At 43.0% G+C, this 144179-nt stretch overlaps 1 protein-coding gene across 11 annotated transcripts; it reads left to right on the forward strand.

Annotated features, from left to right (window-relative positions):
* Positions 1-9605: 9605 nt before the first annotated feature.
* On the forward strand, positions 9606-116474 carry ARMC3 (armadillo repeat containing 3). Of its 11 annotated transcripts, none has more exons than XM_042945095.1 (20): positions 9619-9668; positions 13054-13100; positions 13170-13218; positions 28436-28553; positions 39993-40118; positions 46106-46174; positions 46652-46827; positions 51196-51390; positions 54035-54218; positions 65092-65244; positions 65345-65450; positions 82442-82691; positions 86399-86535; positions 87567-87735; positions 91737-91837; positions 92523-92624; positions 93303-93419; positions 101500-101700; positions 104089-104251; positions 110455-111552. In XM_042945095.1, exons 3-20 carry the CDS (start codon positions 13171-13173, stop codon positions 110662-110664), a joined length of 2625 nt encoding a protein of 874 aa, XP_042801029.1. In that variant the 5' UTR covers positions 9619-9668; positions 13054-13100; position 13170; the 3' UTR covers positions 110665-111552. The 11 variants fall into 11 exon arrangements, with proteins under 11 accessions (XP_042801030.1, XP_042801029.1, XP_042801032.1 ...); XM_042945102.1 differs by lacking the exons at positions 9619-9668; positions 110455-111552 and adding exons at positions 9710-9897; positions 115834-116474; XM_042945094.1 differs by lacking the exon at positions 9619-9668 and adding an exon at positions 9713-9897.
* The last annotated feature ends 27705 nt before the right edge of the window (positions 116475-144179 follow it).

Here is a 144179-nt window from a genome sequence, read left to right on the forward strand (position 1 = left end):
TATAAATTGTTTGTTTAATATTTAGTAATTAAGACATTCACTGTAGACATATCTATCCATTATAATTTTTGAAAATATTAACAAGCGATGGGGATCTTTCCCCATCTACTTATTTCAAAATATACTATAGGTGATTATTACCATCTTCTTTTGCTTATTTTTTTTTCTGTTGTTCAAGTACTTAGATCAAACTTTATTATTTTTTTTTAAAGTTTACTTATTTATTTTGAGAGCGAGAGAGCAGGGGAGGGGCAGAGAGAGAGAGGGAGAGACTCCCAAGCAGCCTCTGCACTGGCAGCTCAGAGCCCGACGTGGAGCTCGAACTCACGAACTGTGAGAATCTGAGTGGAAATCAAGAGTTGGATACTTAACCCGCGGGGCCACCCACGCACCTCTAACTCTAGTTAAATTTAAGTAAGAATTTTCATTTGTTTTTTAAGCTGGTTTTACTTGTCATTTCTTAATGTTTATTTATTTTTGATACAGAGAGAGACAGAGCATGAACAGGGGAGGGTCAGAGAGAGAGGGAGACACAGAATCCGAAACAGGCTCCGGGCTCCAAGCTGTCAGCACAGAGCCCCACGCGGGGCTCGAACCCACAGACCGCGAGATCATGACCTGGGCCGAAGTCTGACGCGCAACCGACTGAGCCACCCAGGCGCCCCTACTTGTCATTTCTTAAAATAAGTGATAGAAAATAAAATAATTTGGAAACGAAAGACTGATAACTCTGTCCCAAATTAGACACCACTCTCCAATAATGTGTAGAAACTAAACTACCTGTCCCTAGAATGATGCTGCCTTGGAACCAGATCCGTGTAGGGTGGCCCCGCCCTTCAAATAAGGAGGACGAAGAGGACCCTCCGGAGTCGGGATGATAGTCACCACCTGCCATTCAAAAAGCTTGAGCTCAGCTCTTTTTCTAGCAGTAATCATTTATCACTCATGATCCAACCAAAATCTTTGGCCCATTTCGGTTAAGAAAGTCAAGGCCAGATCTGACCCAGGATCCTGGCCTCAATAATACCATGTGCTATTGGATTACCTTTCCACTCACCATAACAGGCAAAAAAGAGGAGATCAGAGAACCATTCTTTGTACCTCCAACAGTCCCATTTTATTCAACACAGTTTATTTTGGTGTTTCTGATCTGAGTTGTATTTTACATCAACCCGCTTATTTTCAGTTCAAGGGATCCTTCAACTGAGATCGTTAAACAGACACAATTGTTTAGCTTCTTCCCCTTCTTCTTCTTCATCTTCGTCTTCGTCTTCTTCTTCTAAATAAGCTGAATGTCAGAAGCCAAACCAGGGAATCTTCATGTCAAGGGGTTGCTTAGATCACAGTTCCTACTGTGAACATAGGTTCCACGTATGAGGTAGAGGGCTGGCTAGTGGTGAAAGAGGTCATTCTAAGGCATCCTTCACAGAATGAGATGTCATCTCAAAGGGATATATTGTCTCAGACACCTTTAATCCATCTTTTTCTTTAAGTGGGATGCATCCTATTTTCTTTTAAACCTCACAACCTCTAGCAAACAAGCTGGTATCTCCATAGTGCAAATTACAGAAACTGAGTTCAGAGTCAAAGGATTATCAAGTCGAAACTAAGAGCTAAGGGACTATGGACCCCGACCACTAAGTGAGGCTGATTTTAAAGGCCTGGAGTCAAGTACACAATGGGTATTGTTTCCTTGGAAACTCCAGCTCTCAGGCTTTTAAATGATCTTTTTAATGGTGTGGCTGCCTTTCCCGTGAGGGGATCGCACCTTCCCAGTGGGTGCTCAGGAGTATTACCCTTTTGAATAGCCAACAGGGCCCCCCACTGATTCATGACCATTTGCAGAACAGGATCAGTCTCTGGGGTCCTTAATTTTTTTTCCTCTCCTGGTACAACAAGACGAATGCACTGAAACTGTGCCCAGGTTTTACTTCAACCATAGCATGAGATAAAGAGGATTTACAGGCAAAGAACTCCCTTGAACAGCAGCCAAAAAAGCAGATAACTTTTAAATAACACGATGTGGTGGAAGAAACTGCCTTGTGACAATCTACTTTTGAGAAAAACAGCAACTATTTACAGTAAAGTGTTGGCAAACTGTGTGTGTTTAGGCTCTAGGAAAGGCGGAAGGTCACCACACTGCTTATGGGTTTTCTTTCATCGAGAACACTGACTTGAAGGTTACAGACAGAAGTTACATTTTTATTATTTATCTTCAACCAAGTTCAATTGATTTACAACAATCAGCCATATGACTCATTCACTTTGAATGGAAATGAATTCAAAGACGACATTAGAAGAAACGTACAATGAGAAATTATCTAAATTATACAAATGTACCCCCTCACTTGAAACAGATTCAGACTTATAATAGATAATTGCTTTCTTGTACTGACGGGTTCTTTTCCTTTTCAGTATAAGGTGATTCATCTTCAGGTTTCCCTAAATAGTGAACTCTCTTAATGTTCTTAAAGTCTAATTAGTTTTCAAAAATCCTTTTCAAACACATGTTTTGTGGAATATATCCACTGAATCAAATGAGGTTTGTTATGCTAAGACTCTCAAGTTGTTAACATGGGAGAGCTGACAATGTCATGTGCTTTAATTAGCATCCAACACCACAGTCCTTACGGGTAGTGCGTGAGGGTAATAACACCTAAGGACACTGATTTTTTTTTTTAAGTTTGTCCATTTTTGAGAGAGAGAGCGAGAGAGAGCAGGAGAGGGTCCGAGAGAGAGGGAGAGAGAGAATCCCAAGCAGGCTCCGCCCTGCCAGCACAGAGCCCAACAAGGGGCTCGAACCCACAAACTGTGAGCTCGAGACCTGAGCCGAAACCAAGAGCAGGTTGTTCAACCGACTGAGCCACTCAAGTGCCCCAGGACACTGATTTTTGAACACACATAATATGAAGGGACAAAACGTCTCCTAGCCACGGAAATAACCACATAGACCGTAACAGCATCCAGGGAAGAAAGATGGTGAGTCTGAGGCGAGTAATAATCCAGATGCGAAAGAAGTGTTGTCTACGCTACGGTAGGAGAATCCATTAGATGTCTCATCTCCTCTGGCCCTAGTTCACGTTCACCCGCAATATTCTGATAGCTAGTTTGCTGCTCAAGTGCCTTAAGAGCATGAAAGGAAGACCACCGGTTTAGAGGAAGTGACCGTGGTTTTCGTTACAAACTGTCTAATAGACACAGTTGGTGATCTCTGCAGGTGTGGACAGTGGCAAATTCCTGGACCAGGACTGTTGAAAACAAAATCCTATACATTCAACCCAGAACTTCTATCGGCCAGCAAGTCTTTAGATGAGCAGTTCTCAAACGTTTCGACATCATGGCATATGAGGAAATGATAATATTTGTAAGTCCCCCTGAGGTGAACTTGAGGGCATTTGAGGAGTCACTATGGGGCTTTGTGCAAAAATGATTGCATTCCCGGGGCACCTGGGTGGCACAGTCGGTTAAGCGTCCGACTTCAGCCAGGTCACGATCCCGCGGTCCGTGAGTTCGAGCCCCGCGTCAGGCTCTGGGCTGATGGCTCGGAGCCTGGAGCCTGTTTCCGATTCTGTGTCTCCCTCTCTCTCTGACCCCTCCCCCGTTCATGCTCTGTCTCTCTCTGTCCCAAAAATAAATAAAAAACGTTGAAAAAAAAAAAATGATTGCATTCCCTTTATGTTACATATTGATGATAAGGCAAGAAAATAAAACTTAGCTGAAAATATTGAATATCGAGTTTGTAAAAAACTTACAGATAAAATGGCTTCACTCTTTTACATGAAAAGTGGAGTTGGGTCCTGAGAATATTTTACACACACACACACACACACACACACACACCTGATTTGCAGCTCAAAACCGTTCCATGTAATTCCTGATCTGAACCTTTCACGTTCTTCATAGTTGCCTTGGTCAGAAATTATGTTTACAGAAGCAGAGGTACCAAATAACAGATTATCACTTTTTCTTCCATGAATGGAAACTGTTTTCTTGCCCTTTATCTTTTATTTTTTTAATGTTTATTTATTTATTTTGAGAGAGAGAGAGAGAGAGAGAGAGAGAAAGAGAAAGCATGAGTTGGGGAGGGGCAGAGAGAGAGAGAGGGAGAGAGAGAATCCCAACCAGGCTCCTTCCTCCCTGTCAATGTGAAGACCGATGCAGGGTTCCATCTCATGAGCCATGAGATCATGACCTGAGCAGAAACCAAGAGTCGGCTACTTGACTGGCTGACTGAGACACCCAGGTGCCCCTGATCTTTGGTCTTTTAAAATCTTACTTTGGGGGTGCATGGATGGCTCAGTTGGTTGGGCATCTGGTTCTTGATTTTGGCTCAGGTTATGATCTCGTGGTCATGTGGATTCGAGCTCCACGTTGGGCTCTGTGCTGATGGTGCAGAGCCTGCTTGGGATTCTCTCTCTCTCTCTCTCTCTCTCTCTCTGTCTCTCTCTCCCTCTGTCCCTCCCCTGCTTGCACTGTCTCTGTCTCTCTCAAAATAAATAAACCTTCTCAGGTCTTAGAAAGCTATTATTGGAAAAAAAAACACACCTAAAAATCTTCCTTCGTAGGTTTATCATTTTTAAAGAATGGAAGTCCCTTCTCTTTGACAAATGCAACATTGAAATGTTTTGTGATAATGAGTGGATTTTGAAGCCTTTAAAATGTTCTCATACTAAACATTTCAAAGTTTTCATGAAGTTTTTCTTCCAGCATAAAGATCTTGCCCCACTGGTCTTACTAATAATTTCGAGTTCGAATTCTAACAGTTACTAAACATCAGTCATGGTATTTTTCTTTGAACGCATCAATATTGACACTACACGTTCATTTATTTCATGGGGTCCTCCCAATCTTGGGTCAAGTTCTTTAAGAAGCTCAACAATATTAGTTAACACGTTTTGAAGCCACCATACCAACCCTCATATGTGCAAAGTAAGAATCATTTACACCCACACTTACAATTTCAATGGCTCTTTCAGCTCAGAGACTCCAGAAATTTTTCCTTGGTCATCCTCTTGGGTATGAACTGGTAGTAGTATATGTTTCTGATCTCAATTTTTTGCATAAAGCTCTAAACAAGTGTGACTGTAGTGGCTTGAATTCACCGTTTTGAAAATATCATTTAATGTGGAATAGAGAACCATGGAAAATCTTTATGCCAACATTTCTCTGCATTTGTAATTGAAACACGAAGCCTTTCCTTGATGGGATTTGGGGGGACCAACATTAGCTTAACAATGAAATCGTCAATACACACATCTAAGCGTTGTACCTGATATATATTATTTGTTTCGGTACATTCACTCAGCACTATAAGTAGCTTATCTCAAGCGCTTTGTTTTGGTACCTCTTTGCGGAATAAACAATGTTTTGCTGTAGCGTTTCTCGTTAGGTAGCCCAACTGGATCTATTAACTGGGCACACTTTGTAATGCCTGTAGATTCAGCAATCATTTTTGATATCTAGATTAGCGTTAGCTCCATGGCAACTCACACGTCACAAATGCATCTATTTGTGGCACTACTCAAAAGTGACGTGCTTTCTATGCCTTTACTTTGCTTGCCCCAAACATAGACCATTTTAACACAGGCTATTAAATTGAATAATCCTATACTTCGGTCTGTGAGCTGGCTTTAGCTATGAAATTGAGTCTAATCGCACACAAGTGTAACTGACGTCATAAAAAAATGTCTTCTTTTTAAAAATTTAAGCTTGCGGATGCTTTAAGAAGTTCAAATCTTTTTCTCTTTGAAGAGATACGCTTTGTGGAAGGGAGCTGGTCTGATGTGCTAGGCATTGTTGCTTCATTTGATAATTTTTCCATGACCAAAAAAAAAAAAGGCTGAGGATTAAAAGAATTAATGAAGAGCATTAATGTGAATTTGAGATAAATCCTCATTATTCTGCGTGAAAGTGATTTAAGCTTCCTGATTCCTTGGCTTTCTTGGATGGCCACATCTGCAGTGTTTTGCCCCAGATTTACCGAGATATAATTGACACACAGCATTGTATTAAGTATAAGGTGTACCACGTGATGTTTTGATAGATATACATATTGCAAAATGAATATCACCACAAGGTTAGTGAACATATCCTTCACTTCACGTAATTACTATTTTATTGTGGTGGTGGTGGTGGTGGTGAGATTGAAACTTTGTCCTCGTAGCAACTTTCAAGTGTACAATACAGTTATTGTTCACTACAGTCACCATGCTTTATCTTAGATCTCGGCAGCTTATGCATTTTCTAACTGAATGTCTGGACCCTTTGACCAACATCTCTCCATTTTTCCCGACCCCTCAACCCTGGCAACCACCATTCCACTCTGTTTCTGTGAGTTCAACGTTTTTAGATTTCAAATATAAGTGGGATCATACAGTATTTGCCTTTCTCTGTCTTATTTCACTTGGCATAATGCCCTCGAGGTCCATCCATGTTGTCGCAAATGGCAGGATTTCCTTCTTCTTTATAGCTGAATAGTATTCCATTGTATACACTTACTTTCTTTATCCTTTCATCTGTCCGTGGACATTTAGTTTGTTTCCACGTCTTGGTTATTGTGAATAGTGCTTTGCAACACTGTTTTGAAAGTCATCTCTGCCAGTTCAGTCCAGAACCTGTCACTCCAGCCCTTGCAACAATCCTATAAATCTCTAAATCCCTGCCAACTAGACTAGATTTTGCTGTCCGCAGTAGAACTTCAAATGATACAATGACTAGTACCAGAAGTGGTTGCTGACCTCAGAAATTCAAAGACATAAATCTGGAACTGGTTGTTTAATCTGAGTGGATCTGAAAACAGTGACGAGATCTGTTTACCTTGAGAGGATGTCTTATGGGACTCACATGTGGTCTCTTAGAGAGAAGTAACTTTTGGAGACAATTTTGACAGACCAAGCCGCTACTGACATGGCACAGTGTGGTGGACAAAAGCACCACCAGGGATGTGAGATGGGTGAAATCCTTCTAATTATATTTAGTAGTTCTGAGACAGGAAATGACAGCCTTAGACTTTTCAGTTTTAAGCCACGGCCAGAGAACGAGATAGCTCCAACGACTGCCATACGATGATATCTTATCTCTTGTAACCACAGTCTGGATCTGTAGATTTCTGATTTATCATGTGTGCTGAACTCATAGCTTCACCAGGTTTCTGAAAAGATCTAGAAGCAGTGACCAACCCAGTAGCAATGAGAAGCCCTCGTGTTTAACTTATGGTCTCTAAATTTAATTTTCCACTATGACGAACCTGGGCAGAAAATTTTTCCAAGTTATGTATGATAAGTGACTTGTCCCCAGAAATATAGAGGACTATTATGAGTCAATAGTAATAAGACAAACAACCCGTTATGAGTAGGACAAATGTTTGAACAAATACTTCACAAAATAAGTTATAGAAATGGTTAACAAAAACCTAGAATGAGCTCATCATTAGTCATGAAGGAAATACAAATTAAAACCAGAAGGATACACCACTACACATCCAACAGAATGGCTGAAATTTATAAATTTTTTAACGTCTATTTATTTTTGAGAGAGAGAGAGACAGAGACAGAGACAGAGAGACAGAGAGAGAGGGCGAGCATGAGGGGAGGAGGGGCAGAGAGAGAGGGAGACACAGAATCCAAAGCAGGCTCCAGGGTCTGAGCTGTCAGCACAGGCTCCAACATGGGACTTGAACCCACAAACCGTGAGATCACGACCTGACCCGAAGTTGGATACTCAACTGACTGAGCCACCCGGGCTCCCGGAATGGCTAAAATGGAAAGGCCTGCCAATACCAAGTGCTGTAGAACATAGGAAGCAATTGGATGGCTCACTCATTGGTGGTGAGTATGCAAATACAGTATAGATCCTTTGGAAAAACAGTTTGGCAAGTTCTCATAACATCAAGCGTACACATGGCATAAGACCCAGAAATCCCATTCTTGGGTATTTTCCCAAGGAAGGAGAAACATATGTTCACACAAAAACCTGTGTATAAATGTTTAGAGCAGATTTATTGATAACAGTCCAAAACTGGAAAGAACCCAAGTGTCCATCAACCAGTGATTGGATGTTGTATATCCGCGTAGTGCAGTCGTCCTCGGCGACGGAAAGGGACAAGCTCCTGACATATGCGCCACCATGAACAAATCTTAAAAGCTAAATTAAAGAAGCCAGACACAAGAGGTAGCATACTGCATGGTGCAACCGATAAGACATTTTAAAAATACAAAATTATGGGGAGAGAAAACAGACCAGTTTTTCCCGGAGAAGAGGGTTGGAGGGAGAGAGGTCTGACTTCAAAGGGGCATGAAGGAAATTTGGGAGGGTGGAAATGCTGTGCATCTTCATTGTGATAACAGTTACACAGCTGAAAACATTTGCCCAAACTCATCCAGCCATATATGTTCAAGTAAAAAGGACCAAGGCTGGGGGACGGACAGAGGCAGGCAAGGGACGGAGTTTGGAAAGTATGAGAGGAATTCAGGAGAGGGAGAGTTTTGTTTTGTTTTGTTTTTTTTACTAAAGTCAATCAAAGGGTCTTGTATGACGATGGCATTTGAGCTGGGCTTCGTTAAGTAGAAATAAAAGAGTATTCCAGGGGTTACACAAGTTGCGGATGACCTGGCAAACAGTAGGTGCTTAATAAATATTTGTGGAATAGACGCAATGATGAAGGGACAGTGAGCGAAATCCAGAGGAGAAAAGTATGGAAAAATTGGGGGTGACAGTCGGCTTGGCTGGGGCTTGTGTTGGGGGAGAGAGGTGGGCGGTCCAAATAGGGAATGGGCAGACGGTTTTGCATACCAGGTTAATGAGTTCAGACTTTATTTTTAGGAAGCCGACTGAAGTTTGAATAGGGGAGTGACACGTCTAGAATGAGAAGTTCTGGAAGGCTGATCTGCCTCTGGTATGGTCTCTCGTATCGATGCAGGAATAGGAGGCAGAGAGGAACCGGAGCCATCAGACGCCAAAAATGGTGGCCCGGATTGGGGTGACCGTAAGGATTAAAGAGGAGGAATAGATTAGGAGACAAAATGAGGAGGGCCCGTTGACCTAACTGCTGATTGGAGTGGAGGAGGGTGGAGGACGAAGAAGGGAAACTGAGGTCTTAGGCCGTTGGGAAGGGTGGCATAAAGAGGAAAGAAAGGTGGAAGAGGAGGAGATTTTGGCGGGCCAACACAAGTGCCGTGAGGACAGACCGGACACCCTAGGGCCTGGAAAGTGGGCCACGCAGGGGTGCGGCTTAGGGGAGCCTGGACAGGGGACGGTGATGTGGCAGCCATCCGCGCAGATTCCGGCTGGGGCCTGTCTTTGGGAGAAAGCGCTAGCATCCCAGAGTACGCGAATCCAGAGCGGGTCCGCGGGCCAGAGGCTGAGGCTGGACTGCCTGCTGATTTCCAGTGTTCACCCGGACTGGCCGCGAAGAGCAGGGTTCCCGTGTCCACCCCACGCAAAGCTCTGGACTCGGAGCTCAAGGCGCCTTCGCCGCAGACCGCTCACCCAAGGCGGGACGGGGGGCGCGCGCGCAGCCCAGCGCGAGCTTTCAGGGCCGAGGCGCGCGCAGGCGCGGCCGGTGTCGCCTAGCAACCAAGAGCAACAGTGGCCTCGGAGGCGCGCGCGGGCGGCGGCGGGTGCGGTTCTCCCGGCGCGAGGGGCCGCCGCTCGGCGGGATCCGCCGGCAGGTAAAGGCGGGCGTGCGGCTGCGCGGCTACTCCCGCGGTTTGGAGGGGTCCGGGCCGAGGTCCCCGCAGAATTTGGGCAAGGGGGAGGTGCCCAGCGCGTGGGGACCTCTGGGACAACCGACGGAACGAATGCCTCGTTGGGGGTTGTCGGTCCCTGCCCTGTGCGCCCAGTATCAGCCGGGGATCCGGGTGGGTTTCCTAAGAATCCTGGCCTCCTTCCGTTTAACAGGTGACAAAACAGGCCCCGAGAGGGGATCTGAGAGTCTAAGATTCCTTTCCGTGCCTCCCAGCAACTCAGGAAACGAGTCCCCACTGGCTGTAGTCTTCCCCCTTCCTTCACAGTTTTTAAAATAAGGCTCCTCCTCAGAAGACGTTTAAGATCGCACAGGCTGAAAGCTCACAAAGAAGTACAAACGGTCGACAAATTTGTGGGGGGAAAGCGCGGCTCCTTTCTAATGACGGAGGAGGTGCCCATTTAAAGCAGATTTGTTTTTGTACTCAGTGCGGTGAAGTTCATGCCTTTCCATCCAGTTATTTGCCTTTCTCTTAAAGAAGCAGTTGAGGACGTGGATGAACATTTTATGTCTGAGGAGGTTCATTGCAGCCTTATCCATAATTTCAGGAAATGAGAAACAAATGTTCAACAATAGGGGACTGTCTAGATACATAGTGGATTTGACAATAGTATTTTAAATGACATGATATGCTGATTAACTGGAGATGATTGGAGCAATGAATGGAGACAGAGATTTCACGAACCTGTCCATTAGTGTAAAAAAGCAGTAGGAAAGGAGGGCACTTGTGGGGATGAGCCCTGGGTGTTGTCTATAAGTGACGAAGCTCGAGAATCTACCCCCAAAACCAAGAGCACACTGTACAGCCGGTATGTTAGCCAGTTTGACAATAAATTATATCAGAAAAAAAAAAAAAAAAAGAAGAAGAAGAATATGGTAGGCAAAGGGTTCCAGGAAAGGAAGTTGAGAATAGGAGATCGAAACCCATGTAGCATGGTAAAATCCCTATAGAAAACACACAAAAAGGAACTATCCTGAAACAGTGCTAATCTCCCTGAGTTTATTCCTGAGTAATTTTTTTTTTATTCCATGTGCCCTTCCTTGTTTTCCAAATTTTCTGTAATGAAATGTATTCTGTATAAGTGGATAGTAGACACAGAACTATACAGTTAAGCAGTGTTAAAATGGTAAATTTTATGTTGTGTATATTTTAGCACAATCGAAAACATCACTGGGAAGGGTGGTAAAATAGTCAAGGAAAGCAGGTGTGCTTCAAAAAGTCAAAGGGATTTTTTTTTTTTAATTTTTAAAGTGTTTGTTTATTTTTGAAGGAGAGAGAGATGGAGTGTGAACAGGGGAGGGGCAGGGAGAGTGGGAGACACAAAATCCGGAGCAGGCTCCAGGCTCTGAGCTGTCAGCACAGAGGGCCATGCGGGTTCTCTCGAACCCACAGACTTGAGAGATCATGACCTGAGCCAAAGTCAGATGCTTAACTGACTGAGCCACCCAGGCGCCCCAGGATTTGTTTTCTTAATGTGGCGTCTCTGGAGCTTTAGAGGCAAACAAATCTTTAAAGAATAAACTAACATAAGATAATGTGGTTGTATCATGTTGATTTTAAGTGAAATGTTGAATTTACAACGTTAAAAAAAAACACCTTATGGTCATCTTTGAGGCTCATCGCCCCTGATCTATGTCAGCTAAATACTTTGTCCCCCATTAACTACTATACTCAATTTGGTAATAAAAACACAAACTAAATGCTTCCTACTTTACGGTACTGCCTGGGATCGACTCCATTGCTGTCGTCCTGTGTTAAGGCAATTCTAACCTCTGTACTCTTCAGTATGCCGTTACTCAAAGCCACTATCCTGAAATGGGAAAAAATCAGTTCCTGAGTGAAAATCAGATGATGTACAGTAATTTAATGCAAGTATAATTCAGTTCTTCTTAAACATTATTCATAAGGAGTTCTTCTGTAAATCAAAGGCTGCTCTACCTTGGAGTCGATTACGAAGCGCTCTAAAATTTCTTTTTCCTAGAGATTAATCGCAAGATAGATTTGCATTTGTCCAGAATGGTTTCTGTCCATCTGCCTGGAATATCATAAACACAAAATCTAGGGTCTGTGTGCTTTTCAAACACCTATGAAAGATGTTTGAGTTTTGAAAAAAGTATTGCCTCTAAAATCTGAAAAGAAACTTGAAAAATTAATGTAAATGGTTTAATATTAAGTTATATTTGAGAACAGTTTTCTCATTTTGCGAGAAGTTTGAGGTATACAACCTGGTTTTAATATACTGGATGTGAGGGAGGGCATCACAGTGTAAGCTTGCCCAGACCCTTAAAGATCTGGAAATTTATGTGACCTGAACTGAGGGATCTGGATGTCTTTCAGAAGCCCCTAGGAGTTTCTATGAACATGTGGCGTTTTAAAACATGTGATAAATTCTGGTTAGTGCCTCTAATGCTGAGAGTTGCTTTTGTCCCTTGAGAGACCATCTGAACCAATCCTGACATTGTAGATTCTCACCAAAGATTTTTGACTTCCCAGAATTTTCTGGAAACTGTACTTATTTCCCTGAGACAGGTTTGTAGCATCTGAGATTGCCCAAATGCCAAACATAACCTCCCATTGGAGAAAACTCGAAAGGTTTCTAGAGTTATTTATTCTAACAGTCCCCAACATCTTGGAAAGTCCTCTGTACCCAGATGGGGTTACTGCTCTGTGGTTTGTCAACTATCAGTACCAATCCTTTGACTTTTTGTCTGCACAGTTATGGACATACGAGGGCAGGTAGAAACAGGTCTTGTAAGCAGTAACCCCAACTTCTCCAGAATACATCTCTTCAGATTCTCAATTACTTTTTTTTTTTTTTTAATTGAGCTATGGATTATATTAGAGAAAACTTCTGGTTATCTGGGAAAATGACACCAACGTTAATTTGGAGTTGCCTTGTCTTGGGTATCAGTCACAAAATCATACTCCCAGGAAAAACAGAGTTAATGATTTTTATACATATCGAATACCTACCATGTACCAGATACTGTTGGGATAGATCAGTGCAGGAAAGCAGACAAAAATCCCCCCCTTTGTGGCAGAACATTCTTGGAGCTCTCAAAAGTAAATTGGATTTAGTCTCCTAAGCACCCCATCAGTGAGCTATATGCATGGTAAACTGTTTCCCGTTATGTAAGTAAAAGTTATGTCCTGGGTGTGTTCTCTTCCTTACAAGCTGGAAGCCAGGACTGATGCCCAACAATCTTAACAGTGAGTTCCTTAAAAACTGTGGCGTTTGAAATACGACTGCAGGTAACGTATTTGTACACGTACGACCATTTCTACCTATTTCACATCATCTCTTTTTTAGGTAAAATTGCAATGAGGAAATAAATCTCCTTCGAAGGGCATCCACAGGTAACTGAGAGATTTGTGCATATACAAGGTACAAATGGCACTTTAACTAATTACTGCATCTTTTTCCAGAATGGGTAAAAAGGTAAAGAAGGAAGCAGAACCCCCTCCTAAGGATGTGGTAAGTTTCTGATTTTAAGACTAGTAGCACGTTAACAACCAGTTTTAAAAATAAATTGTTCCAACTGTTTGGCATGTACCAGCATATACATGAGTACACATTGGCAGAAGTCCAAGGTCTGAGTAATGATAAGATTAGTTAGAGAAATCTAACATTATATAAACAAACATTTACAACGTTGTCATTACATAATCAGCACAATTAGAGAGTAATTATTAGCTTTTCCAGGATGTGGAGGGCGTGTTTATGGGCCTAGTTAATGACCAAATAGTTTTGGTTTGTTCTTTTAAATATTTTAAATTGATATTTGCTGGTCCCTCGTTTATGTTAATCATCCGAGTGCGTTTTCCAAAATAACTAGGAGTTTATGCTATAGCTATTAGCTCTGTATATGAGGTTGTCTGAAGATGACCGTTTGAACATCAGAAGGCTCGTATTTTCCAGTTCTATGGAGAGAAAAGTCTGGGTTCATCATCTTTTTCTGTTCCAGATGTTTGAGTAATACATTGCCTAAAACACAAAGCCCTGTCTCTCTTTTTATTTTTTTTTAAATTTTTTTTTTAACGTTTATTTATTTTTGAGACAGAGAGAGACAGAGTATGAACGGGGGAGGGTCAGAGACAGACAGAGACACAGAATCTGAAACAGTCTCCAGGCTCTGAGCTGTCAGCACGGAGCCCGACGCGGGGCTCGAACTCACTAGCCGCGAGATCATGACCTGAGCCGAAGTCGGACACCCAACCGACTGAGCCACTCAGGCGCCCCATGTCTCTCTTTTTAAAAGTATGTTTTTATCTTATTTCTCTAAGGTTTATGAATTACCAAAAGATGATGTTAAAAATAAAAAATGAACTTGGACAGTTTTCAGATTAGAAACTTATTTTGAGGGACACCTGCCTGGCTCAGCCGGTGGAGCGTGTGACTCTGGATCTCGGGGTTGTGAATTCGAGCCCCACGTTGGGTATAGAGATTACTCAAAAATCAAATCTTAGGGGCACCTGGGTGGCTCAGGCAGTTGAGCGTCCGACTTCGGCTCAGGTCATGATCTCACGGTTCGCGAGTTCGAGCCCCGCGTCGGGCTCTGTGCTGACAGCTCGGAGCCTGGAGGCTGTTTTGGATTCTGTGTCTCCCTCTCTCTCTGCCCATCTCCCGCTCCCTCAAAAATAAATAAACATTAAAATAAGCGAAGAGATGAAAAATCTTTAAGGGCGAAAAGAAACTCATTTTGAAACAGACATTTGGTGTGATTTTCTTCAAATAAAACGTGACTGAAAACAAGTGTTTATGGTCCGTCAGTAGACTCACAGGGATTTTATAGTTTGAAGGAAGCTGGGCTTAGTGCAAGGTCTTTCCAACAGCACTGGAGCTTTGCGGTTACAAATGTGAGCTACGTCCCAGCTCTGCGTCTCCTGACCTGTGTTATTTGGCACAGTGTTGCCAAACGCGGCCATGTTCTTTCAGTTCTTGTTTGAAATTTCTTCAGTGTGAATTGTGAGGCCCAACTCGTTTTGGTTGTTGTGTGAATTAAAATGAAGTAAAGCTCATCACGTTCTCAGTGCCTGGCACATAGTTAACGCTAGTAAATAAGACCTAATGTTGCGGGTCTCCTTTCGACTCTGATACACAGACCCACACAGACACACACCTATGTAACTTCCTATGTTTGATCCTTCAGTACAGTTGGGAACGAAGACTCCAGAAGTATCTGTCTGGGGGCACCTGGGTGGCTCAGTCGGTTAACCGTCTGACTCTTGAGTTCGGCTCAGGTCATGATCTCACGGTTCCTGAGATCTGGCCCTGCACTGGGCTTTGTGCTGATACTGCGGAGCTGGCTTGGGATTCTCGCTCTCCCTCTCCCTCTCCACTGCTTCTGTGCACTCTCTCTCTCAAAATAAATAAACTTAAAAAAATAAAACGAGATGAAGGAGAAGCACCTGTCTGCTCAGGTCTAGGAACACTTTGCAGAGATAGATGGCCATTGTGGTTCACGGTACAGTTTCATCATTCCATTTGCTCTCTTTTGGACATCCTCCTAAAATGTTCCAAATTCTCTTATTTTTTTTTCATTGCCACTTAAGTTTGAATTATCCCTTTTTGCTGCAAAATAGCATTTTTAGAAAAAAGATTTCATTTTTAAGTAATCCCTACACCCAGCATGGGGCTCGAACTCACAACCCCGACTGAGCCAGCCATTTTCCCCGGTCAGTATCATTATTGACATCTTATTACCGGAAAGTTGACTAATGAACACAGTACTTGATGACAAACATTTTCTTTTTTTTAAAAAAAATTTTTTTTAACGTTTATTTATTTTTGAGATAGAGACAGAGCATGAATGGGGGAGGGTCAGAGAGAGGGAGACACAGAATCCGAAACAGGCTCCAGGCTCTGAGCTGTCAGCACAGAGCCCGACGCGGGGCTCGAACTCACGGACCGCGAGATCATGACCTGAGCCGAAGTCGGCCGCCCAACCGACTGAGCCACCCAGGCGCCCCGATGACAAACATTTTCTGATTAAAATTAGAATTAAGGGACCGTTAAACAATAGATATATTTGTCTAATACACTTTCTATAATTTTGTAATGTTTTGCTGGCTTGTCCTCTGTATTCCAGTCCTTGGGGGGCACAATCAAGGACTTGAGAAACAGTTTTAAACCTAGCGTTAACAGAAAACTAGCTCTTCTTTCTCAGTTCACGAGAGCCTTAGGGACAGCCAAAGCATGTGTAATGGCCAATGTCAAAGAAATTGCCGTCTATGTTTTCTTCTTGGAGTTTTATGCTTTTAGGTCTCATAGTTGCGTCTTTTCATCCATTCTGGGCTTATTTCTGTGTACGGTGTAAGAAAGTGCTCCAGTTTCATGGTTTGTGTGACCGTGTAAGCATGGGTTTATTTCCGGGCTCTCTCTTATGTTCCATTGATCTATGTGTCTTACTTCTGTGCCAGAATCATACTGTTTCGATGACGACCGCTTTGTAGTACGTCTTGAAATCTGGGATTGCGATACCTCCAGCTTTGTTCTAAGTTCTCAAGGTTGCTTTGGCTATTTGGGATATTGTGTGGTTCCATACAAATTTTAGTATTATTTGTTCTAGTTCTGTGACAAATGTTGTTGGTATTTTGATAGGGATTGCACTAAGTATCCATCCATAGATGAATGGGTAGAGAAGATGTGGTATATATATATATATATATATATATATATATATATATATATATATACACAATGGAATATTACCTAGACATAAAGAGGATGCGGTCTTGCTGTTTGCAACAATATGGATGGAGCTAGAGGGTATAATGCTACAGGAAGTAAGTCAGACAGAGAAAAATAAATACCCTGATTTCAGTCAAAAGTGGAATTTAAGGAAAAAAAGAGATAAACAGCAACAACAAACAGACTTTAAATACAGGGAACAAACTAGTTAGTGGTTGCCAGAGGGGAGATAGGTGGGGAATGGGAGAGATTAAGAGTCTACTTATAGTGGGGCGCCTGGGTGACTCAGTCAAGCGTCCAACTTCGGCTCAGGTCGTGATCTTGACGTTCGTGAGTTCGAGCCCCGTGCTGGGCTCTGTGCTGACAGCTCGGAGCCTGGAACCTGCTTCAGATTCTGTGTCTCCCTCTCTTTCTGCCCCTACCCTGTTCCCACTTTCTCTCTCTCTCTCTCTCTCTCTCTCTCTCTCTCTCTCTCAAAAATAAACATTAAAAAAGAGTATACTTACTGTGATGAGTACTGAAAAATGGATAGAATTGTTGAATCATTACATTGTACACCATAAGCTAGTATAACACCGTATGTTAATTATGCTTTTTAAAAAAGTAGAGTGATCCAAAAAAAAAAAGGACGTATATAACAATTACCAATGGGCCTTGACCATGGCCTTTCCTCTTAGTCCTTCCATACTTCTCTTACTCTGACTATATGTTAATAAAGCTGGCAGATTAGTGTTAACTATGTAACCACTTTCTATCTTGTGAATTCAAATACTTCAAAACAGTATACCACAATGTCAACTGTCTGAACTTGGCATTTGTGCCAAGGTATACCTCTTCAAACTCTATGAAAGGGTTCTTGTACAGAGTATAAAAGAAAACCACATTTCAAAGATGGATATATAACTGCTTTAAAAAGTTAACTTTCCTGTGCCAACTAATAACAACTTGCTTCTTATTTCCAAAGATTCGTGTTGTTATTAGTCTTTTGTATACTAGTTAAAATGGGTAATGGGGACAGAAAGAAGAATGTTCAGTTACATGGTTAAAACAAAAAGCTCCCCTTGCTTTTCTTAATTTTCGAATCGTCAAAACATACATTTAATATACGCCTGTGTGGTTTATTGACCTCCATTCCTTCTCGTGAAAGCGACCACTAGCTAAGAAGATGCTTAGAGGCGGGGAAGATAACAGCTTGAACGACCGATGCAACTATAATCTACCTCCCCAAACATTTCCACGTCTGGCTGAAAGGTTGTTTGTGATGCTTTAACAAAAGGAAAACTTTCTATGGAATGATTGCATAAGAGAATTACTAATAGAAACAACCTTAGAAGGCAATATTTACTATAAGGCAAGATATTTAGGGACTAAGGATCCAGGCTCTGGAATTATACCGCCAGAGACTGAATCCTCACTCCATCTGGAGGCCAAGTTCCCGAACTCTGTATACTCCAGTGAGGATATAACGACAACCACTTTACATCTATTCACAGTGGGGAGGCAAGCTTAGGTAAACATGAGATGCTTAGAACAGCGCTTGGCACTAGATGAGAACTTGGTCAAAGTTGTTATTCTTCGTGATGTAATTGAGGGTACTGTTGATCATCCCAGAAAACTTGAGAAGTTTTGCGCATTGTCAAAGGAGGCAGGGAGATCAGCTGTGGAAGACCAGCTGGCCACTAAAGTTCCTGGTGGCCTGGGGTGTGGCCCTCATGCTTCATGGTCAGGTTTTCAAGTTCATGAGCATGGAATTTTTATTTCCTTGATATTTCAGAGGCAACTGAGTTTCAGCAGACTAAATCCACAGTATCCAAACTCACAAGGGACTGTGACCTGGTTCTGGAATCTCACTGTCAAGTTAACTGAGCGTTTATGTATTTACGTTAATGGTTCTGCACCTTCTGTCCATAGTTAGGTGCAAATGGGGGGAGCTAAGCTCGCTGAGTGTTGAGTCAGAGCGTCAGGCGACAGCAGGATCTGCTTCCTCACGTGGGTGACCAAACCCAGTTCCTTGGAAGAGTGGGATGTCTCCAGTGACTTGTCTTCCCCGGACGCTCCCGTCAACCTCAGAATGCAACCCTTAACGCGTTGTCACGGGCTGCCAGAACTGCCTGGACTTATTTCAGAAATGAAGCTTCATGGGAATTAATTTTCCGACGTTTCTCCTACAGCACAGATTTTAGAAAGTCATGATTTAATAAAAATTAGTATAAATTAAGAAACATGCACAAAACCATATTCTAAAAAAATCTTGCTTACCTTGCTCTAAAAGTTTAATTCAAGTTGTAAAGAAACCTAGAGGCCATTTTAGCTGTTTTCATTTTAACCTTTACCCTTTTTACTGGATTTTAACTGATGTCTAGATGCTCTCTACTAAAAGTCCCTACTAGAGTGAGACAGTCCATTTCTGTTAATCTGTCTCTCTTTTCATGTATAATTGGTTTCCCCCCTGATCTGAGACCAATGATGTAGCAAACACGCTCCAATAGCCATCAAAAAAGCCTTTTCTTTGCCCTTCTTGGTACCATAAAAATTACGAGACTATCATGATTTATCTATTTTCACTGAGTTCAACTTTACAACTTTCTATTCTTTTAGGCCCGGCCTAATGTAGCAGTCACTAGTCACCTGCGGTTATTTAAATTTAAATTAATGATGATTAAAGGCATAGTAATTGAAATTAACAACTAAAAATAAAACGAAACATTCAGCACCTCAGTCACCTTACACTTCAAGCGCTCAAAGGCCACATGCGGCTGTGACTGCTATATTGGGCAAAGCAGAATCAGAACATTTGCAGTGTTGAACTTTGTGCTGGACAGCATTGTTCTAGAAGGTCTTGTGTCCTTAACAGAGATGTAAAAGTATCTCTGTAAGACTATGGCTGCGCTGATTGACTGAACTTAAAATTCAGAGTTTAGCCAAAATGCTTCCCCTTTATTTCACCCTTTCTGTAAATAACTTTGGTTCATCATTTGTTTTGTATACAGCGTGAAATTATAATTTCACAACCAGCTTGCTGGTGAGTGACTGTGAGTTCCTCACGGGAAAGCAGATGGGCTATGTAATTACAGCACAGTATCATTTATTTAGTTGTGTGGCATTCTGTGCTAGCTATCATTTGATTCTCAGCACCTTTTTAAATAAAAAATTACTATAATGCTGTAGGCTCTGTAGGAGAAACAGATGTCATGCCAAGTTTTCTCCGCTCTCTGCCAAATATTGGTATTTCTCCTCCTTTAACAGCTCTTTAGACTGTAACTCTCACAGTCTGAACCTTCCCTTCAAGCCTCTTGTACCCCGTATTACCTTTCTCTTAACGACGACCAGCAGATAGGTCAAAATACCAAAGTGTTTTCTCCACCGCTGAAGAAGGGTTACAAGTCTTTACGATGGGTTTGGGTTAAGTATATTTTCAGGTACTCCTTTGACAACTGCAGTCACTGTGTGGAGATCGTGACATAAGTATGTTTTAACAGAGCATATTTATTCACATGCTTATAACATCAGCTTTAAAAATATTGAACTATCAGTGGTCTCTGAAGTGCAAGTTCTGAAGTGGAAGGGAACTTTGTCCTGAGTGGGGGTGGATAGAGAAGACAGCCAGCAGAATGCCAGGGAAACTGTTGTGGGCGGCAAAGAGGATTTAAGGCTGTGATTCTCAACGGTTGGGGGGGCGGGTGCGGTCAGGGAGCCCTATGAGGGTGGGATGGCCACTGTGGACTCCCTCCCCACAAAAATGCCCACCAAAAGTTTTACATACAATTTTAGTGGAAGGATATATCCCTGAAGCCCACGGATGGCTCCACGAACCTCAGGTTTAGAACCTTCTTTTCTGACATCAAGAGACAGTACACGGTTAAAGCCCTCTCAGGCCACAAGCATAACACAGAAGTTTCCAGAGGTATTTTCATGCACGTCTTTATAAACATGTATTGAGTATTTCCACATCCTAGGTTTATTCTAAGTAATGGCGGTAGAGAAATTACACAGTCCTTTGCCTGAAGAAATTCATTCACTTATTAGACAAATATTGAGTGAATGCCACGTACAAGTGTTTTTCTACCTCCTGGGCATATACATGGGAGCAAAACAAAGTTCATAGCTTATATGCTAGGTAGGGGAAGCAGTCAATTAACAAATAATAATATAATTCAGGTAGTAATAAGATCAATGGGGAAAAATAAAGTAGGATATAAGGATGGGGAGGGATGGGGCTACTTTAAATAGAATCCAGGTCAGGGCAAGCTTTCTCAGTGGGGTCACATTTAAGAAAGACAAATGGAATGAGGAAGTCTGCTTTGCAAATATCTGGGAGAGAGCACCCTAGCTAGAGAGCACTGTAGCCATACTAAGACCTTACTTAGTATACTTGGGGAATACCAAGAAGGTTGATGTGACTGGAGACTAGAAAGCAGGGAGCAGGAGATAGGGATTAAAGGTGGGAGGCTGGTGGTGATCACGGCCTTTTCCGCTATATTAAGGAGGTTGGATGTTTTCCTAATGTGCAAAAAGGGGAATCCATTGGAGGGTTACAAGTAGAGGATTAGTGACATCTCATTTATATTTGAAACGAAAAACATTAAGATCATTCTAGCTACGACGGGAAAAGTGGAAACTGGAAGACCAATATGGAGGCTATTACGGAGGAGGGATGAGCTATGCAGCCCGGTGGCCTGAGTAAGCAGCCATAATGAAGGCAGAAATGACAGGATTTGCTGATGGATTGCATGTGCGGTGTGAGAGGAGAGGAGGTGGGAGATGGTTCCAGGTTTTGGGCTTGAGCAACCCAGGAAATGACAGTAAACATACTGAAGAAGACACGTAAACCCAAGAAACAACGCAATGCATTAAGTGCTGTTACAGAGAAGTTCAGAGGAATATAGCTGTGAAACAAAACAAAACAAAACAAAACAAAACCTTCAAAGCAACAACTGCCACAACCACAACAACACCCCAAGGATTTTTTTTTTGTTTAAGATTTATTATTTTTGAGAGAGACAGAGACAGAATGCGAGTGGGTTAGGGGCAGAGAGAGAGGGAGACACAGAATCCAAAGCAGGCTCCAGGCTCCAAGCTGTCAGCACAGAGCCCGACGTGGGGCTCGAACTCTCGAGCTGTGAGATCATGACCTGAGCTGAAGTCGGTCGCTCAACTGACTGAGCCACCCAGGCACTCCCACCAAGGATTTTTAATACCCAAACTATCATGAAAAAAAGCAATAAAAAACTCATCCAGAAAGATGCAGGCCTGACAATTCAAGTAAGCCATAAGCTTCTACAGTTTCAAGCATTGTTTGTTATTTTAATTCTCTAGAAATGAGGTTAAAATGTCAAGAAGTGATAAGTAACATGGTGTTCACTGTTGATGGTCTTAGAAATATTTTGGTGAACCAATGAGGATGAAAGTCAGAGTGGAGATGTTTAGCAAGGAAGTATGAGGGGGAGAAAATGGAGGAAAATCAATAGTTCCTAAGAATTTTTTCATAGTTTTTTTTTTTAATGTTTATTTTTGAGAGAGAGAGTGCGAGCAGGGGAGGGGCAGAGAGAAGGAGACAAAGAATCTGAAGCAGGATCCAGGCTTGAGCTGTCAGCACAGAGCCCGGCGCAGGGCTCGAACCCAGAAAATGTGAGATCATGACCTGAGCTGAAGCCAGACGCTCAACTGACTGAGCCACCCAGGCGCCCCAATAGCTCATAAGATTTTTGACTGTGGAAGGGAAGGAGAGCTAAGATAGCACCTGGAAGATGATTAATATCTAGGGAAATAATTACTTTTGTTTTAAAATAAGAGAGTTTTGAGACGTCAGAGTGTAGAGAGGCTAAGGTGGTGGAAGTTTGCAGAGTGCCAGAGAGGAGGGAAATATATAGGAAAATAGCTCCAGAAATTTAGTTAATGATTCCCTCGATTCTTTGAAGTCTAAGCTGCACAGGGCGAAACTCATGTTCATGACAAAGAACAGGCACGAACAACTATCAGAGAGCTACAAGAATAATGTTAAGATTCAGACCCGTCTGGAGGACATTCTAATTTTGATCCAAAAGATTGGAGAGATCTTGTTGAACATCTGGGGCATTAAGTAGAGCCCCCAGCAGGGTCATGCCTTAGTTGTAGTATGTCTAACCCAGCCCTAGAGCAACGGCTTCCTCAGACCTGCTGGAATAATGTTTTCAAATAGGCCTTACATAGATAACGCTGAACCATAAATAAGACAACTGTCTAGCAGAACAAAATTCAACATCCTTTAAGAGAAGGACCCCCAGGGGTGCCTGGGTAACTCAATTGGTTAAGCGTCTGACTTAAGCTCAGGTCATGATCTTGGGGTTCACGAGTTTGAGCCCGACATTGGGCTCTGTGCTGACAGCTCAGAGCCTGGAGACTTCTTCGGATTCTGTGTCTCCCTCTCTTTCTCTGCCCCTCCCCTGCTCACGCTCTGTCTCTCTCTCTCAAAAATAAATAAACATAAAGAAAATAAAAAAAAGAGAAGGCCCCCAATACAATCCAGACACTCAACAACATAATTTTTACAATGTTCACTTGCCAGTAAAAATTATTATGTATGCAAAGAAAAATGTGACTCATATTCAGAAGAAAACTCAGTTGATAAACCAGTATAGGAGATAAAATTGGATAAAATTGGATAAAATTGGATAAAAAATCCAATTGTCCGAAAGAAGACGGAAAAAGGAACCAGGGAATAAATCAGAAAAGGAGAAAACAGGGCCACCTGGGTGGCTCAGCTGATTGAGCGTCAGTCTCTCGGTTTTGGCTCAGGTCATGATCTCACAATTCATGAGTTCAAGTCCCTGGAACCTGCTCTGGATTCTGTGTCTCCCTCTCTCTTTGCCCCTCCCCTGCTCATGTTCTGTCTATCTCTCCTTCAAAAATAAATATTAAAAAAAATTTTTTTAAGTGAGAGATTGTCAAACTGAATAAAAAAACAAGATCCAAACTGTAAGCTGTCTATAAGAAATCATTAAATATAAAGATACAGCTAGGTTAAAGGTCAAAATATGGAAAGAGATATACTGCAAACTAAAATCATAAGGAAGCTGGAGTGCCTATATTAATACTAGATGAATTATATAACAGGGCAAATAATATTACCAGAGAAAAAGAGACCCATATCATCATAATGAAAAGGTTCATTTGTAAGAGGAAAAATGGTCCTAAATATTGTTTACCTAATGACACTTGTTTAAAATAGATGAAGCAAAAAAGATCTCATTTGCCATAGCATCAGAAACCACAAAATATTCAGAGATAAGTTTAACAAAATAAATGCAGTGCCTATATGCTGAAAACTATAAAACATTGCCAAGACAAATTAAGGAGGACCTAAATAAGCGAAGAGATATACTATGTTGGATACAGATACATTGCTAGTGGGAACCAAGATAGTAAAACTACTTTGGAAAAAACCTTATTTTTTTGGAAAGTTAAACCTGTACTACCAGTCAAGCCAGAAATTCTACTCCTAGGTATTCACTCAAGAGAAATGAAAATATACATCTACAAGAAGACTTACATGGAAAAGCGCATTGGAGCTTTCATTCATAATGGTCCCAAGTGAAATAACCCAAAGGTCCATCACTAACTGAACAGATAAACAAATTGTTATGTTCATACAATGAGATACTACTCATCAGTAAAAAGGAATGAACCACGGATACGTGGAATAATACGGATGAATCTCATAATCATTCTGCCAAGTGAAAGGGGCCATACGTAAGGGGTACCTGTGCAATAATTTCATATTTAAAGAGTTGAAGTTAACCTACGGTGAAAGGATGCAGATCAGTGGTTGCCTAGAGGAGATATGGGAAAGGGAATCAGCCGCAGAGAGGCAGGAGAGAATATTTTGGGGTAATGGAAAGTTCCACATATTGTTTGGAGGGGGTTAGTTAGAGGTACCTATACATTTATTAAAACTCATCAGACTTAAACTTAGGTGCATTTTATTGAATCTAAATTGGCTCTCTGCAAAGTGGACTCCGAAGTAATGGGAATAATCCAATTGTTAGGAAGAAGTTGACTACTCAAGAGAAAAAAAGGATGATTAATGGTATGACCTAACTGACAATGTGTAAGTTCTATGAGAATAGGGGACTTGATTATCATGTTTAGTATGCTGTTCTGAGTGTGTGGCAGTATTAGGGTTGAATGAGTGTTTATTGAATCAATGAGAGAATTAAAGGTGAATGGGTTAAAAATCCAAAGCACACATTAGATACTGGGCTTAGATAGTAGGAGAAACATTTTCTCTAAAGTAACAGAAGAAGATATAGACAGGTTTGAGACTCTTGTGAAATTATTGATCTTGAATTTACAGCAATACTAATTTTCCCTGTAGCTTAACATTCTCCAAGAATGCTTGGATGTCGGGGTACAAATGCAAAGAAAGAAAATTCTAGTGTTTGTCCATATTCTAGAATTGATTTGATGACAAGACAGAAGGATGAAAAAAAAGTTTATTTAGGGTTTGGCAGGAGTGTTGTTAAAACAATAGATCATAATCTAAGCAAGATAAGAAATAAAGTGGAAAAAGCAAATAAAGAAAAAAAAAAGCAAATAAAAATAATACCAAGGACTGGTGAGGAGGAAGAACAACTGGAACTCTTTATCTTTAGTGAGAATGAAAATTGATAAAAGTGCTTTAGAAAACTGTTCAACAGTGTCTACGAAAGGTAAACGCGTGTCTACCCTATGACTCATCAAGTCCATTCCTAGGTATATGCCCAAGGGAAATGAGGGCATATATCCATAAAAAGACGTGTGCAAGAATATTCATTGCAGCTTTGTTCATGGTAGCCTCCAGCTGAAAGACAAGAACCTAAACTGGTATATTCATAAAATGGAATAATATATAGCCATAGGAAGTATGACTTAGTAATACAAAAATGTGACTGAATCTCAGAGACATTGTGCTGAGCTAAAGAGGGCGACATGAAAGAATACATGTTATATGAGCCTATTTATACAAAGTTGAAGAACAAGAAAAACTAATGGATGATTTTATTTTATTATTTATTTATTTACTTTTTTACTAAAGGATGATTTTATTTATTTATTTATTTTTAACATTTATTTATTTTTGAGACAGAGAGAGACACAGCATGAATGGGGGAGGGGCAGACAGAGAGGGAAACACAGAATCGGAAGCAGGCTCCAGGCTCTGAGCCATCAGCCCAGAGCCCGACCCGGGGCTCGAACCCGCAGACCGCGAGATCGTGACCTGAGCCGAAGTCGGACGCTTAACTGACTGAGCCACCCAGGCGCCCCTACTAAAGGATGATTTTAAAAGTCAGAATGGTTATCTTTCTGGGGGTGTTTTTGGAGGGGAAAGGAGTGTAAGGGAAATATTCAGAAGTGATAAGAATGTTCTGTGTCTTAGAGAGATAGATCTGAATTTGTATTCTGTAAGATCAAGTGGAAGACGTATATATCACTACACAAACAACAAATTTTGACAAGCTGACAATCTTAGTTACTGAGATCTATTTGCCTTACAGATGTTTATTTTGACCACTGATAATATTTGGTTTTATTCCTATCATTTTTAGGTTTTTGGTTTTTCTTTGCTATATTTTCATGTTGTGTTTCTCTTGTTTTTTCTTCCCTTTTTCTGAATTGAGCAACTTTCTTTTGTAACCTTGTCCTTTTGGTAAATTGGAATTTTTACTATTTTTATGTAGCCTATTAAACACACATATTTAAACCTGTTTTTTTTTTGTTTTTTTTTTTTTTTGTTTTTTTTTTAAATTTTTTTTTTTCAACGTTTTTTATTTATTTTTGGGACAGAGAGAGACAGAGCATGAACGGGGGAGGGGCAGAGAGAGAGGGAGACACAGAATCGGAAACAGGCTCCAGGCTCCGAGCCATCAGCCCAGAGCCTGACGCGGGGCTCGAACTCACAGACCGCGAGATCGTGACCTGGCTGAAGTCGGACGCTTAACCGACTGCGCCACCCAGGCGCCCCTAAACCTGTTTTTTTATATCAAGGAAAAAATAAATAATAACTAGGCAATAACCCAGTTCTCTTTACCAAAACAATCTGGTTTCCTTTACCTGAGCTTTCTTGAGAAAAATCTAGAATTTTAATTCCAAATTATTTTTTTCCCTTATAATGTGTTATCACTACTTCAGAAATCCTTAAGAATTACATCATGATTCACAACATCATTATCATTCAATTTTACTATATATCTCATTGTATTTATTGAGATAGTACTATTGTTTTTATATCTTGTCTTCCCCAGTGTCGGCTGGAGCATTTACCAAGTAATTTCTTTAAGTATATAGTTAATGTACTTGTTGGGTTTGTGAGTGCCTGCTGATTTGCAAGCCTCAATCCCCAAATGCTTCCCTCCCTTAAAATTTCTCTGGGTTTCCAGGTCGCTGTGCTCTCCCGATCAGTGTTGGAGCCAGTGTCTCCGCCACTGCTCTCTGCTCTGCTAGAGGCCATCTTGTCCCATTGGTTCACGTCACTGGAAACCCACAAGTACTATAAGCTTGGTGCTTGTGGCAGACTTTCAACGAAGACTTGTCTCCCCAGAAAGAGTCTAAGAGGCTTGAGAACAAACACCATGACTTTTGTGACTCTCACAGTTTCTAGTAGAGAGTTAGACATATACAAACAGTGGCTTTAATTCGGATGTTCAATAACGCTGTCCCCAAATCCAATGGCCATTTCCCCTGCGAGGGCTATTTTTATCCCAGCTGTGCCCTTTTAGGTCACAGCTTACTGCTACCTTCTCTGTCTTCTGTACTCTTCCAGCCTCCCTACTCAGAGTAATCTGTCTCTCCATTCTCTGCCTGAAACTGAACACCAATGTTTGTTATATCTCCAGACACAAGAAGATGTTCATTTAGAAAGGGACCGACGCAAAGAGCCAGCTAAAGCTTTGAAATTCAATTTTTTGTCTTTAACATAAGCAGAACACCCACCTTCACCAGTCTCTGGAAATGGAAGAAAAATAGCGTAACAATTTGTTTTCTCCTTGGCCAAAGAAAACCCACAGGAGTCATGCATTTGTTATTGTGTATTTTGGCTACCCACGAATTGTGAACGTCTCAGAGCGGGATATAGGTCTTCCTAGAGCTCTATACTTTTTTTTTTTAGTGTTTTTATTTTATTTTTGAAAGAGAGAGAGTGAGTGCGAGTGGCAGGAGGGGCAGAGAGAGAGAAGGAGACACAGACTCCAAAGCAGGCTCCAGGCTCTGAGCTGTCAGCCGAGAGCTCGATGCGGGGCTCGAACTCACTGACCGTGAGATCATGACCTGAGCTGAAGTCGGACACCCAACCGACTGAGTCACCCAGGTGCCCCTACTTTTTCCTTATGGCTTATTACCATTTGCCCTGTTTCAGATTTTGTCCAGTCTTACACTGTGTTATGTGCAGTTTTCTATTGCTTTTTAGTGATTTCACGTATGTAATTTCTGCTTTCTCAGGAAGAGTAGTGATTAGAAGCAGGTACTAATTCTGGAGACTGTCAGGGCATCAAATATATACAGGTACTAAAGGCTTCTTGTGTATCGACTAAGAATTATGCCAAGATATGTTATTTAATGACCTTCTATTATGTGCAGACAATGTACTAAATGCTTTACACACATGATCTCTAATCCTCTCCTTGCTCCTTTGAGGAGAGAGGTATTATTATGCTGTTTATACAGAAAGGGAAACCGTGTGAAATCCTTGCAGCTTAAGTAACTTTTTGGATTCCACACGGCTCAGTTGCAAAATTAGATCTGTCAGATTCCAAAATACTCTGCTCCTCCTGCCATCACCCCAGGAATTCCAAAGCCACCAATATTGGCAACCGTATCTCTATCAGTGATGTTTTTTTTTAAATAAAAACTTTACAATGCACTTAGTGGGCAGTGACCACATCCTTTTTGTATGATTATGTTCTCTTCAAGTTTCTAGACGCCATTCCCTTTTTTGGTGTGATTTTTAAGGCTCATATGTGAACCTGATCGTTTTCTCTCTACATTTCAGTTTGATCCACTAACGATTGAAAGCAAAAAAGCAGCAACTGTGGTGTTAATGCTTAATTCTCCAGAAGAAGAAATTTTGGCTAAAGCATGTGAAGCCATTTATAGATTTGCTTTAAAAGGTTTGGCTTTTTCAGTTTATTTTTCTATTTCATTAGTTTCCTAAAATATTTACTACATAATGGGCACTCTCCTTAGTCTTTAATTCACTTCTTGTCAGATGAATTCTTTCAGACAACCAGAATATCACTTAATGCATTACCTGAAAGTAATATATCTCCCTAAGTGCCTAACTTAATCTCAAGGAGTAATTTAGTCGCTGCATAGAAGAGTCATGTTGAAGGTTTGATTGTAGTCTAAAAGATTGTAAGTCACAGGAGCTGAAAGAGCTCCCAATGGTCAAAGCTGGCACGATTTGAGCAGCAAAATAAAGTCGTATTGGATTATAACCCAAAGCATAAGGAAATGTTTATGAGCTTATACTGATAAAAATAAATAATTGAGGGGCGCCTGGGTGGCTCAGTCGGTTGAGCGCCGACTTCGCTCAGGTCACGATCTCGCGGTCTGTGAGTTCGAGCCCCGCATCGGGCCCCTGTGCTGACAGCTCAGAGCCCGGAGCCTGTTTCAGATTCTGTGTCTCCCTCTCTCTGACCCTCCCCCATTCATGCTCTGTCTCTCTCTGTCTCAAAAATGGATAAACGTTAAAAAAAAAAAATAAATAAATAAATAAATAAATAATTGAATAAGTAAATAATTGGGAAAGAAAAGACAAATCTCCCACGCAGAAGAATTCCAAGTAATTTATGCACTCTGCCCTCAAGGAGGCAGAATATAATTTTTCACTCTTTAGGTATGAGCTTGGCATAGTGACTTCTTTCCAGAGATTACAATATGGAAGCAGGGAAGAAAGAGTAAGTTGACAGTGGAGAAACTTGACAAACACTATCTCAGCCAGGTGATCAAAATCAGCATCAACAGTGATAAGTCATATTGATAATAGGTGATCTTGACACGATGTAATGAAAGTGGCCCTTCCGTTTTTTTTTCCCCCAAAACTTATAACCCTCAAATCAGAACAGTTCCAAGTCAGGGACACTCTACAAATACCTAACCAGTACTCCTCAAAATGGTCACTGCCGTCAAAAACAAGAAAAGTCTGAGGAACTCTCATAGCCAAGAGGAGCTAAGGAAATACGATGACTGAATGTCATAGGAGACCCAGGGTAGGATCCTGGAACCGAGAAGGAACATTAGACTAGAAGTAAGGAGATCTGAATAAACATAGACTTTAACTAATAGTAACGTATCCATATTAGTTCATTAATTGTGACAAATGTACCTACTAATGTAAAATGTTAATAATGGAAAAATGGGTATGGGATATGTGGTAACTCTATACTATCCTCGCCATTTTTCTGTAAAACTAAAACTGTCGTAAAAAACTAAAGTTTATTTAAACACTGTAAATGTTACAGGTTAGATTCTATTGCAAGGTTTATTCATAGAGGGTTTATAAACGCAAATGATAATTATATTTTAGTTCATTCCAAATGGTGATAAACTGAGACTTTTATTATACTGTGTAAGTTTTTTAAGTTTCTTTATTTTTTGGGGGGGGAGGGGCAGTGTGCAAGCAAGGGGGAGGGGTAGAGAGAGAGGGGAGAGAGAATCCCAAGCAGGCTCCATGCTGTCAGGGCAGAACCCAACATGGAGTTGGATCTCATGAACCATGAGATCATGACCTGAGCCAAATCAGGAGTCCAATGCTTAACCGACTGAACTACCCAGTCTGATATTGAGAATACTTGAAGAGTTTAGTGTAACTTTGTAATTAAAAACAAACAAACAAACAAACAAAAACTTTTAAACTAAGAAGGGAGCGATTTGATTTTTAAGGAAATGATACTATTTAAACATTATTTTTGGGACTTGTCGGAGAGAACAACAAATCATTCTGTTCGCAAATAGTGAAATATTCTCCTTGCTATACCACTCTAGTCATCATTGGGAATCCAGATAAAAACCAGAATCATTGCGTCTGGCAGAAATGGTTCATGAGTAATTGCGTGGAATTCTGGGCTAGATTTCAGGGAGACTGGATCATGCAGTTATGGCAGCATGAGTCTCACTCAGCCATACAGAGTCATCAAATACCATCGCTTTGCATATGACATGAGGTAAAGAAACAGGCAGATTATGTGGAATCAACACAGAAAATATTGTTAAGTCTGGTGTTTTATACTAGCAGTATTTTCTATTTTTTAAAGATAAATGATGGGACTTTTCCCCCAGCCATGAAGGAGTAAGGGGTCAAATTCACTTTCCCAATTGAAACAAGTGAGAAAACAAAAACATACGAAATAATAGTTGGCCAAACACTGAGTATTAGGCGATGAAGGACAGTGACCACTGAGAGACAGGAAATGAAGGAAATAAACTCTATGATTACATCAGCTTATTGATTTCAGAGAATATCCAGACCACATCACAGGAAGGGTTAACCTGTACAGAGTCTGGTAGACACGGAGTTGAGAAGACAGATCTGAAAGCTAAGGAGGCAAAGGAAGCAAGAGTTTTCAGGACGGTAACAGAGAGGAAAGAGTTGCCTAGAAAGCGAACTGGAGATTGGTAAAGGGTCCAACTCAAGACTGATCAGGGTGTACATGTATGGGAACTATTTGAAGTCGGACAAAGGACCTAACAGGATCAGAGCTAACGGTGCCTGGTGCTCACACAGGGCCACAAGTAGGGCCCGTTCCCCATCAGCCAGACTGGAAAACTGCAAGGATTCATGGACGATTGTATGGAACATACACAAGGGTCTTACTTCAATAGTTAGAAATAATTAGTGCTAGATCGAACTCTGTTCTAGTACTATCTAGTGAGTATTTAAAAAGCAAGACCTGAAGGGATCAAATTGTTTCCAGATAATTGTGTCCCAAAACAAATTTGAAGAATATAAAAATAACCATTTACCGACTAGGTAAAATTCACAGTGTCGGGCATCCAATAAAAAATTACCAGGCATGAGGGGCGCCTGGGTGGCGCAGTCGGTTAAGTGTCCGACTTCAGCCAGGTCACGATCTCGCGGTCTGTGAGTTCGAGCCCCGCTTCAGGCTCTGGGCTGATGGCACGGAGCCTGGAGCCTGTTTCCAATTCTGTGTCTCCCTCTCTCTCTGCCCCTCCCCCGTTCATGCTCTGTCTCTCTCTGTCCCAAAAATAAATAAAAAACGTTGAAAAAAAAAAAAATTACCAGGCATGAAAAGAAGCAAGAAAATTCGACCCATAATGAGGATCTAAATCATCAGTAAATCAAAACTGACACAATGTATGTGTAACCGGAGCCTTTGAAAAAAATGTGAGAGGGACAGAAAAAGAATGAGAATAAATAATAGTTCCCAATTCCTCTAATTTAATGAAAACTCTAACCTTCTAGATCCAAGAAGCTCATAAAAGCCCAAGCACAATGAATATGAAGAAAATGATATACTAAGGTCTAACAAAACAAAATTGCTTAAAAAGAGTAATAAAGAGAAAATCTTAAAAGCAGTCAGAGGGAAAAACACATTACATTCAGAGAAACAAAAATAAGGATGACAATGGATTTATCATCCGAACTATGCAAGCAAGAAGTCAGTGGAGAGACATCTTTAACTAAAGCTGAAAAAATAAAGAAAGAAAAAGAAAGACTAAATAAAAAGAAAGAAAAAAAAAAACAACTTTAAACCTAGAATTCTATTCCCAGCAAAAATACCTTTGAAAAACATAAGTGAAATAAAGTCTTTTTCAGACATTCAAGAGCCAAAGTAGTTTATTGCAAGCAGAACCACACTACTAATTATGGTAAAGTAGGTCCTTCAGGAAGATGACACCAGATGGAAATGTGGATCTACACACTATAATAACAATAAAGGTAGAACACTAGAAATTTAGCATATAAAGTTTTTCCTTATTATTTAAGTCACTTAAAAATCAAATTGGTTATTGAAAAAAAATTTAATGAAACATTTAATAAAATGTTTATTTTAATTTTGAGAGAGAGAGAGAAAGACAGTGAGAGAGCGAGAGAGAGAGAGAGAGAGAAACAGAGCAGGAATAGGGGAGGGGCAGAGAGAGAGAGAGAGAGAGAGAAGGAAACACAGAATCCAAAGCAGGTTCCGGGTTCCAAGCTGTCGGCACAGAGCCTGACGTGGGGCTCAAACTCACGAAAACCTTGAGATCATGACCTGAGCTGAAGTCGGATGCTTAACCGCCTGAGCCACCCAGGAGCCCCTCAAATTGGTTATTTCAAACAAAAATAATAATCATATACTGTGCAGCATGACACATTTGTATAAATAAGGTATATGACAACAACAGAACCAAGGGAGAAAAGGGAAAAATGGAAGTATACTATTATAAGGTTCATCTACCGTATGTCAAGTGGGATATCACCACTTGAAAGTAGACTGTGATAAGGATGTATACTACAGACCCCAATACAACACAAGTAACAAAATAAAGGGTGATATCAAGTAAGCCAACAAAGGAAACGAATCGGAATCATAACAATAATCTTCAATTCATAAAAAGAAGGCAGAAATGAAGAGGAGTAAAACAAAGAATGAGACACAAAAAACAAATAGATGGTAGACTTAAACCTTAAACAGATGACCAAAGTAAATGTGAATGTCTGAGCACCTCAGTCAACAGCGTGAGAGTGTTACATTGGATAAAAAGCAAGATCAGACTACATGCTGCCTTCAAGAAATGCACTTAGAATATAATGACACAGATAACGATAGTAAGAGGATGAAAAAAAAAGGTATCTGGGATGTGAGGGTGATCTGGCTGCGACATCTGTCACCCCATCGATCGCCACGGTTGATTCGGCTGATCTGGCTGGCTAGGCGGGTGTCCCCTTCCTGCCTCACCGCTCCACGTGCGTCCCCTCCCGAAGCCGTGAGCTCGGTCGAAGAGGACGACCTTCCCCTATAGAAGAGGACCGTTCTTTGGTCGAGGGTATACGATTAGCCGTGTTCCCCTCCTGGAACCTGTAAACAAGCTCTCAAGGTCCATTTGTAGGAGAACGTAGGGTAGTCAAGCTTCCAAGACTCCAGACACATCCAAATGAGGCACTGCACGTGGCAGTCGGCCTTTCTAAAAAAAAAAAAAAAAAGATATCCTATGTTAGCACTAATCAAAAGAAAGCTGGAGTGGCTGTATTAATTATCAGAAAAATAAACAGCAAAAAGAGTATCAGATAAAAAACCTCATTTTTATAAAAATAAGGAAAGAGTCAATTAATCAAGAAGCTATGAAAAACACCTGAGCACTTAAGTCGTTAATGTCATACCTTCTAAATACATGAAGTTAGAAATGCAGGGAGAAATAAACATCCACAAGTATAGCTGAGGATTTTGATAACCTCTTAATAAATGAAAGAACAAGTGGATAGAAAATCTGTAAGGATATAAAAGATTTGAAGAGCAATATAAATGAATTTAACCTAATGGATATTTATAGAATACTCCAAGCAGAATGTACATTCTTTTCAAATGCACAGAGGAACATTTATGAAAGTAGGCAATATTCTGAGCCATAATACAAGCCTTAATAAATTTCTTTTTAAGCCTGAATGAATTTAAAAGGATTCCAATCATATAAAATATATGTCAGACCACAATAAGAATTAAATTAAAAATCAATTACACAAAGGACTCTGGACAATCCTTAAATAGTCAGAAAGTAAACTGCACACTTCTAAATAATCTGTGATTGAAAGAATTCAAAAGGAAAATCCAAATTGAAAATGAAAACACAACATATACAAATTTGTGGGATGCTACTAGAAGAGTATTTAGAGAGAAATTTATTGTACTAAATGCCAGCCAGAAAATAAGGTCTTGGGGCATCTGGGTGGTTCAGTCAGTTAAGCACCCAACTCTTGATACTGGCTCAGGTTGTGAACATGCAGTCATGAGACCGAGCCTCGTATTTGGCTTCATGCTGATCATGGAGCCTGCTTGAGACTCTCTCTCTCCCCCTCTCTCTCTCTGCCTCTCCTCCTCTCTCAGATAAATAAATAAACATTAAAAAAAGAAAGAAAATAAAGTCTCAAATCAATGACTTCAACTTCCACTTTAAGAAACTAGAAAAAGAAAAGCAAATTAAACCCAATTATTAGTAATAAGGATGTATGAGCAGAAATCAATGAAATAGAAAACAGAATAATGGACAAAAGTAATGAAACAAAAAGCTGGTTTTTTGAGAAGATCAATAATAATGAAACAGAGTCTTAAATGCAGAGAACAAACTGGTAGTTGTTAGAGGGGAGGTGGGTGGAGAGATGAGTAAAGTAGGTAAAGGGGATTAAGAGGTATGAACTTTCTATTATAAAATAAACAAGTGAAATATGTGTATATGTGTGTGTGTGTGTGTGTGTGTGTGTGTGTGTGTGTGTGTATGACTCTTGAGCCAGATTACTAAAAAGAGAGAAGGCAAATTATGAATACAGGAATGAAAGAGGGGACATCACTCTGGATCCTACAGATATTAAAAGGATAATATTAACATTATGAACAATTTAATGCCAATAAATTCTACAACTTAGATGAAGTAGGCAAATTTATTTTAAGACATAAACTCCCATAGCTCACTAAAGAAGGTATAGATAGCCTGAATATCCCTATATCTATTACAGAAATTAAAATTTGTAGTTCAAAACTGTCTCACAAAAAAAGCTCCAGGTCCAAATATTTTCACTGCTGAATTCTACCAAATACTTAAAGAAGAGGTACTACCAGTTATATATAAACTCTTGCAGAAAATTGAGAAAGATGGAATAATCCCCTATTCATTCTGTGAAGTCACTATTACCCTGATACCCCAAACAGACAAAGTCATTATAGGAAAATAAATCTGCAGGTTAATATACCTCATAGATATAGATATAGATATAGATATAGATATAGATATAGATATAGATCATGACCAACGAGATTTATTCCCAAATTGCAAGGTTGCTTTAACATTTGAAAATCAATCAAGGTATTTTACTATGTGTGGTAGGCAGAATAATAACTCCCCTAATCCCTGGAAGTTGTGAATATGTTATGTTACATGGCAAAGGCGAAATAAGGTTGTAGATATATTTAAGGTTGCTAATCAGCTGATCTTGAGAAGAGGAAAATATCTTGGATTATCCAGGTGGGGCCTACGTAATTACAAGGGTCCTTATAGGTGGCAGAAGGAGACAAGAGAGTCAGAGTCAGAGGAAAAGATGTGACAGTAGAAGCAGAGATCAGAGTGATGTGATTGCTGGCTTTAAAAATAGAAGATGCTCATTAGCCAAGGAATGTTCATGGGAAGAAATGAGAATGGGTTCTTGCCTAATACTTCAAAAAGGAACATAATCCTGTCCGCATCTCAAATTTAGCTCACTTGGCCAACTACATACTCCTGACTTCCAGACCATAGATAATATATTTGTGTTTTAAGCCACTAAGTTTTTGGTAATTTGTTATAGCAGCATTAGGATATGAATAGACTATATTTAAAACAAGAAAAACCATATAATGATCTGAATAAATGCAAAGAATTATCTTTATAAAGTCCAGTGTCTCCTCCTGATAAAATATCTCAGCAAAGTAGGAGTAGTTACAGACTTCCTCTATGGCCAACTAACACTTAATAGTGAAAGGCTGAATGCTTTCCCCCTAAGATCAGGAACAAGAGAAACATGTCTGCTCTTGGCTGTATGGGAAGTTCTAATTAATGCAATCAGGTAAGAAAAAGAAACAAAAGGCATCCAGATTGGAAAAGATGAAGCAAAACTATATTTGATTTATAGACTATGATATCATCTTTTATATAGAAAAGTCTATTGAATCTACAAAAAAGCTACTAGAAATAATACATTAGCAAAGTTCCAATTGGAAGTTTAGCAAAGTTCCAATTCCAGGTTTCCAATTGGAAATCAACATGAAATTTAACACTATTTACAATAGCACCAAAAAGTATGAGGTCACAGGATGAATCTGACAAAAGGTGGGAAAAAATCTGTACACTGAAAACTGTAAAATATTTCTGGAAGAAATTAAAGAAGTTCTAAATGAATGGAAAGAGATACTGTATTAATGGCGTGAAAGATGTCAATTGTTAAGATGTCATTTTTCCCCAAATTGATCTATGTATTTAATGCAATTCCTACCAAAATCTGAGCAATTTTTTTGTAGAAATTGACAAGCTAATTCTAAAATTCATATGGAAATGCAAAGCTTCTAGTAAAAGTCAAAACAATCTTTTCAAAAAAATTTTTTGTGTTATTTTTATTTGAGAGAGAGAGAGAGCACGAGCAGGGGAGGGCCAGAGAGACAGAATCTGAAGCAGGCTTCAGCCCAGAGCTTGATGCAGAGCTCAAATTCACAAGCAGTGAGATCATGACCTGAGCCAAGGTCAGATGCTTAGCCAACTGAGCCACCCAGACACCCTGAAAGTGAAAACAATCTTGAAAAAGTAGCAACCTTGAGAACATACTCTTCCTGATTTAAGACTATTATAAAGCTACAGTAAGTAAGATAGCGTTATTGGCACAAAGATAAACAAATAGATCAAAGAAGCAGAATAAAGAAGCCATACATGGGCCCACATATATATGGACAATTTTTCTACCAAGGTACAAAAGCAATACAGTAGAAAAAGTCAGTCTTTTTTAGCAAATGGTTTTAGAATGAGATATCCACATAAAACTTAAAACTATAAAACTTCTAGAACACATAGGAGAAAACCTTTCTGACCTTGGGTTAGCCAAAAATTTCTTCGGTATGACACTAAAACATAATCCATAAGAGGACAGTTGACCGGATGTTATCAAATTTACCCTGAACCCACACACCTAACCAAAAAAAGATACACAGATGGCAAGTAAGTGTGTGAAAAGGTGTCGTATGTTAACCAGGAAGTTAAAGCAAGAGTGAAATATCCCCACACACCTATTAGAAGAACGGCTAAAATTCTAAACAGCATGAATCCATGGCAGCGTGAAGTGCTGGGGAAGATGTGGAACAACAGGAACTTTCATTTATTGCTGGTGGAAATCCAAAATAGTACAGGCACTTGGGAAGACCGTTTGGTAGTTTCTCGGAAAGCTAAACATAATCTTACGCATTTCTCAGAACCCATAGAGTTGTACCACACACTCAGTGAACTGTAATGTACATTGTCAACTCTAGTTAATAGCAACGTATCAATATCGGTTCATCAATGGTAACAAATGTGCCACACGAATGCATGATGTTAATAATTAGGGAAGTGGGGGAGGGAAGAGAGATGGAGAGTATGGGAACTCTGTATGTTTCGTTCATTTTTTTTTTATAAACCTAAAACTGCTCAAAAAAAGGTCTAGTAATTTTCTTTTTAAAGATAGGCTATAGATCGCGAGAAAATCTTTGTCAATCATATATCTGATAAAGGACTTGCGTCCAGAACTCTCAAAACTCAGTAATAAAGTAAACCAAGTTTAAACATACGTATGAGCCAGAGATTTGAATAGCCACGTGGTTAAAGGGCCATATGGATGGCAAAAAAGTGCCTTTGGCTCAACATCATTGGTCATGAGGGAAATACAAATTAAAACCATGATGAGATACTATTTCACAGCCACCGGGATGACTCTAATCAGAAAGATCGACAGAACTAGTGGCGAGGATATGGAGAAACCGGAACCCTCGTACATTGCTTATGAGGACGTAAAATGGTACCATCACCTTGGAAAACAGTTTGGTAGTTTCTGAAAAAGCTAAATGTACATCTACCAGATGATGCAGCCAAAGTGTGGTATATCCATATGATGGTGTAGTACTCAGCAATAAAAATGATGAACTATGATACGTGCTACAACATGGATTCATCTCAAAATCATCAGACTGAGCAAAACCAGACAATAACAAATTCATACTCTATGATTATCTAGAGTTCTGGGAAATGCCAAATAATGTATAGTAACGGGAGGAAGAGGTCACAAAGTGTCAAGAGGAAATTTTGGGGCTGTTAGATATGTTTTTTTTTTTTTCCTTAATGGTGCTGTTTGGTTTCATGGGTGTTAAACATGGGTCAAGATTTATCAGATTGTTCTCTTTAAGTTTGTACAGTCTATTGTATGTCAATGATGCCTCATAAACACTGTCAAAAAAGAATAAAAATAGAGGTAAAGATTACACAAGCTATTAATTTTGCAAATCCTCTTTTGCTGGTCATAAAATTATAATACACAGCATTGTTTATAAACTGAGAAGAAATGTATCTTGATGAAGAAATAATTCAAGGTATGTAACAAAATTCTCAGAACAAAAATTTAAAGACAAAGTTAATTTTTATGACAATATGACATATAAAATATCTTTTTTATTTAAGCATAAGTATCTTAAAATTTATATTAAAGATTCATTTGACAAAATGTTTTCATCTAAGAAATTAAGTTTTAGAATTTCCTTAAGATGCAAATATTGGAAGATTTGAGAGAAGTTTGTGATAGTCAACAATGCATATTTCAACATGTTCTTAGCAGGCGACAAATCTGACCATTTAGAGACAGGGCAATTTCATTAGGAAGATATAGTCTGTGTGTTATCAGAATATGGACCTATAACTTAAAATATAAAAGACTAATTTTATGAGAAAACTGAGGCAAGACAAGTGAAAGGGACTTTGTTATATCTCAAATTAATTTTGAAAGCGAGATCTATGTTTTCGTAGCCCATGAAATTAAAAAGCTGAAATTAATCAGGACCTAAACGTTGTTCCTGACTTTGTAGAACGATATCCCACTCATCAAGATATAGCTAAATTGCTTCTATAGTTCAGCAAGACTCTGGCATTACGTGGCCTTCTGGGGTTTCTTGCCACAGCTAAGGAGTCCCCAGTTACCCTGGCGGCTCCCCTCTGTGCGTGAACCTTCATGCTTGCTGCAGACACATCTTGGATGACAAAATAGGTGCTGTAACCCCAGTGGGTGAAAAACGAGCTCCCTGAACTCACCCCACCATCCCACTTAGACTTGAAGTGGGGTCCGTGTATGTTAATGAAGTCTCGTGATTAATTACGCCAGTACATGACCGGCGCTATGCTAGGCGCTGAGGATACGAGAGAATAGAACAGAAAGGGTATCTGTCCTCGTGGAAAATTAAGTTCTAGTGGGACAGGCAAACGAGGCAAGGAGATGGCTAAGTGGTATGAAGAAAATAGACTAGGGAAGAGGAAGAAAGGCTTGGACGTAGTGGTAACATTAGATAGGGTGGTCAGGGGAGACCCTCTGAGCAGGTGCAGTATGAACTGAGAACTGAATGACAAGAGGAAGCCAGCTCTTGAAATAAGCATCAGGAGGAAGGAAAGCAGCAAATGTCGAGGATCCCTGCGCTCTAAAGTTTATTCCGAGATATATGCGGAAATAAAGTGTATGTATATGCGGAAGCAAAGAGGAATGTGAAAGGCAAACAGCAAATAAGAAATTAAAATGGCACGAGGGAGAGTTTTGCTGAGACTGATGATATCCATGCATGATTTGATTTTACCTGTGATATCAGGTGAAGAAAACAAAGCTACCCTCCTTGAACTTGGAGCTGTGGAACCTTTAACCAAGCTGCTCACCCACGAAGACAAAATTGTAAGAAGAAATGCTACCATGATATTTGGAATCCTGGCTTCTAATAGTAAGTATCAACTCTCAGAAATAATCTCATAACCTCATGTAATGCATTATCCTTTTTTAAAATTTAACTTTAAGGGGTTTGTTTTTAATTTTATTTGAACTGACTTTGATGTTAACGAAAAGTTAAATAAATATAATACAACAGATTATGATTTCATATTTTAAGAACATATTTTTCTTCTTGATTTTACTGTTTATTTTTGAGGTGGGGGAGGGGCAGAGAGAGTGGAAGACAGATGATCGGAAGCAGGCTTTTCACTGAAAGCACAGAGCCTGTTGCAGGGCTTGAACTCATGAACCGAAAGATCATGAGCTGAGCCAAAGTCAGATGCTTAACAGACTGAGCCACCCAGGAGCCCCGAGATATTTTTAAAATATAAAGACACATGCAAATATATCCATGTAAAACTCTCAGAGTTGGTGACATGGTAGGTTTGAGTCTAACAAGTTGAAGGGCACTCATTGTCTCTTAAAATAGCTCTTTTCTGGAGTTAGCGTGACGTAATTTGTCCGCCCGTATGTAAGCTACACTTCGTATGTATTTCATAGTGAAAGTAACCCAGGACGAAGAGGTTTGATACGTTTATTTTTTTGAAACTGCAAAATGTATTTTGCCAAAAATAATTTTAGACACGTATTTATTTCTTAAATCAGACCTATGGCTTGAATATTTTCATATGTTTAATGTGGTGAAATGATAGTATTCGTTAAAATATGCTATCATGTCTGTTAGAATACTGCTTTGACGAAAACTCTGCCAATAAAGGCAGTCCCTGATTAATGAACAGGATGCCTGTGTCACTTGAAAGTCATTTTCATGTTATAATGGTAGGTTTCTGAGTTAGAGTTAGCCACTAAAGGCCTTGTGACTTTATAATAAAACATGACATTCTTGGTGAAGACTGAATGAACTCTAAACCGAAACCCAGGCAGTTAGGAATAAACATAACTGTCTGTCTCATGGCATGCGGCTAAAGTTATCATACTTCCCCCCCTCACCAGTCTCAGCAAAAGCACAAGCTCAGTTTCCTCCCTCAACTTCCTGACTCCCCTCCCCCCCCCTCACTTTCCTGAGCCCTGGGTGAGACAGGACGGGAGAGGAAGGGGGGCTCCTTATTCCATGCTGTCCAGCAGGGACGGTGGCATTAATGTCACAGACAGGAAGATGGGAAGTGACGGGGAAGGAGAGTTTTAGGTGACATCTGTGCCCTTACAGCCAACGCCGCCAAGACCGCGTGAACACTGCCTGCAGTTCTGGGGGGCTGATGGGGCCCCGCTGAGGCTATTAGTGGAAGGGGATCTGGAGGCAAGTACGGGAGCTCTAATGGCGGCTGTTCTGGAAGGCAGGGGCTCTGGGGGTATTTCTGGCTGCCGGATGAGGACAGTCGTGGGGGAGTGGATGCTCTACCAACCCAGATTTTGGTAACATTAGTCAACACCCACACAGCATTTGCAATGTGCCAGGCCCTGTCCAACATGCTATTTGTACGTTCAGTCATTTAATGAGGTCGGTGCTACGGTCATTCCCTTTATATGTGCGGCAACTGAGGTACAGAGAAGTTAAACAAGGTAGTAATCATTTGTATCGTGGGGCCTTCAGGAATTTGTCTCAGGGGCTGTCTGTGTACTAATTCCGCCATGTTGAATGAGCCACCTTGAAAGTATTCATAATCAAAAAAGGGAACATGAAAATTTTTCTTATGTTTTATTCCGTTTACACGCCACGGGATTTGAGAAGCGGGGGTGCTTTGTAATACCTCTTATGCAACTCCTCGTTTTAAAAATAGAAAAGAGCTCTGAAAGGATTAGGTTCCTTGTGCATTCATGCGGGTGGTTAATAGAAGAAATCAGATCAGAGCTAGAATTAGAACTCTACTCTCTGGCTTTAGTGGACTTGTATTCATCAACTATTCTCTGATCCGTAACATGAGTGCACATGCTAACTCACGTTCTCCTACTACATGATTCTGGGGGAGAATGCGTGTCCTTTGGAAAGGAAAGTTATAATTTTCTGCTGAGACTTCTGCCTTCTAACTTAGTGTCTAGGTTTCTCTGACTTTTTTTTCCTATTTACTTTTGTTCTTGATTTCTCGTATTCATTTTATTTAGAATTTGCACCTTCCAGTACACGAGGAGCTTATAATCTGTGAAGCCTCCAAATTGGTTTGCCACATTTTCCCGAACAGGGTTTGTATGTTGCATTTCACGAGTTTCCAAAAGAGTCTGTGACCCTAAAATATTGAGAATGACCGTTGCATTTGAGTGCTCAATGTGATGGCTCTCAGACCTGTTGAGCCACCCTCTGGGAGCCGGCTGGCTGGGCTGCGACCAGTGCTGGGGTGCAATCTGCTACCACGAAGCATAACACTGGAAAGAGTTTTGCTGTCTTGGCGGTTTCCAGTGAGCCCGTGGGTCTTAGATATGATGAATGAACCCTCCCGCCCCCTGACCAAGAGCTTTCTTTTGATTCCACGAATTGGGTAAAAAAAAAAAAAAAAAAAAAAAAATCAAGGCATTTATGTGAATTGATTCATTTTCTACGTGAACGATCTGATGACACGATAACCTGCTTGGCGTCCTCAATGGCTCGTGTTCCTGCTTTGTCAGTACAGCCAATACATGAATAGCTTTTGCTTCACTGTCCATCCATGTCCAAGGCGACTAAGCTAGTCGTTCACTCTAAACGAAAAGGCCTGGGGCACCTGGGTGGCTCAGTTGGTTAAGCATCTGACTTCGGCTCGGGTCATGATCTCACAGTCCGTGAGTTCGAGTTCGAGCCCCGCCTCCGGCTCTGTGCTGACAGCTCAGAGCCTGGAGCCTCCTTCGGATGCTGTGTCTCCCTCTCTCTGCCCCTCCCCCACTCACACTCTGTCTCTCAAAAATGAATAAACGTTAAAGAAATTTTTTTAAATGAAAAGGCATGTTTCCAGACTAATTTGTAAACAAACGCACCTCTGGTGCCGCATGGTTAAATTGTCTTTAGACTGTCTTAAAATAACCACTTTTTCTTTAGAGATTTGTATCTTCACATGCCTTTCACGTACTCAATGCTTTCACTATGTTCATAGTGGATGAACCAGTACGATGTTCCAACAGAATGCCTGGTGCTAAAAGGATTGCTGTGAGAGCAAACACATTCTTGATTTTTCTTCTTTGTCTTTTTTCTAAAGTGATTGAGTTATGAGCCTATGCTAATCCTGTGTCATTCAAGACAAGCATTTAAATTACTGTGTTAAACCTTTTAATCAAAATGGAGTTGCTGTCTCTTACACACACCCCCCCCCCCCCGGTTTGTATTTAGTTTGATGAGGCCGTATAACAGAGGCTCATTTAATGAAGTCAGCTAAAGAGAGAGTTCATTGCCATCCTTGAAGCCCAGATTTTACATTACTTATGGCGATCTGTAGAGCTTGCCATCTTAAGAAAAGGTTGATGTAAAAGAGTATATAAGGTCAAAAATAAATTGGATGGTTCATATCAGGCAACCAGAAAGTATAAATAAGAATGCAGTTACAACAGATTGCACGGGATGTCTGGGTGGCTCAGTCGGTTAAGCCTCTGACTTCAGCTCAGGTCACGATCTTGCCGTTTGTGTGTTTGAGCCCCATGTCGGGCTCTGTGCTGACACCTCAGAGCCTGGAGCCGGCTTCAGATTCCGTGTCTCCCTCTGTCTCTGCCCCTCCCCTGCTTGCTCTCTCTCGCTCTCAAAAGTAAGTAAAAACATTAAAAAAATGTTTTTAAAAAAAACCCAGATTGCATGAAGTTACTCCAGGAAGTGAAGGTGTTGGCAGTTCTGAACAACCTAAAATTGTATGTGTCCTAGAGTTTAGCTGGAACATATTTAAAGCAAATTTTCAAAAATGTATTTATTTATTTTGAGAGAGAGACAGCACAAGTGGGGGAGGAGCAGAGAGGAGCGACAGAATCCCAAGCAGGCTCCACGCCATCAGCGTGGAGCCCAATAGGGGGCTTGAACTCACAAACTGTGAAATCGTGACCTGAGCCGAGATCAAGAGTCAGACGCTTAGCCAACCGTGCCACCCAGGCGCCCCCAGCTAGAACATATTTGCGTGGACCAACCACAATAGGTAGAGTTTCTATTCAGTTGCCCTATATGAGCGTGTTCTCTGTGGAGAAAGAAGGGGGCAGAGATCGATATTGTTCTTTCAAGTGATGAAAATAGGCACTTTTCCGTTATGTTTTGCTGACTTACCCTCAGGAAAAGAAAGATCCTTTAGGGACAATTTGGTGTCAAAAAGCAGAATAACAAACTGATCCGCTCTGCTACCGATTTATAGGCACTGCCACAGAATCTGAGCCCTCCGCTGAGCCAAGAGAAAAATGGTTTAGCGAAGAGCTCTGGACAGGTTTGGCTAACTTCCTATCTAGAAGGGAATTCCGTGGCACGGGTTTCTGTGATGAAGACTTTTGAGTTGTTAGGGCAGAAGAACGTGAGGTGTCACATACGGGCCCAGCCAGGCGGCCTCGGCCTGCGGGAGCATTTCCTTCCTGCAGGGAAACGAGAGAAGCAGAGGGGACATGGAGCATCGGTGTTCTTGACCTCATGGTCAGTGTTGCAGCAGAAACTTTGAAATATATGGAAGGTTCTTTTGGATACCAAATGGAGAATGAACTGGAGATCTAAAAGCCCAGAAATATTTTGCATCAAGCATGTAAAAATAGACGGGTGTGGCCTTCTCATTTGGAAATACAGACACTGGACTCCTCAGAGCAGGAATACCAAGAACACAAGTTTTCTAGAAGGCGCACCAGCACACTTGGAAAGATCTCAGTAGGATGCCTTCACTTGGTTAATTCCCTGTCAAGGTATACTTTTTTTTTTTTTTTTTTTTTTTTTTTTAAATTTTAGAGAGAGAGAGCAAGAGAAAGCATGAGCCAGGGAGAGGGGCAGGGAGAGAGGGAGAGAATCTCCTGGGGCTGGATAACTGGATCCCATGACTTAGGATCATGGATCCCATGACCCTAGGATCACGGCAGAAATCAAGAGTTGGACACTCACCCGACGAAACCACCCAGGCGCCCCCGTTTTTTGAACCAGTGTTGACTGTAAAATAATGCCCTCCACTTTGGGACGCTACCCTTTCCAGAAGCTCTACTATTCTTTTGTACTTCGAGCTTTTTCACATACATATAAGCCAGCGATAAGTTTGCTGGCCCTCTTCCGCCATTTTGAACAGAAACAGAGCAAAAGGTGTCCAATAAAAGTCAAGTCTACCCAGTGGTTAATGAGGAAAAATCCATCCAGAGACTCTCTGCCGTGAAGTGAAATTTTCCAAAATCCTAATGATGCTAATTTCGGCTTACAAAGATAACTGACCAAGAACCACTGCAAAAACTAAATGAGTACCTTATTTCTTATGCCTTATTTCTCAGAAAACACGGGTTAAGGATGACAGCAGAGCAGTAGGGGCGTGTCTGCCCGGCCTTAATTAGGCTCACGTGACTAGTACAGAAGTGAACTTTAAACAAATCAGTATACTTGTCTTTAATCATTTTTGGCATCTCTGATAATCAAATGGAACACAACCAAGATATAGTAATCAAAAAGGCTGAGGATAATTCTTACTTGCATTCTGCACAAGTTTTCTTAAAATCAAAATTTAAAAATACCCTTTCCAACAAAACAACACCAAAAGGAATTTCTACCATACGGTAAACAGATGTCGGGCGCAGTAACTCGGCTTTACTGATTAGTGTTCTAGGTACACTTGGCACTTTTCTGGTTATCTTTTCTAGTGTTGTCGGAAGGTAGTATATTTCGGTGATCAAGGAGAGGGGCTAGAGTCCGTCGGGTCCGACAGACCTGACCATGCTACCTGGTCTCACCACTGACTTGCTGATTTTGAGCCTCAGTTTCTTTATTTGTAAAATTAGGTAACAATAAAGCCTATCTCATAAGGGACTGTTTAAACAACCTCGCTGTTACTGATAATAATAAACATTAATGCGCTGTTTCTTCTTTTGCAGACGATGTTAAAAAATTGTTAAGGGAACTAGATGTCATGAATTCCGTCATCGCTCAGCTTGCTCCAGAAGGTAGTTTTGCATCCCGCATCTGTTTCAAAAACGGGACTGGTTTGTTTCTCGCATTTCATTAAACTACTCCTCGGAAATAGCCTACGTAATATCAACTGCGAATTGTCCTTCAGGTCTTTCAAGCCAAGAGGGGCTCTCGCCACAGTTAGGATTCGTGAAGCTTTGGTTTCCAAAACGTGTTTAAAAAAAATTTTTTTTTCAACGTTTTTTATTTATTTTTGGGACAGAGCGAGACAGAGCATGAACGGGGGAGGGGCAGAGAGAGAGGGAGACACAGAATCGGAAACAGGCTCCAGGCTCCGAGCCATCAGCCCAGAGCCCGACGCGGGGCTCGAACTCACGGACCGCGAGATCGTGACCTGAGCTGAAGTCAGACGCTTAGCCGACTGCGCCACCCAGGCGCCCCTCAAAACGTGTTTTGAAGTAGTGGTTGTGGAAGCCTTTCGCACACTTGTGTCGTTTGTCTTTGATGTGCAGAGGAAGTGGTGATTCATGAGTTCGCCAGTCTTTGCCTGGCGAACATGTCTGCGGAGTATACCAGCAAAGTGCAGATATTGGAGCACGGCGGGTTAGAGCCACTTGTCAGACTGCTGGCCAGCCCAGACCCTGACGTGAAGAAGAACTCAGTTGAGTGCATTTACAACTTGACCCAGGTGAGGGTGATTTCTAAAAGCGGGTTTTGACCAAAGCTATTTATAGAATTGATTTGCCCAATAAAAAAGGCTCAAAGGTGTTAGAAACTCCTCAGTTTTGATTCACTGTTTTTTTTTTTTTTGTTTTTTTTTTTTCTGGTACTATTTAGGAGTTATCGCTTGGGGGAAAAAAAGGAATGGAGGTTGAGTGTAGATACCTTTGAACTTTCACATTTTATAAGCAGTTGTGTCCCATGAAAGGGCATTTTCTTTTTTGTAATTCAGTTTTTCATTTTAATTCCAGTGCAGTCAACGTACAGTTTTATACTAGTTTCAAGGTATACAATTTAGTGATTGAACAATGATATACGTATTCCGGGCTCATCGCCGAAAGTGAACTCTTTAATCCCCATCCCCTAGTTCACCCACCCCCCACCCACCTCCCCTTTGGTAACCACCAGTTCTCTATAGTTAAGAATCTGTTTCTTGGTTTCTCTCTCTCTCTCTCTTTCTGTCTCTCTCTGTCTCTCTTTTTTGCCTTTGTTCATTTGTTTTGTTTCTTAAATTCTTAAATCGTACGGTATTTGTCTTTCTCGGACTGACTTATTTTGCTTAGCGTAATGCTCTAACTCCATCCGTGTTGTTGCATTATGGCAAGACTTCATTCTTTTTTTGACTGAATAATATCTCATTATTTATATCTCCATCAACAGGTGAATGGACTGCTTCAATAAGTTGGTTATTAGACATAATGCTGCAATAAACATAGGAATGCATGTATCCCTTTATAAATTGGGGTTTTTGAATATTTGGAGTAAATATCCAGGAGTGCAATTACTGCATCAGAGAGTAGTTCTGTTTTTTTAACTTTTTGAAGAACCTCCAGACTCCCTTCCACAGTGGCTGCACCAGTTTGCATTCCCACCAACAGAGAAGGGTTCTTTTTTCTCCACATCTTTGCTGACACCTGTTGTTTCTTGTGTTGTTGATTTTAGCCGTTCCGGCAGGTGTGAGGTGATAGCTCATTGTAGTTTTGATTTGCACTTCCTTGATGGTGAGTGACGTTGAGCATCTTTTCATGTGTCTGTTGGCCATCTGGATGTCTTCTTTGGAGAAGTGTCTGTTCATACTTGTACCCATGTTTAATTGGATTATTTGTTTTTTGGGTGTTGAATTGTGTGAGTTCTTTATATACTGTATTTTGGATACTAACCCTTTACTGGATATGCCATTTGCAAATACCTTCCCCTATTCGGAAGGTTACCTTTCAGTTTTGTTGATTGTTTCCTTTGCTTGTATAAACTTTTTATTTTGATGTGGTCTCAATAGTTTATTTTTGCTTTTGTTTCCCTTGCCTCAGGAGCCATATCTGGAAAGGTGTTGCTATGGCCAGTGTCAGGGAAATAATTGCCTGTGCTCTATTCAGAGATTTTTATGGTTTCCTGTCTCACATTTAGGTCCTTAATCCATTTTGAGTTTATTTTTGTGTATGGTGTAAGAACGTGGCCCAGTTTCATTCTTTTGCATGTTACTGTCCAGTTTTCCCAACATCATTTATTGAAAAGACTCTCTCTCCCCTTGGATGTTTTTGCATCCTTTGCCAAAGATGAATTGACCATATAATTGTGGGTTTATTTCTGGGTTTTCTATGCTGTTCCATTGATCTGGGTGTCTACTTTTGTGTCAGTTACCATCCTATTCGATTACTACAGCTTTGTATATACGTTGAAGCCTGGAGTGGTGGTTCCTCCCATCTTGTTTTTCTTTTACAAGATTGCTTTGGCTATTTGGGGTCTTATGTGGTTCCATACAAATTTTAGGATTGTCTGTTCTAGAATGTTGTTGGCATTTTGATAAGGATTGCATTAAATGTAGAGATTGCTTTGGGTAGTATAGGCATTTTAACAGTATTTGTTCTTCTAATACATGCGCATGGAATATCTTTCCATTTCTTTGTGTTGTCTTCAATTTCCTTCAGTGTTTCATCGTTTTCAGAGTACAGGTCTATGAAAGGGCATTTTAGAAATGTATGTAAATTTTCAAAGAATAGAATGGCTTGCAAATTAAGGCAGGATGAAAGTAGATAAATGTATTTCTTCTTGAAACTTGGAATCTAATACATTGAACGAGGTTTCACCCATGCAGACTTATTGACCTAACCTTGGTGATCTAAGCACATTGGATGCAATGCATGCCGTATTCAGTGTACCAAGATTTTTGGATTAGACTTATTTATTGGTGAAGACCCAAAGAGTTGAGTATGCTGAACAGAGCTCATTGTCCATAATTGCAAGGTGCTTTGTCACCGAACTGTTTTTCCTTTGTTATGGAAAGAAACAGCCTGCCTTGGCCTCTTCTACCTGTGCTGTCCTGTGTCCCCACCCCTCCCGCAGCCCCTCAAGGCACCGCCCCCCCACAGCAGGTCAGCTTCCTGACACTTTGAACAGCCTTCTCTGTTTCTTTTGCTGCTCAGGTTCCTGAACAATTTGCCCACACATTTGATTAGCTTTGCTTAGATCAACTGAAAATACCAAAATGCCATTTGAAAGAGCTAGCAGTAGAATATAAAAGGAAGAGATAGTGAAGTGAAGGTAAAGGAGAGTTCACCGAGAGGTGGAGTATGGAGACAAATTATATAGAAAGAGAGACAAATGGGCTATGCCCGAAGGCGAAGGCGGCAAGAGCATTTCCGGCCTCAGAAGTCATTGCCCCAGGCTGGGCACTCACTGGCCTCTACCCTGGCTCCTCCCTGCTCCACTGCCCCCCTTCTCTTATCCCACAGGCCTAAATAACGCAGTCAGTGGGTTAGTATCTTTCATCCCAAGACTCCTCGTAGCTCTTACTTCCCTATAATCTTTTAATCAAAGAGAAATGAAAAGACTTGCCTTCACTATGCTTCACAACAGAAGTACTGGTGAATAACAGCATGTTAATTTCCTCCGCCCGCCGTAACAAACTACCCCAGACACGTCGGCTTAAAACAACAGGAATTTCTCTCAGTGCTGGAGGCTGGAGGTCCGACCTTGAGGTGTCAGCAGGGCCCTGCCCCCACGGCCGCTCTGGGAAGCATCCTCCCGGCCTCTTCCTAGCTTCTGGTGGTGGCCGTCAATCCCTGGCGGTCATTGATGTACAGCTGCCATCATTGCAATCTCTCCCTCTGTTGTGCCTCCTCTTATTTATTAAAAAAAATTTTTTTTTTAATGTTTATTTCTTTTTGAGAGAGAGTGAGACAGAGAGTGAGCAGGGGAGGGGCAGAGAGAGAGGGAGACACAGAATCCGAAGCAGGCTGCAGGCTCTGAGCCCCAACGCGGGGCTCGAACTCACAAACTGAGATCATGACCTGAGCCAACGTCGGACACTCAACCAACTGAGCCACCAGGGCACCCCATGCTTCCTCTTCTTTTAAAGACCCCAGTCCTCTAAGGACACCATTAAGTACCCACCCTGCTCCACTATGACATTATCTTAACTAATAACATCTCTACTGGCCCTGTTTCTACATAAGGTCATGTTTTGAGATACCGAGGGTTAGGAGTTCAACATATATTTTGGGGGGACACAATTCAACCCACAGCAAACAACTTTCTACAGTTTTTATGCCTGTAGGAAGCATGCACTGAAGGATGGATAGAGAAAAGCTAAGCTGTTAATGAGACCTTTTCCACCTTAATACTATTTGACATGTATGATATTTTGATTTTAAGTGTCATGATTAGTAGTCAGAGTTTGGGGGCTTTTCATGACTTTTTGCTTGGTTTTCTCCACTGCTCACCCCAACTAGCCCTCTCCCCACCACTCACATACACAGAATTGCAGACACACAGGGCAGAGCAACTCACCTAGACTCTAACGACCCCTTGATATTATAAACGTCTTGTATAAAGGTCATGTGTCTGAACTCAACCTGGTATAAATTTGCGTGCACAGGGCCTGCCAGCAGCACTGTGTGCATGTAAGCATTTCATAAATAATCCATTTGGATGAAGATAATAAGGAATTGATGGCATCATTTCATTTTATCAAATACTATTTGAAACAGGGTATAGAGTGTGAAAAGAATTTGATTATGCGCAGATTTACTGTAGTGCTGTTAGTAACGAAAGGACTTTGCTGGATAATAAAGAAACAATAGGTACTGCAAAAATCATAGATCACATCTACTTCCTGTTATTGACAATGTCTGCATAGTTAAAATGAATATTTAGGTGTTGTCGATGGAGAGTTTTTCTTACTTACTGTGTGAGTGACTTTGGAAGGGAATCTGGAATAAAAGATGGGAAATTTAAAACTTACAATGTCCTTTGTTAGACCATAGAGGTTCTCCATTCTTGTGACTGACTATATTTTGCTTTAAATTTTACTTATTTGATCATTTGTATCTCATGGCAGGATTTTCAGTGTCGAGCGGCACTTCAAGAACTAAATGCAATCCCCCCTATATTAGATCTCTTGAAGTCAGAATATCCAGTTATTCAGTTGTTGGCTCTCAAAACCTTAGGTATTATTACAAATGATAAGGAGGCACGAACAACGCTGAGAGACAATCAAGGAGTGGACCACCTTATTAAAATCCTAGAAACTAAGGTATTTGAAACTTTCATTCAACTTTCTATGAGGAAATGTATCTCTCCTACATGTTGCTATAAAATCCGAATGTAGAATGCTTTTTAAAATAAAATTTTATTATATTTAAGCATAGTGTTCAGTAAAATGGATTAATTAATTTGTTTATTGCTACATTGTTTATCAGCATGGTTAAATCAGATTAATGATAGAGGCCATTACAAAAGACTTTTTTGGGGCGCCTGGGTGGCTCGGTCGGTTAAGCGTCCGACTTCGGCTCAGGTCATGATCTCACAGTCCGTGAGTTTGAGCCCCGCGTCAGGCTCTGTGCTGACCGCTCAGAGCCTGGACCCTGTTTCAGATTCTGTGTCTCCCTCTCTCTCTGCCCCTCCCCTGTTCATGCTCTGTCTCTCTCTGTCTCAAAAATAAATAAACGTTAAAAAAAAAAATTAAAAAAAAAAAAAAGAAGCAGCCAAAATGTTAAAAAAAAAAAAAAAGACTTTTTTTTGAGGGGCACCTGGGTGGCTCATTGGATAAGCATCTGACTCTTGGCTTCAGCTCAGGTCAGGATCTCACGGTTTGTGAGTTCAAGACCCGCATCGGGCTCCATGCTGACAGTGCAGAGCCTGCTGGGGATTCTGTCTCCTTCTCTCTCTGCCCCTCCCCTACTTGCTCTCTAAATAAATTTAAATTTAAAAAATAAAATATTTTTATTCTTCTGGTTTAGAAATTTAAGATTTTTAAATTCTTGTTTAGGATCTTCTTCATGATTTCCTGAAATACCTAGAATTAGTCTTTTAGGCTTTATCAGCCATAGTTTTCTCTAGGATAAAGCAGGAAGGGTTATTTACTCCCCATTGGGGAGAATCATCTGCTTTACTTAGTCTACTGATTTATATAGTATGTTCATCTAGAGAAATACCTTCATGGAAACATCTAGAATAACGTTTAACCAAATATCTGGATACCGTGGCCTAGCCAAGTTAAAACATGAAAATTAATCATCACGAGTCAATTTGGCATCCATACATATCTCCTTAAATCCTACTTAATCTCAAAATCAAGGCAATAGCAAGGTCCTTGCATGCCTAGCATGATGTAACTATCCCGTGTACAACCAGAATATACTAACCCTTTCCCCAGAAGAGGATGCAATGTCCTTGGGGGATATTTAGTCTTCTCCTTGATATCCTGTAACTTAAATACTATGAAGTAAAATTAAGAATAACTACTAATTTGTAAAGTCAATACATCTTATGTTGCCTGAGGGGATAAGAGAGGGGAAAAAATACCCACACTATTTCACAGACACACACACACACGCACGCACACACACACACTCATAGCAAAATAAGGAAGAAATACTCATGGCGGTTACAACCCTCTTGTCTACAAGTGGCCACATGGTGGTAGTTGGTATGGATAACTATCTTCCTCCACTACCCATTCCACATTTCCTTTTCCTTCAGCAAGCACTTCAACCGGATGTGGTTCTTCACCCGGTGGGGTGATCCGTATCTTCATACCTGAGGGTCTGGGCCATTCAGGAGGCCTGCTTGGATTAGGTTATTGTAGTTTTCTTTCAACCTTATTCACGGAGCATGGTAATACTAAGAGATACCCGAAGGACTTCCTGTATCCCAGATATACTCTTCTTCCTGTATTCCGGATACACTCTGGTGTGGAGTAGCAGTCCAGTTTCCCCTTGGTAGTTGGGATCAGCCACCCTAGCAGCCCGGTAACTTCCTTCATTGCCTGCTTATGTGGAGGCATGGGGAGGCCGAAGTGGCTGGGGGAAGTTTTAACTTCTAGTCCAGTGGAATCATTGTCGTGCCTCTTGGCGGAAGCGTTCTCTCCTTTGGAACTAAGACCTCTAGGCCAACAGAGCATGAGTTCTGGGAGAGAGCAAGCAAAGATATGGCTAATGGGCCACTAGGGGGTAACAGTGCTATGACACCCGTTTCCACCCCCTGATTCCTCGACCCACCATCACTGGCTATGGGAGATCCAGCACCGTATATTGGCCACTGACTCAGAACGTGTATAAAGTGGAGAACCGTGCCCCGGCCCTGCCAGGTATCGCCACCCACTTCACTGGCACCGTAACTGTCTTCAAAAGGCCACTCTGTTGAGCCAGCTGCTTCGGGATGGTGGGATATGGGCATGGACCCACTGTCACCCTTGGTTTGCTGTGAAGAGAGCTCCCTGACCAGAAGCATTGCTGTGTTGGAGCCCATGAGAGTGGAGGCAAGAAGTCACAGACTTACAACACTTCCCTCGACCGGCTGGAGATTTTAGGGAATATGCTTTCCTTCAGCTCCTGTCTGCTTTTTCAAAGAATATTTTCTTCGGATTTTAAAATGGTTGGCGGTACGAGGTTGTATGAGCAACTCCACTGGGCTAGTATTGCTGCAAGCGTCTTTATCTGTGAAAAAATGATCCTGTATCTGGGAAACGTTTTGGAGCAGGGGGAGCAAGAAGAGACGGGGCAAACTGTGAGGGAGAGTGATGTTATGATAACTAAACAGAACTGCTTCCTTGGGCATCTGTCACAGCAACGTTAACGAGGTTATGTTCTGACTGACCTTCGTCTTGTAGTAAAATTTGGGAAGTGTCAATTTCTTTCACTACAATTTTCTGAAGTTGTATTCGCTTTTATTATTAGGAATTGAATGACCTTCATATAGAAGCGCTTTCCGTGATAGCCAATTGCCTTGAAGATATGGATACTTTGGTGCTGATTCAGCAGACCGGGGGTCTTAAGAAGCTCCTGTCCTTTGCAGAAAATTCTACAATTCCTGATATTCAGAAGAATGCAGCAAAAGCAATTACTAAAGCAGCTTATGATCGTATGTCTCATTTTATATAAACTAAGCACACATGCTTCCTCTTGTATTCTTGGCTTTGATTAGTACTAACAAGCACTAGAGTATTTGTCTGCTTTTAATTAATTTTTAAAGTTTATTTCTTGTGAGAGAGAGGGAGAGCGTGTGCGTGCGTGCACGTGTGGGGGAGAGGCAGAGAGACAGGGAGAGAAAGAATCCCAAGGAGGCTCTGTGCCGACGCGGGGCTTGATCTCATGAACTATGAGATCATGACCTGAGCCGAAATCAAGAGTGGGACGCCTAACCAACTGAGCCAACCGGGCACCCCAGTATTTGTCGGCTTTTAAATGAACGTTGGAGAATAGTGCTTACTATTTAAGGTCAAGATTCATCTCAATGCCAATTAGTAAAAGTAGAAATTGCTTTGTCAGGGACATAATTAACTCAATATGATTTAATTATGCATCTTTTTTTTAAAGCAATTCATTCCTAAGTTAAGCCTTTATTTCCCCTTGATTCTGAAATTTTACAGCATCCATGCCTTGCTTGTGATCCTGAAAAACGTTGTTTCAATATACCCACGTTCGGAATGATATCTGTACAGTAATTTCAACTTCAGCTGGAGACAGGCAGTGATATAGCCATGTGATATGGCTGGGAAAAATAATATGCTCACACTGTATACATAATACAATTTTCATTTCAGTGGCAAGCTATGTTGGCATAAATCTGTAAAATATGAGAGATTAATTACATCACAAGCACTGAAGATGAAATTATAGTTTTAATTTATGTATATTTGGAGTATTTTATTTAATAAAAGATGTGATTTTATTTTCCTCCTTCCACATCACTCCTCTTCTAAATGATGACAGTTTTGACTAGTTTAAATGATTTGTTTCTAAACATAGACACCCACATCTGTACATATATATGCCTATGTGTATATTATGGGACCCACTTCCTTTTCAATCCATACTGAGTTCTTCAAGGCAGAGTTTTACAGCAGTAAGCCGAATGTCACCGTCCAGTACGGAGTTAATATAGAGGGGACTTGTGAGTTGCGTTATGAATGCCAAATCTAGACAGGTTGTAAAATCAAGGTTTTTAATGTTGGCAAAAGTTGCTTGGCTCGGTGTTCTATCAAATGGAACTTAGACCTTATTGTGCCTGGTCAGTTCTGTTTTCCAGCTATCCCAGGTCTTCTTAGCTGTCTGAGACCAAAAGAGAGGACGATGGCAAGAGACAGACGATATCAAAGCCAAAATTTTTGCGACTTCTCTTTTGTGTGGTTGGACCATTTAAAGCCGGGCACAGCCCCTCTTGGGATAGTGAGTTTCATGAATTTATGACCCATCGTGTGACTTAGCAGTGGGAAGAGCCCTGGGTGGAGAGTCCCTGGTGGTCTAGTTTTACCACTGGTCCCGCTACCTGCAGTGCAATGACCTAAGTTGTAACTATGAATGAACCACAGCCTCTCTGGACCTATTTACTAATTCATTTACTAATTATTTATTGAGCCCCCCCCCCCCACTTTGGGTCAATAAACCCAGAAGGGGCAAGGAAGCAGGTGATCACACTGTGCTTGATGGTGGAAGGACAGGATCACTTGGGAGGGCCACCTAAAGTCAGGTTGGATCAGATAGGTTTTCCCGACATAAGTAATTTACCAGCCACGACATAAAGTAAATAATAGAAATTGTCTGGGCAAAGAAGGTCCTGATGGGATGGGGAAGGATCACCAGTGCTCTAAGGAGAAGGAACAGGGTATAAAGGCCAGAGGAGGGACAGAGCATAGTAAATTCTAGAACTGAAAGTTTTCAGAACGGCTAGTGAATAGAATGCAGCAGAAAATTGAAAGTGATGGCTGTGGAAGTAATGAGGAGCCAGATGCTAATGCGCGATAGAAGCCAAGTAAGGACTTTGGACCTTATTTTGATGGCAACAAAGAGCCATTGAAGTGGCTTAGAAAGGTGAGGGACCATTGCAGATGCTCACTTTTAAAAGAAAGAGCTCTCTTGCTGCAAAGTGGGGGAGAGATTCGAAGTGTGCTGGACCGGACCCAGAAAGACCAGGAAGAGGACAGCTGTGGTCATCTAGGTGGAAGGTGAAAGTTTCCTGAAACAGACATTTGCAAGGAGAACCCCCATGACAGTGCTTGGCACATCGGGAGGGTCGGTCCATAAGTGTTCGATGAGTGACCACATGGGTTGGAGGAGGAAGAAGGTGATGTCAAGGACAAGACCAGGTTTCTGGCTAGGACAGCTGGGAGTAGAATGGTGCCATTCACAGAAATGGGGAACTCAAGAAGAGAAGCTGGTGTTGATTAAAGGAAAGGAAATGAGTTCTATTCTTTAAAAAAAAAAATGGTAGCAAGATATACATAATGTTAAATTTAGCGTCTTAACCATTTTTAAGCTCAGCGGTATTAAGTACATTCACGCTGTTGGGCCGCCGTCTCCACCGTCCATCTCCCGAGCTCTTTTCGTCTTGCAGAACAGACAGCTTGTACCCATGAAGCAAGAACTCCCCACTTCTCCCCCCTGTGGTCCCCACCAACCACCACGCTTTCTGTTTCTGTGATTTTGACTATTCTAAGTACTGATACAAGTGGAACTGTAAACTATTAGTCCTTTGGTGACTGGCTTATTTCACTTGGCGTGACCCATCTCAGGTTCCTCCATGTCCCGGCATGCATCAGAGCTTCCTTCCCCTTTGGGGCGCCTGGGTGGCTCAGTCGGTTGTGCATCGGACTTCGGCTCAGGTCATGATCTCGTGGTTTGTGAGTCTCGAGCCCCGCGTCGGGCTCTGTGCTGACCGCTGGGAGCCTGGAACCCGCTTCGGATTCTGTGCCTCCCTCTCTCTCTCCCCCTCCCCTGCTTGTGCTCTGTCTCTCAAAAATGAATAAATGTAAAAAAAAAAAAAAAAATTCAAAAAAAAAAAAAGAACTTCCTTCCCTTTTAAGGCTACATAGTATTCTGTATGTATACATCACATTTTGTTGACCTGTTCATCTGTTAATGGACACTTGGGTTTCTTCTACTGTTTGGCTATTGTGAATGATGCCGCTATGAACATACATATACAAATAGCTTTTCAAGTCCCCGCTTTCCAGTTATTTCGGGTATATACTCATGACTGGAATTGCTGGATCATATGGTAATTCTGTGTTAAATATGTTGAGGAACTGCATACTGTTTTCCGCAGCAGCTGCACCCATTGTACACGCCCGCCAACAGGGCACAAGCGTTCCAATTCTCCACCTTCTCACCCATACTTGCTGTTTTATTTATTTAGTTAGTTAGTTAGTTAGTAGCCATACTCATTTGTGTGAAGTGGTGTCTCACTGTGTTTTAATTTGTATTTCTCTAATGATCAGTGACGTTGAGCTTTTTTTTTCCATGTGCTTATTTTCTTTGGAGAAAGGCCTATTTAAATCCTTTGCCCATTTTTTTTTTTTTAAACCAGGTTGTTATTGAGTTGTAGGAGTTCTTTCTATATTCAGGATTTTAACTCCTTATCAGATGTATGGTTTGCAAACATGTTCTCCCATTCCGTGGGTTGCCTTTTCATACTATTGATTGTGTCCCTTGATGCACTGTTTTTAATTCTGGTGGAGTCCAATTTATCTCGTTTTTCTTTCGTTTCTTATGCCGTTGGTGTTATATCCAAAAAATCATTAATAAATCCAATGTCATGAAAAATTTCCCCTATGTGTTCTTGTAAGAATTTTATAGTTTTATCTCTTATGTTTAGGTCTTTGATCCATTTTTGAGTTGTTTTTGTGTACGGTGTGGTAGGGTCCAACTTCATTCTCTTGCGTGTGGAAATCCAGTTTTCCTAGCACCATTTGGTGAAATCCATTCTTTATTTGTAATACAAAGAAACTCAACCAGATAGTCTTTAAATCCCATCTGGCACTTAATGTTTTATGAATCTACTTCCTTATGTTAGTTCTAAAATGACTACATCCCACTTCCAAATTGTGTCTCCTCACTATTTTAGAATCAAATGACTAAATCTGTATTGATTTCATCTATGCCATTTGTGATTTTTTTTCATGTTTCCTTTAACCATTATTTTTCCGGACAGAAGAATCTTCAGTTAGCCTTTCCCCATACATCATGTCCTTATGCTATCCTGTGATCATTCTCTTACTTTTTCTGGATTTTCTCTTATTCATGATATCCTCTTTGAAGTGGGGTGATGTATATTACGAACAGCATTTTAGAAACATGCACCATCATTTTATGTAATATAAAGATTTGGTTATCGTAGGATTATTTTCAATTTCAGTTTTATGAAGCAAGGATTTTTTTTTTATGGGTGCAAAATCTTTTTTTTTTCTTTTTTTAATTTAATTTAATTTTTTTCAATATATGAAATTTATTGTCAAATTGGTTTCCATATAACACCCAGTGCTCATCCCAAAAGGTGCCCTCCTCAATACCCATCACCCACCCTCCCCTCCCTCCCACCCCCCATCAACCCTCAGTTTGTTCTCAGTTTTTAAGAGTCTCCTATGCTTTGGCTCTCTCCCACTCTAACCTCTTTTTTTTTTTTTTTCCTTCCCCTCCCCCATGGGTTTCTGTTAAGTTTCTCAGGATCCACATAAGAGTGAAACCATATGGTATCTGTCTTTCTCTGTATGGCTTATTTCACTTAGCATCACACTCTCCAGTTCCATCCACGTTGCTACAAAAGGCCATATTTCATTCTTTCTCATTGCCACGTAGTATTCCATTGTGTATATAAACCACAATTTCTTTATCCATTCATCAGTTGATGGACATTTAGGCTCTTTCCATAATTTGGCTATTGTTGAGAGTGCTGCTATAAACATTGGGGTACAAGTGCCCCTATGCATCAGTACTCCTGTATCCCTTGGGTAAATTCCTAGCAGTGCTATTGAAGCAAGGATTTTAATCAGCCTTTTGACCATATCAGCAAACTGGGCCAACCCTTGAGTGAAAGACCTACAGTGAGCCCCAGATCCCATTTCTCCAGCAGGACCCAGAGTTCAAAGTCTCCCATTTTAAATTCTAACATTTTTTTGATTTGTAGTTTAAAAAAATGCAAGTTTTGCTTTGAAAATAATATTGCATTGTCACCGAGGCCTAGTATATGATCTATGGATCTCTTTGCCTACTACTTAGCAAATATTTATTGTATGCCTGCTATATGCAAGGCACTGTTCTAGAAGATAAAGGTAAACAATGAATAAAATAAGGGAATAGATGCTTGTTGACTAGACAAAAAGGTGTATTACCAGCTCTTGAAACTCCAGATGAGTTAAATAAAGAGACACATGAAGGGACTACTTTCAGAAGTACAGTCAGAGTTAAGGGAACAAACAAGGGATGGAGAGGTCCCCACAGATTAACAATATTGTGAAACCATCACTCGCTAGATCCAGAGGCAAGGGGATGAACCATCGTTAGGTTTATTTCTACAACTATTGTATTTGTTTCACCTTCTTCCTGACCGTGTTTGCTGTTTTCGGCTTTTCATTTTTCTATGTTGTCTTGTTTGCTTTCTTCCTTTTTTTGTTATATAGATGAAAGGAAATTTTAAATGACTTTTTTAAAGATAGAGTGGCTATAGTTATTGAAGACATTTAACTTTTTTGCTTCCATAACTCTTCCCTTTCCTGAAGTTTGCAAATTTCATAGGGGGGTTATAGATTCTCCTCTCTAAAAATCTATGTAATTGGGGGGCACCTGGGTGGCTCAGTGAGTTGAGCATCTGACTCTTGATTTCAGCTCAGGTCGAGATCGGGTTGTGGGATCGAGTTCCGCACCGGGCTGAGTGTGGAGCCTGCTTGAGATTCTCTCTCTCTTTCTCTCTCTCTCTCTTTCTCTCTCCCTCTGACTCTCCCCCATGCATTCTTTCTGTAAAAAATGAATACATAAATACATTTTAAAAAATCTATATAATTCTCTTTTTTATGGATCATTTGGCCGTTATACACTCAATTTTTTCCACACTTATCGTTATTTACATATTGAATCCACGTCAATGTACATTGTAAATTTCTCATGATAAAACATGCCCATTCTTAAGATTTTATTTAGGAAAAAAGCACATAGGACAGTTTGGCTGGGTCTGGAACTGTTACATCACAGCATTTTCTCCGATTTTCTACGAACCTTGTTTTTGTAGCGTCTGAGTCTAAGGGCAGTCTGATTTCCATTCTTCTTTATAGAAAATATTTTCTTTTTGTATTTGTGCTGAATCCCTTATCCTATAAGTTAAAAAAAACTTTGTCAAAATGTGTCTGACACATACCCACCCCCTCTCTCTGCCTGAAACAGAAAAGTCTTGTCATTTACTGAATCGTGGTTTGGGATTTGTTTTTTGTTTTCTAACTTAGGAAACTTTTTTCCTATTATACTTTTGGTTATTACTTTTGTTTTATTTACTGTTTTTTTTTTCCCCAGGAATATTTATTATTTTAGCCCGTCTCTGTTCTCTTTCTTCCATACCTATTACACATTCCTAATTGTGGTTTTTAATGTTTTGATGGGTTTTTTTTCATCAACTAGGCCTAGTTACAATAATCAGACAAGACCTGCAGGATGCCCTTGCTTATTTACCCCGTCAACTGAGACGGCAATGGAGTCCTTTAGCCCAGTTTTGGATGATGATGAGGCTTTCCCACTAATGTGGCATTACAACACTGGGGTGCTATTTTCTCCTGGTCCTAGTGGTTATATAGGAGGAAACTGATACAAATTTAGAACATTCTGAGGAGCCCATAATTGTTCATTGACCAGGAGTAGTTTACAGAAATTTGTTTCTTCCCGACTTGTCCCTGACCCACGGCCCCCTATTTCCCCCCTTTTCTTCTCAATCGACTTCTTTGAAAGACTAGTTAATTGTAAATAACTTCACCTCTTCATCTCATCTCCATCCCTCGACTGACTGCATGAGACTTCAGCTTCTCCCATTCTGCCAAAACAGTCCTTGTAGGATTTGACATCGACTTCCCAACTCCTAAATCCTACAGCCGCATCGTTTACCTGATGATCTCTTCTATTTGTTGCTTATTTACTTCCTTACGCTGTTTACTTGGCCAGATCGACGATAACCACCTCTTCTTCCCTGCCTCCCTTCTATACTGTGCCTTCTTTTCAAGCCCTACCTGTGTTTCTTATCTACCCCTTTTTATACCAAATGTTGCCTGCCTTGACTTCTCTCTGCCAGACCCAGCCAGATCTAGGAGGCTTTATTTTATATTAACTAGTGACAATGAAAAACTAAAAACTTACTAAGGAATAACAAAGTTCTCTCCTAATATTTCTGTATTGGAAGTAAATAATCATGAAGTCTCAAAATAATTTTCCACAGTTAGAAAACCCCAGAAGAGAGCACAGGCAGTAATTTCTCTGACATCAGCTGTAGCCGCATTTTTCTAGATGTCTCCCGAGGCAAGGGAAACAAACGCAAAAATAAGCTATTGGGACTACATCAAAATGAAAAGCTTCTGCACAGCATAGGGAACAATCGCCAAGACTAAAAGACAACCTACTGAATGAGAGAATATATTTGCACAGTTAGAAAACTCCATTTATAAGTAGGTTTTCACAAATATTGCTCCTTATGCTGTTATTAAGAATAATGTAACCATCAGTATTCACGTAAAACTTTCTTTCTTACTTTTTCATCATCAAAAATGTTTTGTAAGTTAGGGAATGCATCGTCATTGCACGTCAAAAACACACAGACACGTAATACATATTCTTTAACAAAATTTTTTTTTAATGTTTATTTATTTTTGAGAGAGAGAGAGAGCAAGGGAGGGGCAGAGAGAGGGAGACACAGAATCCGAAGCAGGCCCCAGGCTCTGAACTCTGAGCTTCAGCACAGAGACCAATGGGGGGCTCGAACTCACAACCGTGTGATCATAACCTGAGCCAAAGTTGGACGGACGCTTAACCCGTTGAGCCACCCGGTGCCCCTTAATACACATTCTTTAAGTTTTGTTTGTTGAGTACTTTTTAACATGCGCCCCCACAGTCGAAAGCCCAGATCAGTCAGTTTTTGACCTGGGACCGGGAGGAGGAAGGTGTTAATTACCACGTTGCCAGGAGGTTTATGAACTGACATTAACATCTCAGCAGGAGCAAAGGTGGCGCCATAGCAACTTCCCGAGAGCGGGTGAAGAAAAGCATCATTACGTGCAGATTTATTTCCAGTTACAAAGCCTCACACTTTTTATTTTAGTGATACTGCACAAATGTTATCTTTAAAGGACATTACTCTATTAGTAGCATAATTACCTTGCCATCTTTATTATCTGTATAATTAAAACATAAATACTTTACTTCTCGGTGCAGCAATTCAGTGAAGGTACTTGGTTAATATGTTAATTCATCTTTTAAATCTATTATGGCCACACTGCAGTCAGCACTTTTGAGGTTTGGTGAACGCAGCTGGATTTTGAGAACACTCCCAGCAGGGCTGAGAAACTAATTGCCCGTGGTATTTAGATTATTTTTAAAAAGATATTTCCAAGAATTGCGTATATACTGGTTTTTGAATGCGACAACCACATACTCCAAAGTTAGTCTTGACAAATTAATTCTTCTGGCTGATTTTCCTGGTAGAATTTATGCTCAGAGTGTTCTGTTTAGTAAAGTGAATTTAGAGCTATCAGGGAAATCTTAATTATGAATCTAAGCATTTTAGGTCAAAGACTCTAGAAGAGTTTCAGATCTTTTTTATTCAGGGAATACTAATCAGGACTACATATATTTTAAAACCTTTCAGAAGCCACATACTTGAGATTTAAGTATTAATCGCACCATTTACAAAAGTAAAACAGTTATGACCTGCCTGAATCCTCAGTTTAAGTGAAAGGAGCAAGGGATTAAAACGATAGGATTACAGGACATGGTTCATAATTGGTTTAAGACAAATGAACAGAAGTGTTAGTGATGTAGCCAGTGCCAGTTGTGACCAGGTTGCTGTGTTTGGAATGAACAAAGGCCAAAAGTGATTGCAAAGGTGGTGACATGTGAGTGTGGTTCCGCTTCTGCAAAAAAGGGGGCAATTTGAAAAAACTCACGGTTAAAAGAAGACAGAGATCCTCTATTAACTTTAAAGTGGACAAGCAGTTATGATAAGTTCTGAGAATATTCCTAGAAACACAAGTTAGTTGTAATATACATAAACGATGAATTAGTTCCTCGTGCAGAAGTCACATACGATCGAAATTAGTAGGGCGGTTTTTGCGGAGATTTTTTATTCTAACAGAATAGTCTCCTCTTACGTATATCAACATCCTAAGAGCATATCTTACACGTTCTTCTATTTTAACCACGTAAATTGACTTCAAAGGGTAATTAATGGAAAGTCAAACCTACGATGACGCTTTTTGGAGGACTGTAAACAAATTAGCAAAGAATTATTTGTAAGCTGGTTCTTTTCAAACTAGTCTCTGATTCCTCTTACGGCATTAACATTGAGTTTGGTTTAATATATCTTTTTTCTAGTACATGCCTTTAATAAAGAGTAACTTACGGGATGCCTGGATGGCTCAGTTGGTTGATCATGTGACTCTTAATTTTGGCTCAGGTCATGATCTCATGGTTTGTGAGATCAAGCCCCACGTCGGGCTCTGACCTGACAGCATGGAGATTCTGTCTTAAGATTCCGTCTCTCTCTCTCTCTCTCTCCCTCTCCCTCTGCCCTGCTCCCCCACTTGTGCGGTCTCTCTCTCTCTAAAAATAAAAACATTAAAATAATAAAAATAAAAATTTAAAAATAGCTGTAGAACACAAAACAAAAAAATGAGGTTTTAACGTTCTAATTTAGTTTAATGCAGTGCTTGCTTAGTATAGTAATGAGGTTGTCATTTATTTAAAAAAACGAAAGGAAATCAAGAGAAAAACAGTAGGGAACAAAAAGAACATTGAAAATACTTTGATTTTTAATTAAGTGTTTCATAATGGGGTGAATATCATGGTATGTTCTTAGAGTCACAATTTTATTTGTTTTCAAATAAAAAAAAAAAAACCATGCTAATGTATGTTTAGGTTATATCAATGGCAATTTGGCAATTAAATATTTATTGTAATTTTTGCTGCAACAGCATTTATTGTAACTTGAGATAAAAATGATTATGATTTTTTGATATAAGATTATAAATCCCGAAGACTTGGGCTCATTCTCTTTTATTCATTTTTACTTTCTCCACTTCTCTCCTTTTCTCTTGAGTACCCAGCATGCCAGTTTGTATGTCTTAGGCATTCTTCAAATGTTGAGTTTTGTATTTAAAATAAACATCAGATAAACAGGGTTTTGTCCTTTCTAAAAAAAAAAGCCTTTATTTATTTACTTTGAGAAAAAGAGACAGAGCTGGGGAGGGGCAGAGAGAGGGAGAGAGAGAATCCCAAGCAGGGTCCACCCTGCCAGCACGGAGCCCCGTGCGAGCTCGAACTCATAAACTGGGAGATCATGACCAGAGCCCGAATCTAGTATTAGGCGCTTCACCGACTGAGTCACCCAGGTGCCCCAAACAGGGTTTTTGTCCTTAGTGAGAAGACAGCATTGTGTGAACACGGCACCGTGCCAGGCAGCATGACAGGCGTTAAATAAATTTTCACTAAATCTGAAACTTGCCTCTTTCTTATCGTAGAATTTTCTTTGCCCTAGTACTGATATCATACAAGGGAACAGGAACTTAAGCTTTAATATTCATAAGTCACTTTGCATAGTCACTGTGTTCTAGAGGTCGAGTGGGGGAATATTTTATTTAGTGTAGAGCTTTGTGACTGAGGCTAAGAAACGGCTGGAACCTCCTGTCACATTTTAGATGAGGAAGTAGTTACCCTTGCATGGTTTTTTGCGGCAAAAATCCTGATTAATTTTTTTTCCTTTTGGTTTATGAAAGCTGAGAATAGAAAACTTTTTCACGAACAAGAGGTTGAAAAATGCCTCGTAGCCCTTTTGGGTTCTGAAAACGACGGAACTAAAATTGCTGCTTCCCAAGCGATCTCGGCAATGTGTGAGAATACGGGCAGCAAGGAATTTTTCAATAACCAGGGTAAGCAAAGCAGAAAAAACCATTTCGAACATTTTTAGGTCCCCAGTTGTAGTTTAGCTGGGTACTCACAAAACCACATCTTCCCTCTCTTTTTCTGTAGGGATTCCACAGTTAATCGTGCTGCTGAAGAGTGACAGTGAAGAAGTGAGGGAGGCCGCCTCCCTGGCCCTGGCCAATCTAACCACATGCCATCCCGCTAATGCAAAGTAAGGAGAAACTCAACGCTGACTTGTTTAGGGGTATCTAACAGTCCAGGATGTTCTCATTTTAATATTTTGGCTTTCCAGGCAATTTACATATTCTTTCAGATGTTCTCTCTTGGGTTACTCCTCAGGAATCCTTATGAAAGTCAGAGTCATCAGATGGCCCTGATTTTCAAAGATGCTGCGAAATCTTGACTCTTCTGGGCTGATTGGGAAAATGGGTGAGCCATGTGGTTCAGCTCACAGTCTAACTTTTGTGGACGATTCCAGAAGAAACAAAACGGGATGGCTGCTGGAAATATTAAAGGCAACTTTGTAGAAACATTTGATAAATCTAGAGAAAATTTAAAAGATCCGTTTTATTTATTTATTTCTTAGAGTTTATTTATTTATTTTTGAGAGAGAGAGAAAGAGGGGGGAGACACAGAATCCAAATCCCAAGCAGGCTCCAGGCTGAGCCGTCGGCACAGAGCCCAACATGGGGCTAGAACTCAGGAGCTGTGAGATCATGACCTGAGCTGCAGTAGGACGCTTACCCGACTGAGCCACCCAGGCGCCCCTACAAGACCCATTTTAAAAGGACATAAATATTAGGTAAATCTAGAAACATTTTAAAAAGTCAATGGAGGGGCACCTGGGTGGCTCAGTCGGTTAAGCGTCCGACTTCAGCTCAGGTCACGATCTCGCGGTCCGTGAGTTCGAGCCCCGCGTCGGGCTCTGGGCTGACGGCTCAGAGCCTGGAGCCTGCTTCCCATTCTGTGTCTCCCTCTCTCTCTGTCCCTCCCCCATTCATATTCTGTCTCTTTCTGTCTCAAAAATAAATAAATGTTAAAAAAAATTTTTAAAAAAGTCAATGGAAAGCAATATATTTATGGGTAAACACTATGTGGAAAGATTGGAAAGGAGTGCCCTCTATATTCTAAGCAGTGTGGTATGTGATCTATATTCAGCACAAACTTTAATTACCAAGATGATCTGTCAGCAGATGAGGAAACCGAGGCTCTGCAAGGTTACCTAATTTTCCTGGGTACACACATCTATTAAAATGGCTGAGCTGGAAATTAAATCTGGAATCTGTGTTCTTTCCTCCACAGAAGATTGCCTTATAAAAGAGCGAGAACTTCTTGAAAGAAACGTTCATAAATAAAATAATTATTTACCCTCCCTGTATCTCATTTGGTATGTTTATTATTAAGGATTCTCTAGAGAAACAGAACCAATAGGACATAATATACAGACATGAGAAGGTTTATTATAGGAACTGGCTTATGTGATTATGGAGGCCAAGAAGTTTCATCATCTGCCATCTGTAAACTGGGGAACCAGGAAAGATGATCTCTTGGTATAATTCAGTGTGAATCTGAAGGCCTGAGAGCCGGGGAAGCCGGTGTTCCAGGCTGGAAAAGATGAATGCTCCAGCTTAGGCAGAGAGCAATTCACCCTGCCACCTTTTCGTTCCATTCGGACCCTCAACGGATTAGACGATGCCCACCCCCATTGGTGAGGGCCACCTTTACTCAGTCTCCTGACTCAAATGCTAACCTCTTCCAGAAACACCTTCACATATGCACTCAGAAATAATATTTTACCAGCTATCTGGGTATTGTTTCGCCCAGTCAAGTTGACACATAAAATCCACCATCACGATACGTAAGTTATTAACTTTTGTGTATTATTGCTTTATGGCATTGTGGCTGAGATTAGTCTTTTCTAACTTGAAATCGATCTTCCTCTACCTCCATCATATACTTAATCTATTTCTTACCCTTCCTACCCTTTCTTTCCCTTTCTCTACTCCCACACAGTATTTTATGAGATCTTAATGGAATGACTAAAAATCTAACAATCCCCGATTGAAATACAGCCAAAATAGGATAAGCTTCAGAACAAAACTGTGTTCCTTTAATAGCTACAATCTTTGACATAGCAATTTCCTAAATTCAGGGTCATCATTATCTATGTGAAAGTACACAAATTTCTAGAATATTGAGTCATAATAAGTAGCAATTTGAAAATAGCATTGTTCCACGATAGTGGTGCCAGTGAAAAGTCTTACCAGTGACATTAAAACCCTTCTATCTTGGGTGCATTTAGATTGATATATTATCTAAAATACTTTAATAGGCCTCCAGAGTGTATAGATGTCTTAATTTGATGTGAGTTTGCCTGGCTTATATAATTTCACAGTTTTATACAAAATCGTAGAAAATTAGGATGTGAAGTAGCTTCTGAAAGAGGCTCCTTCAGACTTTCTCTTGCAATTCAGTCATCTGTTACACAGAACTTTGTCATCCGACTCTATGGTTCCATGTTGTCAACACAGAAAGGTCAACGAAGACTAAATGTTGCCACGTGTCTCTTTATTTTTGTGATTTATTTTTATTTTTATAAAATTTTAATGGCAGGTATTTCTTTAACCTATTATATACTGTCCATTCTGATCATTTTTTTCAATATGTGTTTGGTATGGGAAATGGGATGTGAATGAAAATGGTTGTCTCTTGAGATATCTCTTATGGCTATGGATATCTGTCTCTCTTGAGACCTATATACTTTTTACTTTGGACTTTTGGAGCTAAAAGATACTGAAAATGAATGTTTTGGAGGAGGAAATGGAGTCAGGTTTGACATATTTGTGCCAAATGCTGAAGACTGGAGTTGGCAAAGATTCTACAGTCAACCAAAAGGAATGAAAACAAATAAACCACATTGCCCATCCTTCTAGCAAGCCTCCTAGAGCATTAATTAGAACCAAAACAGAAGAGACAATAACCATGATTGATTATTTTTAATCAAAAGTGTATTCTACTCAGATTGTCTTTAAAAACATATTAGCTTAAACTCTGCATTGGTGAATATTTCTGGCATCACGTTTTAGAAGCAGGGCCTTGGATCACTTTTCTTAGCTGCTGGGGTGGGGGGGCAGCACGTGAGGGCATGGGGGGCACGTGGGGAAGGGAAAGGCCTGAGTTGTGACTCTGCTGCTGGGGGGGGGGTGAGATTGGGGGGTAGAAAGAATGTTGCTTTTCTGCCACACCTAAGTAGTAAGAAAAGGCAAAAACCCAGAGCTAATGTCTTCCAGGTGCACTGGGTAGCTGTTCGGATACCTGATAATTGCCAGCCTAATTAAAAAGAAAAATTTGCAGTTAAGCATTGTGAATACTAATTTTGTTTATTAGAAGACAACCTCTTCCCTGACATTCATATCTCAATGTGCCTAAAGTGGATTTCTAATTATTTTTTTTAATTTTTTATTATTCAAGTTTATTTATTTATTTTGAGACAGAGCAGGGGAGGGGTAGAAAGAGAGAGAGAGAGAAAGAGAATCCCAAGCAGGCTCTCTGCTGCCAGTGCAGACAGAGCCTGATGTTGGGTTCGAACTCACAAACTGTGAGATCACGACCTGACCAGAAATGGAGAGTCACATGCTCAACCAACTGAACCACCCAGGAGCCCCTGGATTTCTAATTCTTAAAGTCAGGGCACCTTCTGGAATTGGAGGCCCGTTTTATGCATTGAGTGATCTCTGGTATGTTATGATTACACGTAATGCTGGCGTAATTTCCTTTATGTAACAACGGATTTGGGGGGGAAAGTGGACTTACACCAAAAACACGACGGAAAGTGAAAGGACAGTGAAAAACCAGAAGGTCTGACATCAGACCTCTGCTACGGTATTTACCAATACCCGTAATTTAGAACAGAAAGTGATCGTTTGTATTGTTGTGTTTTTACATGATTTGGATCACAGAAGCAACGGTGGAAACTTACCTCTAAGACTTTTCTATTTGTACTTTTCATTCTTTATCATCTGCAGGGTAAAGATCACTTAAAGTGGATAAAAATATGGAAAGGCCATGAACACAAATAAAATTAACAATTTGAGGGGCCCCTGGGTGGCTCAGTTGGTTGAGTGACCGACAGGCTCATCATGATCTTGCCATTGACGAATTCAAGCCCTGTGTCGGGCTCTGTACTGACAGTGTAGTGCCTGCTTCAGATCCTCTGTTCCCCCTCTCTCTCTACCCATTCCCCACTCGTACACTCTCACTCTCTCTCAAAAATAAACAAACATTAAAAAAAAATAACAATTTGAAGGCATAGGAAAAAAAGGACAAGAACAGCCAGATTAACTTATTTTATTTAATGTTTATTTATTTTGAGAGAGAGAGAGAGAACATGAGCGAGCACGTTGGGGGGTGGCATAGAGAGAGAGGGAAAGGGAGGGAGAATCCCAAACAGGCTCTGAACTGTGAGCCCAGAGCCCGATGTGGGCCTCAGTCTCAAGGTCCGTGAGATCATGACCTGAGCTGAAACCAAGAGCCAGACGCTTAACCGACCGGGCCACCCAGGCGCCCCTAACCATATTTGCTTATTTAAAGTGATAGAAGGAGAAAGAAAAGTGAAATCATTTATAAGCGAATAAATAAAAAGTGAGAAGGCTAAGACAACCCTTGTAGGAAGAAATAGATGAAAATAGAAACCTAAGAGCAATAATGAATTCTGTATGAAAAGGTAACCCATTTAGTCACTTTGGGCACCTCTCCTTGCTTCGTTCACTGCTAATCTTTCTGACAATTCTCCATTTGTAATACTTCTTGGAAAGGAGAAAGTTGTTGATTTTTGATCCAGGAAATAGCATCTCAGCGAAATTTCAGGTGATCTTTACTTGCGCTCTCCTGTCCAATTATTCATATTAAAGTTGTACATGATTTACGCAAATAGTGAGGGAATTATTATTCGTGGTTGACGTTCTTCTGAGGAGCAGAGTCCACACATTACAAGAATATTTTAAACTGTTAATTTATAACATCACTGCCATCTGTTGGATCTGATCAGAATTAGAGGTTTTGAGTTATCTGAAGACTAAAAAGACTTTCATGTTTTTCGTTTTCCTTTCCAACACGAAGTGAATTTTGGCTATTAGTAAACGAGGAAAAGATTAGAAAATAGTATGGTTGTTGGCAGGATAGCTTTCAAACGATGCAGTTATTTTAGGAAATAAGACAAGGAATAAAATAAAAATACAAAGAGTAGGGACGCTTGGGTGGCTCAGCTGGTTTAGCCTCCAACCTTGGCTCAGGTCACGGTCCCACAGTTCGTGGGTTTGAGCCCTGCATCCGGCTCTCCGCTGTCATCACAAAGCCCACTTAGGATCCTCTGTCCCCCTCTCTCTCTGTCCCTCCCCCGCTTGCACTCTCTCTCAAAAAATAAATAAAAACATTTAAAAAAATATGAAAAGTAATAATACAATTAATACCCATAGATAAGTAGGTAATAACTGGTTTTGCCGTAGAAAACACATAATCTAGTCTCCGTTGTTTGTTCACAGATTATACTAACTCCTGATTCTTCCTGCTTATTCTGTGTTACCTCCGTGAAGAACTGGGTGATTTCCCTTAAGCTTAGAGACCTTCTTATCTCCATTTCTTTTTTTTTTTTTTTTAATTTTTTGTACCCCTTCTTGGGCTTTCCACAACAGCAGTGACTTAAGAGAGTTCTAAATGACAGCACATATAATGGTTACCCACCCCTCCCCCCCCAAAATGATTGATTACTGGGCCACTGCTGGTCTCCATGACACGAGGGTCAAAGAGCTCTTCTGTGGGGACCCTTCTACTGCTGTGTGACCTATAAGTAAGGAGTATACCCCAAAGGGATCCCAGAAAGAGCCACAGTGCCCCCAGGTTGAACGGGTGTATGTTTGAGTAGTTTGGGAACTTTTGAATGTTTTTTTTTTTATTATCTGTGGATAACCTGTCATTTCGTATTACTCTTCACTAACGGAGAAATAAAGCATTGACTGAATAGTTTTAAGCCCTAGCAGAATTATTCGTGGAGTACCGTGCCTAAGAAAGCCACGTAACGTGTAGAGAAACCATTTAAAAGGTATGTCATGGACAGAACTTAACACAGAACTTCAAGAAAAGGACTTCATTTTATTCACAGTGACCGGACTCCCTGTCAGTCATTTGGCATTGGCGTTATCGGGGAAGATTCTGGCCCGAAGTGATTTTCTTCTTGGAATGTTAAATCTCTGTAGTGTGTATAAAAAGCACTTTCAAAGCTTTTTTTTTTTTTTTTTTTCCCATTCCCATCCCATTAAATAGAGTGAGGAGAAGGTAATACATATTTATTTTTATAAATACCTCTTTATTTGTAGACTCAAGCGTAGACCAACGCCGTTTCTTCGAATGGCCTGTGTTGTGCATGTGGGGCTGCACCGAATGACGAGAGTCCTTTTGAAGGAGAAAAAACAGTCTCTCTTAAAGTTGGCAAAACACCACAAAGTTCACCTCCATCTCTGCCCTTCTACAGGAAGAGGTGGGATGTATGGCTTTGAGATGGCTGGAGTTGTGTCATTCCACCCTTTGAAATTTAAAAAAAAAATGTTTTTTAATGTTTATTTACTTTCGAGAGAGAGAGAGACAGAATGCGAGCGGGGGAGGGGCAGAGAGAGAGGGAGACACAGAATCCGAGGCAGGCCCCAGGCTCCGAGCCGTCAGGACAGAGCTCGACGCGGGGCTCGAACCTGAGCTGAAGTCGGCCGCTCAACCGACTGAGCCACCCAGGAGCCCCCGCCCCCCTTTGAAATGTTAACGTCTGTTCTAGAGCATACTTTGTGCCCAATACACACAGGTTCACTTAGAAGAGGTAATCTTGTCACGGTGACTGCTTTGTTACTAAAGAAACATTGACTAGAGAACGATCCACTGTGATTTACAAAATTAAAATGCGGTCTCACAAAAAATGCAAACTCATGTCATAGACTCGATGTGTCCAGTCTAAGATAGACTTAAGAATACTGCAGCTGTACAGTTATTGTCTTTATTGCGTGAGGGTTTTTCCCTGGGAAAATGTTTCCAGGGCTCTGTTTTCCCTGCCGAGCAGTGAAGGGAACCGTGTCTTTATACTGACCCCTAGTGGTACTTAAGGAGGAAGTTGGGGGAGGGGCAAAACATTGGCAACGGAAAGATTGCTCTGTATTTTTGTGGAAGACACATTAAATTTAATTTGAAACACCCTCTGGTGTGTCTGAAGTAATAGCTTAAAACATTATTAAAATATTGTGATCTGGCAAGCATTTCATTGTGTTGCTTTTAAAGAGAGAATATTCTACCACTAACAGTGTGTTAATGCTTGAGTTTGTCTTTGGTCCTTTGTAAGGGGCAGTCGTTTAAAAATGTTCTGACACATTCACAGTTCTGGTGGCTGAGAATGTGCCGTGCTATATAACCACACAGGATTAATATAATATGCTTGGACAGCATCAGTTAATCGCATCGTTATCGTAATTACTCTAGAGTTGATTTTTCGCTCTTGACTGTACCGTGGAAAAGAATATTTTGTGTTAAAATGCCTGTTAGTATCACTTTGTCGTAAGATGCTACCTCCTTTGAATTAGAATGCTCACAATATGAGCGACCTACAAGATAAATAAGCTAGTTTCATAACCTTTTAGGAAATTCAGTTTTGTGCATAAGGATGTTTTAAACTTTTGTATTAAGGTTGATCCCTCAAAGAACTCAATGTGTTATTTACCATTTTAAAAGACTTCTGAAGTTAACAGGTGAAATAAATGGGAAGAGTCTTTGAGGTAAACTTAAAATTTCTTCTTTTTTTTAAAGTTTATTTATTTTGAGAGAGAGAACACGAGCGGGGAAGGGGCAGAGAGAGAGAGAGAGAGAGAGAGGGAGAGAGAGAATCCTAAGCAGCCTCCATGCTGACGGCACAGAGCCTAATACGGGGCTTGATCTCAGGAACCATGAGATCATGACCTGAGCTGAAACCAAAGTTGGACACTTAACTGACTGAGCCACCCAGGCACCCCTTAATATTTATTCTTGTGTTATTTCCATCCAAGTTTACTGAATGGATACTTTTCTTTTCTACCTTGATTCCTTCTCTGGCCGGAAAAAAATCATACTGGATTTGAAGAAAGAATGAAAAGTTGGATTTTGCAGTAAACCAAGTTGATTCCGTATCCCCATTTTGTGTTCCTTGTTGTCTAGTCAACTTTCACAAACGGTTTAAACTTTATCGGCTACCGGTTTTGTGAAACTCTGTGAATCCCATGAAGTGATCAATTAGAAAATTATCTATGCTGCTTTTATTACCCAGAGAGCAGATGCTAACATTTGCATTAACCTTATTTTAAAGTTGCTGGTACCTCTTTCCAGTTTAATTCCCAGCAGTACTGATTTTCCTAGAAAACTATCAAATTATTGTGCGATTTTTTTTTCTCTTGCCCTCTCAGTTTGAAGCAGTAGTTAAAACCTACATAAATTCCATTTTTACTTATCCTTGACGTTTCATATTAATCATTTTCTGTGTGTTTTCTTCTTCTCTGGAAATGGCTTTTCTTGATCATTGACTGCACCTAACTGGGAAAGGCTTGGGTGGGATCCTGAGAATGTCCCAGCTCCAGCCCTGCAAGTGTTGGAGATTTGACCACTTAGCCGAAGAGTTGTTTGAAAATGAGAATTTCATACACACTGGCAAATTTGGAAATATGGTGTTTTTCCGTGGTCCGAGAAATCGAGACAGGATATGGGAAAATCCCTGCACCGAGGCTCACTGAACAGGAGTAGACAATGGTGGTGATGACAGTTGGGCCAGGCATTAAGCTAAGTTCCTGAAATGGAATATGTTACTAAATCCTCGAAGCAGTGCCATGAGGCAGGGATAATTGTTAGGTCCACGTTGCAGATGAGGAAACAGAGGCACGGTCTTTGCTCAGGGTCACGGCGGTGGGGTTGAGCTACGCCGAAGCGGACTGCTCTGTACATCCCTAGGGAGTTTGCCACAGTGGAAACTTCTAGTCTGCACTCCTGCAACTGCTCTTTCTCTCTGCCTCCTGCTCAGTGTCTGAGTCTGAACTTTTCCAGATCGTCACTGAAATGCTTTTCTTTGCTTTCCTGATCTCTTTGAATTCTTCCAGACTGGAACGGCCGTGACTCCTTGAACTCCAGTAGGGTGCTTGGGAGGCATGAGCTTTCATTTCCTCCTTTCCTTCCTCCCCTCCTTCCTCTTCTCCCAGCTTCCTTTCCCTGTTATCCCTCCTCCACTTCCTCTTCTTCCCCCTCCTTCTATAAAGGGAATAAAGAAAAGGGAAAAAATATATCCAATGGTCACTAAGAATTTCCCCACTATGCTACATATCAGAATGGCCCATGGCCCACCTCATTTCTCATTCCCTGAGGAATGATGAAATGAACCAGGTAGATCTTGGCGCTTTTTTTTTTTCCTTTTTCCTGGAAAAAAAACCCCACCGTACTTTTTTAAAGCTTCAGAGATCGATGGTTATAAAAGGTTATAGACTATAAGTCAGACCACCATAGTTTTAATCCTGTGTTGGTTGATTGACTTGCCTGGTGGTTAAGTCTTAGTCTCTCTAAATTTTCTCTCTCTCTTAACTATAAAACAAAGAAAAGTGAGCCTAGATTACCTATTATATTTTGGGTATCTGAATAATTACCCTCTGTCTAGTATCCTAGGGCGTTTGGAACAAAGCTTCCACTAGGAAGGATGGGATTGTTCTTGACCTCTTTTATTGTTTTATCTCAAAGGTGAAGGAGGTTATTACTTATGAATTTAGGTTTCTTTTGTAATTCTCTCACCGGTACCCAAGTGTTCTTTATGTCTGTTCTTAGCTGCAGGGATACCGTAGGGAACACAACAAAAGTTCCACGAAACTGCTGTCGTGAAACTTACGTGTTGGATGGGAGACAGAGACCATAGACGAGTAACTTTAAGAAGGTAATTTCAGAAGTGATAACAGCATCAGTTAAATAAAACAGCACAATGTCAGAGAGAGGGGCACACATGACACCAGGGTTGTGAAAGGGGTCGAGGGAATGACATAATGCTCGTTAAAGATGGCCTCTCCAGAAGAAGGTGACATTAGAGCTGATGAGAATAAGGCAGCCCCAGCAAGTGCTGTCACACGAAAGCACGCAGCATCCTTATGATTTAGTTAAGAAAACCAACAACACGGTACCTCTAATTACTTTGGGATTGCGTCCCTTGTCATGTGCAGATATGCAAAGAGACTGATTTCCAGGCTAAACAGAAACATTTGGTAACCGCAAAAGCCATTTATTGCGAATATTCGAACACCTTGACCATTATTCCTATTTTATCAGGAGACAAGTCAGCCATGTAAAATGAAGACAGTTGTTCTTTCCTGATGGCAGCTAGTTAATTATTGGCAGCCATTCCAGTTTTTGAAACAGAAGGTGGCATGTATGGAAGGGAGTATTGTGATTGGACAGATAGGTCAATAAGGATTCCATGTCACTCGTAAGAAAATTGCATTTGAAATCCCTAGACTTTGGTTGACTGCCTCGTAATTGGTAACAAAAACCTGCATGCTGTTTTGAAGGTGCTGGGTCAGCCTCTACTAGGTGCTTTGCAACTAGCCATTATCTCTTTGGAAACCATGATGTCATAGCAACTAGAGCAGAAAAGCACACTCTGAAGGTCTCAAAATTATGCCACTCAGATACACCAACGTGATAGAAGCAATTTGGTTTCTCATCCTTTAAAAAATTTTTTTTGCGTTTTTCCTATTTTGCTATGGAGTGTAAAACGTCGTGCATTTGTTTTTGTGGCTGCGTTTTATTTTAAAAATTGTATGTTGCTTAAAAACCCTTCATTTTGAGCATTTGCCTACAATTCATTGTGATTCTCTCCCTTACTGCTGATAAGCTTCTTTAAATAATATTTCTTTAAAAGGAGAACTCTCTTGGCTACTTTTGTCTATCCTGGAGCTCAGCCAGAGCTGGGGCACGTATCCCGTTCTCCTGCAACCGGGGGGCTGCAGCGGGGTCTTAGTTCTTTTCGATGCGCTCAGAAATCGATCAACTTCACGAATACGCTCGACTTCTTGGATCATTACTTTTGTTGAAAAATTGGCTGGAACCAGAGTCAGGAATCCTGTTCACAGCATTCCAGATCTGGCTGTGATACCCGAGAGACCCGTTTATCATAACGGCCAGCGTCCCATCCCCAAGCACCTGTACAGCCTCACTGGGAGCCCGCAAGGCTTAACCGCGCCAGCCCTGAGCCGGCGGCATATGCACCTCTCCTGACCACTCGCGGTGTGTCTGTTGCCAATATGTCTTCCTTGGTGTGACGAACCTCGCAGAGACATATGAAAAGTCACGCTGGTGAGAATGGTTGTAATCACTGTTAACAAACAAGGTTCTGATTGCCAATATCACCATCTGTTCCATCGGGTTCCACATATTACCCTGTATGTGGGCTCTGTTAAACAGATTTCTGCACTGCCCAAGGTCACCCTTGATTCACGTAACCAGCCTTCGCAGACGGGTTAAACGTGAACCTCCAAACTGCAGCGAGGGTTTTCTGAGAAGTACCAAATAGCGTCATCTGATGATGGGACCCGAGTAAACAGGTCCACGATGTCTGCAAAGACAAAACGTAGACATCCTTTGGCACATGAAATGGATATATCCCTAAGATGTTGTCTAAAGCGTAAGATGCCATGTGCTAAACCCCACATGATAATTACTTCACGGAAATAATTAGAGTAGCATTGGGGGTGGGGAGGGCAGCCGTAGGTGATATGAGCAGAGACCTCAACTTGGTTGGGTCCTATGCCTTCTTGCAAACTTAAAGCTGAGCCGGGCATTTTCCCCTCACCCTCTCGCGACTCCTACTGAGGTTTTCTTCATTGCTCCCCTTGAGCTGAGTCAAGTCAGTTTAGGTATATTGATCTTCTCAGCCCTGGGGATATAGATAGGACTCAAGCCCTGCCTCTAAGAAGGGGGAGCCAGGTGTAGACATAGCAAGAGGAGGGAGTGAATAACAAAGGGAGGCAGCGATGGACAAGAACGGACAAGAACGACTCCACACAGGAAGGGACAGTTGAGCAGGTTTTGAAGGGTGAGCTACAGTCCCCCAGGCAGAGGTGTGGAGGGATAGGGACCTGCCTTTTGGGCAGAGAAAACATGAGTGCAAAGACACAGACATGAAATAGCATAGTATTTTCAGGGAGCCATAAAGAGACACCTACTTGAGCACAATGTTCTTAGTGCCCATGCCCGTAAATCTTGGGACTCCAGGATTTAAATTTTTATTTTTAATGTTTTTATTTATTTTTGAAGGAGAAAGAGAGACAGAGCATGAGCAGGGGAGGAGCAGAGAGACAGGGAGACACAGAATTTGAAGCAGGCTCCAGGCTCTAAGCTGTCAACACAGAGCCCGATGCGGGGCTCGAACCCACAAACTGTGAGATCGTGCCCTGAGCCAAAGCCGGACGCTCAACCGACTGAGCCACCCAGGCGCCCCGGGGCTCCAGGATTTAAACGAGAAACTTTGTGCTAAGCTCCTTCCCACAACAAGCTTCTATAAAATAGTATTTCAAGATTGCTGCTGCTCTGTGTGACCATTTGCGCCAAAACATCATTTTAAAAAATGTCTCTATGTTTAGCAAACAAATGATCTTAAGCTCACGCGGAAAAGAGCCCTGATCCAGTTGGGGGGTTATGCTTCCTAGAGGAAGAGGCATTTGTGTTGAACTTGGCAAGGCGAATAGGAATTTTCCGGGGGAAGAGTTTGATAGGAAGTCAGAACGGCGTTCTGGAACATCCAGAGGGGAGACAGAGCCCGGTGGCGGTAGCGTGATGCAGGTCCCCAGCGAGGCCCAGAGCACAGAGCCACAGGAAGAGGTGAGAGGCCTCGGGTGGCGGTGGGGGAGGCAGGTTGGCTCCTGCAGGGACTTGGAGGCAAAGTGAGAAATTCGGAACTTCATCCTGAGCAATGGGAAACCAGAAACATTTTAAGTAGGGGAGACATCTGATTGTATGTACTATATATTTCACTGTATATATAATTATAATAACCTGATTCTGGGGCGCCTGGTGGCTCAGTCGGTTGGGCGTCCGACTTCGGCTCAGGTCATGATCTCGCGGTCCGTGAGTTCGAGCCCCGTGTCGGGCTCTGTACTGACAGTTCAGAGCCTGGAGCCTGTTTCGGATTCTGTGTCTCCCTCTCTCACTGACCCTCCCCCACTCATGCTCTGTCTCTCTCTGTCCCAAAAATAAATAAACGTTAACAAAGAAAATAAAAAAAAAATAACCTGACTCTGATTTTATGTATTATGTATATTACTATATGTATAATTATAATAATCCGATTACTTATTTGTTTTTAAATGTTCATTCATTTTTTAGAGAGATAGTGTGAGTGGGTGAGGGGCAGAGGGAGAGGAGGGGAGAGGGGCAGACGATCCGAAGCAGGCTCTGCGCTGACAGCAGCGAGCCCAGGGGGCTCGAACTCAGGAACCGGGAGATGATAACGCGAGTCCACCCAGGTGTCCTGGATTATTATTTTAAAAGCTCGCTTCAGCTGTAAATTGGAGAAAGGATTGGAGGGGGAGAGGAGAGACCGCTTAGAAGAGCACATCAGTTCACAAGAGAGGATGTGGACTGGATTGGATCGGAGAGATACAGCTGGAGAAAAGAGAGAGGTTCGAGAAATATGGGGGAGGAAACCAGTCAGGACTTGGTAATAAATTGGATACACATGACGTGTCGAACTTCACTTCTGTTTACATATATCAAGTGATACAAACAGATGTTTTTATACATTCCCATATTTGAGTTTTGGTTTTTTTAATGCCCATTTTAAACTCTTACTTGATTAAACTCCAACTGGTGGAGGTTAATGATAGTACGAATCAAAATATTTTCGGATTATCATGATGACATATGGCCCTACAATTCTGGATTTTGTAACAAAGCAGTTTGACTTCTGTCCCATTCATTTGGAGGATGCTATAGACTATCTAGGAAACGGAAATGTGTTTTTAAAATATGACAGGCTTCAGCTTGTGTGCACATTAGACACAGTAAAATAGAACGTATTGGGTCTGAATCACAAAATTAATGCCATTCTTTTTTTTTTTTAAGAAAACTATAAATTCTGTGCTCTATTTCTATAAATGAAATTAGGGTTTGTTTGTTTTTGTTTTTTTTTTTTAGGTAAGAATAATAAGCTGGATTTTTTTTTTCACCATAATAATTTCATCTCGGTTACGCTTTTTACACTTGAACGGAGTGCACACAGCACATTACAGGCAGGGATCTACCCACAATGCAAGTAGTTCTCCCAGCTGCACGCGTGTGATTTGTCTTTCAGCGTTGGCAGTTATGTTCCATTTAGTAAAAGCTCTATTCCACTGAGTACTAGAATCTTTGGTTTCTTAAACAGCTAGGATTTTATGTACTTCTCTTTACTGGCTCATAAAGAGCACAGAAAAGAGCAGAAGATAGGGATACAAAGGAACCAAGGCAACATATGCCTTTGTCCAGGAAAAAGGAAAAAGCCAAAATGAAACACAAAGGCTGTGGGCAGAGGTACATCTGATGAAAATTCCTGTATCTCGTAGCCCTTTTTTTTTTTTTAAACAAATAAGAGAAATCAAAACGATGGAGTGTGATCCTATGTATTTACTTAAATTTTCCATACAAAAGACAAAGCCCTTGAGAATTGACTGGTATGCGTTTACCTAAAATACTCGTACCTCCTGTCTCGGTTGCCATTGAAATACCTCCACTGTCGGCTCCTCCTTTATTCTCCGGGATGTTTTAAAAGGTGAATCCCGTCAAAGGAAAAATCGCCAAGTGGCAAAGGAATTGTGCATTCTCACCAAGGCATAGTTTGCAATGATTAAAAACTACAAAGTAATTCGGCTGAAGGGACTGATCGATTGCATTAGGTGCCTGGAAAACAAGTCAGAGAAATAAAATGAGTTTGGAGCAGGTTTACGTCTCTAATGAGTAGAAAATATGCGTAATTTCAAATGCTTGCTGGCAGTAAGAAAGAATGGGAGACACCACAGGAAGGATTAAATATGTACCAAGGACTAGAGCATGGGTAAAAGTGGAAACAGACACTCTTGACTTTGCCTTCGTATCAATATGGTGTGTTTCCCGGATGGATTTATGCACACCAAGGGTGGGAGGTGCCTTGAGGGTTAGTACCAACTGACCCGGCCTTCTCCAGAGCCTTAGTCATTTTGTCCCCACCTAGTTGCTGTCGGTTCCGTCCACCTCTGAGCTGGTCTGTGTGACAATCATAGCTTCTTTGCTCCTCGGTGGTATTTCATTTACATTCTGTACTCTCTTGGGCAATTGTGATAACTTCTATTCTTTTTTTTTTTTTTTTTTTTTTTTAGTTTTTTAAAATATTTATTTATTTATTGGAAGAGAGAAAGAGAGAGAGAGAGAAAGCAAGCTAGGGAGGGGCAGAGAGAGAGGGAGAAAAATCCCAAGCAAGATCCACACTGTCAGCGCAGAACCCGACACGGCTCAAACTCACAATCTGTGAGATCATGACCTTGACCTGAGCCCAAAGCAAGAGCGGGACGCCTAACTGACTGAGCCACCCAGGCGCCCGGATAACTCCTATTCTTGAGGTTGTCACTTCTTCACAATCAGCAAATTTAAGTGACGACCAAATTAAATTTAATTCATCAGAATACAGGGTGGTGGGCTGAATCATATAGCCTCACTTTTTTTTTTTCTTCCACTTTTGGTTCTTAATATGATCCTAAGTGGAATGTGTCAAATATAAACCTTAAAGAGATGTTCATATTATTGAAGTCTCAGGTATGTTTTTTGTTGTCTTGATTACCTCCATTCCCACGATGATGCAAGCAGATTTTTAACAAGAATTCGGGGTCTTCCGTTGAAACTAGGATGCTCTGTATCTTATTGTTTGGAACATCTCTCGTCTGAAGCAGTTCCAAATAGTAAGGAGCATACTTAAATAATCGTCCACTTGTTAAAATGATTTCTTTTTTTATTTTTGCTCCTTTATGAGCTTTTTAAGTAGTTAGAAAGCAAGGACTATAGAAAGCATGGCGTTCTTAAAAAGAGATTTCGGCTTATTACTTGTCAGACTGTTAATATCCTTACGGATGACTGTGGTCTCTTTATAGCAGAAATAGGAAATTTACCAACTGAATATGCCAACATTACTGACAGTAGTTAGTAGTTATCATGTCAGGAGTATGACTTTGATCTTTGATGTTTAATCTGTAAAAGCAACATTCACCTCCACAATGTTTTGCTGGCTCCAAATGTGCTACCCTCTGCCCACAATTAACAGCCTCATTTAAATACGGGGAAGATGAACCAAAGAATCTTAACTTAAACCAGGAGCATTCCCTCCACACTCATTCCTACTATTTATTTATTTTTCATTTTTTTTCATGTTTATTTTTGAAAGAGAGACAGGGCGTGGCGGGGGAGGGGCAGAGAGAGAGGGAGACACAGAATCCCAAGCGGGCTCCAGGCTCTGAGCTGTCAGCACAGAGCCCGAGGCGGGGCTCGAACCCATGGACCCTGAGACCATTCCTACTATTTAAAGCTTTGCGGGGCACCTGGGTGAGTCAGTCGTTGGAGCATCTGACTTCAGCTCAGGTCATGATCTCATGCTTCATGAGTTTGAGCCCCGCATCGGGCTCTGTGCTGACAGCTCAGAGCCTGGATCCTGCTTCGGATTCTGTGTCTCCCTCTCTCTCTGACCTTCCCCCACTCACTCTCTCTCTCTCTCTCTCTTTCAAAGATCAATAAACATTAAAAAAATTAAAAATTAAAAGCTTTGCTTTCCTACCGGATGGGAATATCTTGATCGACTTTCTCCGAATAGAACTTCCTGATCTTACAAGTATCACTGAGTTAAAAAATGAACAGTAGTAAGAGGATTTCTAAGATGTCGTCATGCCTTTTTCTCTAACTACAAGCTGCAGAAGTAGGAAAGGGGTAATTGAAATTCATTGTTAACCGACATTTTCCCGACATCACTAGCACCTCCATGCCGGGTTCAGCGCAGGGCAAATTAATTTCTTTCCCAAACGGTTTGTATCAGGACTCAGTTGCGGCAGAGGTTCAGGTGTACATGCCAAAGACAACGTCCTGAACTCGGGTGAATGACGCTCATTTCTCCTCCGCTTCCCCCAGGGCTGTTGCTGAAGCTGACGGTGTTGATCCGTTAGTAACCATCCTGTCGAGCAGACGGGACGGAGCCGTCGCCAACGCGGCTACAGTGCTAGCGAACGTGGCAATGCAGGAGCCTCTGCGCGCGGGCCTCCAGAGCCACGGCGTCACGAGCGCCCTCCTGGGCCCGCTGCGTTCCGCGAACACGGTCGTGCAGAGCAAAGCGGCTCTCACGGTGGCCGCAACTGCGTGCGATGTGGAGGCCCGGACAGAGGTGAGAGCTTTTGCTGACCTGGAGTCTCTCATTTTTCCACCCATCGGTGGATTACTCTGAAACACTTTCAAGGGTTCGAACCTACCCATCCTTTAGGCCCTTCAAAAGTGGTGCAACCCTTCAACCATGGACTCTGGGTGATAATAACGCGTCAGTGTATGTTCGCCGGTGGTAACCAATGTCCCAATCCGGTAGGGGACTTGATAATGGGGAAGCCGCACGTGTGGGGGCGGCGAGTGTGGGAAATCTCCGTCCCGCGGCTCAGTTTTGCTGTGAACCTAAAACTGCTCCACAAAGACCAAAATCTGCTACATCGGGGCAATACTTTGGAAAACAAATCGGCAGTATCTAGGCGCCAGGAAGCATTGTTTATAATATCTACAGGACGGGAAACACACCAGTTGTCCAGTTTTGAAGAGAATGGTCAAATAAATTTGTGGTATATTCACAAAACGGAATTTCACATCAGTGAGAATGAATGACCTGTAGTTACAGACAGCAACAGGGATGCATCTCAAGCACAATGCCGAGCAAAATCAAATTGCAAAAGAATACACGTTCCAGATGCTATTTATGTGGCATTCGGAAATATACAGATCTAAGCAATACGTTGTTTAGGTAAACAGACGCGTAAGTTAAAACTATAGAGACAAGCTAGAGAATGATTAACCCCCCATGCAAGAAATCCTCCTGGGGGCTCAAGGGAGTGGATGCACTTCAGAGGAGCAAACAGGGGCTCAAGGTCATTTGAAAGTGTCATTCCTTAAGCTGAGCGTTAGACAGGTGTGCCTTTACTATGACGCCTTATATCGTACATATGAATTCCACACACTCTTGTGTTTTTTGTATATTTCAAAGTTTTGAAACCTAGAATTTCATTTTTTTACAAGTGGATCATATTTATTTTTCTCTTGCTTCTCCCATATTTGCTTGTCACCTGGCACTCACTCAAACAGCCTAAGACTTTGTTCCTCTCCTGCCAATAATATAAATAACAACAGCTAACACTTGCTATGCGGTGCGCACTGTGCTCAGTACTTGACAGACATTTAGCCTCCCTCATGACAGGCTGATTCGTAATCCCCATTTTACAGATGTGGAAAACGAGGCTTAAAGACGTAGTGGGCTCAAAGCAGAGTTCGTAAGTTGGAAGATCAGGGATGCGATCCGGACCCCAAGCTGCTGCACTGTGCTCCCTCCCCAGACAACTAACAAATCTTTTCTCCTCGGTCCCTTAGGTTATCTATTCTATCCTGTGTCTTTGTTCCCATTGATTCGGTTCATTTGTATTCATCCATCAAGGCGCTAAGATTACCGAATATTTATTTTATGTCTACTGTGTGCCGGGTACTATGCTGGGCTTCGGCAACAGAACGATAAAAGCATATTGGTCACACCTCCATGCGGTCTGCAGAATAGTCCATCCATTTCCTGGAATACTGCAGATCAGTCTACCGCTTCCCCCCACCCCCCCCCACCTCCGGGCTCCTGCTTCCCACACTGCCTCCAGGCTGATCTTTCAAATTTGTGACCCTCATCGCCTCATTGCAAGTCCCCGCCGCCCCGGGGGGGAAAAAGTTCAGCGGCTTCGCGGGATGCGCAACGGCTGTCACTGACCCGCACCTACCCACCTGCGCCTAACGCCTCTTCCCAGGCGGAACTCCATACTCCAGAAATACCATTCCATTTGTAATTCTGTCCATATGCTCTGCTCTCCTAGTTTCACCTCTTTGATTTCTCCCTTTGGAAAACCAGTGTCACTTTTGTCCGCCTGCTAAAATCCTGCTTTTCCTGCAAAACCCATCTCCGCCATCCTGCCTTCCATGACAGCCCTCGAACCCGGGAATATCCTCTGCTATTGTTCCCGTTACCCCCATGCATGCTTCCCTTGTCTGTTGCACATCTATGGTTCCTGTGTGAAAGACTATAAGCTCCTCGAGGCTGTGGGGAAGGGAACTGAGAGTTTTTCTTTCCTGTGTCGATGTCATTAACATATATCTGACGCAGAGGGCATGCTTAATAAGCAGTAGTTGAATGAATGAGGAAACGAATGTAGGAATTCATAAATGAGATCTTTGCCGAAAGAACACACGGACGTAGACCGTCGTGTGTTATACTCGGAAGTAAAGATGTTCCGAAGTTTCACTTGCGTGAGATGCTTCAGGGAAACTTTTCTAAGCTGTGCATGTTGCACGTGCTAAAGTATCATCTCTGAGAGAAAACTACCCCTGGACACTGACCGAAAATGACCGAATCAAGTAGCTCTTCTCCCACAAGGGCTCTCGTCTTCAGCTACTGCACATAGAAACTGATAGACTATTCTTTTTCTTTGGTCCTCTAGGCTCAGATAATGCAATATTGCATTTCAGGCAGTAGATAAGAGCTCTGTCAGATCTTTTTTTTTTTTTTTCCTCCTTGGACTAATTCGATACATGAGTAATTACCTTTAGTTCCTGAATTTCCTTTAATACCGTGCTTAGTTCTGCCCGATTTTCATTCTATTCTTTTCTTCGTCTCTTTTTCACTCTTTGGAGAAATGAGGAAAAGACGCTGTGCAGTGATAACAAAAATTGCTCTTTTTCTAGGGAATTGCTACAACACTGCCCTGGCCACACTGATGGTCTGGTGGTAGTATACGGTGGCACGTAGTGTATCAGTTCCCCCTGCCCAGCCTTAGGGACCGTGTTAGTTTCCTCTTGCCGCTGTAACCACCACGTAGTGGCTTAAAGTAATATAAACCTATCATCTTACAGTTTAGAAAGCCAGAAGCCGAAACCGGGTCTTAAGGGTTAAAATCAAGGTGTTGGCAGGGGCGTGTTCCTTTGGGAGACTCTGGGGGGGAATGTGTCTCCTGGTCCTTTCTAGCTTTTACCATCCACCTCCATCCCTGGGCTGTGGCCCCTTCCTGCGTCTTCAAAGGGTATTTGTCCAATCGCTGCTTCTCCACACCCCCTTTCTTGCCTCCGGGCACCCTCCTCTCCATCCTCTAAAGACCCTTGTAGTTAGGGGCGCCTGGGTGGCGCAGTCGGTTAAGCGTCCGACTTCAGCCAGGTCACGATCTCGCGGTCTGTGAGTTCGAGCCCCGCGTCGGGCTCTGGGCTGATGGCTCGGAGCCTGGAGCCTGTTTCCGATTCTGTGTCTCCCTCTCTCTCTGCCCCTCCCCCGTTCATGCTCTGTCTCTCTCTGTCCCAAAAATAAATAAAAAACGTTGAAGACCCTTGTAGTTAAATTGGGCCCACCTGTTGATCGGGGACAATCTCCCCATCTCAAAATCGTTAGCTTGTCACATCTGCAAAATCCCTTCCAGGGAAGAGGACACCTCTGGGGGACCATCATCCTGCCTCCCCCAGGGCCACGTGAACATTCAGGTTGAGGAGCAGAGTGAATGAAAGTAGGGCGCCGAGATAATAGGCTGTCCGCCCAGTCTCCCTCCCACCAAAGATCAGGACGCCCTCCCTCCATGATTTCCCTGGGGGCCTCCTCTTGACCGTGCACAGAAATCTGGGCTCCTGTCTATAAGGTTTTACAGGAGATCTTTCACCCCGGGCTGTAAAAATTCCAATTATGCACAGATCCTAACATGCTCGTACATAGTCAAAATCTCTTCACCACCCAACAAGGCGATTACAGAAACAAACAAACAAAAAACCCCACGGATGTTTATATTGTGTCCTCCCAACGTGTACACTTGCAGTTTCTACTTTCAGTTAAGGAATTCGGGTGGCCTGGAGCCGCTGGCCGAGCTCCTGCGCTCGAAGAATGATGAAGTAAGAAGGCACGCCAGCTGGGCCGTGATGGTCTGCGCCAACGACGAGCTCACGGCTGCCGAACTTTGCAAGCTCGGGTGAGTGGGGCTGCCTCGAGTTTCTGGCTCAGATGGAGAGCAGAGGAGGAAGGCGGACAGTCTTCAGGCCCAAGGAAGGGCAGGCAGGGCCCTGGGGAGCTGGGCTGGGCACCGAGAGCCTCCCAGAAAGGACCGCCTGCTGGGAGCAGGATCGTCTGGGCTCCTCCCAGCCCCTGGAGACCTCCCTCCCCGCCCCCCCTCCGCGACAAAACCAGCTTGACTGTCTCCCTGTCCGTTTTTCATCCTGATAAACACCTCTCTTCCACTCTGCAATCGCGAAACGACACCTCTGCCTGGCTGCTTTTTTTTTTTTTTTTTTTAAGTTTCTTTTCCTTTTTAAGTTTATTTATTTATTTTGAGAGAGGGGGAGACAGAGGATCCCGAGCAGGCTCCTCGCCGCCGTCGGTGCAGAGCCTGACGCCGGGCTCGAACTCACCAACCCGTGAGGTCATGACTTAAGAGCAAACCAAGAGTCCGTTTCTCACTGGACTGAGCCGCCCAGGCGCCCCTGTCTCTCCACGTTGGAAGCCAAAATAAAATGCGTGAGCCGTGACGGCCTCAGAATTCTGCATTTAACCAAACCGACAAACAGGCTTTTTAAGGTTCCACTGACAGGTTTCCCCATTTCTAACCATCTTTATTTATATTTGTGTACATTACTTTATCTAAAAGGGTGAGATGTCGGGGCGGCCTGGGGGGCTCAGTCGGTTAAGCGTCCGACTTCAGCTCAGGTCATGATCTCAAGGTTTGTGTGTTCGAGCCCCACATCGGGCTCTGTGCTGACAGCTCGGAGCCTGGAGCCTGTTTCAGATTCTGTGTGTCCCCCTCGCCCTCTGCCCCTCCCCCACTCATGCTCTGTCCCTCTCTCAAAAAACAAACATTAAAACAGAAATAAATAGAAAAAAAGGGTGAGGTGTCTTTAACCTTTCCATCTCAATTCTTCACTCAGGGTCTTAGCTACGGATATACGTGGGAATTTAACGTTGGATTGCTTGTTTAGAGCAAATAATGCTCTTTTCTTTTATTGACAGGGCTTTAGATATCCTTGAAGAAGTTAATCTATCAGCAAGTCGAAAAAATAAATTCAGTGAGGCAGCTTATAACAAATTGCTCAACAACAACCTGTCTCTGAAATATAGCCTGACTGGCTACTTGTCATCAAGTAACATAATTAGTGACGGATTCTATGATTACGGTCGGGTAAGTGACAGCACTAATTTGTATTTCGGTATGTGCGATCGTTTCTTTAGTCACGATGCCATTACATTGCAATTTTATAACCACCTAGCAGAATGTATATTTTTATAGACAGAAACTTGGGAATCAGAGCTTTATTCTTAACTCTGTCTGCGGTAAGATTTTGCATTTATGTACAGTTTTACCTAGAATCTGATTACCTGTAGTAGAAACCAGCTTGCTGATGCTACTCTCGAGTTTCAGAGAAAATATAAAAGAAGGAGCACTTTCTGTTTGGGGGTTCTGTTATTTCCAGGGCTCAGCTCAGCGATCAGTATAGAAGTATAAGTGTTTTGTTTTAATTAAAAAAATTTTTTTTAACGTTTATTCATTTTTGAGAGAGTTAGAGACACAGAGCGTGAGCGGGGGAGGGGCAGAGAGAGAGGGAGACACAGAATGTGAAGCAGGCTCCAGGCTCCGAGTTGTCCGCACAGAGCCCGACGCGGGGCTCGAACACACCAACCTTGAGATCAGGACCTGAGCTGAAGTCAGAGGCTTAACCGACTGAGCCTCTCAGGCACCCCTTGTTTTATTAGTCAGAATCTAACTGAAATTAACCAAAGTGTATTCCCAGATTTTAAAATGTAATATAGAGGAAGGTTATTTAAGCTGCATTTCTGATTCTGATTTTAAAACCAATATACAGTGTAATGCAGTGTGGACGTCCAGAGAAATGGGAAGCTGAAAATTAGAATCTTGAGGACTTTCTGGCATTGCGGCTTAAGTTAGCATCTTCCTTTCTTCTGGAGACCAACAGCAATGAGGAGAATAGGGGAACTTTTTTAAATCTACAAATCCCATATTAAGCAAACCTAGGAAGCAGATACGATCCACAGACTTCAAAAAAAAAAAAAACAACAGGGGCGCCTGGGTGGCGCAGTCGGTTAAGCGTCCGACTTTAGCCAGGTCACGATCTCGCGGTCCGTGAGTTCGAGCCCCGCGTCAGGCTCTGGGCTGATGGCTCGGAGCCTGGAGCCTGTTTCCGATTCTGTGTCTCCCTCTCTCTCTGCCCCTCCCCCGTTCATGCTCTGTCTCTCTCTGTCCCAAAAATAAATAAAAAACGTTGAAAAAAAAAATTTAAAAAAGAAATGTATGTAAACTGCTAGAGTTAATGGGTCATATGTATCTTAAAAAAAAAAAAAAAAAATAAGGGGGTGCCGGGTGGCTCAGGCAGCTGAGCGTTGTCCTCTTGGTTTGTGTTCAGCTCATGCATGATCCCAGGGTCATGGGATTGAGCCCCGCGTCGGGCTCCGTGCTGAGTGTGGAGGCCACTTGAATTCTCTCTCTCTCTCCCCCCTGCCCCCCTCTTGCACCTGTGTGTGTGCTGGCACTCTCTCTCTCTTTCTCTCTAAAATTACAAAAAAAAAAAAAGTAGGAGTGACTGAAATTCCCTGAGATCAAGCAGAAGGGGTACAGGAGAAAAATGAAAAGGGGAAAAAATAAGCCCAGAGAGGGACGAGGGAGCCAGCGGCGGCAGGCCTCAGAAAGCACCATCAGCAATCCATACTGCCTCAGGTGATGGGAGAGCTCAGGGGTGCACAAGCCAAATGCTGGGTTTGCCGGGCAGGTGCAGGACCCGAGCACCTGGGATGAGCAAGGCAAGCAGCGGAAGCCTTCTTGGATCAGGGTGGTTCAGAAAGGCAGAGGAGACAGGGCCATGAAGGAATCACAGAGCCGAGCCGTATTTGCAAGAAACACTCTGCCATGCTAACAGTTCTAGAGACATTAAAAAAATTTTTATTTTATTTTATTAAATTTTTTTCAAAGTTTATTTATTTTGCAGGGAGGGGAGCAAACAGGGGAGGGCCAGAGAGAAGGGGAGACAGAATCCCATCAGTGCAGAGCCTGATACGGGGTTTGAACTCACGAACCATGAGATCACGACCTGAACAGAAATCTAGAGTCAGTCATATTTTATTTTATTTTATTTTATTTTATTTTATTTTATTTTATTTTATTTATTTTTATTATTTTATTTAATTTTTAATTATTTTACGTTTATTTATTTTGAGAGACAACACAAGTGGGGTAAGGGCAGAGAGAGAGGGGAGAGAGAGAGTCCCAAGCAGGCTCCGCGCCGCCTTCACAGAGCCCGATATGGGGCTTGAACTCACAAACCATGGGATCATGACCTGAGCTGAAACCAAGAGCTGGACACTCAACCAACTAAGCCACCCAGGCACCCCTATTTTTAAAGTAATCTTTACAATGTGGGGCTCGAACTCATGCTCCTGAGGTAAAGAGTCACGTGCTTTACCGGCTGAGCCAGGCAGGTGCCCCTAGAGGCATTTCGAATAATGAAAATGGCTAGCCTAAAACTAGACTCTTGATCCTCCTTCTGACTTCCCCTAGCACATTATTAGTGCAAAGATGCTTTGAGAAAAATGAGGAAATGGGCAGAAAAACCAACAGAGAACACTTACCAGGAAAATGTTGCTATGGATCAGATAAAACTGTGACAAAATGTATTTGCTCACGAGTTTTAAAAAAATTTAATGAAACAATATTTTTTATAAAGGAGAATTCTCTGGGGTGCCTGGGTGGCTCAGTTGGTTGAACGTCCGACTTCGGCTCAGATCATGATCTCACGGTTCACGAGTTCGAGCTCCGCGTCGGGCTCTGTGCTGACAGCTCGGAGACTGGAGCCTGTTTCAGATTCTGTGTCTCCCTCTCTCTCTGTCCTTCCTCTGCTCATGCTCTGTCTCTCTCTCTCCCTCTCTCTCAAAAATAAATAAACATTCAAAAAAATTTATTTTAAAAATAAAGGAGAATTCTCTGATTCATTCATTCAGTAAATATTAAGTTTCTAATATTGTAGGTTGGAATAGTCAGTGAATAAAAGAGACATATCTCTACTTCCGTGGCACCGGTGAGAGGAAAGAGTCAATAAATAGGAAAGATAACAAATAAAGAAATTTTATCACACGATCAAAATGCATTAAATTTGATATAATCAAATATTAAATTTGATATAATCAAATATATAATTTGATATAATAAAAATGATTAAATTTGATATAATCAAAATTATATCACACGATCAGAGCATTGGGGGCAAAAATAGATCAGAGGCAAGATAAGGGGGCTCTATAGTGCTGGGGGTTGCTGGGGGTTGATGTTCATAATTTTAGAAATCGTGATCAGGTAGGCCTCACCGGGAGGGTCATACTTGAGCAAAAACTACAAGGTGAGGGATTGAGCCATGGAGATGGCTCGGGGAAGAGCTTTCCAGGCAGAAGAAACAGCTTGTACAGAAGCCATAAGGTGTAAACATGCTTGGCAGATTTGAGAAACAGGAAGGTCAGTATAGAGCTGAATGAACCAAGGAGCACGATAGTGAGGACTAAATCAGAGAGATACAGAGAGACCAGATCATGTTAAGTCTTGTAGACCATTGGAAGGATTTTGGCTTTTACTTTGAATGAAGTGGGAAAACTTGGCAGACAGAGTTCTGGGCAGAAAAATGACATGATCTGTCTGATATACATATGTTTTTGTTTGCTTTCTGAGAGAAAGAGAGAGAGAGAGAGAGAGACAGAGCATGAGTGGGGGAGAGGCAGAGAGAGAAGGAGACAGAGAATCGGAAGCAGGCTCCGGGCTCTGAGCCATCAGCACAGAGCTCGATGCGGGGCTCAAATCCCCGAACCATGAGATCATGATGTGGGCCAAGGTCGGACACTTAACCAACTGAACCACCACGACGCCCCATGATCTGTCTGGTCTTTAAAGGATCCTAAAAAGTGTCTTGGATGAGAGAGGCATCTCATTATAGTATGACTGGAAAAAGACCTCAGAAAATGGTGTGGTCTAACCCGCCTCACCAGGCTGGTAAAATTGCTAATATAGGACTTTGTCTAGCCTATTTTTAGATAGCCTCGCAATATTTTTAGTGATCTCTTTAGTAATTAGTTACTCTGACAGACAACAGATTCTCCCAGAGTGATCAGTTCTTAAATTATCTGCAGATAAATCCTGGCACCAAACTTTTGCCTTTGAAGGATCTCTGCTTACAAGAACCAAGTGATCAACGTGCTGTACTTTTAGTGAACAGTAAATCATCTGATGTGTGAGTCTCTCGGGGGTGGACGGATGCAGGGAAGCATAATGGTTTTTGTTTGTCCATCATCACGTGAATATGTAAAGATTCGCAGGATGGCACCTTTTCGTCCCCTGTATTTAGCGTCACCCTGAAAATCAACACTGGTCTGTAAATTTGTAGCCTGACCTAGTAAAGACCATGGAAATCACCACCAACATGGTTTTTCCACTCAATTCCAGATGTATTTCTGTAGTCAGTGCCTATTCCCTTCCCGGTAACATGAAGTTAATTGAAGAAAGTATAAATAGACAGGAGCAAACCGAAGCGAGTTGTGTTTACAGGGCTCCAGAACTGTATGCAGGACTATAATGCTGCCCGGGGCTTTTAAAAAATATGAAATAAGAAGTAAATAATAAAGCTAAAAATGCAAGCTTCAGAATTTTAAAAAATGGTCACAGATACCTATATATATCTACATATTTTATGGGACACATTTTATAAAAATATTTCCTGTTCCAGTTCATGAAAACCTTTACAATATTCTTTGTCTTACCTTTATGCGTTTATTAGGTCACTGTTAAAAGTCAGCTCCAAATATGATTTTCAAAAAAAAAAAACAAAAACAAAAAAAACCTGTCTTTTGTAGGCAGATCCAATATTGACAAATCAAGTATTTTAACTTGTGTATAATTTCAAATATGTAAAATTTTAGTTCTCCGCCTCCATCTACGGAAGATAAATCATCAGATGTTGGTTATGGTCGGAGCATTTCTTCTTCGTCTTCCTTTAGAAGAGCAAGCAAAGAAAAGACCAAGTAAGAAAATGGTATTTTGTCTGGACTCAATTCTCCCCTCAATGTGGGAGTAAAAAAAAAAAAAAAAAAAAAAAAAATTTGGGTTTTAGATCTTGGCAACGTAATTCTTTTCATCCTTATAGTAATATAATTTCATCATTGCTTAAAAAAATTTTTTTAATGTTTATTTATTTTGAGAGAGAGAGATAGAGAGCAAGCAGGGGAGGGGCCGAGAGAGGGAGACAGAGAATCCCAAGCAGGCTTGCACTGTCAGCGCAGAGCCAGATGCAGGGCTCGAACTCACGAACTGTGAGCCAGGCTCACGACCTGAGCCGAAATCAAGAGTCGGATGCCTAACCGACTGAGCCACCCAGGTGCCCCTCGTAATTGCGTTTTCAAATTGCCACGGAAAACATCTCTGGAAAAGTAGCTAGTGAGACTGGCTTTACGTCCTGTGTGCCATGAACATACACTGAGCTCTGGACCACGGGACACAGTGGCCGTGGGCAGACTTTGTGTTACTATTTGTAGATGGAAGAGTGCCTCGTGCCCTGCTTCACCCCTGCCTTGACGGCAAAGGGATCGCGGCATGTCACGGCGGTGACAAATGCCTTCTAACTTATGAGACGCCTTGCACATGTAATGTTTTCTTATTTTTCATGTGACTGAAATCGATCATGAGTTTTTTCATACAATCAGAAAAAATAGTTATCATTTTAGTACCGGATTTGGATCTCCCACAGAAGAGAAATCCGAGCCTCCTTCTGGACGAAATACTGCTCTTAGCAAAGGCACCACAAAAGAAAGAGGATCAAGGTAGGGGATGTGTGATTACGTTCTCTTCCTAATTGTGATCATGTCAGGCTTTGACTCCCCAGCAGAGTTGGGGAATGGAAGGGGTGGCTTTTAAATGGGAAGCTTTGCTTCTGGAATCGGCATGTTGTGCGAAGCGAGACTCATGAGCTGTAATTAAAAAGTAACTTACTTCGTTTTTGTCTCTTGCAACCTCTTGAAAACTTAACCGGAGGGAATTTCTTCTTCTGCCTCTGGGTGAGAACTCGGGTCACTTTGATCACTATACAGTCCTACCGGCACTTTAATTCAAAAACGACCACAGAAACAGCAGTCCTAGTGACTCATTTACAAGTCCAACCCGGTGTAGAGATCGATGTAAAATGAACCCTGTGCCCTCCCCCCTGGCTGCCTTTGTGGGTGGTGAGCCACACACGCTGGCGTGTGGTTCTCTCTCCCTCTCTCTCTCTCTGTCTTCCTCTCTCTCTCTGCCTTATGCCTCCACCTCCCCTCCCCATCCAGCTCACCCAGAGAAACCTCTGACCTTCAGGAGGCAGCGAGAGGGGGGAGAGGGACATAGGACCAAGTGTTTACATGATGGAACGATTACAGTGTGGTTTCATGCTTTTTAGGCCTGGCATGTTTTAAACATGCTTTCGGTATGTGTACGTATTTTTAAACATATTATTTCTCTAATGAGCACTTTCCTGGATTCCTCAAAAACCCACGTGGACCTCTTGCCACACTCCGTGACCCTTTAATTATTGTTGACTTAAGCCCTTCAGAACCACTGTGGTATTGGAGGCCATCTAGCACACATGTCCAGCATCCGCTTTCTAAACGGGACTGCCCCCGAAGGTCTCCCAAGGTGCAGACAGCGGTTTGCTCTCTTCGTCAGACCTCAGAGCTGTTTATTTTCTGTTTCGGACTTCGTTCTCTACTGTGAGTCTCCGTGGCTCATTCTTCTCATCTCTGCTTCTAATCTGCGCCTGTCGTTCTTGGCCTGATACTTTTTGCCCTTCCCTCTCCTCACCTCCCTTTTTTCCCCCTCCCTTTTCTTCCCGGCTTTCCTTTCCTCCTTAGGCTTCTCAGCCTCACCTCTACTGCACAGGCAGCTCCTTGAGGACAAGAACATAGGCTGATGGGAGTATTTCCCTTTTCATCCCCAGTGTTTAGCCTAGCGCTTGGTTGGCACACATAGGCCTCCGTGTTTATTCAAGAGAACAGAAATCTGAAATTGACAGGACAGGGTTATTTTTGACAAGGTCCACCCGCCTAAGCCGTGTGTCTTGAACAAATTGGCTACCTTCTCTTTGCCCGAGTCCCCTCATCGGTGAAACGGGCGTAACCTAGGCTGTTGTGACGATTAAATAAATTAGCACATGAACAGTCCATAGAGCAGTGCCTGGCACAAAGTAAACACTCAACAAATGCTAGTACTGTTGTGCGAAACAGTTACAAGGAGCCCAAATCCACTCAACCCTTTTAGGGACGTAGAGGAATCTCCAGGGTCCAATGTGGGAAATGCAGCCATCCCCAAAACGACAGGAGCTGGGATGAAGTCCGTAACTGTAGGCTCTCTCTGGCTTTCTCCCTCTCTTTCTCTCTCTCCCTCTCTCCACGTGCGTGGTATCTTATTTACAGACCCTTTGTTATCCTCCTTGACCCTCTTTTGGTTATTGCCTCACCCATAACTGTAGCGTATGTGACTTTCGTTTGCCATGGGACAGACCTGGCTCCAGTTCCAAGCAAACTTTCCATTCTAAAGCCCAACAACTACCAGGTGCAAATTTGTAAGAGGGACCACCTTCTCTTCAGTGGCCAAAGCATTGGCTGGCTTTGGGGCAGGTGTCTCCCTTTGGTCTACCCAGCCATGGCCCTGGGGAAAAATCAGCTTTCTGCCCCCTTGATCGGGGAGGGTAGGCACTCGTCTGATGAGTGACCGTTATGCGTATACTGTACCTATCATCATCAATCAAAGTGTATCTTCCCTCTGATATCTCTGATATCACATCAGCTTAAATCTTTGCTGATTCTGCTGTTCTTGGCTCTTTCGCACTATCTTATTTTTCTTACAGCCCCGTCTGGTTCTTTTTTTTTTTTTTAAATAAAGCTACCGTTGACATTTATGTGCCCCTTTCCTGAGTCCTGGCTTCTCTATCCTGCTGGCCTGGAAACAGTGCGTTTCTAATGAAACTCATTGTTCCCCCAACTCCCAAACCTCCTTCTCCTCCTCTGTTCCCAATGCTGATGAATGTTAACTCCCATGCAATTGCTCAAGCTTTGGCATCATCTTAAAATCCTTCTTCTCCTTACTCCCCTTCACTGAATGAGCCTCAGCCCTATGCACTCGATGTCTTCAGTGCCTCTTAAGTCATTGTTTCCCTTCGGTTTCACCTTTACCTCCCCTCTTCAGGCCTTTGTATTATATCTCAGCACACTAACCCCCTTATTGTAAGATCCGCCTGCATTTTATTTAGCCCTCCATAAACCCATCCTCCATGCGACCACCCCCCCCCCCCAAATTAACTTCCCAAACTGAAAGGCTGATCATATTACTCTGCCCAAAACAACGCTTTCCTATCATCCTCCAGATGAAGTTCAAACAGCAATTGTGTAGGCATGGCAAACGCCTGAAAAAATAAAAATAAAAAATAATAACCAAAAAAAAATTTATAGATTAAATACAAATTCTTTTTTTTTTAATTTTTTTTTAATGTTTATTTATTGTTGAGACAGACACAGAGCATGAATGGGGGAGGGGCAGAGAGAGGGAGACACAGAATCTGAAACAGGCTCCAGGCTCTGAGCTGTCAGCACAGAGCCCGACGCGGGGCTCGAACTCATGGACCGAGAGATCATGACCTGAGCCAAAGTCGGCCGCTTAACCGACTGAGCCACCCAGGCGCCCCACAAATCCTTTCAAATATCGAAGGCTTGTTGTTGAAAGGAATAGCGGTTTGACTCCCTGGCAATATGCCCCGGGGAGAATAAGTATAAACAAGTGAGGATCATTATTTCTTCTCACACCATTTCCGGTCTCCTCCTTGTCTCTGCATACTCTTGCCTCTTACTCCCCACTGAGAGATAAGCCCTGACGTGCTCCTAACATTCAGACAGGTTGTTAGCATACAGGAGAACCTACATTTGGATTCGGTCAACACTGGTCCTTGGTTTTCTCATCTCTAAAATGGAAGTGATGATTCCTTCCTCGCAGAGGTGCTGTAAGAGTAAGTGAAACAGTGCTTGTCGAGTGCCTAAACCATTGCCTGGCATACTTAAGTGATCCATATACATCCAGTCCCTTTCCCCTCCTTATTCCTGGGTCCACTGGGGGGATAGATTGGTCGTAATCGTGTTGCCCTGTTGTCTCTCTTTTGGTAAGCCCTTCTTGTCTTGTTCCTATGAGAACTTTGGACCCCTGACGACAGAGTAACACATTTTAACTCTACTCATCTGATAATGTCGTAGAGAATGTGCGATGTTAACAAAAAGTTACTGAGAGGTACTGCCGACAATGACGAGACATCTAGAACCACAAAGTGGCCAAAGTCTTGAAAGGAAGAGAGGGGACAGGAAATGGGCAAACCAGTTATGTGTGTGGTGGCCCAATACAGACAGGGGAAGTATGATTTGTCTCTTTCTCCTCAATAATATTATCACCATATACCATGTAAATTAAAATCCTTAAGCGACAGTCTCTCGCTGGGTGACTAGCAACTATATTGTTCTTCTGTGCGAAGCGTTCAGCTGTTCCCTCCATCACAGCAAAACACTCCTAGGAGACATGATTGCTTTCGCCTTTATCCAGCCGCCATCTTGATACTTTCCTAGCCTTCACTGAATCCGACAAACCTAATATGCCCTCTAAAGCTTTTCTTTATAAAGACCATTCCCCTCCCAATAAACACTTACTGTACCTATTTGCGAGTGTATCAGAAGTTCTATCTGTAGCATATTTTTGTATTCAGACCAGGTTTCATAAATATTTAAGTTGATTGCACATGAGTTTATGATACACACTTAAAAGTTTATTGCTTTCCTGTCTCTATTTTGTTTCCTTCCAGTCTGTTCACCTCTGGAGTCTTTTAGAAATTTACAACATATACTTAAACATTTCTGCCGCTCAATCTTGATCCTCATCATAACGACTTCTTAAAACATTGTTATTTTTTGAAGAATTTCCCTCAACTGCTTTTTTTTTTTAACCTTCGCTTAGCCATTTTTCCCCCTTCCTCCCAAATCTTGACTAACTGCAAAAGTCTTTCAGAAATAGATATTGTTTCTTAATCACATTTAACATCTTAATCACGCTTAAATACCTTCTCACCTTCTTTTCTTGAATTTTTTCATTCGTTCAGCAAATACTTATTGTATTAGGTATCAGGAGTTGTTCCCACGTTAGAGATACAGCAGTGAACATAAACCTTTGTTTTCATAGAACTTACATCCTACTGGGGACACTGACAAATAAGAAAATAAACCACACACACGCACACACACACACGTATGCGCACATACGTCCTTCTAAACCCGGAATACATTCTGTGTCCACTTTATACAATACTCTCTCCTCATCTTTTTGGAATAGACTAGGGGGAACAGGACACCCAACTGGGATAGATTTCTGGAACATCTCGAATTTCTTATTTTTACCACTCGTGGAATTTATCGAATACTACCTGGTATTGTGATAATTTTTCATAGACCCAAATCTTCCTGCCTAAATTGAAACCCCACGTGGGCCAGCTTCATGACTTCCGTTTCTCCCAGCAGCCTTGCCTTATAACTTATATGTCCAAATAGTTGATGGAATCAAAAAGGAGCAAGTGATTAAACTTTGAAAATGTCAGTACACAGTTTGGAGCCAGACAAATGTCTCTTTCTGTTTAGCTATCTGCCTTCTCATCCACCGATGAACATAGAAAATATCCTTATTGCTTTGGATTTCCACAGTAACTCTCTGTTTTCTGAGGTAGTTTTGCTAAAGTCTTGGTAAGAAAGGTAAAAGTTCCACTATCTTTAATCGCAAATTGGTGTTCTTTCTGAGGGTTAATTTTACGAGAGTTAATTTTGTGATTTCTTAGCACTTGTCTCCACAGTGATTTAGGAATGGAATTCATTTGGGGTGCCTGGGTGGCTCAGTCGGTTAAGCGTCCGACTTCAGCTCAGGGCATGATCTCATGGTTCATGATCTTACGGTTCGTAGGTTTGAGCCCCACATCAGGCTCACTGCTGTCAGCCTGTCCGTGCAGAGCCCGGAGCCTGCTTCAGACTCTGTGTCTCCCTCTCTCTCTCTGCCCCTCCCCTGCTTGCGCTCTGTCTCTCTCTGTCTCTCAAAAATAAATAAATGTTTAAAAAAAAAGAAGAAGAAGAAGAAGAAATAAAATCCATTTAAGTATTGAAGCCCTTATTGACATACCCAGGCAGGCTTCATGGGAAAGAGGTCCAAATGAAGTACTTCTGTTTGTAGCAGCAGGAAACTACAGTTCAGAGGCTCCTGTAAATTATCCCTTTTTAATCACTCAATAGGATTGCCCTCCATGATGTGCTAAGTCCTGCGTGCTGGCTCTCGTCTGCTACGTACCAAATGATTCTCCTCTCGCACCTCAGCACACTCAGAAATACACCTGCTTTGTGTTATAGGTGCTCTGAGTCAAGCTGTCCAATCTTATAAAGCTACCCTGTAACTTTAGGAGCAGGTAAATCTAAATATGGTTTTCACCATTCTAATTGACCTTTCTCGTGGTGGCTCCCAATTTACTAAAATCTTACTATGTATGTAAAGATGTTCTATTTATTTGTCTTGCAAAAGAAGAAATGTGTTCAAAAATTTTTAAGTGTTATTTGTTTTTGAGAGAGAGATAGTGCAAGCGTGAGAAGGGCAGAGAGAGAGAGAGAGAGAGAGAGGGAGACACAGAATCTGCAGCAGACTCCAGGCTCTGAGCTGTCAGCACAGAGCCGGACGTGGGGCTCAACCCCACAAACTGTGAGATCATGACCTGAGCCAAAGTCCAACGCTTAACCAATTGAACCACCCAGGCGCCCCAAGAAAGGTATTCAGATGATAGAGCTGGAAATATTAATTTTTGCTTAGAAATTTTATCATAATATATGGGGAGTACATTTTAGACTCTACTTAGCTGCAGTAAATAGAATATTGAATTAAAAAATACAAAACGTTGGGTATTTGTGGTGATTATAGAGTTTTGTGTAATGCTCCAAAAGCAATTAATAAGATTATTTTTTGTATTTCTTCCTCCAAATGAATTAAAGAGAAAACTCACATGGCCTTTGGTTGCCCCCCCTCCTTCATCCTGTACTTCGAGAAATATTTAAAGATAATTCCTGCTTCTAATTTACTGCTAGTGGAACAAAACGCAAAATAGTTGCAAAGACACAATTTAGGAGCTTCACCTGGCCGGGCCCCATTTTCTTAGCTAGGGGATGGGTATGTGTCTGTGTGTGTCTATATATAATATATGATATATGATATGTGATAATGTGATATGTGATGTGATATGTAATACATAATATGTAATATATACTATGTAATACATAATATGTAATATATTGTCTATATATAATATATGATATATGATATGTGATATGTGATATGTGATGTGATATGTAATACATGATATGTAATATATAATATGTAATACATAATATGTAATATATTGTCTATATATAATATATGTTATATATAATATATGTTATATATAATATAATATAATATAATATAATATAATATAATATAATTTAATAATTATGGCTAAGGTTTATTTTAGTAAAAGATACAATGCAGGAATAGCAGGAAAAAAATAGATGTAAGCAAAGGCTATAGAAGTTCACATGGAGGTTTCCTTGTCCCCCCCTCCGGTTCTGCTAGCATAACAAGGGCTGCAATTTTCTCGTGACGTAGCTCCACCCGAGGAAGTGCCCCTGAATCGTGTGATCTGAATTCATATCGGGAAATTCCAATTTGAGTGACGGTGCATTTCTCGGAGGCCACAAGGAAGTGGCACAACGTGTCTCAACTGCCAAAGGCATCCACCACGTGATCTCTCTCAGGCGAAACTGTCCTTTAACAATGAAGAGGGGGAGGTAAAGACATTCCCCAGTGAAGGAACACAAAGAATTGCGTTTTAAAAACTGGTTAACGGCCTCCAGGACAATCAACTGTGACCGCTGGCAATGCCTTTTCCACCGACAGGAGTCCTTTGCGTCTCTGCTACACATGTTAACTAGCAAATTCTCTCGGGTTGAAACTATTAATTAAGAGTAGATTTTAATTAAGCAGTATCTTTACTGTTTATTAAGTACATTTCAGTTTTCGTAAGTGCAGAATTAAGTACATTTCTTTAGATAAACTTCAGGTAAGTCTTCGCCCCTGCATGACATGGAAATTCTGTGCTATCCGTATTTTGGTTTGCTTTTTTCCATGTTTTGGGTAATTTAAAAAAAAATTTTTTTAAAGTTTATTTACTTTTGAGAGAGAGACACACACACGGGAGTGTGAACAGGGGAGGGGCGGAGAGAGAGAGGGAGACATAGAATCCAAAGCAGGCTCCAAGCTCTGAGCTGTCAGCACCGAATCCTACGCGGGGCTCGAACTCACAAACCGTGAGATCATGACCTGAGCCGAAGTCGGACGCTTAAGGGACTGGGCCACCGAGGTACCCCCGGGGAATTTTTTCTTAAAAATGGTGATGCAAACTCTTCTTGCTGAAGGGCCCAACTGAAGCGAGAGATGATGTAAGACTGGCTTCGACTCCCTGAGGAAGCAACCTATTTTCTCCCAATTCAATAAATGCTTCTTGCATACCTACTGTGCACCAGACGTCTTGCTAAGCAATTATACGGAAGACCAACGTACGATTTTCGTATGTACCAATCAGGCAGTGTTACCTTGAAAGTTAATTTCTCCTGCATGATGTAGAGGCTATAACACTCCATCACCGTCATCGAAAATTTGAAAACGGCATATGATAGGGTCATTGAGGTTTAAAATAATCTATTTCTGTGGGGTTCTTTAGATTACTCAGAGCACAGTTGGTGTGGTTCATTTTGTGACGTTGATTGCTGCTGTGTACTCTCAAAGGAAAGGCCGAGGGAAAAAAGAGGAGGAAAGAGTGAAGGAGGAAGAAGAGGTTTCGACATTACCAAAATTGATGGGAGAAGGAAGCCCCGAGAAAGAATGGTATCCTCCCTTCGATCCTGACTTCCGTGTTTACGTGTATGAAGTGACCAAATCAATATTTCCCATAACCAATATTAAGGAACAGATTGAGGTCCTTGCAAGGTAAGTCAGCTGTCTCTGTCTATTCATGCACATTTTCAGTTTCTGAGGAAAAGTTTCTGATGTTAGCGGTTTGCATTTTTTAGCCAGTTTTCAGGTGACTCCGTCATAATAACTGCACCCCACCGCTGACTCTGAAGCAGAAACACAATCAATTGAAAAAACGCTCCATTTCTATTTTATGTCCTATTTCCACCAAGAATCAGAGCTAGGAGCTGGAAATTGCTTCAAGAAAAATGCTTTTGCTTTTGTCATTTTCTCCAGCGAAACCACTAAAGCCATCCTTCAATGTGATCCTAAGGAATGAATCAAGTGTGAAAATTAAATGACTCCGTAGGTAGATGGGGTGCTCACAATTTAAAGGAATCGTATTGTGAATTATTTGTAGACTCAAAAATTATGTTCTAATACAAACAACCATCACTGATTTTTATGTCCTATGTCTGATATTTTGCACTGCACGTTGCTCTAACGTGGGGGTGTGAGTGTTCTGAGGGATGGCTATTTGGGCAGGCTCAACACCCTGCAGACGTCAGTGAGGCTGCCTTCTTTTCCTTAAAAAGTTTTTTTAATGTTCATTTATTTTTGAGAGAAAGAAAGAGACAGAGCAGGAGCGGGGAGGGGGCAGAGATCAAGGGAGACACAGAATCCGAGGCAGGCTCCAGGTTCCGAGCTGTCAGCACGGAGCCTGACGCGGGGCTCGAACTCATGAACTGTGAGATCGTGACCTGAGCCGAAGTCGGACGCCCAACCGACTGAGCCACCCAGGCGCCCCTGATCCTGCCTTCTTAATTGGAGCATTTAGTGTGAGTCCGCTAAGAGAAACCTGAGACCTTGACGTGGTAGCTGTGAGGGGTTAGGAATCACTTCAAGTGGAGGGTGGCCTTCGCCACTGGCACCAAGAAGGAGCAGGTGAGTTAGGTAAGCAGGTGGATCCTGCAACAGCTGGGGCCTCCGCGGGAGCTTGTACCCTCTCCAAGTTGAAGTGCACTGCACTCATCAAACCTGGATGTGACAACCGCAAGAAACAACAGCCGCCAGATCATTGACTTCTCGTCAGCCAGAACCGGAAGAGAACATTTTTGGCTGCTGGCGTTTTTCGGGTGTCCTTGAGAAGTGATGACTCAAGCAGAACTCTGATCTAGCTCATTTCAGCATTTGCCAAACGTCCTCGTGCTTTGTTCCTATCGGGAATACTTTTCATCATTCCCAAATAATTGTGGGGTTTTCGTTGTTTTTTTTTTTTTAAACCTGAGCCCGCACCAAGATGGGGATGCTGAGATTTGCCCCCGAGCTGTTGGTCCCCAGCATTGATCACGGTCTGCCTGGCTGGGTCGTGCGACAGCTTTCTCCCCCACCTTTCCTCCTGTATTCGGCCGCTGTTCTTCCTCGCTTGGTTCTCTGTACAGCAAGACGAAAGTTTTTCTTAAAATGTGCAACTCTGCCTCTACTCCAAGATGCAGTATAGCCTTAGTTGACAGAGGATTTTTGTAGACGTGTTTACTGACCTCTTCAGGGAGAGCCTCCAATGAGGAGAAACCCCCGGGCACATCCATTCCAACTCCTCACCCAACTTATTTTTCCTTCTGCCTTCTTCCTCTCTTCCTCTCACTTTAGTGTTACCTAAACGTCATCTTTCTCTAAATCAAAAAAAAATTTAATCAAATATATATATATTTTTAAGGTTATGTTTTTATTTTGAGAGAGAGAGAGAGAGCCCCTCCAGGGCAGGGGTAGAGAGAGGGAGGGAGAGAGAGACAGAATCCCAAGCAGGCTCTGCGCTGTCAGCGCTCAGAGCCCAATGCAAGGCTCAAACCCATGAACTGTGGGACCGTGACCTGAGCAAAAAACCACGAGTCAGACACTTGACCGACTGAGCCACCCAGGCGCCCCCCAAAATAATAAAATTTAACAGGGAAAAATTAGAAAACTTGAAAATATTTGGGAATCCAAAGGAAAAATTTCCAATGTGTGCACATTATCTCTAAGTTCAAATTCGTTAAAAGAAGGACCGTGTATGTTAGCACGATGCCTTGGATTTCAGATTGAAGCATTTGTGAATATTTTTTCAAGGGCAAGATAAAGCTTTAAAACTGTGTTGATAGGAACTTTGTGTGATATGATTTGTTTCTTCTTATAAATATTGCGAAGATTAGCATTCATTTCTTCCTTTGTGTTGAATGAAATTGTGAGAGTGTCAGTCTCTATGTGATAGTTTGAATAGAGTGAGCCTAATGTTAACGCACTTATAGTAAGTTTAAAAAGTAAAGCAAATAAGAAAGCCAGAGGAAATGCAGCTTTGACACATACAACTGTACGTAGAGTTACACTCAAAGCATCTAAAATGGGATGTGAAACTCGATTGATTGGATCTCAATGTCATTGACACAGGTACGTGGCAGAAAAAATGGGTGGTAAAATGTCAAAGGAGAAACTCCATAATTTCAGCTGGGAACTCCATATCAGTGAGCTAAAATTTCAACTTAAATCCAACGTTGTGCCAATTGGACAGATCAAAAAAGGAATCTTCTATCATCGAGCTTTGCTTTTCAAGGTATTTCAGATATTTTGCCTCATTTGCCTTTAGGTAAAAATGTTTGTCTTTCTCATAATAGTGTGAGCCACTTGCTAACATTTAACTGGCTAATATTAATCCTGCCACCTAGATTTACTTATTTGTGTGTGTGTGTATACACGCACTTATTTTTGTGTGTGTACACACACACACACACACACACACACACACTCACGTATATATTTGCCAGACTCCCGGAAGCATATTCATTCAATATTTATCATACACCTGCTACAGGTCAAGGGCTCTTCTAAGGTCTGGGAATATGGATCTCTTAAAGCGATAGCCCCTGCATACACACAAGGGCTAGACTTGTGGGTTCTCAGGTGATGTCAGGGAAAGCTTCAGGGGAGGAAGTGATGTGTAGCCTGAGTATTAGAGAATACATAGGATTTCATCGGGTAAAGAAGGAAGACAAGAACATTCTAAACAAAGCAAACATTTTATACAAGATGACAGGAATGAGAGTCCATGGTCGACTTGAGGAATGTAGCATAGTTGGTCTGGAAAAAGGAAAGAGGACGGGTCAGATGCAGCTAAAGGGCCAGATTATAAAGCGCCATGTGAATTTGCACTTGATCCTAAAATCTGTGAGTGGCCACCGAAAGCTGTTAAGGGGAGAGCATGATTTAAAAAATACATATATAGGGGCGCCTGGGTGGCTCTGTCGGTTGAGCGTCCGACTTCGGCTTAGGTCACGATCTCACGGTCTGTGAATTCGAGCCCCGTGTCAGGCTCTGTGCTGACAGCTCAGAGCCTGGAGCCTGTTTCAGATTCTGTGTCTCCCTCTCTCTCTGCTCCTCCCCTGTTCATGCTCTGTCTCAAAAATAAATAAACGTTAAAAAAAATTTTTTTAAATAAAAAATAAATTAAAAACACATATATATGTATATATATGTATATACGTACAGAGAGATTTAAGAGCTAAACGGAAAGCAATTGGCGTCTGCCTAGGTGCGGTGTGAGGGACTGCATGAGAAGAACAAGATTTTCAGGCTCTGGGCAGGGCAACCGTTAATGTTGGCATCGTTCACTGAGGGGGACACGAGAGGAGGGTCAGGTTCAAGAAAGAGGGGGTAATTTTTTTTTCCTCCACTGTATCAAGCGTCTGGAATATAATAAGAGCTGCAAAAATGGTTTCTGAACTGTAGACTGAATGTATACAATTCCTACTTCCTCCCAAATACCTACAAACCTCTTTACATCCATGTGTATCTTGCCTCCAGTTCCAAGCTAATTCTATATATAATTGGAGTGCCAACTTTCCCCAGTTTCTTTTTTTCCTTAAGTTTTATTTATTTTGAGAGAGAGAGAGAGCGAGGGAGAGCATGTGAGGGAGGGGCAGAGAGAATGGGAGAGGGAGAACCCAAGCGGGCTCCACTCCATCAGTGTAGAGCCCAACTCGGGGCTTGAACCCACAAACTGTGAGATCATGACCCAAGCCAAAACCGAGAGAGAACGGGACACTTAACCAACGGAGCTCCCCTTGTGCTCCCCAATCTTCCTTATTTTCTTGGGTTTCTTGCTCTAGCAAATTCTCTTCTGCCTTGAATGTCTTTCTCTCTCTCTGTTTCTCCTTTAAAATCTAAACTTAAGTCTACAATATTTAAAGAGGAAATATAAATCTTTTCTCGTAATAACTACAACTATTCCTGTAGCTCCTATCATCATGACCACCATCATTTTGAGCTACGTGACAGACACTTGATTAATGCAATTGTGAAAACTCTGAAAAATACCAAAAGTCGAAATTACTATCCTTGTTTGAAAGACAAGAAAACTGAACTGAGAGAGGGGATTTACCCAAGGTCAGCGAGAGGCACAGCTCAACTCTGAACCCGTGTCGATCTGAATCAAACCTACCATATTTTTTCTATCTAGATAATTCTCAGTCTTGGTCAAAATTCAGAGTCATCTTGGTACCTTGTCCCTCTTTGGCTCACCTCGTTCTTCTCCTTCAGGCCACTGCGGTCTCTCGCCTTGGCTCCCTCTCAGGAAGAACCACAGGAATCTATTGTCTGTCTTACTTGGTATGTCAAAGACTTTGTCACTCGTCCTTCTTATTCCCTGACAGCACTCTTCTTGAGTAACTTTTGTTCTCTCTCTCCACCTCATCTCAGTCTCCTCTGGTGACCTCTTTCCTCCAACGCTCTTTTAAGTGTTGGGGTCCCCGCGACGTTCCGACACAGACTCTTCTCCCTTCTCACTCTATGTGCTTCATATGGTGAGGTCATGCTCTCACGTGGCCTTAAATACTAACTAAATGCCGCGGGTGTCCAGATTCTTCCCTCTGTCCCACAAACCTCTCCTGATCCCACATCCGTGTGCCTGTTTACCCTCCAGGCTGCACCTGAGTGTCTCACAGGCACTGTATTAGTGTGATCATCTGCTCAAACAAAATACCGTACATTGGGGGGCCTAACCAATAAATAGTTATTTCTCACGATAATGGAGGCTGAGAAGTCTCAGCTCAAGGTGAGAACGGAGCCAGCGTCTGGTGAGGACCCTCTTCCTGGTTTCCAGTGGCCACTTCCTTCCTTTGCCCTCACAGGATGGACGGACTGGGGGCTCTGGTCCCTTCCTCCTCCTACAAGCCCTCCCAATACCATCACACTGGGGGTCAAGGCTTCAACAAATGAGTTGGGGCGGAGGAGATGTAAACATTCAGTCCGTAGCATTATGCCAAACCGGATGCATTACCCTCAGACCTCGGTTGAGTCATCCAATTCATTATCCTGATCTTTCCCACCACTGACATCCCAACCACTGATAAATACCCACTGATAAAATCTCTTACCCTCTACCTCCGTAAATCATTCACTCCTCTGAATACTCTTCATCTCCTCCATTTTCTTCCAGTTTGTTGCCTCCTTTTTGGTTTCGCTTTCCCACCCCTAGGCGCCTAGAGAAATCATCCATGGACCTTAGAATTCGCTCACTAACTTCCCTCATCCTCTTGACCCCATCCTTCCTCTCCCCTGCCTCGCCAGTCCACCCTGGGCCAGTCTGATGGCTTGCCCTTTCCACGGTGCCGCCCAGGCTGTGGAACAGGACAGTGGGGGGACGCCACAGCCACCTCAGGGTGCCCAACTCAGGTGGACATTCAGGTGTCACCCTTTTCCATCTCCTGGTCACAGGCTTTTCTCTTTTTTCCTCAGCAGCTGTGCCCCACATCTGTCTTTCCTCCTACTAACACTTTTCATTGTTTCCCACCTCACAAAGAAAATCCAGACTTTCAGATGAGAACTCATTCAGCTCAGTGGGAGGCAGCGTCACCCTGAGGTTAGGACTCAGACTCTGGAGACCGATCCCCTGCCTTCCACGTTAGGTCACCACTTACTGTGACCTCCTTGGGGAAAATTATCTGACCTTGGTTTTACTCTCCATAAAATGGGAAATGCAATAGTATCTGTTTCACAGGATCATTGTGATGATTTAAAGTGCCTTGCCATGGAGTTTAAGAGGTCAGTAACCATTATTTTGGAAAGCATGTTTATTTTTGGCTCTCTACCCCGCAAGACAGTGTGTAAGATGATTCTGGTACCAATTCCAATGGGGGAGGGGTGGCAGGGATCGGGGTGGGCAGTTTCTATACATTCAGGTAATCCTCTGACCTCAGCTGGGTCAGTTCAACTCGATTCTGACACTACCTGCCTGGAGATGATGTCAGATCCCACAGGTTAAGGGCTCAGCCCTACAAGACTGTCCCCTCCCGGCCACACACGTTTCAGCCACCAGTCACAAGCCCAGGTTGTCATCTGTGCCTCTGACCAACAGATTGGAGGTTCCCCTGGACACAGCCCCCTCAGGGTTGATTAATTTGTTAGAGTGGCTCCCAGAACTCAGACACATTTTCCTGACTTGATCGGCAGTTTGTTAGAAAAGGATGTAACTCAGGAACAGCCAGATGGACGAATTGCATGAAGAATGGTATGGGGTTGGGGCGCCTGGGTGGCTCAGTCGGTTGAGCATCCGACTTCGGCTCAGGTCATGATCTCGCAGTTCGTGGGTTCGAGCCCTGCGTCGGGCTCTGTGCTGACAGCTCGGAGCCTGGAGCCTGCTTCGGCTTCTGTGTCTCCCTCTCTCTCTGCCCCTCCCCCGCTCATGCTCTGTCTCTCTCTGTCTCAAAAATAAATAAAAACATTAAAAAAAAATTAAAAAAGGAATGGTATGGGGAGAGGGCTTGGAGCCTCCGTGTCCCCTCCAGGCACACCACTCTCCCCGAATCTCCATGTGGTCACCAACCCGGCCCTTCTCCAGAGCCTCTCCTTTTGGATTTTTATAGAGGCTTCATTACATAGTCATGATTGATGAAGTCATTGGCCACCAGGGACTGATTCAACCTGCAACCCCCTCCCCTCCCCAGAGGTCAGGAGGTGGAGCTGAAAGTTCTAACCCTCCAGTCGCAGGATTGGTTCGCCTGCCAAACCATCCCCACCCTTGGGGGTGGTCCAAAAGCCACCTCATTAAGAAAAGACACTTATGGCGCTCATCACTTAGGAAATCCCAAGGGTTTAGGAGTTCTGTGCGGAAACGGACGAAGACCAAACATGTATTTCGTATCATAAATGACAATACCACGGAGTGCCATACATTTGGATACTGTTATGTGAGAGTTGACTGTTTACCAGGCAGGCTCAGCCTAGATAGGAGGTACGGCCTGAAAAATGACGACCATGTCTTAATCGTCTTGGTCCACCCAAGACTGCCTGGTGCCATCACGACACAGTACGTAATCAGTAAGTCACATGAATATATAAACAGGTGATTAAAACAACGCGATTCCTGCCTCCTCTGGCTAGGAGCATTTATTGAGCACCTGCTCTGTGCGGGGCTCACAGCCCTAAGCACTTGACACGTTTTAATCTACTTCATCCTTATAACCTGCTAAGCAGGAGGCTCTACCGTTATCCTCATTTCCCAGACGAAGAAACGGAGGCACAGAGAGGCTGAGCCCTTTGTTTGCAGTGACAGCAGCCAGGGAGCGGCTGAGCCGAAATTCAAACCCAGGCAAGTCTGAGCCAGCTCTCTCAATCCATCATGATGTGGCAAAGAAGTTTCCAGATTATTATTTTTTAACGTTTGCTTATTAATTTGAGAGAGACAGAGAGAGAGATGGAGAGTGTGAGCAGGGGAGGAGCAGAGAGAGAGGGAGACACAGAATCTGAAACAGGCTCCAGGCTCTGAGCTGTCAGCACAGGGTCCAACGTGGGGCTCGTACCCACCTTACGGTGAGATCGTGACCTGGTCAAGAATCGGATGCTTCACCGACTGAGTCACCCGGGGGGCCCCAGTTTCCAGATTATTTTGAAGGTACTTTGTAAATAACCTCAAAACCAGGACGAACTGAAGAGACCACTTCCAAGGAACATTACACAACTCAGGAAGTGGCAGCAGGCAGCCCCAGCAGAGCAGGACCGTCCCCGGCCAACCAGCTCCTCCTGCTCACGGCACGATTTCCATCGCACAGAACAAATCGGCAAGAAATAGGTTCCCACCGGGGCGCCTGGGTGGCGCAGTCGGTTAAGCGTCCGACTTCAGCCAGGTCACGATCTCACGGTCCGTGAGTTCGAGCCCCGCATCAGGCTCTGGGCTGATGGCTCAGAGTTGGAGCCTGTTTCCGATTCTGTGTCTCCCTCTCTCTCTGCCCCTCCCCCGTTCATGCTCTGTCTCTCTCTGTCCCAAAAATAAATAAACGTTGAAAAAAAAAAAAAAAATTTAAAAAAAAAAAAAAAAAAAAAGAAATAGGTTCCCACCAATTTGATCCCTCCATTCAATCCCACTGCATATCACACCCCCAGAGCAGCCTAGAAGCATGGAAAGATTGATAGATGCACTAGTGTTGAAAACCCGCGGAATAGCTTTTCTCCAATGACGTTATCAATCTTGTCCTGATACAATGCCGTGTAACTGCCTGAAAAATGTCACTTCCCAGCAGGACCTACACAGAGATTTTTGAGGCTACAGGATCTCGAGGAAGAAGGGAACTTGTCACATTTTATTGGTTCCTATCACAATATTCCACGTGTTTTTTGGTTTTTTTCTTCCAGCCTCCTTTCTAAGCCCTTCTTTGCAAGAGTCGTAGATTTCCCCTTCAACAAGATGGGTCTTAGAGCTCAGGATTTTTTTTCTCCCCTCCTCTCCCTCCTCACTTTTGGTCGATCTTGTGTTTTCTCCCACAGGCTCTGGCTGATAAAATTGGCATCGGCTGCTCTCTGGTTCGTGGGGAGTATGGCAGAGCTTGGAATGAAGTTCAGTTGATGAATGAATCTCGTAAGGGACTGATCGGGGCTCTCCCTCCTCCTGAGGTCTACATAGTTGACCTCATGTTCCATCCAGGCGGGCTGATGAAGTTAAGGAGTAGAGAGGCAGATCTTTACAGATACCTCTAAACGATCAAATGACCAAACGGGGGTTCACGGGAGAGAAGTTCATTAGATACGCTTTCTCTGAAGTTCACCAATTGGTTTTATTTCTTTAAATAAAAGTATGAGAAATGTTCTTTCTGTCTGCGTAGAAATGAGGACACTGGGATTGAACTTGGTTGTGTTTCTGATTTCAGTCTCTTGGCAAGAGTTCAGTCTGATTGGATCATTTTATGCTCCCTGGCCCTCATGTAAAGTTTATTATTGTCAAAATTAATCCTCTCCACTGTTTCCTAAGGAGCCTCTGTGCCCTTTGGGAATCACGTGTAAAACCACCCAGCTGCTGTTCCTGGGACAATACCGTGGCCTCATGACTGTCATCCTTCATGCCCAGAATGCTTCAGGGACACTTGGCTAAATACACTCAATGGTATTCAATGTCTTCTGTCACCTTGTCCCACTTTTGTAAAGTAGGATTATTGATAGTTCGAACATTTCTAGATTGATTTTAGTACTATAAATTCCTTTCTAAAAATTTGTGTTCGTATTTTTTAAAGTGTATTTCTGTCAATAACACCATTTAATATCCTTCACTGACCCAAAAATCTTTCTCAAACCTGTTCCCGTGAACTGTTTGTCTTCTGTCCTGTCTTGGATTACTTGAAACTATACCTCCAATTCAAAACAATTCTGATTTCCTTGTACACGTTTTAATGCTGGGTCACGAAAAGAGTATTTTAAATGTATTTAGCTTAAAAATTCTTTCTTTAGAAAACTTTTAAATGTAGAAATCGAGTAAATCTTTGTCAGAAATTGTGTTTTCGGTATTCAGAACAAAATGGGGAACAGACACACATTTCAAATGACGAATAAAAACTAGTAATGGGATGACTCTCATCAAATATATATATCTTAGTCTGGCTTTGAGTCTCAAGTTTATTGTAACCGTTTTACTCGAAGGTTTTTAAAAGTCAGCTTGATTTTAGAAGTGAAGGCTGAGATGATTCTGTATGAACCGATGTGTAACTTCAAAGAATTTGTATTTCCTTATTTCAGAATAAAGCTCTTTATATCAAATGGTGGGGCAATTACATTTATCATGCAATTTCATGAACTGAAGCATAGATTATAGGATGCAAACCCGTCTAAGCATTTTCAAGTCTGTTTTGATCCAGAACGCATTTAAAGTGGATTACAGAGATATGTAAGATGTAACAAGGTAAAAATAAATGAAAAACAGGCCTAAGTGTCGGAAAGAAAGTTCACCAGGGCCAGGAATAAGCTTAGAATTCAAACGCATCCATGAAAATCCCATGCATTTGTTAGCAGTGGGTGAAAATTTGACGCTAAGCTCTCCGGCAGACAATGCAGAGGGAAATGCTCTCAGTTACATGATTTATAATAGGGTCCGCTCGCTAAAAGCACAAAGCGGTTTCTCAGGAGGAACAAAGACCAGGGAATTTCCTCTTTGGGAGTTTCATACAGATGACAAATGTAATATAGAAAATAACATCTTTGAAAAACAACCTCCCAGTAAGTTCTGAAAAGGGTTTTCGTAGGCGATGGCCTAACATCAAAATGGATTCCATTCAGAGTCCCTGTGCTACGGTCCAGGTAGACATTACATTTTCCAGCCTGGTACAGGCCAAGGGTTACCCCCCTCTCCCCTTTTTTTCATCTTTGAAACATTTGTGTATAACGTCTCTCTCAGCGAGGCTCTAGGTAATTACTGCACAGGAATGAGTTTCAATTATATTTTCAGACAGTCCTTTGAAGTTTATCTATTTTGTGTTACCACGAGACAATACATTCACAATAGCCACACACGGCATAAAATACCTAGAAATAGATTTAATAGGAAATACATAAGAAAAACTGTAAAATTTTAACGAGATCTGAATTAATGAAGATACACACCATTTTCCTTGATGGAAACTCAGCAGTACAAAGATTTTAATGCTTCCCATATTAATATATGCATTTAGGATCTCATTCAGAATCCCGACACATTTTCTTTTCCGGAAACTGACAAATAGTAAACTTTATCTGGAAGAATGAATGCATATGCATGCCAATAATATTTGAAAGTAAGAAAACAAAGAATTGGTTTCATCATATACCAGGACATATATTAAAAGGCAGTAATAGGGGCGCCTGGGTGGCTCAGTCGGTTAAGCATCCGACTTCAGCTCAGGTCACGATCTCACGGTCCGTGAGTTCGAGTCCCGCGTCGGGCTCTGGGCTGATGGCTCAGAGCCTGGAGCCTGCTCCTGATTCTGTGTCTCCCTCTCTCTCTCTGCCCCTCCCCTGTTCATGCTCTGTCTCTCTCTGTCTCAAAAATAAATAAACGTTAAAAAAAAAAAAGGCAGTAATAAATTAGTATGGTATGGACATAAAAATAGAAAAATATTAACAGTACAGACACAGATACATATAATATATATATATGTATATATATGTATATATATATTCACATATATATATACATATATATACATATATATATAGGGATTTAGTATTGATAAAAATCGCTTTTCTGCCAGAAACAAGGCACAGCGATAGCCTATTCAGTAAGTGACAATGGGAATAATTTTCCCAAGGGAAGATCCTTTCTATAATGACAGATAAATGAGAAGCCACAGAAGAAAATATCTGACAAGTTTGGCTCCGTAAATCTTTCAAATTCCTGTGTAGAAAAATACAGCATCAGCAAAAATATTTCTGTTCAGCAAAATAAAATGTAAGCAAAATCATAGTCAGGGAGTAAAATATTTGCAGCATATGTATCAGACATCATGTCAGTGTCCTTAACAAACAAAGAGCTTCTATAAACCAATGAGCAAAAGATAATCCACTCGGAGAATAGTCAAAGACAACGATGTTTAAGTAGGGACATCCATACAGTGGTAATAAACAATCGCCAGATCTCAGTAGCCTGTCCTTTGTCGTATTACATGTCAAACACAGGTCAGTAAAGGAGGCTCTGTTTTCACACAGTCACCCAAGGACCCACGCTGACAGCAGCCCTTCTGCTTTATAGCAGTATGACCCGGAACACATGACTGTCTAAGCCACTGCAGTGGGGGCAGAAAGTGCTGAGGATCTCTTTCGGGAATTAGGTGCTTTGGGTTGAAATAACAGGTTATTTGATCAGAACTAGACCCAGGAAACATGGGGAAATATCTGGAAGCAAGGAGATGTGAGTTGGAATCCTACTCTGTCACTTAAAAGCTGTGAATACCCCGCAGGTGTTGTGGTTGTGAGGTTTCAGAACAATGTATTATAAAGTAGCGTGTTGTTCTCTTCTGGAGGTCAAACCATTTCATTAAAATTAATACCTAACTTTTAAAAGCAGCTATGAATTGAATACAGAAATGGACAGGTAAATAGAATCCTCTCCCCAGGCTTCCCTCCCCGGCTCTTGAGCAGGTATCCTAAATGAGGATTCGAGTCTACACTGCACTTTTATGAAATACACATCAGATTTCAAATGCACTAATTCCCTGTCAAAGAAGCACCATTGTCGTCCACGAAAAATACTTTTCCGGATGCTCAAAATACTACGCGAAGTCAAATGGATACTGACCTTTTCTTTTTATTGGCACAGAATTCTTCAAATATGGTAACTTGTTTCTCAACAAGATTATCACCGCGATATTCCTCTGCAGAAGGTGTAATTGGAGATACGATGCATCAGGAGATGGTGTGTTTTCCTTTAGAACTCTCCATTTATTTTAAATTTTTTAATGTTTTTATTTTTGAGAGAAGGACACAGAGACACAGAGACACAGAGAGAAAGAGACAGAGCATGACTAGGAGAGGGGCAGAGAGAGAGGGAGACAACAGAATCCAAAGCAGGCTCCAGGCTCTGAGCCATCAGCACAGAGCCCGATGCGGGCTGAACTCCCGGACCGTGAGATCATGACCTGAGCCGAGGTCGGACGTTTCACCCACTGAGCCACCCAGGCGCCCCTCCTTTAGAACTCTTCAAAGAAACGCTGTAATACATATACTAGTTGTTTCTTTCTTTTCCTAACTCAGCACTAATAAGGTAGGATAAACAGGCTCTACGAAAATTACATGGAAAATATCACTGTTTGGGGTGTAATCTTAAAGCAATACAATAGTAACAAATCACTTATCTACAATTTAGTATTTAAAAGTACTATTCTTTAAAGTTACCTGAATATTTTTATATTGATAACTAGCAAAAGCTTTGCTTGGGCTTATACTCTTAAAACCCTGAATATATATTATTTTAATAATAAAAGTGGACCTGACTTCAAAAGACGGCCATCAAAGTGTGAGCTGGGAATATATTAATATAATGAATTCAAATAGGGCTCTCACGGAACTCAGGCAGTACAGGAGACCTGTAGTGATCTGCCAATAAACAACCCACAAATAACCATTTTTAAAATATTAAGTATTGTTGGAAAGGGTAAAGAAATTCTGCTGTGATTTTACTAATGAATTCAATAGGCCCTTATTATCGAGAAGCAATATAATAATATTATATATAATATATAATAATAATAGCGGGGGTAAAGGCCTAGATTTTAGGGTCAGAGCTGAAGTTAAGTTGTGCGTCTTTTTCTACCTGTGTGACCTGGGCAAAGTTACTCAACCTCTCTGTTCCTCAGTTTACCCTTTTGGAAAATGGGGAGACACAATAACAAATATGTGCATATTGTTTCCTATGTGTCAAGAGAAGCTAAGTAACTTATCCAAAAATCACTCGGCTAAGAAGCAGCAAAGTTTTAAATTTGAACCTGATTTGTTTCCAGAGGCTATGCTCCCAATAGTATGTGCCTAATAATCCCACTGTTCAGTTGAAAGGCGACCATGGTGCGAATGACCGATGTGTGTGTGATTAGGGGCAGGAAGGGGTGTGGATATGGGAGTACACACCCGCGTGTGCGTGCATGTGTGTATGTGGGTGTGTTTATAGCTCGTTTTCCTCACATTGCTCACACAGTGTTCTGTTCACGCCTCTTCCTTTAGCACATTTTGAGGGAATTCTTTATTCTATTCGGCTCCTGGGCCGGTCCGTCAACCCTTACTTCCAGTGACGTGCATTTTGAGGGTATGGACAGGCAAGCAGTTGTGCTTTACCTCACTTAGTCTCCGAGCACCTGGCTAAAAATTTAAGGGAGACTCTCACGCTGGCATTTTTGTCTTCCTTGGTTTCTTTAGGCTGTAAGATGGACCTACTTGATGTTAATCCAACGGACCCCAGAGCAGTGGCCTTATTTTTCTACAAGCATGAGGACAAACGTGGCCCGTCTAGGAAAGAAATGTTCCTAACTTCTGGAGGGTGAAGGGTCTGAGGGTTCACTCCAGGGGCAAGCTAACTGCCACAGTTTCTTGGCCGCTGGCATCAGACACGAGACTCCTGGGTCAAAGACAAAGGACTTCGTTACTCACCGCACAGCAAGCAGCATGAGCCAAGCACAGAGTGTCCGTTCTCTCTGCTCCCAAGTCTCGTGGGGACGACCTGGATAGACCCAGACGCGTGCCGGCAAGTGCAGTGGATTGTGCGTCGGGAGAGGGACCTTGCTCTTACAGAACCCAGTCTTTTGTAATGGGCAGTAAGCATAGCCGCCCTGTCACCAGTGGGAGACACTATCTCTATCTTCCCAGGCTGTGTGCCAACATCCTTGAAAAGAGAGTCAAGGCAGAACAAAGGCAGTCAGGAAGCCTCTGAGTGTAAGACATGCAGAAACAAAGGAGAGTCACGGAGAATTCTCTCCCAGGCACTTGATCAATTCTTATGGTATAAAAGGCGTTATGGAATTTATCTATAAAATAGAGAGATAGTCGACACATGGTTATGGAAACCTACCCTAGCCATTATCTCTATAGTTATATATATATATATATTTGTTTTTAAATTTTTTTAAGTATATTTATTTGTTTTTGAGAGAAAGAGTGCGAATGGGGGAGGGGCAGAGAGAGAGAAAGAGAGGCAGAGAGAGAGAGGGAGAGAGAGAATTTCAAGCAGGCTCCGCGCTGTTAGCACAGAGCCCGATGCGGGGCTCGAACTCGCGAACCGTGAGACCGTGACCCGAGCCAAAACCAAGAGTCGGACACTTAACCGACTGAGCCACTCAGACACCCTGAGATACACCTCTTTATAACATTTTATATAAATAAAACTTTATTATGTATCCGTAATTGTATATCAGCTCAATGACTTATATATCAGCTCGATGACTCTTGAGTCCAATTTTCTTTCTAAAGGAAAATTCTCACTAGGTGAGAGAGTGTGGTAGTTATCCTCCGTACCATCCCCCCTAATCTTTTGTTTACAAGTTCAAATTCAGAGAAGCCTCACTTTCTCCCCTGAGCTTCCCCGGATGCCTTTTGCTCTTCTGATGACCTCTATAACGCTGTCTTTGGCACTCACTCTGGCTTTTCCCCGTATGCTCACTGCCTGGACCCATTTTCGTAAAGCAAGTAAACATCAGGTACTGTTTCCGAGCAACAGAAAAACTTGGGAGTCAGAGGAACTTGGGTGCGAGCCCTCCTTCCACCATTCTCAACTGTGGGATGTTGAGCAAATGTTTTGGTTTTCTTGTCTTTAAAATGAGGATGTATAGGGACGCCTGGGTGACACAGTCGGTTAAGCATCCGACTCTTGGTCTGGGCACAGGTCATGATCTCAAGGTTTCATGAGTTCGAGCCCCACAGCAGGCTCTGCCCCGACAGTGCTGTGGAGCCTGCTTGGGATTTTCTCTCTCTCTCTCTCTCTCTCTCTCTCGCTCTCTGCCCCTCCTCGATTGTATGCTCCGCCTCTCTCTCTCAAAATAAATAAACTTAAAAAAATTTTAAATGAGGATGTAATAACACCAGCGACCTCACCAGGTTGCCCTGCGGAACAAATGATAAGAAAGTGCCTGTAACTTGCACAGTGCAGGGCCAAACACGGTAAGCAGACAACTGTTAGCTATTATGCTTTGATCTCTCCCAACGAAACGGGAGATTATTTCGCGTCTGGCAAACACCTTACTGGCAGATTTACTAGCACGAGATGAGTTGAGCGGTATTTGTTGACTGTCTTGATGCCTGAAACGAGCTGACTTTAAAAACTAAAAATGGGCTTTTCACCCGTTTTCATTTTCCCCTGGATACTTTCGAAAGTAGCAGTGCGGTCAGGAGGAGTACTCTCATTTCCAGGTAAAACGCCTTCTCCCCTTCGGGGTAGGGGAGGCAATGACCGCACAGCCGCTTGTGAAGTTGTGCAACAGGAAGTGAAAATTCAGAAAGGCTCGCGGTCTTTGGAGCGGACGCCCCCACACCATCCTCATCGCGCATGCGTGCATCCCCACGTAACCCGCCCCTTGCCTGCCCGCAGGATGCAGCCTGTCGTGGCTGCTTCGTTAGGCGAGAACAGAGCGTGGCTTCCACGGCTTAATGACTTTGTATTGCTGCGTGGCCCAGCTCGTCTGCGACTGTGAGTGACTCATCTCGCACGTTTCCCTTCCAACGTACCGTTTGCGTCGCGAGGACCACTCGGGTCCTTGTTAACTTGCTAACCGTGCGTAGAGCTCCAGATTGGCTCAGATCTTTCCGTCATCGGAAACCTGCACAGGAGAAGGCCCTTGTTCTTACACGTCCCCAGTAATCGGCATCTGCTTTGGGTCTATTTCAGGCGCGAGTGTCTGGGTCTGACCTCAGGGCCATGAGCTGAGAGCCATCAATTTCCTTTTCCAGCTCCTAGGTATCAGCCCCCAAATCCTGCAGACAGTCGGACTGTGATTATCTTGAGAAAGTCCCAGTTTGTTTTACACAACAACAGCTGGCATACAAATGGAATCAAGCACTTTTAAGTAGTCATTAATCATACTGATGAGAACAGCTGAACCAAACAGTGTTCTCTCTAAGTACTTACACATCTGACATACAAATCAAGTGATCGCCCAATTAGTTATTTATAGGTTCCTTTCTTTGAAAAATCTTAATGTCTGTCTTTCCTTTTTGATATTCCATAGGCTTTACTTTTAGAGGAAAAAAAAAACCTTGAAAAACCCAGATGAATGCATTTATATCTATATTATCAAGTCATTTATCTGCTAAATCACTGAGCGATTTCGTTTATTTGCTTCCCAGAAAAAAAAAAAAATCTTTAATCTCTTTTAACTTTGTTAATACGCATAAGAGAAATGAGGAAAGAGAGGTACATATGATAGACGCTTACAGAACAGAAAGCTTGACTTGTATCCCTTCTATGCAATTATTTATTCCTTTAAGAATTAGGATGAGAGGGGCGCCTGGGTGGCTCAGTCGGTTAAGCGGCCGACTTCGGCTCAGGTCATGATCTCGCAGTTCGTGGGTTCGAGCCCCGCGTCAGGCTCTGGGCTGATGGCTCAGAGCCTGGAGCCTGTTTCCGATTCTGTGTCTCCCTCGCTCTCTGCCCCTCCCCCGTTCATGCTCTGTCTCTCTCTGTCCCAAAAATAAAAAATAAATTAAAAAAAAAAAAAAAAAGAATTAGGATGAGAGAGAAAACTTGGCTGAATGAGATGAGATTTTCCTTATTCAGTTTGAATTTTCCCTAGCTAAGTAGGACAATCATAAAATAAAAAGTAAAAAGGGAGCTCAGAATTGCCAGAGAGGGACATCAGTGCCCCACTCAGAGGTAATAATATGGAACCCACCCTAGCGGGCTTTAGGGATTAGCACAAAATTTAGCATCAGGAAAGCCCTCTCCATGCCCGGCAGCCATGATTACTAGCTACGTAGACATTACTGGTGAGTTAAAAACATTTATGGGATAACTCAAACGCTCCCTTCTTGCTCATGTTCTTTACTCAATGAGTGCCCTGGGACTCAGGATTGCCATGTGGCGCCATTCAGAGACTATGCTCACAGATATGAAATCCCATAGAAAGCAAATGGAGAAACGAGGAAGGCTTTGGTATATCTCTTAAATACTAGCCATCCGATTCCTTCTAGGCTTGGTCGGGGGTTCATCGTTCCATTATTGACAGAGTCCCGAAGGCCTGGGCTCTCTATCCCCCCATCTGGGGGATGGCGTCTGGCTGGGAACATAGTCCAGAGCCGTAAAGTAAATCACTCCAGGGAAGAAACCAAATCTTGCCTTAGCTTGTCGCTGGCCGAGCCTCGGAGCCTGGGAGAGGACACTCGGAGAGTAGCCTCCCCCAGGACATGTTCCGTTACCATTTTTCACATACAGTTGGCATCTCTGTCGAAGACACCACGTAAAAAGGACACAAGAACCCGCAGAGGTCAGCTGCGAGCTAGAAAATTCCACAGAGAAGGTCAGAGTGGATCTTTAGCAAGTGTTCCAAAGTGTTCCCTCAGCTCAGGTTTCAATGTCAAGGGTTAAGTGTGGGTATGAAGACATTAATCCAAGCAGAGATTTGCACGTTACCGTTCCTCAAAGTTAAAGAGAAACAAAAGAACGGAACTTTTTTCGTTAAGTACGCTCTACAGCTAACATGGGGCTTGAACTCACACCCCCCCCCCCCCCAGAGGTCATGAGTTGCATACTTTACCGACAGAACCAGCCAGGCTCCCCCAAACTTTTTTTTTTTTAATGAACGGATTCGTTTCCGTAAGGAGACAATTTAAAAAATATAAGAAATAAGTTGTCTAAGAAATTTGTCACCCACGCTACGCTGAATGCCTAGGTTGCAAGGTGCCATCGGCTTTAACATTTTGTTATTCCAGTTTTGTTGTTTGCTGACGACAGGGTTCACGGCAACTTGGCATACTGAAAATTTTTAGCTGACGGAATTTTGAGTAACGGCAGGTGCGGGAAGGTCTCCCCGACCTCCCCGGTGGCCCCCAAAACAGGTCATGAGACCCTCACATGAGAGGTGCCCTCCCTATACCCAGAGGAAAGGAACATCCTCATCTCCAAAGACTGAACAGGGCGCTGAGAGGAATTCAAACAAAGAGGACTCGCTAAGTTTCCTCCAAGTTGACTGCAATTAGCTCGTATCCTTTTGTCCTACCGTGTTCTCCCACAACTTTCCACCGTCCTCCAAGCCTAGTGTAAAAACACACAGGGTTCACCTTTCTCGGGTCTTCTTTTTCTTATGAAGCCTCCTGGGTCATGTAAAGCTTATGTTAAATACATTTGTGTCCTTTTGTCTGGTGAACCAGAATTTTGTGAGTCCCATCTACGGAGCTCCAGCCAGAGAACCTACGAGGGTAGGTGGACAAAGACCTTTCCCTCCCCTGCACTGAACCGGGGCAGGCTTGAGTTGGTTGACTCATCTCCTCGTCTTTTTGTTTATTTGTTTTTAAATGGTGATTTATTTTGAGAGAGAGAGAGAGAGAGAGAGGGAGGGAGAGAAGAATCCCAAGCAGGCTCTGCGCTGTTGACCCGACACGGAGCTCGATCTCATGAACGGTAAGATCACGACCTGAGCCCAAGTCAGTAGTCGGGCACCCAACCGACTAAGTCACCCAGGCACCCCTCCTTGTCTTTTTAGACTCATGCCATTGAGACAGGTAATCACTGAAATCGTTGGACCCTGAGAATATTTAGATGATGGGCTCCCAGTGCCCGTTGGTATGCTATTTTTATTCTTGGGACTTGGGTATGTGGTTTCCACAGGGAGTAATGTCTGTACCCTCCCTTTTGGGGCAATAGAGTCACTCACTCCCCAGTCTCCTAATTATGGATGTAAATTGTGAGCACGTTATGATTAGCATAACGCCTGGAAAGGTATCTCATTATAATTTTTTAAAGCTTAATGCACAGCTGTAAGCAAAATCCGAAATGACCATCATGGGAGACGTGTGTTGGGGTATTGGCTGATCAGGTTCATTGCCTAGCTCTGCTACTAAGTGACTGGTCTTGGGCAGGCGACTCTGGCTCTCAGTTTCTTTGCCCAGAAGATGGCAATGACAATAATCCCTGCTCATCAGGTTGTTGTGAGAATCGAACAGATGAATAAACACAAAGCTGTCAACAACGGTGCCTGCAGCCTCCTTTCATTCAGTGCGGGCCGCCCTGGATGGAAGGAGAACCGTGGCGCAAATCGCCTCCCTGACCAAACCTGAAAACCTCTCTCTCCTCCCCGGGGGTGTGTAAGGGCGAGTTGGGGTGAGGACAGCTACTCCCTCCCACTTCTGCATCTGAAAAAACAAGACTAGGAAAATCTACCCGAATGGTTTCTGACAGCCCTAGGAGTATGATAAAAGGCTTCTTTTTTCTTAAAAGAAAAATCACTTTTAATCACTCGGTGTCAGGAGCCGGGAACTTTCTGTTGTGAAATAACCCGAGCTCCCGCTTCCTTTGCTCCCCCTGCAGAGCCCCGGGTGGGAGGAGGCAAGGGCGTCTGGGCAGAGCCCTTGAAACTCAAGGGCAAGGGAGGGCCCGGAAGGTCCAGGGTTTCCTGATCTCCAGGGCTGCAGACGACAGCTGGGCTTTCCAGGAATTCGGTCCTGCAAAGCAGGGAGGGTCCTCACGTCTGTACTTGAGATTCCCAGTGTGCTGGCTCACCAGGTGCACCCGTGGCAAACCTCGTGGGGGGCAAAAGCTGGTTTCCCAGCCCAGTTTCCACCCTTTTCTCCCAGCACACCCCCCTCCACCCCCACACACCCTCAGGTTCATCAGAGGCTGCTCTCTGGAGGCCCATTAATTCCAAAGCCTTCTTTCTAGAATGATGAACTCTTCAGAATCTGCATTGTTTTACTTTTTTTTTAATGTTGATTTATTTTTGAGAGAGAGAAAGACAGAGTGTGAGCGGGAGAGGGGCAGAGAGAGAGGGAGACACAGAATCCGAAGGAGACTCCAGGCTCCGAGCCGTCAGCACAGAGCCCGACGCGGGGCTCGAACCCATGAACGGCAAGATCATGACCTGAGCCGAAGTCAAAAGCTTAACCACCTGAGCCACCCAGGTGCCCCAGAATCTGCATTTTAAAGGTACAAAAAACTTGCGGCCAAATGAGTGACTCCTTAATTGTGGAAGTTCAAGTCTCAGTGACTGTCCTCAAGTGCATCCTTTGTTCTTGAGAAATACGTGCTCGTGATAGGGGATACGGAAAACGGAGCAAAGAAGTTTTCTATCGAGAAGAGTATTTGTGTTTTGATAGATTTCTTTCCAGCCTATTAGTCTGTACTTTTTAAAAACCTTAATGGCCTACTGAATATGCAGATTTTGTTCCTATCCAACATAGATCACAGCTATTTAGGAAGGACACTGGGGGAGAAGGGCTGGAACAAGAGGGATCCTTCTGGCGTCCAGAAGTCGTGCTACAGTCAGCAGCTCCGTGCCCTGGACACCTGCCATCGTCCCTCCCCTTGTTCAAGGGAGAGCCCGGCAATAAGCAAAGTGGGGAGAAAAGAACTTGGCCATGGTACGTTTCCTGCCTCCTCTTCCTGTGCTTTGAGCCACTGGCCCCTTCTCAAAGGCCTTGGCTTTGTGGAATAGCAGCCACAACCCGTGACAAGCTGGGTGATAAATAGGATATTGATGGGCAATTACCTGACACCAAATAGCTCCATAAATCAACGCGCTAGAAGCTGGTACCACAGTCAAGGGCAGCTCTCAGGGAATGCAGGCCCCACAGCCCCGCGAGGTGACGCCGGGGAGCAGAGGCAGGGCCCCTTTGGAGCACCTTTCGGAGAATGGGGAGCAGATGCCCCCCGCTCCTGCCACGCTGCGGCTGCCAGGTCAGGGTTCGTGCGGCCTCAGGAGGGGTTCCAGCCCAAATGGGGCTGAGTTCTTGCTTTGGTGCCTTCCCGCTACGGTCAGCTCCGTGATCTCTCGCAACCTTCTCCTGCATGGGGAGTTTAAAAATGATTAGCGGGTACCGGGGTGGCTCAGTCGGTTAAGCATCCGACTTGGGCTCAGGTCATGATCTCACGGTCCGTGGGTTCGAGCCCCGTGTCGGAGTCTGTGCTGACGGCTCAGAGCCTGGAGCCTGCTCTGGATTCTGGGTCTCCCTCTCTCTCTGTCCCTTCCCCAGCTCGCGCTCTGTCTCTCCCTCTCTCTCAAAAATAAACCAACATTAAAAAAATTTTTTTTTTGTAATTAGTGTCTCAGGATTCTGAAAGTAATACAGTCTCATTGTGGAGACTTGTTAAGAGGTTAGACAAATATATAAAGAAGCAACTGTCACTCACAGTCCCGTGACCAGGGGTAACTAACCTCTGTTAATATTTTGTCCCCTTACAGGCTTACAAAAAATGGTATACCCGTAATCCTGGGTGCTACAGAGCTGTGCATTTTCATCCTCTGGCCCCATCACCACCCATTCAAGGACAAAGCTCCCCTCCCCTCCCCACCACCGGGGGGCCAATTCATCTTTCCCTCCTTCAAAAGGCGGGGAGTGCAAATGTCCGGCAACCACTCACTGTCTTGCCACAAGATGGCTCCAGAAGCTTCGAGCTGCCCTGATGCCTGACATGCTGAGTCCTCCCCGCTCAGTCTTATTCCAGACGCTGCAGGGTGTGCCATACCACCCACAAAATGTCCACCCAGGCAGAAAAGAACATTCCACTACAAAAAGAAGGAGAAGAAGAAGAGAGAGAAAGAGAAAGAAAGAGAGAGAAGAAGAAGAGAGAGAGAAAGAAAGAAAGAAAGAAAGAGAAAGAAAACGAAAAACTTGGAAATCTGATTTTAAAGATAGACATTTTAGGCGCTCCAGGCGGAGACGTTTGCCAGAGAGAATGACAAGCCACTCTCCTGACTGTCCCCGGGGAAAACCTTTACAGACTTCTCTCCGGTGGGGCTCCTTCCTGGGAGGAAAAGAAGATCGAACAAAGGCTTTGCTCCCTCACTCCTACGGGAGTCGTTCTTAGAAATAATAAATGAAGTCAGATTGAGAGACTTAATAAAGTCCTCTAATACAGTTATTTTGCAGTTAATGACTGAAGCTTTCTTTAAAGCCCCTTTGCAACAACATTTTAAATCCAGAAAAAGCAGGAATTGCTGGAAATGAACACTCCTTGATGCCTCATTTTTCAGCCAGTATATGCAGACCAGTACAGGGCACGGATGTTTTCCACTTGCTGTGGGGATATATCTCATTTCTCATAAGGTTCCTTATCCATTACAGCCTACGTGGAATTTACCCGTTGTGTTTCCGCAGTCACACAAGCGTGTCTAAATGAAAAACACACCTTCTCGGGCCCTCTAACAAAATCAATCCCTCAGCAGGAGAGTGAAAGCTTGTCTAGATCTTGCACTGAAATGCACATTTGCATGCTAATTACCCAGAAAGCCCTCAAATTCACCGAGGTGTTATGGAAATGCTAAGTCAGAATTCTAGGAGCCCAGGAACAGGGAACGGTTTTGATGGAAACAACTGGAGTACAATTTATGTTCAAAGTCATTTCTAGAATCCGCTTGAGTTGGATTCGTCGTGTCCAGATGAACCAGAGACCGGTCTCTCGAAGTTGGTTTGACCGTGAGCAGCAAACAGCTCACTTTTGTTTCTATGCCATTTACAGCCTAGGGACGCCTTTTCACTCAGGCTCCAAAGTCTGTGTGCCTGAATAGGAGAAAACTCAAACATCAAAACCCACAGACCGCTGCAAAGAAGCACTCAGTCACAGCTCCAAAGGTTCTGTTCGATGGCTAAAAACACATTGTTTTCAAATAGGGTGATAATTGAAAAGAATTATTCTCTGATTGAATAAAATGAAGCTGCATCTATTCAGCAAAATCAATCTGCGAACACAATTTGCAAACTGCTTTCTTCCCCTGGAAACGACAACGTGTTCATACATACAAATGAAAAGCAAAAAGCTTTTTGGTTTTCTTGATTTTCTCCATTCTCTATATATTTGCGGGGAGTGGGAAACATTTTTCCTTCTCCCTTCTCGGGAGGATGCTCTGTTTCTTTTGTTTTGCCGTTTGTTTTTCTTTCTGTTTTCCTTCTGGAAGGTTTTGAAACCCCCAGGAACGCCAAATAGAAGGGGACATTTTTCTTAAGTCTGTGGTGGTGTTTTATGCTCTGACTTGGTTTTCTACTTGTGCCAATGTATCTTCTGTTCGGAATGTTCTCTCACACACCAGTGGTGTCAGAGGGGCAGCACTCCCACATTCACCAAAAACTCCGGCAAGGCAGGGCCAGTGTGCCTGCCTTCCTAATCCTGAGTCCAAATCAGCCTCATAACTTGAATGGAGCACACAGGTTACCCACTTTCTTGTCCTCTTAGTTCAAAATCTCTCTCTCAGAATTATTTGCGCTTTTAAATCTTGAATTAAAATCACGCATTGGGACCCAAAAGACTCGTTCACCTTTTTGCATTGTTCTCCCAGAACCAGGGATCCTCAGTGGTGCGTGGGGGTGGAACAGTAACAAAGAGGGCAGGGTGTAGAAGCATGCAGTGTAGACAATGTGTTATGGGTCTACACCGTGATATTAGCACGTTCCGAACACCAGTCAATAGTACACCGGGTTATTAAAACCTTTTTTCTATACAAAATGAGGGGATTATGAGAAATCCAAGAAATAGTCTAGCAGTTATCTCTCCATGGTAAACATAATGTAATGGCAGCTATTTTTAGAGGCGGTTGACTCAGTTTCTCCCCAAGATACGAAGCTCCCCTGCCAAGATGAGTGTCAACCACAATGGTGATCAGAGGACTGTGCCTCCCTAACCAAAGCGGAACCTATCTTTCCTCTATACCGTCCTCCCCTCCTCCATCATTTAATTCATTCATAAAACAACTATGAAGAACCTGTTGTCCAACAATCATACTAAAAATTCACCCAGAAAGGGTTCCACCGTCGTAGAAAATAGATCTGCTCCACTGACGAAGATTCTTTCCTTGACCAAACTTGGGACAGGATCCTCCGCTCCCTCTTTTAAGTAAGTCTCATCCTTGGACCTCGTCTTTGACCTGCCTCGTCCAGTAGTAGCAAAAAATCCTGCCGAGTCGGTTTGGTAAGGATTCTCCCATCCTTGGTATCTTGCCTGCATCGAGCATCCGGTCAAATGGGTTTAGCAAGAATCCCTTCTTAAAAACAAGACAATGGGTCCAAAATGGAGTTGCTTGTGCTAAGACTCACGTCACTAAACCTGTGAGAGTCTTCATTCTGTACAACTCCTTGGAGATTGTTTCTGTCTGCTAGATGGGATGCGATGTGATTCATGGATCGTTGCATTAAGCCACTAAGATCTTTAAAAGTTATGCAATTGAATTTTGCTTTTTACCACCCCTACCCTTGATGTCTCTTCTTAGTGTTTTGCCATCCATTGACTCCCCCCCACCCCACTCTGTTCCTTGGCTATAAAATCTCTAGCTGTCTTTACTGTATTTGGAGTTCAGCCTGATTTTCTCTCCCCTACCTCTCAGCGATAGCCTTGACACCTTGCAATAGTCCCCAATAAACCTTTTCTTATCCTTTTAACAAATGCCAGAATGATTTTTTCCTAGCAACCCAAATAGCTGAGTACTTAAAGCTTATTTAGACCTTATGTATATGAATAGTCCATTGATATTCTGTTTTTATTCTTTCTGAAAGGACTTTTATATATTACCTTCTGACTGCACATATGCCATCGTTAAAGAAGGAAATGACGTCGGGGTGCCTGGGTGGCTCAGTTGGTTAAGTGTCCGACTTTGGCTCAGGTCATGATCTCGCGGTTCGTGGGTTCGAGCCCCCGCATCGGGCTCTGTGCTGACAGGCAGATCCTGGAGTCTGTTTCGGATTCTGTGTCTCCCTCTCTCTCTGCCCCTCCCCCACTCACTCTCTCTCTCACTCTCTCTCAAAAATGAATAAACATTAAAAAATTTTAAAAAAAGGAAGTGACGAGTCGTAACATCTTTAAGGCAACCAAAGCGTGCCAGAGAAAATGAGTATTTCAAATCTACACTTGATAAAAGCCACTGCCCTAGTTAGACTCAATAATGACAAGAGAGATTTAAAGCTTGAAGAATTCCTAGAGACCATCTTGTTCAACCTTCTTATTTTACGGGGGAAAACTAAGACTCAGAGAAGCAAAGTGATTCGCTAAAGGTTTTTAAGAAGTTCCTGGCAATGCTCGTCCCAAATACAGGTCTCCGCACTCCCAGGGAAGTTGGCTTTCCGTTCCTGAGGGAGGTGCGAAACCCGACCAACTGGCCCCTCAAGAGCAAAGAAAATGTCTTCTTTTTTGTGGACTCCACCAGATCCTGTCTCCAGGCCCCAGTCCCCTCCCCCAGGAGTCAGCCCAGCCCTGGGTGCCAAGAGAGTGTCGAATGCACCGCGGGTGAGGAGGTCAGTGCTGGGCCCAAGTGCAAGGGTGAGGCTCTTGTCTACGCTCTGCAGAGGACTCGTGTCTTACCTGTGAGATGAAAAGGCCGGACCAGGTCTTTCTGGCTTACCAAGCACTGTCACATGGGAGTCCACAGGACAGCCACAGACACCTTGGAGGCAGGTCCATCCACACCTAAGAGAAGCAAAGAGAGAACCTCAGATCGGGGAGGTTTTTTGGTTTTTGTTTTTGTTTTTTTTAATTTTTTTTTTAACATTTATTTTTTTTTTTTGAGATAGAGAGAGAGACAGAGCATGAAAGGGGGAGGGTCAGAGAGAGGCAGACACAGAATCTGAAACAGGATCCAGGCTCTGAGCTGTCAGCACAGAGCCCGACGCGGGGCTCGAACTCACGAACTGCGAGATCATGACCTGAGCCGAAGTCGGCCGCTTAACCGACTGAGCCACCCAGGCGCCCCTCGGGGAGGTTTTTACATAACCCCTGAGTGTCACCTTTCTAAATCTTTTTACCACAATGATTCATGATAAACCCTCCTTATTCCATCACTGGTACAGTTAAAAAAATAATTTCTAGTGATCATAGTTAGACTCCTAGGACTGTGTCCACATTATAGATTTCCCCAAGGAGTTCAAATAATCCAGAAATCAGGATGGATTCCTGGACTTGAGCAGTATCCCCAGTGACCCGCCGCCTCCTTGGCAGAATCCCCTGGGGAATGTCCCGTCCTGGGACCCCTCCCTCCTCCTGGCAACTTCATGGGAATACTCCCACTGTCTGGCCGAATCAGAAACTGGCTGATGTGAGGGCACTCTCGCGACGTGGGAAGAGAACGATTTCTCTCTGCCTGGAGTGTGTAAAACATGAACAGCATAGTGTAGAGTAGCTCTTAAATCATTTATATTTTCCCTTTTTATGATGCCATTGCAAATTAGCTATTTTTTGCATTTGTAATTAGAGGCTGGAACAGATGGGGAGGCCGTGGTTCAGGGAGATAAATTTGCAGCCATCCACTGGCTGCTGGGTACCCCTCGCTGTAAGTCATCCAAATGCCTCCCGGGAAGCCCGGGTGCCAGGACCTGGGCCTTGTTCCCCACCCCCACCTCCAGCAATCTCTTTCCCAGTTGGGGAGACTCCCGCTTGCCAGTTGTAACTTCTTCCCAGTTATCGAGGGGAAGGAAGCATCAAAAGTAGAAACTACAGGGGCGCCTGGCTCAGTAGTTACATTGGTTAAGCGTCCGACTTCAGCTCAGGTCACGATCTCATGGTTTGCAGGTTCGAGCCCTGCATCGGGCTCTGCGCTGACAGCTCAGAGCCTGGAGCCTGCTTCAGATTCTGTGTCTCCCTCTGTTTCTGCCCTTCTCCCTGCTCATGCTCTGTCTCTCCGTCTCTCTCAAAAATAAATAAACATTAAAAAAAAAAAAGAATAGTTTTGGGGCTCCTGGGTGGCTGGTCAAGCATCTGACTTCGGCTCAGGTCACCATCTCACGGTTCCTGGGTTCGAGCCCCGCGTCGGGCTCTGTGCTGACAGCTCAGAGCCTGGAACCTGCTTTGGATTCTGTGTCTCCCTCTCTCTCTCTCTCTCTCTCTGCCCCTCCCCTGTTCACACTCTGTCTCTCTCTCTCTCTCTCTCTCTCTGTCTCCAAACTAAACATTAAAAAATATATTTTTTAAAGAAGTAGAAGCTACGTTTCCCACAAATCCCTTCAGCCCTCAAGTGTATTTGGAACACACAGCAAGCACTCTACTCATGACCTGTGAACCCCGGCGTCAGTTTGAAAGTCACAAAACTAGTTTTCAAACGAGAGCTGATCACAAGTCAAGAAGCACAAGTCAAGAAGGAAGGGTTGCGGCTAAGCATCAACCATCTCATTTTGCCTGAAAGCTATTTCTGAAGGAATAACCGGCTCACGGGTCCTGAGTTCTGAGCACGGTGTCTGCCTCATGCTTAATAAATGCCTGGGGAAGGGTGCTTGGCTGGGCAAATAAAACACGTAGGAGTGGAAAGGTAATTGTGTTGTATGAGGTGATTTTGTTGTGTGAGGCTCTTCCTGGAGCATCCGATCAAACCCAGGATTCTTTCACGTCGGGCTGAGCCCCTGGGCTCCGTGGGCGGCCAAGCTCACGTGGGCGGAGGCTCACTGTCCCCCCCCCTTCCCGGGAAGGCTCCAGCTCTCGCTGCCCCCAGCCGGGCTGCGCCACCCGGGGAAATCTCTTCTTTCCCAGAACATCTCCTCTGCTCTGAGAGCACATCCAGCTGCAATCAAGCCACTGGAAGGCCTCAGAAAATGAAAGGTAAACTGGCCGAAAAGGCTCAGCTCCTCTTTCAGCCCCCAGGAAGAGGTTTACGTTGGGGGTGGTATTGGATAGCGGCTGGGGCCCCGTGAACGCATCGCTACCACCACAAATCAGCCCGTTGCATTCTTAGATGACACTGGCCAAATAAACTCTGGGATTGCAAGGCGCTGCCTTTTGTTGAAACGTAAAACGAGGCGGGGAAACTGGATACGGGACACGGGCATGAGAATCAGGAACGGGTCTGAAATCTGCTTGGAGTCCTGCTTCTGTTCTCTCTGCCGTGAAAATACAGTTTGGGTTACATGGCATATGGGTAATACCTCGCGGCCCGCCCTTACAATTGTTCCTGTCCAACTTGACCCAGCCTGCAAAGAGCTGCTGACAGCCAACAGCTGAAGGAAGACGTTTCGACCGGCCCTGGCGAGCAGATGTTTGTGTGCTGGGGTCTTAGATGGGTGACGGCATTTTCGACGCGCTTTGTAAACTAAAACCTGACATTTGTTACCGTTTGGAGAAAACAATATCGTAAAGAAAGAGCTTCTAAGAAAGAATAAACCACGCTCGGGAGTGGGTTTGAACTTCGGAAGAGCACTCGCCCCAATACCCGGAGCAGCAAGGAAACAACTGAGATTTGCCACTTGCCATTTGATGTCTCTTTGGGGGGCGGGGGGGGGGGGCGCCGAATCCCAGCATCTTTCAGTTAAATGCTTGACGTGACAGATTTCGCTTCCACATCCCCTCCCGTCCCACTTCTCCCCAAGATGACATCCGGGGGGGTCAGTGGTCTGCAGAGCCACTGGGTCTGTGAGATCGATCATGGAGAACGGCAGGCTCCCGGCCTGCCTTTCAAGGAAGGGGGGGGTGGGGACACTAAGCTGTCACCGTGGTCACAACCATTAGCCTCTGGCCACAAATTCCATGTGTTCTCTGGCTTCTCTGTTCCAAGCCTCTGTCAGCCATTGAGCCCTCCAGCCCCTCTTGCTGGAGCATGCGGTAGGTTCTAGATCCCCCCACAAACTCTGTAAAGGCTGGGCAAAGCTTTGGGGTGCCTGAGGGGCTCTGTCGGCTGAGCATCCAAGTTCGGCGCAGGTCATGATCTTGCAGCTCGTGAGTTCGAGCCCCGCGTCGGGCTCTGTGCTGACAGCTCGGAGCCTGCAGCCGGCTGCTTCGGATTCTGGGCCTCCCTCTCTCTGCCCCTCCCCCACTCACGCTCTGTGTCTCCAAGTCTCTCAAAAATGAATGAACGATACAAAAGTTAAAAAAAAAAAAAAAAAAAAAGATTGGGCAAAGCCAGAAGCACCAAGTGCTATGGCCACTGGCCCAGACACGCGTCCCCCCACCTCCAAAGCTGCACGGCAGCTCCCTGGCAGGGTGTTGAGCAAAATGCAGGCGTCCTTTGGAGGCTTACAGCCTCCTCCATCCTGTACCCAGGAAAACGGGCCGCTGGTTCCTGATGTGCTCAGGTTTTCCAAAATCTACAGAACGCCTCTTGCCTACCCTGTCCCTCCTACTCAAGAGCTGAAAGAACACGAAGCTTGGCATTTGACCTTCTCATCTTACTTATTCTCCGACCTTCCACCCTCCACCAGTGGAGAGAATGGACGCTCCTTTTACTTTCACATCCGCCTTCTTTACTCCAGCCTCATGATGAGCTGGTGTTTCATTGAGCGATTGCTGTGTAACCAGCAACGATAAATCCTAGCGGCATATAACTTTGAGCACTTACTGAGCTGACAGGCCGGTGGGCATGCTGAGGTCGGCTGATCTAGGCGGGCCTCCCCTGGGCTGGCTGTGCTCTGTGGCCCTCAGCCCCTTCTCAGCCCAGAGGGCCTGCCCAAGCCTGTGCTTCTCCGGGAAACGGCTACCTCACGAGAGCCGCACGCGGAAACACCCAAGGTGTCTTAAGATTCGGTCCAGAACTTGCACGCTCACTTGTACCCCACTCTTTTGGCCAAGACAAGTTCCGTGGGCAAACACAAGGTCGAGCGGTTGGGGAATGTACTCTGCTCCTTTGGTGGAAAAAATCGCAAAGTCACGGGGCGAAAGGAGTGAATGTAGAGGGGGGGGAACGGTCTGGGGACAAGGATACGCGGTATCACACTATGTGCTCAGGGAGAGAGACCGGCTTGCTAATGATGGAATGTTTGGGGACGTCACTCAAAACTTTGAGATCTACTGTGTGCGTCCATATCCCAGAGCCAAAAATGGTCACTTGCCCTGGTAGGTAGAGTAACTGACCCTTGGGAAACCCGCTTTCTCTTTCCCCATCTCACGGGTAGGTCACAAGCAGGAATCTTCGCCAGCCTGCCAAGGTGTACGGATTGTTTATGGAAGGTGTTCCACTCCCCCGGCATCACCCACGCTGAATGCACACCTTGCAAAGAAGACAGCTTCTCCACAGCAGCGGTGTCCTGGCCTTGTGATGTGTCCTCTGACACTTAGATGATCTCCAGCGTCCGAAGAAAGCTGCTCATCGAGCCACGGGCCAGATCAAGTCCGTTAACGTATCCATTTAATGAACATGCATTCAGTATTCAGTGCCAAGCAAGTGCTATCCCCCTTCCTGTACACAGAGATTACGTATCACATGTAACAGATTCATCGTAGGAGAAACAGAGTTTTCTCTGCCCAACCCGAGGATCCACAGCAGCTACGACTTTATCAGAAACTCTGGGTATGGGAAGACAACCTCAAATGATAATAGTTCGAATAGAAATCACGATCTTCTGAAGTTGAACATTGTACGAGGTTAGATGTTATCTCTGTCTCCAGAATTGCCTGATTATTTAAGATTAAACGTAACAATATACAACAGATATTAAAGCCAAAGGGGGCATATGATTTACTAAGGAATATAAAGGGGGCCGAGAACTCATTTTAAATGGGAAGCATAATATTTTGAATACTTACTTTCCATTTAATTCTCTCTACAATCCTTTGAAGATGCTATTATTATTTTCCTTTTAGAGATGAAACCTGAGGCTGGAAATTTGGAGACCTTGTCCAAGCCCAGGGTTACTTGGATAATGAATGGCGGGGGGGGGGGGGGGGGGGGGGGAGGGGAGGGTCCTTGATTCCATCTAGAAATATGTGGTCAAGAGTCTCTCACTTTCCCCTCCACGTCTTAGCTGAGCCTCGAGGTCTCCTACACTAATTTCGCAGGAATTTGTAAATTGCTACAATTTAAGGCTACTATTTTAGCGTCTGGAAGGCACAACATCTGGGAGATACAGTTTTTCTAGGAGGCTGGACCAATACACAAAAATATTCACAGTGGTTCTCTCTTAGGTAGTGGGATTTCAGGTGATTTTCGTTTCTACTTTTCTTTGTGCTTTTCTGTATCAATATTACATTTACATTGAGTAGAAAATTGACACTTTTTCTCGTTCATTTTTTATTATTTTGGAAAGTAGTTATTTTTCATAAAAATGTGTTACTGATGAACACAGAGTGGGTTTATTGCTGTTATTTTTAATGTATTAACAGACATTTAACTTCCTCAGTTTTAATTTCTTTTTCTAATGTTTTTAATGTTTTTTAAAAATATTTTTATTTTGGAGAGACAGAGTGTGAGTGGGCAGGGGGCAGGGAAAAAGGGAGACACACAATCCGAAGCAGGCTCCGGGCTCTGAGCTGTCAGCACAGAACCTGACGTGGGGCTCGAACTCAGGAACTGCGAGATCATGACCTGAGCCGAAGTCGGACGCTTAGCCGACTGAGCCACCCAGGCGCCCCGTTTTAATTTCTAATACGGTAAATCATAATAGATATGTCCTACAGAAACAATACTCTTCGGTGTCCTTCATAATAGAATGTAGGGGCACCCGGGGGGCTCAGTTGGTTGAGCGTCCAACTTTGCCTCAGGTCCTGATCTCGAGGTTCAAGCCCCACGTTGGGCTCGTTGCTGTCAGTGCAGAGCCCGCCTCAGATCCTCTGTCCCCCTCTCTGTCTGCCCTTCCCCTGCTTGCACGCTCCCAAAAATAAATAAATACTTAAAAAATATTAGAATATAAAGGGGTCCCGAGACAGGAGGATTTGGGAACGGTGACAAAAGGGCACCACAGGGCTTGGAGGTGGGGATTCTGAATCCGAGTTCCAGTTTTGTCACTTCTCTGAATTTGATTTTAGGAAAGAGACCTAAGGGAGGTAGGAGTCAGACTGTATGGGGTCGTAATGTGGCTCCACCCGGGCCGGCAGTGTGACCTTGGCCGAGTCGTTTCACTTTGGTAAACCCAGGTAACTAGAATGCTGGTTCATCAGATTGCTCTGAGGATTACACAGCACGATCCTTTCCAAGTGTTTACACCCGTTCCCAGAGGGTAGCAAGAGCCCCGTCAATGCCAGCCGCGATTTGTTCGTCTGAAACACCTTCCAACAGGAAAAGTTCCTTCCTCTCTCATGCGCTCACGGTTCCAAATTGTCAGTCACAACGCGGGACTCCAAAAGACTGGAAGCCACTGCAGAACTGGCCTTCCGCACCATCATCACCTCCTGCTTCCATCAGGTCCGGCCCTGAAGGTGAAATGGATCATCGCTGTTTTCCCGAAAGAGCATGTGAGGAAGACACGTGACTCCAAGGCAAGAGAAAAATCGTGAGGTTGCGGTTGACCAGGGAGGGGCCTGGGAGGACCGGAGAGGCCCAGACGGCCAGGCCCACCGGATGCCCACAACCTCTGGGCCTGGAGACATCTGGCTCCCCTAATTAAGGCCAACCCTGGCTCCTTCCCTGAACCTCTCCGCCCCCACTGCCCCTCCATTCGCTCCACAAAAACACCATATCCCAGTGGCCCTGGAGCTCCCCAGTCCCACAGCATGCAGCCTTCCCTGCTTTCCCCTCCTTTGTCCTCTCCCCTCCCCTCCTCCTCTCCCTCCTCCTCCTCCTCCTCCTGTCCTTTCCCCCTCACTAGCTCGCCAGCTACCACTCCCTTCTCCCCCTCCTGACCCTCCCATCCGCGGGCTGGCGGGGCTCTTCTCTGTCAAACCCATTCACCGCCAGATGAAGGCCTTCCAGGAACAGTTCCAGAGCCTTAGGGGGGTGGGGGGCATCCCAACACCGGGGCTGGCAGCCGGCAGGCTCTTTGCAGAAAGGTGAACCATTCCGAGGCGCTGGGCGCCCCCTAGTGGGCCCTTCGTTACGCCAACCCCGCAGACACCACAACCTCGCTCTCCCGAGGGGAAAGACGCCTTCCCCTCCGGGGAAAGAAGGTTCAGAGGACACGGATCCCGTTCTAATCCCACGACAAAACCACCTCTGCTCCCTCCCGCGCCAAAACAGTTTCCTAAGAAGGTACACGGCGCAAAGCGGAAAGTTGTCAGGCCGGGAGCTCGCGCGCTTTCCTGCAGCCTTCCGTTTGTCCAGGGCACCTGGGAAGGCTCCCCAGCACGAAAACACGGCGAAACGCCGCGGAGCCAAAGCGCGATGCGGGGAAGCGCCTGGAAGGAGCCACGGGCCCGAGTCACGTGGGTCCGGCGGTGGCTGGGGTTTGACTCCTGGGCGCTGCGAGCCTGCTGGTTTACACCCAGATGTGAGGGCAGGGGCGCGGAGGGTGCCCTTCGGGGTGTGTGTGTGTGTGTGTGTGCAAGCGAGCCGGTCACTGTTCGCTGGGCATCCCGCTTCCCCGCCCGCGGTTGCCCACCCCACGCAGTACCTACGACCCGACCCCGATAGGGAACATTTCTCTGCTCTGAGCTTAACACACCCCCTTTGAGGAACCACACTGTGCCAGGCCCCACACCCACCTCCGGAGGTCCCAGAGGACTCCCGGCCCCAGACTCTGCTCTCTCCATTGCTGAGACCCCGTTCTCTTTATATTTTTTAAAGTTTATTTATTTATTTTGGAAGAGAGCGAGCGCCGGCACGCACAAGCAGGAGAGGGGCAGACAGAGAGAGGGAGACGGAATCCTAAGCAGGCGCCACGCTATCAGCACGGAGCCCACGCGGGTTCGAACCCACCAACCCCTGCGTGAGACCATGACCTGAGCCCAAGTCGAGAGTCAAGACACTTGACCCACTGAGCCACCCAGGCGTCCCCGCCCCATTCTCTTTAAATGGCAGATTGTTCCCACTGAAAAAATCCCTCCCGCACAGTTAGCCCAGGATCGAAGCATATTGCTGTAACCTGTAACTTAAATTTTTTTTTTAATGTGTATTCATGTTTGAGAGAGACAGAGTGTGAGTGGGAGAGGGGCGGAGAGAGCCGGAGACACAGAATCTGAAGCAGGCTCCAGGCTCTGAGCTGTCAGCACAGAGCCCGATGTGGGGCTCGAACCCACGAACCCTGAGATCATGACCTGAGCCGAAGTCGGACAGACGCTCAACCGACTGAGCCACCCAGGGTCCCCTAACTTGTAACTTTTAAAGCCAGCTTGTCATAACCTGGGACTCTAGGAGACATCATCATGAAATCATAAAGCTTGTGTTTAGCCAACTGATATGTTCGTGTATCAATCATTCATGCAATCCGGGGCAAATGCAATTTTAACAGATCTCAGTACACACATAAGCTCGGAGAACCTCTCCATTAATAACTGTCTGCTTGTTCTGGGAGATTGGAGAGACCTCTCCTCAGCTACAGGCTCAAGTTCACAGTCAGCTGGGAATGGTATTTCCATTTAGGTAACATTAGTAGACATGTGGAGGTTCCTGACAATTGGCAGGACATAAATATGTGACCAGTGCGACTGTTTTTTAACAGGTTCATGCAGGCAGTGATTACCCCTTGGTCTTATTTGACACATGCTAATTCCTACCTTGTGCGAACTGATTTGATTTGAGGTCCCCGGGTCTTACAGTGATAGCAGGGAAGTTAGGAGGAATACATAATGACATTTCCCGAGAAAGAACAATTCCCACACGTGTTCCAGAGGAAGAACAGGGCACGGTTAGGATATGGTGGTGACGGCTGCTTGAGGCACAGGGAGGAACCGGGGGCAGGTGGGCAGGGACTCCTATACTCTGGCACCAACCTTTTCCTCAGTAGTTACCCATCTCATTAGCCGAAGAAAGCTCAACGAAAGGAAAAGACTCCTGGTCGGGCCGAGTATATACACTCTCCTGGCCATTCCTAGCGGTTTAAACCCAGAAAAATCTCTTAAGAACGCTGAGGCCAGCGCTGCTCTTTTAATGACACATTCTGATATAAAGTTCTTGTCAGTTTCATAGAAACCATTGTAAAACGCAGATCATGGGGCATCCGGGTGGCTCGGTCGGTTGGGCGTCCGACTTCGGCTCAGGTCACCATCTCACGGCTCGTGGGTTCGAGCCCCGCGTCGGGCTCTGTGCTGACAGCTCGGAGCCCGGAGCCTGCCTCGGATTCTGTGTCTCCCTCTCTCTCTGCCCCTAACCCACTCGCATTCTGTCCCTGTCTCTCTCAAAAATAAATAAACATTAAAAAAAAAAAGAAAAACAATGCAGACCCGCATGTACATTTAAGACGAGAGCCATCGAGGCTGTGTCTCAAGCACATGGAAAAAGAGAGAGGAGGCAAGGATTGGTAATTCGAGTGCTAAAACACTGCTGTCTGCAGTATCCGTTGATTGCAACTCAAGAAATAATGCACCCCGCATAGATCTAGTTTTTTCTTTTTCTCCATTGCGCCCTTGTTCATGGTTGGGTAATCAGCTGTGGGCTCTGCCCACATTCAGACAACTCTCCAGAAGACTAGCTACCAACTACCCAATTTGTTGACATCATTGTCCAATTGTAAACAGTCAAGTAATTACACCATTAACCGGGCTAAGGAGCAATGCCCCCCAAACCACAAGCCACTTTAAAAGAAAAGCAATCTTTAATGTTCCCGTCATTAACTACCACCTTGCATTAGCTAAACCAGGGCATGCCTCTGACACAGGAAGCTAAAGTGTGTTCATTGCTCGCACGGCATGATTCTACTCAAGGCCCTCGTTCTCCCACTAGACTGAGAGAGCGGTGGTCTCAGACTTCAGCGGGCATCAGAACTGCCTGCATTCTGCTCACGACCGGCCCCACTCTCGGAGGGCCCGATTCAGTAGGTCTGGGGTCAGGCCTGAGAATCTGCATTTGCAGCAAGTTCCCAGGGTCGACTGACTCTGCCAGTCTGGGGCCACCCTTTGAGAACCACTGACCTAGAATCTAAAGAAATCTTCCACTTGGGCTAGCTTTTGTTTCCCAACTTTTGCATACCAAGGCACATGGCGGATACTACTCTCTCCTGAGAAGGTAACTACCATCTTGGTTAATAACTGAAGGAGATAGGCAGTTTTGAGAATTTCTAGAGACCCCTCATTTATAACCTATGGGAGTTTCCATTGTTAGCCTTCTTCGTGCCCTGGAGAGATTATCACTGGGAATAAGGAAAATACTAGATTCTGAAATGGGTTGCCTTCCAGTAACAGCTGTCACCACATTGAGGGCATTTGAGCCAAATAAAGTCACACTCAACTGTTTTCTCTCCTTTTCTGTACACCGAATATTTTCCCAGTCAGCAGAATCTCTAAGATATCTGGGACAAAGAAGGAAAAGCAAAGAGTTAAGATCTAAATGCAGCAATTCAAAAGCAAGGAAGGAGATTTAGATGTAGACAATAGCTTTATTTTCTAAACTGCCCACTTTAGCACAGGATTTTTTTTTTTTTTTTTTTTTTTTTTGAGAGAGAGAGAAAGATCACGTATGAGCAGGGGGAGAGGGGCAGAGGGAGAGAGAGAGACAGACAGAGAGGGAGACTCTTAAACAGGCTCCACACTCAGCACAGAGCCCGATGTGGGGCTCGATCCCATGATCCTGGCATCATGACCTGAGCCAAAATCAGGAGTGGGATTCTCAACCAACTGAGCCACCCGGGAGCCCGTAGCACAGGATTTTTAAATTGGAAAAGAGATAGCAAATTCTACCCATATCTCTATCGAAATGACTCTCCATTGACTCACTGGCCCCAAGCCCTGTAGATTTGTAGCTTGATAATACAAACGAGCTAACGTATAATTATATGTGTAATTAATGTGTAATTAATGTGTAATTATATACTCAGAGCGCAGTTTTAGCTCAATCCTTTGTGCCAGAAAGATGCCGTCAACCGTGAGCCTCGTGAAGTCACAGCCTGGAAGGTTTGACGCCCTCAGCGAAGAGCTTAGCCCCAGTCCATGTTCATTCAATGATTATTTTCCATGGTCATAGTCCATGATGGCGGCCACAAAGCAAGGGCCACCTCTATAACTGCCTGGATAGGACTCTTCATGATGAGACTGTTTAAAAACAAAACAAAAAAAACCCCGAGAGAATGAACACATCCTAGGCTTGTAAATATTCCGTTGTAAATTTTGATGTCTGTTGCAAGTTCTGTCTTGCAGTTTCACAACTAAGCTTGACATCGTTCGGCATATTTGATTACATCGTGTGCTTTCTTTATATATGATGGTGAGCCTGGGGTTTTCGAGAGTGATGGCCACAGTTTCCTTGAGTTTCCAGACTGCGTGTGTCACGGTCTAATGAGGTCATGAGGTACGGGGTCCTGCACTTCAGCGCTGTGAGCTGGAAGGAGAAGAAGGAAGCATGCCAGGAACGATGAGAAGGGAGACCTCACGGAGCAAAGACTGGACAGGAGCTGGGAACAGGGGTGGGAACTGAAGGCAGGAGGTTGGAAAGGTGCGGGGTCTGCAGACAAAGCAACCGTACGACGAGGGTGTTCCTTCCGCGCATAGGCTGCTTGTTGGGAAAGTCTGGACTTACAGCTCTTCCCAGTGGGAATTTCCTCGGCATTGAAGACAAAGGGCCACGCTTCCCATCCGAATCGGAAGACCCTGATTGCATCTTTTGGCGTCTACACAGGGCAGCCCTGCGCTCAGGGCACTCAGTAAAGAACAGCTGTTATAATGAAATATTTGTCAGGGACTGGCACTTGAATGCTTTGCGACATCGCTCTATTCGAGCTTGTTATTCACCCGCGTGGTGGTAAAAAGGCAGAGAGTTAGGTGTTGTTTTGTAGGAATCAGAGTGATAGTTCTGTCTCCGGAACCCTAAAGCTGTCAAACGCGATGTGTGTGCTTTCTTTTGCTGTTTGTATATTTCCATGCCGCCTTGTTCTACAAATAATTTGGAAAGGCTTAGGATCTGCATGCCACTTTTTTCAAAAAAAAAAAAAAAAGCTTATTTTGAGAGAAAGAGAGTGAGCACACATGAGTGGAACAGGGGCAGAGAGAGAGGGAGGAAGGGGATCCCAAGCAGGCTCCACGCTGCCAGCGGAGAGCCCGATGCGGGGCTCGAACTCACGAACCCTGCGATCATGACCTGAGCAAAACCAGGAGTCACCCGCTTAACTGACTGAACCACTCGGGGAACCCCTGCATGTCACTTTAAATTAGAGAATGTGATGTAAGTGATGAATCACTAAATTCTACTCCTGAAGCCAATATTACACTATGTGTTAACTAACTAGAATTTAAATAAAAATTTGGAAAATAAATTCTACTTTTGCAACAACAAAAAAAAAAATTAGAGGATGTGAATTAGACGTCAAACTGAGGGACTATATGGGTGGAATTGGAAGATATGACCAGAAAGTCCCAGGCAATTTCCAGAATGGGAGACTAGGCCAGAAATTGGGTCCTGGGCTTTTCAGCAGCCAAAGAAAAAGAGGAGAAATGCAAAATTCATGTTGTCTAGCAAAAGAAAACATACCAGTTCATCAGAAGAAAGACTTTCCCCAATTAAAAAAAAATTTTTTTAACGTTTATTTATTTTTGAGACGGAGCATGAACAGGGGAGGGGCAGAGAGAGAGGGAGACACAGAATCTGAAGCAGGCTCCAGGCTCTGAACTGTCAGCACAGAGCCCGATGCGGGGCTCAAACTCACGGACTGTGAGATCATGACCTGAACTGAAGCCGGATGCCCAGCTGACTGAGCCACCTAGGCGCCCCTCATGTTTTCCTTATTGCTTTAGCCTTCCTGGCCATAAAGGTCATGCCTGCCTTCCTACATGTCCTTCTGAGTCTGTGGGTCCACACTGATACCCTCTCCATACACATTCGACACACATTCTGAATTCAAAACCAGCCTATGTCCCGGAGAGCTGTGAGCAGTCCCTGATTTATTCCAGCCCCTCTCAAGTTCAAACTCTTGACCAAATCAGTGATTGACCTGAAAAACCCATTCATGTGTTCATTTGTCCCAGTTTCTACTTTTTTGCTCAACTCACTCCATCGTCCTTTCTCACCATCCTTTCTCCATCGTACAGCCCGACATGCATCCCAAGAAAGCTCTGCACACCTAGCCAAGTCTAAGGTAGAGCATTGGCAATGAATATAATTTTATTTGGTATACTCAGCTTTTAAAAGGCATTACACTTTGCTCCTAAAGCCACAGAGAGATGATGTCAATTGCTTATTTTAAAAGGTTCAATATAATAAAAATTTGTTTTTATTTTATTTTTGTAACGTTCATTTGTGAAGAGAGAGAGGATCCAAAGCAGCAGAGAGCCCAACGTGGGGCTCGAACACATGAGCCACTAGGTCATGAGCCGAGCCAAAGTCAGAGGCGCAACTGACTGAGTCACCCAGGCGCCCCTAAAAGATTGTTTTTAATCCCAAATACAGATGGGATAAGGATAAAGTACAGATTGTGAGAAGAGTCACAAAGCCAAGGTGAAAATTTTACCAAATGACCGTCAAAAACAGAGGCTCAGACTTGTAATTCATATGCTAACATGATTGAAATTTGTTTATTTTCACTCTGGTCTTGGTGGTGGGTATGGGGCTGCTCAAGTTAATCTCTGTATTAAAACAAAGGAACTCCTACAAAACAAAAGAAGACTTTTGTCTCTTGTTCTCTTGTCTCTCATTCTGTAAGTTTTTCATCAGCTCTGCTTCCCACTCTCGTGACACCTGGGGACAAGTCCTCCAGGTTGAGGGGTCCTCAGTGGCTCAAGTTTGTAGAGATATATGAGTGCATTTCGTCATGAGGTTGCCATCTGGAAAAACTGCTGTTCCAAGTATAAGTGATACTTTCTTCATACTTAAAACTGTGCCAGGGTGGCTCAGTTCGTTGGACATCCAACTCTTGATTTTGGCTCAGGTCATGGTCCCAGGATCTTGGGATTGAACCCCACATTGGGCTCTGCACTGAGCGTAGTGCCTAACTTGGGAGTCTCTCTCTTTCCCCCTTCTCCCCTCTCCCCTGCTCACATGTACTCTTTCTCTCTCTTAAAAGAGAAAAAAAGAATTAAAAAAGAAAGATGTCTTCTATTGAAAGAGTTCCTTCCACTTATGACAATATCCATCCCTGATTAAAGTGATTTCCCTCTATTTTTTTGAAGACAAAGGATGAAATAGGAAGTATACTAATACTGTATATATAATCGGAAAAAAAAATTCTAGCAACTCATACATTCATTTTCTGGATAGAGTTAGCTGGCTTCTTTAAAGTCTCAAACTTAAAAACAAAGAGAACCCAGCCAACCTCAGATGGCAATCTTTCTAAAATGAATTGCGTATGCAAATGATTTACCAAAGAATTTCAACTCTTTGAGGATACAGACATTGGTTTTCTCCAACCGCAGCCGTCATGGAGCTTTGTCCAATGGGTTTTTCCCTTCTCCTAATGATGGCTTAGGCAGAATCCATGCCCATCTCTCAAGGAGCACAGAGAAGTTGGTTAGGTTGGGATTGTACCCCACCTCTCCCCAGGCCACTCTCATGGTTCAAGACTTGCTGGGCCAGAACACCCCACTGGACACTGGGCCAAACATTGGCAACAGCCCCCATGTGCTTGCATACCACCGACTCTAGAGGATTCATGTCAAGTGTCCCTAAGAATTCTCTCACCGCTCTTTGGTCCTATTTGTTAAGTTTCCCACAGGGGATCAGAGGCAAGTCTTTTGCAGGTACTGCCATTTCTATAAATGACTATCTTAGAAAAAAAGCGAGAATTAAGTTAAAGAAAAGAAAAAGAAGGCGGAGTTTGCTTAAGTCCAATTCTCGAAAGGTATTTGATCTGAGCGAGAAGCGGAGTAGAATAAAAGTCCTCAGGGAAAGAACTAGAATGTTGTTTCGCTTCTTTCAGACAGAGGAGCTCCTGAAAAGTTCACTCCCAAGAAGAAAAGGAAACACATTGGTTCACGTCACCTTCCAGATTTCCATTGTTTATGACTCCGCAAGTGCCGTGGTTTTCTCTTTCATTATTTGGGGACCACACTATCTCTTAGCCTTACAGAAGAAAGTTCCTTATGCATCATGTCTTGCAACACAGGAAAATATTACTTCGTGGCTGAAAGAGAACTTTCAACCAGCTTGGCCTGTCAGGCATTAGTATGTAAAGGTTGATGGAGTGTTCCTCAGGGAGAAATTAATGAATATGCATGCATGACTAAAGCTTTTCATTAGTGCTCCTTCTCTCTCTCTCTCTCTCTCTCTCTGTCTGGGGTGTGTGTGTATGTGGTATGTTAAAAACTTTGACTTACATAGATGGTCCATGGCTCAGTCTAGTTAGAAAATGAAATAACAGAACTTTCCATTGAAGAGCTAGTCTAACAAGCCAGAGTTAGTGCAAACATTTTATATCAGCTATTAAATGTAAATATCTGTCTCAGCACTGTGTGGCACCCAGAAAATGTTGTTGACTTGTTATTAGTCCCAGGATACTCTTATTTTATACTTTCCAATAGAAAAAGTCTCCTTACTCTTGCATATAATAAGTAGTAAGAATATTTTAGTTCCATGAGTGACTATCCACAATTTTGGTGGATTAAAGCATTAACCAATCTATTGTCGTTCGGAGACTAATGAAATACTGGTTGCTATGGTGATATTATGTGTTGAGAATCTCATTATCCTTAGATATCCCATCTGAACGTTCAATGTTTACACACACACACACACACACACACGACATATCTGCAAAACAGGTAGAAATTCAGATGTGATTATGTATCAGGGTTTATTCTTTATCATAAAAGAATAGAGCAGAACAGCAGAGTTCTGGGGCACGGGGGTGGCTCAGTCAGTTAAACGTCCAACTTCAGCTCAGATCATGATCTCGCGGTTTGTGGGTTCGAGCCCCGTGTCGAGCTCTGTGCTGACAGCTTGGAG

Source organism: Panthera leo, chromosome B4 (assembly GCF_018350215.1).
Source record: "Panthera leo isolate Ple1 chromosome B4, P.leo_Ple1_pat1.1, whole genome shotgun sequence".
In the NCBI taxonomy this organism is placed as follows: Eukaryota; Metazoa; Chordata; class Mammalia; order Carnivora; family Felidae; genus Panthera; species Panthera leo.

What these genes read in the sequence shown, in the direction of transcription:
- ARMC3 (XM_042945096.1), top strand. Translation starts at nt 13,171, where the DNA reads ATGGGTAAAAAGGTAAAGAAGGAAGCAGAACCCCCTCCTAAGGATGTG. An exon ending in ATGTGGAGGCCCGGACAGAG is followed by an intron (nt 82,692 to 86,398) that starts GTGAGAGCTTTT and finishes TTCTACTTTCAG; the next exon opens with TTAAGGAATTCGGGTGGCCT. An exon ending in GATTCTATGATTACGGTCGG is followed by an intron (nt 87,736 to 91,736) that starts GTAAGTGACAGC and finishes AATTATCTGCAG; the next exon opens with ATAAATCCTGGCACCAAACT.